The 133,145-nt window shown below is 59.3% G+C and overlaps 1 protein-coding gene across 6 annotated transcripts; it reads right to left on the reverse strand.

Annotated features, from left to right (window-relative positions):
- Positions 1 to 10,291: 10,291 nt before the first annotated feature.
- Positions 10,292 to 70,368, reverse strand: BAHCC1 (BAH domain and coiled-coil containing 1). Of its 6 annotated transcripts, XM_057715849.1 has the most exons (29): positions 70,294 to 70,368; positions 69,713 to 69,829; positions 66,681 to 67,075; positions 47,214 to 47,393; positions 36,327 to 36,449; positions 31,281 to 33,026; positions 30,875 to 30,983; positions 30,352 to 30,560; positions 30,041 to 30,199; positions 29,595 to 29,797; positions 29,091 to 29,421; positions 27,164 to 28,003; positions 23,119 to 23,318; positions 22,840 to 22,976; positions 22,106 to 22,216; positions 19,819 to 19,939; positions 18,709 to 19,004; positions 17,791 to 17,969; positions 17,403 to 17,704; positions 17,067 to 17,174; positions 16,840 to 16,981; positions 16,641 to 16,755; positions 16,465 to 16,540; positions 16,231 to 16,339; positions 15,358 to 15,477; positions 15,011 to 15,187; positions 13,728 to 14,914; positions 13,324 to 13,560; positions 10,292 to 12,717 (listed from the first exon to the last, which is right to left on the reverse strand). In XM_057715849.1, exons 3-29 carry the CDS (start codon positions 66,856 to 66,858, stop codon positions 12,511 to 12,513), a joined length of 7,902 nt encoding a protein of 2,633 aa, XP_057571832.1. In that variant the 5' UTR covers positions 66,859 to 67,075; positions 69,713 to 69,829; positions 70,294 to 70,368; the 3' UTR covers positions 10,292 to 12,510. The 6 variants fall into 6 exon arrangements, with proteins under 6 accessions (XP_057571832.1, XP_057571833.1, XP_057571834.1 ...); XM_057715850.1 differs by lacking the exon at positions 70,294 to 70,368 and having other exon boundaries at positions 29,091 to 29,418; positions 69,713 to 70,005; XM_057715851.1 differs by lacking the exon at positions 70,294 to 70,368 and having other exon boundaries at positions 17,094 to 17,174; positions 69,713 to 70,005.
- Between the last annotated feature and the right edge of the window lie 62,777 nt (positions 70,369 to 133,145).

The raw sequence follows: 133,145 nt of genomic DNA on the forward strand, positions 1-133,145 counted from the left end.
TGACTCAGCCAAGATCAGAAGTTGGGATTTGGTGGCCTGGAATCAGGAGTGCCAGACCTGGGTTGTCCCTCCATGTGGAAGGAAGGCGGGGCTGGTGGATGGGATGCCATTCAGGAGTGGAGAGGGTGTGTCCTTAAGGGCCCCTTCTGGCATAAAGGGTCAGGATGTGCAGGTACCCTTGGCACTGCCAAAACAGCCCCGACCCAAGGCCGGGGAGGCCAGTGTGGTGGTGCCAGTCAAGGTCAAAGAGAAAGAATGGGTCAGGAGGAGTACGAGAGCACAGCAGCACGTGGCTGTTGGGCGTGTGGGGTTCCGCTGGGGGACTGTGCAGAGCCTGCAGCCTCAGGGCAGGAGGCCAGCGAGTCCTGAACAGAAAAGGGGTTAGAGGAGGAGAAACAGGGGGTGGTCTGGGGGTTACAGTGACAAGACTGTCCTGTGGACCCATGTTCTGTCTCCCCGGACCACGCCTCCTCATTTTAAAAATTCATCTAAAACTCCTGAGGCGAGAGCACCAATCTGAGGTTTACAGGTGGATGGAGTTTCCATCTGTGTTCACCATGCAACCACCATCCCACCCAGGTGACTGCTCCCCAGAGGCTCCCTGGTGCCCCCTCTCATCCCAAACCCCAGAAGTGCTCCCTAGAGATTAGTTTTATCTGATCTTTATGTTCCTATTAATGGAGCCACACCACCTGTCCTGAGGCTGGCCTCTTTCCTTAACACGAGCTATGTGATTCCTCCCATGCTGTGCGTGTCTGTGCTGTGTTCTTTTATGCTGCCAGTTGTATTCTGTTGTATGGGTGTGCCGGCTTATTTGCCCAGTCTCCTGTGAATGGACATATGAGTTATCTCCAAAGTTTACAAAGAGTGCAGCTGTGAACATTCTAATGCATGTCTTCCGAGTTTGTGCCTGGTGGCGGGGTTCAGCTTTAGTAGATACCACCAGCTCTCCAAGCGCAGTCCTGACCACTTCTCTTACTGTCAGTGTGGGTGGGTTCTGGTGGTCCCACACCTGTGTCAGCACTTGAGATTGTCTGTCCTTTACTTTTAGCCATTGGGGGTTGGGGGAACTCCATCCACCTCCTGATCTTCCTAATGCCCCTGTGAATAGGATGCCTACCTGGGTGGGCGTGGTATTATCCCCATTTACAGGACAGGACAGGAAGAGGGGGAGGGTCTGAGAAGTGAAGCCAGCAAGCACTGGAGCTGCTTCAGGAGTTCCAGTGTCAATTCTTTCCCCACATCTGAAACCAGAACTCAGAAACTGAAATGTGGCTGGTGTGGATAGCTGGAAGGCCCTGAGGCTTGGAGCTCCAGTGTAAGATCAGGACTGGTACAGAGCAAGGAGAGCCGTGGAGGGGACTCCGGGCATTGGGGGAGGGCAAGGGAGGAGAGTAAGGAGCAGCAGGGGCTGTGGGAGCTGGGGGTGGAGGTGGGGAGAGCAGTGGTGTCAGCGGGGCCAGCACCCTCCTGGTGCACATTTGTGCCCAGGCCCTGAGCTGGGTGCGCGGACGTAATGGTGAACCCACAGAGACAGGGGCCCTGCCTTGATGCTCATGACAATCCTAGGAAGCAGGCAATCAAGGAAATCCACAATAAATACATCATTACAGGCTGCGATGAGGGCTCTGTGCTGTGAGAGGGCCTGACCTGGCATCAGGACTGAGGATGACCCCCATCAGCGATCACATTGCCCCAGGGACTCTTAACAGAGGTGTCCCAGCAGAATGCGGTGGGGAGGTCTGGGAGGGAATGGCAGGAGGTAGAAGTGGAAGTCCTCAGCACTGACAGACAAGCAGCAAGGAAAGGAGAGCCTGAGAGACTGGGGGTGGACTGACCAGATTCAACACTCAGTGAGGATTAGATTTCGTCTCCACAGAGACTCCAAAATAACAGTGACTTAAACAAGAGAGAGGTTTCTTTCTCTTTCACGTAAAGACTCCAGGGCAGCTTTGGAGGCTCCACGGTCAGGAGGAACCCAGGCTCCTTCTCCTTCTGTCTCGTTGGTCTACTGTTCTCAAATGTGTCTTCCTCTTCATGATCCAAGATGGCTGCTCAGGCTCCAGCCATCACATGTACATCCTAACCAGCAGGAAAGGAGAAGGGACAAAGAAGAGCACAGCCCCTATGTTAAGGACAATTCCCATTGCACATGATGTTGCCGCTCACCCTCATTGGCCAGAACTTGGAATAGCTGCAAGGGAAGCTGGGAAATGTGATCTTGACTCTGGACAACCAGGTGCCCAGTTACAAGTTGGGGTTCTATTACTGAGGGAAAAGGGGAAGACAGATATCGGGGCAACAGTCTCTGCCCCTCCTGGTCACTGGAAACAAGAAGATGATGCTGAAGGCAAGAAATGACCAGTAGACTGTATCTCTGTCCCTCCCTGCAGATAGTGTCATTGCTTAGGTCCAGCAGCTCAGAGGCCATGCGGTGCACACAGCATGCTGAAGTCTCCACTAATGAGCTGTCCTGTTGGTCTCACATTTCATCTCATTTTCACAGACAGGAAAACCAGGTCTCAGGGAGGCAAGTGGCTTGTCCAAGAGCCCATAGCTGGGAGACAGGTCAAGAGAAGCAGACTCTGCTAAGAACTTTGCAAACTTCCACCCATCTGGTGAAGGGGGCTCAAGACCATGAAGCCCCCATCATCCCCTTCCCTGAGATGCCCAAGGCTGTCCCCCTACTCTTTAAGCAGGACACAGGAGTGGCCATAACTGCCCCTCCCCCCTGCCCCCATCTTCCCAGAGCATAGGAGGCAAGGGAGGGACCGGAGGCAGGTGGCCAAGCTCTGGATGACCGATGTGCCCTTGGTGCTGGACAGGAGCACAGGCAGAGAGGAGAGGACCTGGGAGTCCCTGACCCTCTTAGTCCCAGAGTGCACCCCAACCCCGGCATCAGCCCGTCGTTTGGGCTGGAGGGCATTGTCCTCCCCCGCCAGCACTGGGCTGCTTCTTCCTTAGTCAGCAGATCATAGGACTCCACGGGGGCCACAGGTTTTCAGCAGGAGCAGACTTCAGCGGCCTCCTGTGCCTTCAGGACCTGCTTGGCCTCTTCTGCATGCACCCTTCCTGCCCCATGATGGACAGCTGCTGGGTCTGCTTGTGGCCAAGTGGGCTGGGGAGAACCGTTTATGTTGAACAGTTGGGTTTCGAGTTCAACCCACAGTAGCAAATAAATAATAGGATGTCAGTTTAAATGTATTATTTATTTATTTATTAAAAAAATTTTTCTTTTTGGCTGTGCTGTGCAGCATGCAGGATCTTAGTTCCCTGACCAGGGATCGAACCCGTGCCCCCTGCAGTGGAAGCACAGAGTCTTAACCACTGGACTGCCAGGGAAGTCCCGGGATGTTGAGATTGATTGATTGATTGATATTTTTGGCTGCATTCAGTGTTTGTGGTTGCGCGCGGGCTTCCTCCAGTTGCGGCAAGTGGGGGCTACTCATTGTGGTGCACAGGCTTCTCAGTGTGATGGCTTCTCTTGTTGCGGAGCACAAGCTCTAGGTGTGTGGGCTTCAGTAATTGTGGCATGGGCTCAATAGTTGTGGCTCACGGGCTGTAAAGCACAGGCTCAGTAGTTGTGGCCCACAGGCTTAGCTGCTCCATGGCATGTGGAATCTTCCCAGCCCCGGGATCAAACCTGTGTCCCCTGCACTGGCAGGTGGGTTCTTAACCACTGCGCCACCTGGGAAGTCCCGTTGGGTTAAATTTAAATCTCAGACAAACATCGAATAATTTTTAGTATATCTGTATTACTGCATGAATCATACTTATTCTAAAAGTTATTTGTTGTTTACCTGAAAGTCGAAGTAAACTGGGTGTCCTGTATTTTATCTGGTGACCAGACTGGGTCAGGGGTTGGTCCTGTGGGAGTCCGGTACCAAGTCGGGAGATACAGGCTTCACCTGCATTACCGTGGGCTCATGCACCCTGCCTGGCTTTAGAAGCAGGGCTGTGCTCACATCTCCAGCTCGCCTGAGAATCCCAGGAGTGGACCCTGATTGTCCCAGCTTGGGTCACGTGCACGCTTCAAACCCAATCATTGTGACGGAGACACCCTGATTGGCTAGGCTGAGGTTATGTGACTAGAGTGTGGCCTGGCTGCCCGCATGGCCGCACGTATACTCTGTGGTGTGGACCTCCCTGGTGGGGTTGTCCTGGGCACGGGCTGCAGAGGAGGCTCTTCCTGCTGGGCGAGGGGCTTCTGGGCCACCACGATGGTGGCCTTGGGCGGCCTTCAAGGGCTTTAGCTTTCTGCATGCATGGGTGGTCTCAGCAGCGAGTCCCATGGGGCCGGGGTGCTGTGGTTCCCCTGCTGATCCCACTGAATTTTTGGTGGCCTGTGCAGAGGCTGCGCTGGCGCTGTCTTGTCCTTGGCAGCGGGCTTTTGTCCTCTTCTTTCAGGGTCCCTCCATGCCCGCTTCCAGCCCGCATCCAGTGGGCACCCCAAGAAGGGAGCCATTGCAGGAACCTTGGGGAGCCCCAGGCCTGGGGTGCTTTGCCCAGGATCAGAGGGGTCGGCTAAGGGGCCTGGTGGAGAAAAATATAATTACCCTGTCAGGAGTCTCCTGACACTCCCCCACTCACCGCCGGCCCCCGAGCCTGTTTCTTGTAAGTGAAAACAGATTTCCTGACAAGGAGCAAGATCTTAAACTTGTCCAAAAGCTCCCAAATAAAAAGGGTGGTTTTCACTTCCTCGTCTCAGCAAACCAAATTGTGAGGAGGCCTCTGGACCCTTCCATCACTGCGGGAAGGGTCGGGGAGCCGGAGGCTCCTGACTGCCGGGAACCGTAGGGCAGAGGGGCTGTGAGAGGCCTCGGGGTTCGCTCACCCCACTGCTGCTTCTCAGTGCAGCCCCAGGCCCCACTCCCAGGCTCAGGAAGAGCAGAGTTCCTGCGGGCCTCAGGGCCCGCTGCCCCGGAGCTGAGAACTCAGGCCTGGAGTTGTTCTCCGTGTCACCGTGTTCTGAGGTGATGCCAGTGGAAGATGGTTCCCACCCAGCCGTCCTCTAAAAGCAGCTTCAGCGGTAACTTTTTTTTCTTCAGATTAAACCAGTTAAAGGAAGCAGCTGTGGACGCCCCTAGACATGCTTCTGTCAGGGGCTGAGTTTCCTGGGAGAGGAGCTCCCCTCCCCCCGCACCGGGTCCTTGACCTGGATTTCTCGGCCTGCAGCTGCTCTGTGCTAAGGAGGGCCCTGCCTGGAGTCCTGTGCACGGCTTCTGGGTTCGCTGGCTGCCATGGTTTCTGTGCCAGCCTTCTTCCCTGCTGAGCTCGAGCTCTTAGAGGGTGGGGACTGTGTATCATTCCCTTGATGCTGCATTCTGATGCCAGCACACAGTAGGTCTTCAGTACTTACTCGTTGAAATCATAGATGGATGGATGGATGAGTAGACAGATGGAAACAAGGTGTGTTCCTGCCAGGAGCAGATCACATCTGCGGGAGCTGAGAGAAGACATAGGCTGTGTCCTTCTCTGATGGGCAGGATGGCTGATTCTAGGATGTTTGGAAAGGGCGGGAGGCATTGGCTGCTTCTCCGCCAGCCCTGGGTATCCCCAGGGGCCCCTGTCCTTCTCCATCAAGGAAGACAGGACTGGTGAAGGTTTTCCCTGAACAGTAGGCATTGGCCCAGCAAACCTAGGGTGCTGGGTCAGTCTCTCGCCTTTTCTTTCTGAAGATGGGTGCAGTCTGCCTTGGGAGCCCCGCGGAGTCAGGCCGGAAACACTCATTTGAGTAGGCCGTGCTGACCCTGAGGCTGGGGTGGCTTGCAATGGAGAGCACCTGAAAGCTCAGCCTAAGCAGAGGAAGGCGGCAAACGATGCTGTCAGGGGAACTCAGAACCTAAGAAAATAAAAGCTTTTCCAAGCTCTGCAGTGGCCTCAGGTGCCCACAGCTGTGTGGCAAGCTTGTTCCAAGCCCTTCTCTGGGCTCTGAGCAGCTCGCTCTTGGTCAGCAAAGTAACAGGACAGTTCTTTGCCTGCTCTTCCGAGATGGCTGCTTCTAGACGCTGCTTCTTCCTCTTGGGGAGGGCCCTCTCCTCAGCCGTTGAGATTCGAGTAGGCTGAACAGTAGCTGAAACGTGTCTGAACTTCAGAACTGATGTAAGTGCCCGGAGAGCTCTGGCTGCAGACTCAATCCCTTCAATATGGCACCAAACACAGAGGGGTAGTTTGGAGGCCAGCCTGTCCTCTTTCTGCCTGAACTGGGCCCTTTCAGGTCTCACAAAGGTGTGGGGTGGGGATGAAAGCCTCTGAGAAGGGGGTGTCAAGACAGCAGAACATGGAGTCAGGGCGCTGAACAGCTCTGGGGCCTGGCCCTTCCAGACTGTTCGGTTTATGGCCTTGATTCCTGTGTCCTGCAGCGGCCTCTCGCTTGCTGGCCGGGCTATCTAGGTGTGACCGAACCTGCCATGACTTGAGTAACTGATCTGCTTTCTGTTCTCACTAGAGCTGGTCTGGGCTCCTGGTGAGGGGGGACGGGAGGGGCCCCAGGGCTGTCCGTCAGGGCCCACACCACCCCATCCAGCCCCACACCTCCCAGGGGATGGTCCCTGGCGGGTCCGGTGGAGACTCTCCCTGGGGCCTGGGCTGGCCTCAGAAGAACGCAGAGCATGACAAACGAGCGGCACACGAGACAGGCCAAGTTCTGGGAGGGGAACCTGGGGAAGGGGCAGCCAGTAGGGGGAAGACGGGCAGGAGGGACGGAGGAACATGGGTCCCCAGCCCAGGGCGCTGCTCAGAGCCCCTCATCTGCGGCCCCTCTGCTCACCCTGTTTCTCTTCTTCAGGTCCTCTTTGGCCCAGAGTGCTGGCCCCAGCAGCCCCCGTGCTTCTGCCATCTTCAGGGCTGGGCCAGGGGCTGCATGGGGGCCCTGGGGGCCCAGGATAGTGCGGAGGGAGGGAGGTGTGGCTTCGGGGACCCGCCAGGCATCCCCCCCACACGGGGCAGCAGGTGGAGGCACACCTGACACCTAGATGGCTCCGGGAGTATTTGCTGGGGGAGGGTGGGCAGTGCCCCCAGTGCACCGGAGGGAAGCCCCGTCAATCCCTGGCCGAGCCCCTGGGGAGGCCAGGCGGCTCCTGGGTGGAGTTGTTGGGGCAGCTTCCTGGGTCCCGAGGCATCCCTAAGTTGGGGAGAGCCAGGCCCCTGAGGCAGACGGGGCTCCGCCGTGTCCAGCGCAGGGCCTGTGCGTGTCCCCACACTCTGAGCCTTGTCACTTGCCAGCCAGAAGGGTGTAGAGGAGGTGACGTGCTGCGCAGGGTGAGGTGCCCAGCCCAGGGCTCTGATGTCCACTCCCTTCCTCCCTGGGTCGTGGCGTGTGGCACAGAGAAAGGGCTCCGCCCACAGGTGGGTCCAGAGATCCCTTGCTACCTCCCACGAACCTCACCCCATTCTCATCAGTGGGCAAGAGTCAGGGACCCCAGTTCACAAGAGGAGGACTCTGCGGTCCTGGACTGCGCTCCCACCATCCTTCTCTCCAGCGGCCCTGAGTCACTCGGGCCTGCTGTGGCCCCTGCCAGTGGCACTCTGGCCCTGGGGTGTGCACTGAGCGGGGGCTTGCCTTGATGACCCCCCTGATGGCCTGTCTGCCTGCCTGGAGCTTGGGCGCCAAATAGCCCTGCTCTTGTCACTGTCCTGCCTCTCAGCAAGTGGCCTGACTTTTAGAGCAGAAATGGCGTGAAAGGGGTGCTGGCTTGTCACTGGGAGCCCTGGGGAATGGGGTGGGTGGCAGCAGGGGGTGGGGGGCATGGAGGTCGGAGGTCGGGACCGCAGCTTCTTTCTGGGGGTCAGGGAGCCCTTAGGGTCACCCTATTTGGTGCCGCCTAGGTCCACTTCCTCACCCAGGGGCCCCAGAGGTGGGTTCCTCCTTGCCCGGCAGGGCCTCTGCACAGACTCAGGAGGCCGCTAAAGGCCCGGCTGGCCATCGGCCTTTGGCTGGCTGAGTGCCCAGGTGAGCCCTCGATGGCTAGGCTGCAGAGCCAAGCTCCCCGTGCCCGGCCTGGGTCTGAGCTCCCCACCCAGCCCCCAGCCACCTCGCCCCAGCTGGGCACGAACAATTAAAGCCCCTGTCCCCAATTGGTTTGTGGTATTAAAAACGAATTGCGCTCAGCCAGGTTGTCATTTCTACCTGATAAAACATCACTTTTATTGATCTCACTCACCCAATGCCATCACTTATCTTGCTTCAGCATTTCACGTAATGGCTCGTTTGTCTTGATCCAAGTGTAGTCCCGCATGTTTAACCCTTGGGGCCCTGCAGCCTCACATATCCACACCCCTGTCCCTTGCCCAGGCCCTGTTCTGGGAGGCAGGAGGCTCTGGAAGGCAAGGGCTACCCTGTCTGTGTTAAGGTGGGAAGAGGGAGGGTGTGAGGGAGGGGATGAGACGATGGGCTCTTGGGGATGGACCCCTGGGGGCTCACCTGGTCCTGCTGTGATCCTCACTTGCTGTGACCCAGTAGTCACCTGCCTGCAGGCTCCCCACCTGCCCACCATCCTGGGCCCGCTGGCACCCCTCCCTGGTTTCTGGCCCTTAGGGCCCCCTCACCCTCCAGCCCAAACCTGCGCTCCTGCCCCCACCCCAGGCCCTTAGAGTCTTTCTCTGGTGCCAGCTCCTCCCCCAGGTGCTGGATGAGGCCCCCAGCTCTGACTCTGGGGTCACAGAGGGAGTGGTCTCAATCTGGTTTTGGACTCTCTGCCTAGAGCCTTTGGTGTGTCCCATTGTCCAGCAGACAGTGCAGACCTTGTCTGGCACCGAGGGCCCCTCAGGGTCTGGCCTCTGCCACAGTCCAGCTCCAGCTTCTGGCCCTCCTGGCCATCAGCCCTGTTCCTCATCTACCCTCTTCCCCGCCCTGGCCCGGGTCCTGCCTGGACTCTGCCCCAGCACATAACTGAAGGTACCGAAGTCAGGTCTTCCAGGCTTACAGGGGTCTCTGCCCCCTTCCTCCAGTCCCCCCTTCAGTGCCACAGCGGGGCTGTGAGCCAGAAACCCTGGTCAGCAGGCATTCCCTTGCTCAGACCCCTTCTGCCACTCGTCCAGGTCCCCAAGGCCTCCTCTGGGCCCACCTGCTCCCTCTCGCTGCTGCAGCCCTTGAAACTGGGCTTCCCTCCTGAGCAGCTGGAAACCCAACTCACAGGCACAGAGTAGGGGCTGCTGACTCATGGACTTGGCAAATCCAAGGGCTAGGTTGTCCGCCTTCAGGCACAGCTGAACCCAGGCACTCAGACTGTTTGTCCTGACTCCTTATGGCCCCAGGCGGCCTGCTCAGGATCTCCATTCTAACCACTCTTTCTTGCTGGGCTCAGAAGGGGCCAAAGGAAGAGGTTGTCAGCCCTCGCCTGGCCTCAGTCTCTACGCTGGGGGCCCTAGCCGGTCACACGGCCTTGGGCCTTCTGCATCCTAGAGAAGAGTCCTGCTTGATTGAGTCACCCAGCAGAGGAAATGAGAAAGGGGAGTGGGGCGTGGTCAGGGCTGGCCTGGGGTAACCCCAGAGCGGATGGGCTGGCAGCGTGTCTGTGCATGTGTGCTAATGGCCTGCAGCTCTTGACACACCTGGGGGGTCACAGCCCTACGCCCCATGCTTATCTGCCCTGACCTGGGGTCCCCTCATCAGGGTCCCCAATCCTAGCTGAGGGGGGTCCCTCCCTGGAGGGTCATAGAGGTGGAGGGAAAACAGCCCTCCCCCAACTGGTAGGGTTCCTGGAAAGCCCTTGGGGCTGCACCCTCACTGGGCAGGGCCCTCTGATTGGGGGGTGCACTGAGATGTACCCCTGCCCAACACCCCGAGGCCCTAGGGGGCCAACACTTTGTTGAACAATTGGGAGTGCTTTGTTCCCCTTGCGCAGCTGAAAATGCTTGTCAAATGAGTGAATTCATGCCTTCCTTGAGGAAGGTGTCCGCCGTCTGGACTGCGCAGACCCCTCCCCTGCACTTTGGGGACCACCCTTCCTCCTGGGCCTGTGCGCTCCCCTCCTCCCCTTGAAGGGCACCCAGCCTGGCCACATGGACTGCTTTGGGTGGGACATCCGACCCACCTTGGGGAAGATCTACCAAGAAAGGGACCCTTGTCCTGGGGGTGTCTCAAAGGCCAAGGCCACCCCAAAGCCATCTGGTTGCATGTACCTCTCCCAAGGGGTCCTGCTCGGCTGCCGTGGGGTGGGCCTGGCCCAGATGCCCCAGTCCTTCGTCTGCTGAGACCTTAGTAGCCTCTGGGGCCTCCAGGGAGTCCCCATGGGACATGCACACGGACACTGGGGTGCAGTTAGGATTCCGGACCATTGAAAACCTGTACAATAGTTCATATATTTATTCTTAAGCAAGGTATCAATAAAAAATTTAATACTAAAATGCCTTTACATAGAGTTTGCTGTTCATAAAACCTTTGTATTTTTTTTTTGTTTGTCTGTTTTTAGTGTTTACATTGAAAAAAAAATTCAACCATCCTCTTAGTTTACACATTTACAAGAGTCGTGCTTTTGCCAGGTTTAACCACGGTGGGGGGGGGGGCGGGGGGCGGGAGGGCCGCGCTGTCTGCACATACAAGGACACAGGGGGACAGGAAGAGAAAAGCAAAGGACAGAAATCCACAGACGAGGGAGAAGAACCAACGGGAGGGTGGGAGGGCCAAGAAAAGGCTGCCTGTTCGTTTGTTCCTGCCTCGCTGCTTGGGGTTGGAAGTAGCCTTAAGTTCTAGTTTCTGCGGCTGGGCCTTCCCCACACAGGCCTTGGCACTGTCCTCTCCACGGCATCTTTCCACTTCCCCAGCTGCCAGCAGGACCTCGGCTGCCGTCTCCAGGACGGCCACCAGGAATGAAATATTGCACTCAAGCCAAGACAAAGGGGAGAGTTGGGGTGGGAGAAGAAAGCTGGGGTGCAAGGGAACCCCTCCCTGTCCCTATACTTTCCGTGGAGCCACCAGGAGCGGGGGTGGGGGGCCCTCCTCCCGGGGCCGGGGCGATTTCCTGGTTGGAAAGCAAAGGGGGTTCGGGCACCCGTGGACATCCCTTGTTTCCCAGGTACCTGGCCTGTGTCTGTGGGGCACACGAGAGCCCATCCTAAGGAGCAGTGGCTAGCTTAGGGGGCTCTCCTGGAGCTCCCAGTGCAGCCAGGGGAGCCTCAGCATGGTGGGACATGGGAGCACGTGGCCTTCAGTGCGTTTTTGGAGGGACAAGGGGTACTGGGCCACGGGTCTGCCTTGCACTGCTTGTCCCTCTTGGCCTCAGCAGAAGCAAAGGGGCAATGAGTTTTCCAGGGTTACTGGGGGGGTGAGGAGAACCTGGGACACCCACACGGCACAATGGTAGCCAGGGTGCTGGGCAGAGGGGTGCTCCCTGGACCCGAGGCTGGGGGCTAGGCAGGAGAAACCCTGCTCTGTGCCCCAAGCACTAGCCTGTCAGGCCATCGGCCCTGCCAAGTGGCTGCAGAAAAGGCCCAGAAACCTCCACATGAGCTGGCGGGGGCCAGTTCCTTCCCTGCTCTGAGTGGAGGCTGGACAAGCTGGCCATTGAAATGGAAATCAGAAATAACTTGGAATATTCAGGAAATAAAATCAAAGCCATCACTTTTTCGTATTGAGAGTTTAAAATATTTGTTCATTTTTGCTTGGTTTTAAACAGAGGTAAGATACACAAGGCTGCAGTCACGCTCTCGGGCTGGGGAAGCTGCTTCTCATATCCCTTCTCTCCCGGAGGGACCCTCGTCATCAAACCCGCCCCCCCAATTCTTTTTTCCCAGGAGATGAATTAAAAGGAAATCAACTTGAGTGTGACTTCTATCTTAGACAGTCCCCCCCAAGAGGTCAGCGGGTGTAACCTAGGGTCCCGGCCAACCCCGCCTGTGGCCTCTGGCCCCCTGGCCCCTGACCCCAGCTGCCTCTGTCGTCATAGACACCCCAGTTGGAACTCAGCTAGGCTGAGGAAAACAGTGCATTTTCAAAGAAACCCCCCCCACCCCAGGACAAAATCTCTACACACACACATACGTAGACACGCACACACTCACGCACACATACCCTTGTCACGCGTGTGGGGGAAAAAAAATCCTTTTCCACTTTTTTTCCATAAAACTTCCCCGCAGAGATACAATATTTACATAAAGAAATAAATAGACAACACACCTGATTTCTCCTTTCCCTGGTGGGAGACAGTCGGAGGTACTAGGGAAAATATGGCTTGGATTCTAATCTCTCGTGAACTGCCGATGCGGGAAAACAGAGAGGGCCGGCGGGTCCCAGCCGGGGCACAGCTGACCCTCTGCAGCAGACGGATGGGACTGGGTTCCGATGCCCAAAAGCTCTCTCTCTTTCCAGGGAAAACAATAAAAAAAAAGCCTGGATCTTGCCTTGGTGGGTTTGCATATTTGCTCAGACCCGCCCCTCCGAGGTGTGGGCCGGCCTCCCGCTGGGAGGCGGCATGGGGCTGGGTCCTCGTGTCCTCACATCCCTGTGGCTCAGGCGCGGGGCACAGCCGGGTGGGTGGGCAGGCAGGTCACTTGCGGCCGGTCTGCGCAGCCTCAGCACAGGATGGGCACGCCGTCGGCTGTCACCAGGCGCCCGGTGGTGGGGTCGTAGGTGCCCGCCAGGTAGTAGAGGTCCCGCCGGTCCTGGTACTTGCGGCTCCGGGTCATCTGCTCGTACTGCTCACGCCCCACGACCTGGCACTTGTGGGAGATGGTCTGCACGTCGTTCTCGTCCTCGTGGCAGGACTGGTACAGAGCGTTCTGCCGGCGGTGGGGGAGGGGATGAGGAGCGACTGGCGTCAGGTCCGGTCTCGGCTAGCACACCCCACCCGACCCGGGACCCTCAGTTCTGGATAAGCGTTTAACTTTGTGGCCAGGGGTCTGTGCCCGGACCCCCAGTGGGCTGGCAGAGTTGGAGAAATGTTTGTTTGCACCGCCTGCAAACATGGTTCTCAGGGGATACTGGAGAGGGAGCTGGGGGCATTTTCTGTCCTGGGTTGACCTCGGGAGGCAGGGGACCAGAGGGCCGGTGGTGAGGGCCATCGGCGGCCGAGGGCAGGACCTGTCTGGTGCTACATGCTGCTGTGGGTCCCCACAAGATGAAACTGTCACCCACTTCATGGGGGACCGGGGAGGTGCAGCCGGGGAGGGATCTAGGTGGCGTGGCTCTGGGGCCTGAGCCCACAGCCATGTTAGTCCTTGCGGGGCCATGGCAACCTTGGGCTGGGAGGCCTCGAGGTGGGGGATCTTCAGAGACAACCATTCCCCTTCTTCCGGGTCTGGTGCCAGCTGCCAAGACACCCCTTCCCAGGCCCCCCACTCTGAGCCTGCCCACACCCCCAGGCCCCGGCCCCCACCAGGCCCCACCTTCCCGTCGCTCTGCCGCTTCCCCAGCTTAGTCTCCTCCGGATGGTAGAACCACTTGACCTTCACCACCATGTTGCTGCCCCACGACTCCCACATGCTCTCGATGCGGCCGATGTAGGGCAGGTTGGGCCGCCCGGCCGAAAGGAAAACGGCACAGTCTCCAGTGCGAAGCGTCTCCTTGCCCCGGACGATGGCCTTGTAGAACAGCTTCCTGGCCTTCCCCTTCATGCCGCGTCTCTGCAGGAGACAGCCAGGGGCAGAGGGCAGTGAGGACCCAGGAGCCTCAGCGACAGGCAGCGGGCAGGGGACACGGGACAGAATGAGGGCGCGAGACAGAGAGTGTGTAGGGGAGACGGATGGTATGTGTCACGTGTAAGTGTGTGCGCGTGGCCAGGCCCAGCTACCTGTGTGGGGTTCCCCGACCACTTCCAGAGCTGCCGGGCGGGCAGGAAGCCTGAGATCTTTGGCCGGTGTTCCACGGAGGGCAGCCGCTGCCTCCGGGACAGCTCTTTGGCTTTGGAGAAGCTCAGAGCCTCCTTGCGCTTGAGCCTGGGTCTGCCACCGCTGGGGCCTGCGCCCGCGCCCCCGCCGGCCACCGCAGCCCTGGACAGGAAGCAGCGCTGGGCATGCGGGTGCGGGCCACCCCTCTTGGAGCGCAGGGCCTCAGGCTGGGCCAGGAGGGCGGGCACCGGGTGGGTGAGGCAGGTCTGCAGCAGCAGGGCCGGGTCCTCCTCGTCTGAGCTGTAGGAGGAGCCCTCCTCGTCAGAGGAGCAGAGGCTGGAGGTGGACAGGGAGCCCGAGGAGGAGGAGGTGGACGAGCCTGAAGAGGAGGACGACACGGACAGGCGGGCGAGGAAGCGGGAGGGCACGCCAGGGGCCAGGCCGGGCCCGTCCTCCTCCTCATCCGAGTAGGAGCTGTGGCAGTCACTGTCGCAGGGCAGCGGGTACTCGGCCTGGCCTGCGAACTTGCGCAGTGCCAGCCCCATGGGCAGCGGGTGGACAGGCGCCCGTCCCTTCCTGTCCTTGCCCACGAGGGCCGGGTGCCCGTAGCTGGGGCTGGGCAGCGGCCTCCCTGGCCTGGGCCCCGTGTCCTTGTCGCCTGCATGCAGCGCCTTGCAGTTCTTGCTCTTGGGAGAGGTCACGCCCTCGTGGTCCAGCTTGACCAGGAACTCACTGCCCGCCCGCCGCCGCCCACCCTTCTCGGCCTCCGCCCGCTCGGCCTTCTTGGCCCGCAGCAGCTTGTGGGCGCCCCCGGGCAGGCCGGGCCCGGCCCCACCGACGAAGGGCGCGTAGGAGCTGGCCAGGCTGCTGAAGGAGTCGGCGCGGAAGCCGTTGCCGAACACGGGCGCAGCCACGCTGTGCACCGGGAACAGCGCCTCGCGGGCCCGCAGCTTCTTGGCACTGCCGTTGAGCTGGAAGAGGTTCTGCAGCAGGCCCGGCCCCTTGGCACCCACCGCAGCCGCGGCCACCGCCTTCCGCTTGGTCTGCGCCACCGCTGACCAGCTCAGCAGTGGGCTGCCCCGGTGGCCCAGGAAGTGGTCTGAAGCCCCTGTGGGGGGCTTGGCACCGGAGGTCAGGAGCTCTGCTTTGCCTAGGGAGAGGCCGGGTAGAGTCAGAGGAACCACCTGCCCTCCCCTCCCAGCCACCCACCTCTGAGGGTGCTTCCCCACCCGAGTCCCCTGAATACCAGCTTTGTCTTTGCCGATGGATTTCTTCCCGGGGGTCTTTGAGACTTCGGGGCTGTCATGCACCTTGGGAGACAGGCTGGGGGCGGTGGCCTCACTGGGTTGGGGGGCCTCGCAGGAAGATTTCTTGGTTCTCCGGCAGCTGCTGGACACCAGCAGGGCTGGCGAGGGCTCTGTGCCTGCAGAGCGGACCAGTGGCCTCAGTGCTGTGCCGCCAGGGTGACCGCCTCCTCTCGCTCCCTCCTTGGGACACTGACTGTCTGGACCCAGGGAAGGCCCAGCCCGACTCCAGCCGGAGGGGCCGACGCAGGAAGGGAAGGCCCCCACCCTGGAGGGCCCTGAGGCTCACACTGGATCTTGAAGTCCGGAGGCAGCAGCCTAATGTTGGAGACGGCGATGTGGCCAGTGTCCCCATCGTCAAACTCCACCACCACGGAGTCCAGGTCCTCTTCCTCATCACTGGAGGTGCCTGGGAGACAGGGCCCACTTGAGCACGCGGCCCTCTGCTCGGGGGCCCACGGGGTTCTCCCTGGTGGCCGGGTGGCCAGGACGGGAGGATGACAGGATGCGCTATGGAGCTCCTGACAAATGATGCTGGGATATTCTGCTCCCTGATCACATTTGACCTTGGAGCTGCCATGGCAGCCAGGAGCAGCCTGCCTCCCCTCCGCCTCCTGGAGTGCGGCCGGAGTGGCAATATTACCGCCATCCATCACCTGCATTCCAGGCCACGCACACAGGGACGTGCGGCCCTGACCTCCCCCTACACACACTTGCACGTGTGCAAACACATGCCTGGCTGATGCCTGCCTGCCCACCTGCCCACCCAACCGTCAGGCTGCATGGTCCCCACGTCCCATGCCTGGGGTCGGGGGAGGGAGAAGGATTCACCCCAGGAGAGCTGGTGCCCAGGTGACCAGTGCATAACCCTCACGTCCGGGGCTCTGGGGCCCCCTCTCTGCTAGGCCTTCTGGAAAGCCGGAGGCTCCACTCTGTCCCCACCTCAGGTAGCCCCTTGCCTTTTCCTGGTGATCAGAGAGCTGATGTTATCATCTGCTCTGACCTGCTCCGACCTGGGAATCAGGGCTTGTGGGAGGCCCTCCTTGAGAGACACGGTCCCCTCCCTGGCACTCTGGGGGGTGTCGGAGGGGGCATCGCCTCTGAAGCTTTGCCTAAGGCGAGGGGCTGATGGGCCTCGCAGGGATCCTTGGGCGGGGCTTACCTCGCACCACATTGCCTGGGTACAGGCAGCGGGACTTCTGGCTCCAGTAGGCACAGACCCTTGTGCCGGGCGGGAGGTACCGGCTGGACTGGGGCCGCACATCAAGAACCTGTGGGAACAGTGAGGGTGGCGGCCGTGAGTGGGCAGGGCTGGCCAAGGGGTGCCCAGGAGGGGCTGGGTGCAGCCAGGCCCACCTCCCTGGGGCGGGGAGCCGAGCCAGGGCTGTGCCCTCACCGCCTCCTGCAGCAGTTGCTCCAGCGAGTAGATCCTTTGCCGGTTGCCTCTCTCGCCCTCGATGACGATGCTGTAGCTGAGGGGCACGGGTAGGGGAGCATGAGGTGGGACTGCGGCTCCACGGCCGCCCACTCGGGTCACAGCCCGCACCCTCCCTGGGCACGCCTGGGCCTCACATGTCGGGGGGCTGCAGGGTCCTGACGCTGCCCGCGTACAGCAGACTGTCCTCCTTGGGGATGAGCACAGGCAGCCCGTCCTGCAGGTCCTCCTTGTGGATGGTGCACGAGCGTGCTGGGGAGACGGGGGTGTCAGCGCCTGGCCCCCGCCTGCCCACCGCTGACCCCAGGCGCTCAGCGGCCCCTCCCAGCCGCTCACCCAGGGCGGCGCTCTGCTCGGCGCTCAGGGGGCCACTGGCCTCCTCCTCCTCCTCCTCTGAGAGACTGCTGCTGTCCTCAAATTCAAAGTCATCCTCCACTGCGAAGCTCTCCAGCAGCTGGCTCACCGCCCGGCCCTTGCCCTGGGGGGCCAGAGGGGTCAGCTCCCTTGGGAGGGGTAGGAGGGGTCAGGGCTGCTGGGCCCCGAGGTCGGGGTGGGGATGCTACCTGTTTTCCCACGGCCTTGGTTTTCACCTTGCCCGCCTTCCTGCCCCTCCCCAGGATGGCCTTGGCGTTGCGGGGCGACAAGGCAATGGACAGGGCCCCGTTCTTCCGCTGTTGGAGGGGAGGGGCTGAGGTGAGAATGGCACCAGCCTCCCTGTCCCCAGCCTGCCCACAGTGTGACTCCGGCCGACTGTGAGTGTGACCCTGAATATGAGTCCCAGGGTTTGACTCGGTGTAGCAAGTCGAGAAAAAAGGTGGGGTTAAGGGTCCCCGAAGCCCTTTCACATCTGGCGCCCGCCCCGCTGGGCCCAGGCCCCTGGGGTGCCCGCTGGCCCTCACCCGCAGCCCTGGCTGGAGCACGGTGCTCTTGCGCGTGGCTCTCTTGAGGCGCTCGCTGGCCAGCCTGCTGCCCTCCTCGTGGCAGGTGAAGGCCCGGGTGGGGCTGCAGAGGGCTTCCCTGCCAGCTGTGGCCCCTGGCTCTGCTCGCAGGCTGCCCTTGGCCTTGCCCTTGGCTTTCTTCTTGCCGGGCCCGCCTGGGGGCCTGCGCCCCGGGGCCCGCTCCAGCTTGCTGCCCACCTTGGACTTCACCGTCCTCCGCTTGACCTTGACCTCACTCTCGGGGCTGGACAGGCGGCAAGTCCCTGGGGGAGAGAGGGAGGGTGGGGGGCCGTCACAGGGGCCCCAGCAGGCAGGGGCCTGCCCCAGCCCTCCCTCGCCCCCTGGGTACCTAGCAAGCCCTGCCTCTCCTTCTTCTTCTTGGCCTTCTGGTTGGCCTCCATCTTGACCACGGAGGAGGGTGAGGGCCCCAGCACGGCCACCCGGGCCCCAGAGTGCAGCGCCAACCCGGGCTCCTTGGGGAGTGCTTCTGTCTCCAACAGACCCTCGCAGTTTTCGCTGTCTGAGCCACTGCCTGGGGGGAGGTGGGTGGTCCAGGGGACTTGGTGTCAGGGCAGCGCCATTTTGGGGTGGGGTGGAGCAGACCATTCACGCGTGTGGATGTGTTGGGGGCTGAGTGGAGCGCGTCACTGTTATCCAGGGGCCGCTTCGAGGGCCGGCACCTGGGCCAGGGGTCCAGGTGAGGGTGTCCGGACCAGGAAGGAGAAGGGGCGGCCTCTCTAACCTCCCTTTTTCTGCCTCAGGTTTCCTTTCTTATGCGCTGGGCAGTGGAGCGCCCACCTTGTAGGGCTGGGGATCCCCTTCCCCAGGGCAGCCCCTTCTCCTCCCTCGTCCTCCTGCCAGATGCCCTCCAGCTTCCTGCTTCCTCTTCCCTCCCTTTGTTCTTTCTCAGGCAGGACCTGGGGAAGGGGGCAGGGGCTGGCATGGAGGAAACATCTATTTTTCCAGGCTCTTGTTTCTGGACATGTGTGTTTGCTAGGGGCCAGATAACCCCTCCAGGTCACCCAGCCAGACACTGCAGGAAGGCAGGCAGAAGGGCTATTTTTAGCCCCTCTTTCCAGGATGCATCCAGCAGCCTCTTTCCTCCCCGTGGTCCCCGCCTGGGGGTGGGGCATGGAGAATTCACCCTGGGCCAGCGAGAGGTTCTCCCGGGGTCCAGTGTACTCCACGAGCCCCGACCAGGCTCTGGTCGGCTGTCCCAGCCCCCAGTGACCGTGGAGGTCCTGGCTGTGCTGCGTGGACCAAAAACTTGCCTGCCTCCTGTGCCGTGGCTGCTGCCGGCTGGGCTGGGAACTTAGGTGTCTCCCTGCTGCCAACGCTGCCATCGGGCTGTGGGTGCCGGGCTGGCCCAGACACCTTGGCGCTCTTGGCTCGTGACAGCTTCTTCCGGATGCGACCCCCTGGGGTGGCCTCCTTCCGCCGGAAGGGACTAAGGCCGGTGGGCATCCCCTTGCTCTTGACCTTCGGCTTTAGCTGGGCCACCTTGTGGGCCACCGTGGAAGCCAGGCTGCCTTGCCTGGTGCTCTTCTGGCACCGAACCTTGTCCTGTGAACAGGCAGACGGAGGCTGCGGTCACTGGGGCCTCCACCCTGAGCCACGGCCCTGAGGCCTTTGGCCTCCCCTCTGCCAGTGCGGGGCTTAGAAGGTGGCACTTCGCTGGCCTTGCCCTTCAAAGTGGCTGAGAGGGAGTCTGGCCCCAGGGCACAGGGCCTGCACACTGCAGCCTAAACGTGTGCCTGTCCTGGTCCCCATTTCACAGCCTTCCCAGACGGCCCAACCTACTCAGGCAGGGGGAGGGCGGCCAAGGGCCCAACTGTCTGTTGTGTCCTGGAGAGACCAGCCTCCTGCTCTGGGAGGGGCAGCCAAAGGGACAACAGACTCAGACCCACCTCTCACCTGTCCCTCCCAGGACCCTAGAATAGGGGAAGGGTCGGAAGCACCCACCGCACTGAGAAGGAACAGGGTGCTGGCACCCATGGGGGAGCCCGTCCCAAGGGAGGAGCAGCTGCCCTTGGCCCACCCACACCAGGTATGCACCAGACACGGTGGGCATCACGGGCCTTCCCTCCCCAACGTCTTCCTGTGACCTATGATACCTATGGGCTCCTTTCCTCCCGCTGGAGTGAGCGGGGTGGGGGGTGTCATGGAGCGTAACCAGCCCCTATGTATACCTGCAGCTTCCGGGGCCCACCTCTGTGCGAGGCACCGGCAGCTCGCTGGGCCCTGTCTGCTCACCTGAGCGGTGGGCCCTCAGCTGGGTGGCGGCATGGGGTGGGACGGGGTGGCAGTGGGTCTAACACCTGCCCCCGTCCTGTCCGTGTGCACTGGGGCCCGAGGGTGAGGCCGCCAAGGGACTCACCGCAGACGCGGGCTGCAGGCCCACGTAGGCTCCCTTCTCCAGCCGGCCTCGCTTCTTCGAGGGCTCATCATCGCCGCCCCGCAGCTCAGCGCACAGAAGGCTCAGGCTGGACCGCACTGCCCTGGGAGCACGGGGGGTGCAGGTCACACCTGGGCCCCCGGGCCTTGGCCCTGCGACAGTCCCTGTGCTGCAGCTGCATGTCTGGGAGACCCACTTACCCCCGTGAGGGCCCTGCTTCCTTCCTGGCCAAGGCTGTGCCCCTGGGCCAGGTTCCTCTGAGCACATGGAGCTGCTGGAGGGCCAGGGGGCCAAGGCAATGCTGAGCCCTCTGGGCACCCGCTACCTAGCCAGCCCCCTCTGCCTACTGACTGGGGAGGGGCAGCCCCGTGCTCAGGGGCCAGGGCTCTGTGGCCAGCTGGGCCACTATGTAGCCTGGGCTGTGGCCTCCGTCTATCTACCTGGAAAACGGGGATGCTTTTATAACTGTGCTTCTCTGCAAGGCTGGGGTGGGATCCTGCAGGTCCCAGGCCTGGCTCTTAGTGAATGCAAAAGCCAGCAGCTACTGTAGTCAGGAACAACAGAGGGCATCAGGAAAAGCTCCTGAGGACGGGGTCCACCCTGAGCATCTCTGCCACCGCCAGGAAGAGGATAAGGGGGGCGGCGCTCAGAGAAACTTGTGCCCAGGCTCTGCCTCCTAGCCCCCAGGAAACCCCACTGCTGGGCTCAGACCCCTTAGGGCGTTGTCCCCTGCCCTCAGTTCCTGGTCTCAAAGGGGGGACTTTGCACCCCACCACCCAGCTCCCGGATGGGGCCCGGGAAGCTGCTAACTCTGAGTCTGGGTCCCTGTGCCCACAAGTGTGAGGCTGGGCGCTGGATTGCCTGCCCTTTGCCAAACGGGCTGGGGGCTGGGCCTCTCACCTGCCCCCTCCCTTACCTATGTAGCATTAATGAAAATGAGTCACAGATGGAGGTGGAGGGCCCTGGCCTGGCCCTGGCCTTGGGCGGCCAGACGTCAACTTTTACCTTCCTCCCCAGAGAGAAACCAGGCAGGAAGCCGGCCCGCAGCCATGCTTGGCCCCTGGGCCTTGGTCCTCCCACTTCCTGCCTGGGCCCAACTGTTGGCAGCTATCGAAGGGTAGGGGCCCCAAGGTGGGATACAGAGTAGGTAGGAGCCCAAGGTGGGGAGAGGGTGGGAGGGAGTCCTGATCCTTAGGAAGGGAGGGCCCTGGCCTTGGTTTCCTTCCCTGTCCAGCCAGGGACGGGTTTCTCAGGTCAGTGGAGAGAGAGGCTGCAACGCAAGCACAAGGACAGGCTTCCAGGGTCGGGCAGGGGCTTGGTGCCAGGCGGGCTCAAGCGAAACATGGGGCAGCCTCCCTATAGGGGCTCCCCGACAGGGGCCCCCTGCCAGGCCCTGGCCTTAGCCAGCAGCCTCCATAGTTCTGGCTGGTCCTCAAAGGGAGCCCCCTGGAGCCTCCGTCGGGTGACACCTGGGCAGGGCGGAGGGACAGCCCGGGAGGCCCCCCAGCCATATGGTGCATCCCCTCCCCTGCCCGCAGCCGACGTGAACTCCCCTCCCTGTAACCTTCTCCGCATTTGCTAATGTTTTGTGACATAAAGCCCTGAGATTAATTTTTTGCCTCTGTCTTAATTGAAGGAACCATTTAGTGCCGATTTAACTATTATTACCAAATCATCAGGATTGATGCAGTGCGCACACGCCGCGCCAATCGTGTTTGGAGGAGCTCGAGGATTTATGCAAATGGGCCTGCCGGGAGAGGCAATTTGTAGCCGAGAAGGACAATTATACCAGGCCCGGGAGTGCGCCAACGACTGCGCCGGGCGGGTAATGGATAATAACCGCGTGCCGGCAGCCGTGCGCAGCACCACAGCGTGACCAACGACTCTATACGGTGCCGATAAAGAGGCTTTTACGCACCGCCGCCTCGCACGCGTGGGGCCTGGCGGGGGCTGGGGCCGGGCAGGGGGGGATGCCACGGCTCCCGCCACGGCCAGGTGCGTGGAGCTGGTGTGGCTACAGTCCAGGCTCGGGGGGAGGGGCCTGCCTCCACTGAGCTCACGGCCCCAGACGCTCACCACCACAGCTGGCCTGGGGTTCTGGGTGGGGGTGCTGGGTCTGCAGAAGCTGTGAGGGGGGCCCAGCCGCCCAGGGAGCCAGAGAGGAGCCTAGCCCCCCCCGCCTGGGCCTCGAGAGCACCGGGGCCAGCCCAGCCTTACCGAGTGACCTCCGGCCCTAGGTACCCCACAGGGCCATGCACCCGGGACTCACTTGACTTTCTTGCTGTCGCTGGGGCGCAGGGCAGGCAGCAAGCTGGAGTATTTGCGCTTCCGTGGCCGGCCGGGCCCTCGCCTGGCAGGGCTCCGTGAGCTCTCGTCTCTCCTGGGAGCCACAGGAGGGGTGGTCAGAGGCTGATGCCCGTCCCGGCTCCCTAACAGGGGTCCAGCAGAGGGCACTGCCCTTGGGGGCTGTGGGGGGGCGCCTCCCAAGACTTGGCCAGGGGAGCCTGGCCCCTAAATGGAGGCCAAGGCTGAGCCAGAGTGCCCACTGTCCCCACCATCCCTGCTTCCCAGTTCCAGCCATCCCGCACACATCCGTCAGGGGAGCTCCCACCACTGCTATGGCAACTTTAGGGGTTCCCTCTGCCCCCACAAACCCCTATCCTGCCCTGGCTGCGCAGCCCCCTCCCTGACACCACTACCTAACACCTTCTGCCCCACGACCCTGAGGACCGGCCTCTGCCCTGCACCAGCTTCTGCTGGGTGGTGCTCCCCGCTCCCCGCCATGGTTTCTCCGCTGGGTGAACGCCTCATTCTTCTACTGCCTCTGGGGACCCTCCCAGGCCCCCACTTCTGGCCCAGCTCAGCCCAGTACACACAGGTTGACCCCCGCCCACAAGGTGGTGGCCCTGGGCTGGGCGCACATCTGCCCCAGTGCCTGAACTGGGGGCGTCTCCCCAAGCCACATTCCAGCCCTCCCTCCCCCACTGCCAGCCTGGGCCATACTCATGGTCGCGCCTGCGCTGCAGCCGGGCCAGCTCCCGCTGCTTCTCCTTGTAGCGTCTCTGCAGCTCCGCCAGCTGCACGCGCATCTCCACCTCCTGTGTGTCCAGCCGATCGATGGCAGCCTTCAGTGGGCATACCTAGCGGGCAGGGGCACAGGGGCCTGTGAGCCCAGCTAGGGGACCATGACGGGGTGGGTGGGCAGCCAGCCTGGGCACTCAAGCACGGCCCCCCCCCAGTCATGGCACTGGGCAATGGGGGCAACCAGGGCACCCCACTCACAGGCTTGGTCTTGGGGGTCCAGGTGTCCTTGCGCAGCAGGATCTGCATGCGGGGGGTGAGCGTGGGAGCCCTGCAGGGGTCGGCAGTGGGGGGCTGGGCCGAGGAGGCAGGGCTGTCCAGGCCAGCAGCCTCTACCAGGGACCAGGCTGAGGCCAGTGTGGCCAGGCGCTGCAGGTTGAAGGCCAGCACATCCTCTGCCTCTGTGGGGGACATAAGGGTCAGTGTGGGTGTGCAGGCAGCAGGCCACACACTGCCCCTCACAGAGGCTCCTGATGTCAGACTGCATCTAGACACAGCCCAGACCACCCCCTCCTACCCCGCCGCGTGCCCCCCCACCCTTGCCCGGAGGCAGCCCTGCTCCGTGAGACGTACAGACCAAGGACGAGGGTGAGGCGGCCAGGAACAATGAGATGGGCCCTGGGGCAGGCACCTAGCACTCGCCTCAGCTCTGGGTGGGGAAGATGTCACCCTTGGCTACTGCGGGCCAGGCCAGCTGGGATGGCACAAGTCCTCAGGGTAGTGCCCAAATGACTTAGTTAAGGCGCATGGCTTGTTATGCTTCTAACAGAAACGGCCTTGCATTTTTGTCCTCTTCCAGATTCATGAAAACCTGGGGTGTCACAGCCCTAGTGGACAGGGAGGAATGACCCAGTGCGGGGTCAGAGTCCAGCCAGCGGAGGGCAGTGTCCATTCAGGGGACAGGTCTGGAGTGAAGACCTGGGACTGAGTATAACCCTGGGGACCGGCTGACGGCAGAGATGGGGACCCGGCACACACAGGTGGGCTGATCCTATGAGGAGCTATAGCTGGGGAAGGAACCAACCAGGATGAGCCCTGTGGGGTCAGACAGGGTGTCTAGAGCTGGAGGTATTAGTGGAGAGTCGTGACTTCTAGAACACACAGCCGGCTCTGCCCTCTGAAAAAGCCTGAGAGCAGCAACACCCCAGGAGCAGTGAGCACACCTAGCACCCTGAACTTGGCTTCTAATGTCCCGTGAGGAAAGGAATCGGGCTCCTTGGAGAAATGGCTGATTCCAGGGGCTGGGAGGTTCGGGGTAAGCTGGGAACACAGCAAGTGCTCAGAGAATGATCCAGCCGAAGGGGCCAAATCTGAGACAATTCAATCACCAAATTAAATAGTGACAGTGACAAATTCTAACAGAATGAAGCAAATAAAAATCCACACGTCACACTGATATAAATAAATGAATGAATGAGCCCAGTGTTTGAAGAGGAACGGGATATCACTCCATTTCAAAGTCCCTCCCCACGAAACACTTAGTAACTACAAAAGGGCAAGTGCACAGCCACAGCCTTGATGGAGTCACTGGGGTGACCCACCCTCAGTAATGGGACAAAGCACAGGTAGACACTGGGAATTCAACCCTCTGTGTGCAGGGCTGGGTCAAGGCCAGAGTCGGTTGCTGGGCCCCAGGCACCCTGGGAAGGCGGTATCTGCAAGCCCCCTTTCAGCAGAAAGTTCCACAGGTCCCCCTGCCTCTTGGGGTCACTGGGACTGCCAGGAAGCCCCTCTGTTCTTCCCTGCCCCTCACTCAGTCCTCCCTGACCCCCCCCCCAGACTCCTCAGACTAAGCCTGCTGAGACTGCAGTCTGGCAGGTGAGCTGTGGGAGGGGAGATGGTGGGCTCAGGGAGACGGCAGAGGAGGTGGGGGTGCCAGGCTCTTCTCTGGGCTCCAAAGGCACAGATGAGGGCCAAGGCTTGGGATTCCCCCAACCAGCCAGGCCGGTAGAGGCTGTCGAGGTCAGGAGAAGGTGGGAGGAGGGGGTCAGCAGGGCCGTTCCAAAGCGGGGTCTGAGATCTTGACTCAGCTCACCCCCTAAACCAGGTGGGTCACTCAGGAAAGAAGAGGCAACCATACTCTGGAAGGGCCAGGGCCAGGGCCTGGGCTTCCCAAGATTGCAGGGTGGATGGGAAGTCTAGTGGGTACCATGCTCCCTGGTGGCCCTTCCAAATGTAGGGGTATCCTGGGTGCCTTGGGGATGGGGCCCTGCAGGCAGGCCCCGCCATCCACGGCTAGACAAGTGAATGCCGGAGAAGCGTCTGACTTCTTCCCACCCCAGGGCTCCGTCTGGGGCCTGAGTCCCTGCCCCGCTGGGATGGAGGTCCGTGGGCTGCGCAGCCTGTCCACGGAGCTCCCTGGACTTGAGCCCAGGTAGGGGAGGAGCCAAGTCCTACTGGTGGGGGCTGTGAGAGCTCTGGACACCCACGTCAATGAGGGTGGGGCTGGCCCCAGCCTGGGAGCAAACAGCCTGGGCCTGAACCTGGGCCTCCACACGGCCCGGCTATGGGAGCTGGGGGCCCCATCGCCTTTCTGAACCCTGTTACCTCCTCACCCCTACTTCTCAGGGGCCCCCACCTGGCCATTCACCAGCTCTGCCCAGCCTGGGAGGTACTTCAGGGGCTCTCCTCTGGGAGAAGGGGGCAGGGGGCCCTACGGTCCCTCTGGGATCTTTACCCCTTCCTCTTCACCCCATAACCCGGGCTGTTCCCAGGATGGTCTTCTCCTGCCTTCTCCTCCTGGGAGTCCTGCCTTTTGCTCAGAAAATGAGCTGATTTCCCAATGAACTTCAGGCAAAGCAGTCACTCAGCTTGTAGGGAGCAGCTCTAGCACTGAGAGGCTGCGCAGACCAAACAATTAACTGGGACAGACAGAGGGTGGGGGCCTGGGATTGGCAGGAGGGGACGGTGACGGCCTGAGGGCTCCAAGAGGGGAGGCTAAGGGGCTCGGGAGAAACAGGAGGGGAGAGTGGGGGCCTGGAGGTTCCAGAAAGGAAGGGTGGGGTGGAAAGCCGGCAGTGGCAGCAGGGCCAGGCCTGGGCCGGCAGCTGCCACGCCCACCGTGGGACACACGTGGTCTACACGTGAGTATCGCTCAATGAATGGGCACGGCTCCAGCAGGCACTCACACGCACAGCCGGCTGGCCACACACACGGCGCCTGGCCTCCGCGCAGTGCACCCTCACGCCAGCCACACTCACACGGGCGGCGGGCAGCACAGGCCCTGCGGGGGCAGACCCGCCTCAGTCTGGAGCTCCAGGCGAGGCCCTCCCGGGGTCCTGACCGGCCAGGGCTTCCCGGCTTACTCTCCTCAGCACGGGGGCGGCCCCTCTGGTCAGACAGGAGAGGCGTGACCCAGAGGCCTTCGGGGAAATTAACTTTACGAGAACCTTCGCTCATCTCCACGCAGCACAAGAAGTGCTGGCAGCTGGCAGTGGAGAGCTTCGCGTGGTGAGAAAACGAGCGGGCCAGTCGAGGGCGCCACTGGGTTCTCTCTATAAATGTCAACGGGGCACAAAGCCTGGCTGGGGGTGCTCCCCCCACCGCAAGGGGTTCCAGCAGGGGGGGGCCCTGGGCAGGGTCCTTGAGGGCTAGAGAGGCCTAAGCAGAGGCCTGGCTCTCAGGCTCTGGTCCGAGTCAGGGCAGCACCAGCCCCCCGGGGCCCTTGGATGGGGTGTATGGAGCCTAGAAGCATCTTGTCCTAGAGGCCAGCCCTGGGGCCTGGTGTGGCTGACGGGGCTGTGGGGATGCCACCTCCCCGGGGCCTGGGAGGCGAGGGCCGCCTGGACCCCATGCAGGCCAGGTCTGGGAGCTACAGAACCCAAGGTGGTGAAAGCGTGCAGAGAGCGCACCACCTTTCCTCCCAGCTTCCTGGCTGGGAGGCTGCAGTTTCGCGACCGGCCACCCCCCCACCCCGTGGGCTCTGGCATCCTTGTGTGTAGAACGGGCACAATCTCGCGCCCCCTCAGGGCATCGCGAATATCCACAGCAACACGCGTGCTGCCTGGAGGCCCTCCTGACACCATCATCAGGGCAGGCTTAGTCCTGGCCCGGAGGCCCCGTCCCCATGGCCCAACCTGCAGCCAGGGCTGGGGGTGATCCTGTGTGGGCACACCTGCCTGGTTTCTTGGTGAGGGGCCACAGTGGGGGGACAACTGAGCAGGCCTGAAGGCCACTGTCTGGCCGGCAGACCCTGAGCTGGTGCCCGAGGGTCCAGCTCTGGGGGCTCCGGAGGGATGGGGCTCACCTTGCAGGGCTGGCTCAGTCCTCTGCTGCTGGATCTCCAGGTCGGCCAGCTCGCTGAGCAGGGCGATTCCGTGAATCCCTGAGCTACGGGGGAGGGGGGCTGTGCTGGGTGGCCCAGGGACAGCGGGGGGCTGAGGGTCCAGTGGGCTGACGCCAGGCAGATCCCCCAGGTTGATGGTGGCTGCCACTAGGGCGTCCAGACCCGGCAGCTCCCTGGGTGGCTGGCTGTGGTTGGGAGTCAAGCCCCAGTCCTCCTCCTCGTCCTCCTCCTCCTCCTCCAGCTCTGCCTCCTCGAACTCCACCGCTGCCTCTGCCTCTGCAGGGGCCTGCTGCTTGCCCGGCTCGGCCTGACCCAGGGCACCCAGGCTCCTAGCCTGCTGCTCCACGGCCTGGGGGCCGGCCCCCAACGCGGGCCCCTGTTCTCCCTCCTCCCGTTCCTCCTCCATGGTCCTCTCCTCTTGGGCCCCTCCCTGAGTAGAATCAGCCTGGCCAGTGGCCTCAGGGCCCCCTCCCTTGAGGAGAGCCCCGCACCGCAGTTCTTGCAGCCCTTCCAGTGGGCTGGGGTCTGCTGCCTTCCCTGGGGGTCCCCGCTCGGCAGGGTGGGGGGTGGCGGCAAGGTCCTGGGTGGCCTTCCTGGCCCCTGAGGGCAGCCCAGTCTCCTCCAGGTTCTGGGGGCGGTGTGAGCGCAGCTCCCCGGGCGGGAACGTTCTGGCCAGCTCAGGCTGGGCCCCCGGGGGGGCGGTTTGCATAGTTTCGGGGTCCAAGAGGTCAGATGAGTGCACACTGCGGGGCAGGGAGAAGCCCGAGCCGGCTGCGTGGCACGTGTATCCAGGAGGCAGGTCTGCAAAAGAGGGGCGCTGTCACGAGAGACCAGCTGGGGGTGAGGGTGGCCTCAGACCCACACCTGGGGGGCAGGGTCCCCAGCCAACCCTCCGCCTGTGAAACGTGTGGGCAGGAATGGGGACATGGTATGTTGAGGGGGGCAGCAGGGGAGCCCTGGGTGCAGGAGGGGAAGCCCCCAGGCCCCCCTCCTTGGCCAGGACAGCTGTGAACTCCTCCTCCTGTCCCAGTCTCAGGGGTCCATGGGGGTCCTCAGAGGCCATCTCCGGCATGTATGGGGTGGCTAACCAGAAAAGGGGGATTTTAAAACAAGATACTTGAATCAGGGCTTTCCCTGAACCAGAACGAGCTGGCAGGCTGTCGGAGGCATTACGCCCCATTAACTACAATAAAAAAAAAAAAAAAAAAAAAAAAAAAAAGAAGAAAAAAAAAAGAAAGAAAGCAAAAAAAGTCTTTAAAAAAAAACAAAAAACCTTGGCTGGCTCAGCCTCCTTATTGTGGAACTGGGACGGATTTTATGTTCGCCACATGGGCTTCCAGTGTAAACTCTCAGCCTAATTCAGAGAGATTCAAATAGCTGTGGGGGAGCTGGCGGGCGGCAGGCGGGAAGACGGCTGCAGAGGCCGAGGCCGGGCCTGGACCCTCCACCGCAGGCTGCCTCTTCTTGCCTCGGGCCCAAGCGGCGGCATCTTGAGCCCTGAGTGACGGTGAGCTCCCCTGCACAGCGTCGTGGCTGCTGCCCCGTGGTCCTGCTACTGTCCCCGGCAGGCCAGGCGCTTTCTCATCCACAAGGCCACACTGCCAGCTGGCTGGGCCTGACCGTCATCTTGCCCCATCTGCCAGGGGCGGGGACCCTGAGTGTCTCCCCTGAGGGTCCCCCAGAAAGACTGTGGAGAGGGAGGAAGAGAAAGAGCAGGGGGACAGGCGATCTTGCCCCAGGCCCTATCGGGGCACTGGGTAGGTAAGGACACCCCTGCAGGTACCAAGCCAGGCAGCCCTGCCCCCCATTCAGCTCTGCCCAACAGGCAGGTGACAGGCCTGAGTGGAGGGGGGCAGGCCAAGGCCAGCCCGGTGCCGCCCACTCTCACCTGGTTCCAACGTGTTGAGGTCGGCTCCGGGCCGCTGGCCCTCCCCACTCTTGTCCTTGGTGCTGGGCAGCTTGGAGCCTGGCCCGGGGCTGCCAGCGGGGCAGACGGATAAAGTGCACGGGGCGCCAGGATGCGGCGGTGGTGTAGGGCAGCTGGCGGGGGGCTTTGGGGCGGGAGAGTGGCAGCAGGGTGACAGCTTGGCAGGGCCTGCGGTGGCGGGTGAGGGGGTGCCCTTGGCCGTGGGGGTTAAGGCAACTGGCTTGTGGGTGGACTTCAAGGCCTTCTCCTGGGTGGGCTCCTCCAGCTCCAGGTGGTGGTCCTCAGGCTTCTGCTGTCGGGGTGGGGCAGAGGCTCAGACTGGCTGGTCCCCCCGCTCAGGGCATCACGGTGCGGGGCAGGGGTCGGGGGAGCGCGCAGCGGGGACCCGGGCGAGGCCAGGATGCAGCAGAGAGGGAGCCGGGGGTGCCCTGGGTCCCGGCTGGGTGCGGCCGAGGGGGCAGGTACCTGGAACTGGGTGGCCCGCTGCAGCTCCAGGGCCTGAGTGGCCCGCTGCTGCTGCTGCTGCTGCTGCAGCGCATAGAGCTCCTGCTGCCGCAGGAACTGGGACCGCGAGTAGACGGGGAGCTGGCCCGGGTGCTGCATGTGGGAGGCAGGGCCCCGGCCCCCGTACATGGGGGGCCACAGCGAAGCCTGGTCCATGACATCAGCTGTGGGCAGGGCCAGAGGAGTCGTCAGCCCCCGTGGGGACAGGGCCCTGGGCTACATCCCAGCCACCGAGCTGGCCTCCTCCAGCCCTCACCTCCCGCTCGTCTGCCTCACACCTGCCTCCCAGGCCCTGGGCAGGTGCCTGCCTTGCTGGCACTTCCCCAACCCCCATGGGGGCTGCTCCCTTCCTCAGACCCGCTTCTGACCCCCCCACATGCAAACAGCCTGGCCCGGGAGGCCCTTACCAAGCGCATGGGGGGCGGTGTGGGGCGTGGGCTCAGAGGGCAGGATGACTAGCTGTGTGGGGGCGTCCTGGGAGAGGGGGAAGACGGGGGGCATGGAGCCGGGCACAGACGCAGGGAAGCCAGGGGGCAGGTTCTGGTGCAGGGCAGGGTGCCCGAGGCCTGGGGAGACAGGGTGCTGAGGTCAGGCAGTGCGGGGCAGGAAGCAGGGCCCCAGGCCGAGGGCTGTCAGCCCCAGGCCAGCACTGACCACCACGCCCAGCCAGGGCTCTCGTCCTGCCCTGTGCCCCCCTACCTGCCCTCAGAGCACTGACCGTAGGAATGTCCCCCCATCCACAAGGAGGGGCTGCGGGTTCGGGGCAGCCAGGGGGGGTGGGCAGGGTGCGGATGGGGGGCCGGGTCCCCGCCCAGCTGGCTGGTCTGCAGGGAGGAGCCCCCAGCGATCACGAGGTGGGGGGCCAGGTCTCCGGGGCAGCCGCCTGACGGGTGGATCCGGGCGAACTCCACGAGGTCCTTGCTGTCCCTGCATAGCATGGGGGTGGGTGGGAGCTCAGCACAGCTGCCACCCCCGGCCCAGCTCCTCTATCCCACCCCTCGGGGTCACGCTCAGCACCCGGGGCGTCTGTCCCAGCAGCGGTCCCCCAGCGGAGGGGGACTTGGCAGAACTCCCTCCACCACGGGCAGAAACCCCAGCACAGCCTGGGGTGGGTGCACAGCCGTGCCTGAGACAGGCCACAAAACCTGACATCGTGGCCACTTAATCCCATGTGGCACCATCAGGTGAGCCCAGGGGGCGCAGCCCGGCCCCCACCCTGAAGGCCACAGCCCAGTTCTTACTGCAGTAGCAGTTCGCGGCCGGCGAGCCCCAGGCGGTCCTCAGACAGGCGCACCCTTTCTTCCTCAGCCTCCAGGTCCAGTGCGTGGGCGGAGCGGGGCCCACCGCCAGCTGCACGGGTTGGAGACGGGAGAAGGGGCGGGGGTTGGGGTGGCCGGGGAGCCAGCAGCTAAAGCAGGAACCCCACTTCGAGCCAGGGGCACGGGCAAGCTGAGAGAGGGTCTCCTGCCCTGTGGGCCTCACAGGGAAGGGGCAGGGCAGGGCAGCCGCGGGAGGGACGGCTGACGTGGGGAGGCGATGGGCATGAAAGCCCAGGGCCCACCCCTGGGGGCCTCAGGTGCGTGGAAGGCAGGTCAGCAACCACCCCCGCTCCCCGCCCCCACCTCCCCCTCGGTGGAGGAGCCATACCTTTGAAGGCGGGGACTGCCCGGCCCGGCCGCCCTGCGTTGGCACCGTAGGCCGACTCTGACCGGCTCACCGTGTCCTTCTGCCGGGCCAAGGCCACCGCGATGCCCACAGGCGGCTGCCGCACCTCCCCATCGCCATGCGGGACGTCGTGCTCCCGGCTTCGGGCACAGTCGGGCCTCTCCACCTCGCCGGGGGCCTGCGCTGTGCCCTTGGAGGCCAGGAACTTCCCGTCCTGCTGGGCGCAGCTGGCCTTCAGGCCCCCCAGGCCCACGAAGGGCACCTTCTGGCCGACCACCAGTGCTTGGTTGCTGTACTTGAGCAGGTTCTTCATGGCCGAGACCTCGTCGGGCGGGGTGGGCAGGTCCTGCGGCCGGAGGGCAGCCTGCTGCAAGGTGCCGCCGAAGGGATCCAGGTAGGCGCTAGCCTTGCGCTCCTCGCTAATGGCCATGGCGGCCCCCTGGCCCGACTGGACGCTCCACGGGGGCGGGGGCGGCCCGCCGTAGCCCAGAGACGCCAGCTCCAGGGACTTGCGCCTGGCCTCGGCCCCGCCGGCCCCTGGCTCTACCTCGGGGGCTGCCGAGTGCTGCTGATGCCGGACGCGAGCCACCTTCTGGGCCCCGGGGGCACCCACAGGGGGCTCCTTGCTGGCAGTCTTGTCTAAAGTGCAGCAGGCCTGGGTGACTTTCCCGCCCAGCGGGTCCTGGTGACTTGGCCGGGCACAGTCCTGGGAGGGGGCGGACAACTCGAAGTAGCCGCTTTTGTCCAGACCTGCTTTGGAGAGCCCCGGGAAGGCGGCCTCAGGGCCTGCGCTGTCCAGGTACTCCAGGCCCTTCAGCCGGGGGTTGAGGGACGCCTCGAAGCTCCCGGGCCGCCGCTCGCCCTTGCCCTCGGCCTTCAGGTGGGCATAGGAGACCCGATAAGGCGCAGCGTGGTCAGGCACTGCAGCCGCATCCAGGTGCCGGTCCTTGCCCTCACTCGCCATGGCACAGGTCTCAGCCGCCTGGAAGGGGCGGCTCTTGTCAGCCAGGTGTCCCACGGAAGGCACGAAGGTGGGCCCGCTGGCCTTCAGGTCCCGGGGGACTTTGTCCTGCAGGGGGCAGAGCCCTTCCGGGCCCCCGTGCAGCTGCAGGCAGGGGAAGGAGCCGGCGCCGGTGCTGAGGGACGGGGGCGGCCCAGCAGGCAGGCCCGACGGCACCGTGTAGGACACGGCGTGGTGCAGCATCTGCCTCCGCTCCAGGCACTCGCTGAAGGCCGGCCCAGGCTCCGCGGGGCCCGCTGCCTCCTTGGTGCAGCGTCCAGAGGCCGGCACACCCACACCCGGCCGCCCCAGCACCCCCCCCGCACAGCTGGCCAGCGCGGACCTGCCCAGCTCACCGTCGAGCACCTTGGTGTTGAGAAGGCAGGAGGCCAGGTGCTTGGGGCGGCCCTCGCAGGCACCCCGGGCCACGCCACCCTCCTTGCAGTGTGCGTCCCCCGGCACCGGCAGCACCAGCTTGTGCCGCCCCCGGCCAACATCCTCCTCCGCCACCGGCCGCTCCTTGCCCTCGGCCGCCTTGCCGGCTTTCTCTTTGCCCATGAGGAAGCGGTCGAACTCCTTGGCACCCTTCTGCAGGTGGCCAGCCTCGCCCCGGTCCCGGCTGCAGGAGCCGATGGGGTGGCCGGGGGCAGCCCGGGCCACGCTGGGGAAGTTGTGGTTGGCGGGCAGGAGCGCGGGCTGGGGGGGCAGGTTGCGCAGGTAGAAGTTATCTGCGTGCCAAGAGAGCGGAGGTCAACAGGAAGCCTGCAGCAGGGGCTGGAGGGCTCAGTGTCCCCAAGACACTGCTCCAGGTGCCTCCCCACCTCCAGCTGACACCGACCCACTGGTACTTTCTGAGGAAGATTTATAATTACAAAATACATGCAACGTAAACGTCACCACTTTAACGTGTGCCGTTCGGTGGCAGTTAGTATGTTTGTGTTACGCAGCCTTCATCACTGCCTATCTCCAGAATTTTTCATCATCCCAATCTAAAGCGCTGTCCCCGTTAAATACTGACTCCCTGTGCCCCAGAGGTTTTGACGTATGTTCAGCCCCTAGGAGATGGGAGCTGCAAAAGCCCAGCCCCCCACCCCCCCGCCCTGTGCCCAGCTGTACCCATGGGGATTAGCAGAGGGAGGGCAGGAGCGGGCGGCAGTGTGCCCTTACCAGAGCCAGGGAGTGAGGTCTGGGGCCACAGGCATCTCCCCAAACCCCACACGGTGCTGGGGGACTATAAACTGGCCAGATCTTTACAAACAGCCATCGGAAACAAAAGCTAAGAAGGCTGTGAGGTCATAGCTGGGGGATGGCTAAGTGGACACCACGTAGTGTCATGTGGCCACTTCATAGCTCAGGATGTCCAGCCATGTGGAGAGTTGTCTGAGAGGCCCCTGCAAGCAGGACCATGTACTGTGGACAGCAAAGTGGACAACATTTAGTAGCCCCTTGTAAGCGCTGAGACCCCCAGGAGGAAGTGAGGCCCAGGGCAGATATGTGTCTCAGGATGGGCCGGGTGTGAAGGACCCGGCCCATCTACCTTCTGAATACCCTGGGAAGCCCCCAGCCCTCCTATACGGTAACAGTGGATGTCTCAGCCTAGAGGTCTAGGGTGATGATTTAAAGAAGGAAGAAAGAAGAATGGTCCCAGATGGCCATCCCACCTAGTCCACTATGGGCTCCCAATGTCTCTGCAGGTCTGGGCCCATCCAGCTTGGGTGGGTGGTAGGTGTACCCCCAGCTCCCTGCGCCGGGCCATGACTTGCTGCCCAGCCTGGGCCCTCAACTCTACCTGGGTCCCCTGCCAGCCCTGGGGACACCCACTGCTCCCTAAGCTGGGGCTGGTTTACCGTCTCTGGGGACCTTGTGGGCCCGACCCTGTGTCTACACCCACCTGGGGTGGCAGCCAGGCAGCCTAGATGGCCTGGAGCCAGAACAAAAGAAACATTTGGAACTTGTAAAACTGTCCTCAGTCCTGTAAATTCCTTGTCAATTTCCTGCTAATTAAAGCAAGGGGGAAGAGGGTAGCCTGGGCTAAACCTAATTAGCTCAATTTCCAAAACCAAAGTGTTCTTGGGTGGGGCTCCACCACAACACGGAAAGCCTGAGGCCGCCAGCGCTCCTGGAAGCCCCTGGCCCACACCCTGGAGGGGGTCCCTAGCTCTGGGTCGGATTGCTGGGGCTGGGACCACCTGTCTGCTCCTGACAAGCACTGTCAAAACAGCAGCCCATGCCGGGGCTGATGTGGAAGTTCAGGGGACTCAGCCTGAGGCCTGTGGGGGAGCTGTCCTCTGGGCAGCAGAGCACCTGGCCTCCAACTCCGAGGAGCCTTAGTTCCCTGGGAGTGTCCAGTGTCTGTCCATACCCATGATGGGGCTGGGGAGCTTTCCCGGCCCTGCCTGCAGGCAGGGTCTCATGTGCATCCATCCCAGCTGGCGAGCCCTGGGCTGGGCCAAGGCCAAGGCCAACTACAGCCTCAGCTACCCTGCCTGGACAAAGATGCAAGATGGGCTCCAGGACACAGACACGCTGAGGTCACGGAGTGGGAGGCTGTGGGGGAAGGGGCTGGGGACGTGGTGGGAGGACAGGAGGGCTGGTCGTAGACCCACCCCAACCTGCCTCACGGGGTCCCCTCTCTGGGGTCCCCTTCCTTCCGTGAGACCCTTCAGGGTTCTCTTCTGCTTAGCTGATGCCACCTGAAGCCTGCCAGGTGCTTTGCGGGCCCCTCCTCTGCCCGCACTCAGAGCCCCGATCTCGGGGCTGCTTGGGCTGCATTTGTCCTTAGCCGCCCTCCTCACGTGGCTGGCCCTCTCCTTGGGCTGGATCAACCTCTCAGCCCACTCCTCTGGCAAGGACCCCCACCATGAATGTCCAGCCACCCCCTGGGAAGGCAGGCCCCCCAGTCCCTCTGCATGGAAGCTGAACTCACCCATTCCCTCTGAACTGCTCCTCTGCAGGTGTGCCCCCTCCTACAGCCTGGACCATAAATGGGGGTCATCTGGGACCCCCCTGACCCTCATGCCCCTTTCAGGCCTCCCATGGGATCCCGTGTCTCCATTCAAGTCCATATCATTTGTCATCTAAACACAGTAACTAACCCAAACATCTCCCTGCCCCAGCCTCTTGGGCATCCCTCTGGAAGATCTTTTTAAAGTGCAAATGAGATTCCACCCCACGGAAGAAAAAGCCTGGAGACAGGGCACCAAGGCCTCAGGCCACTCCCCACACCTGTCTCATCCCCACGTGGATACATCTCCCACAGGCTCCTTGAGGCTGGAGCTTTGCACGCACGTGTGTGTGCACACGTGCGTGCACGTGCACGTGTCTGCTGGGGGGGGGGGGCGCAGCACACCCTCCTCACAGGACGCCCTCCCCACGGCGCCACCAACTCCGCCTTCTTATCCGCAAAGCCCCAACCTCAGCATCCCCTCTCTAGCGACACCTCCTGCCAACAGGGTAGGAGACTCTTCTCTGTCTGCTGGGGCACCCTATTGCTCCCCCTTCCCGGCCACCCCCCCCCCCCCCCCCGTCTGACCTCAGGCCCTGGTGTGGGGTAGGGCCTGGGCCTCATGCTGCCTAGCTTGGTAAGGCAGGAAGTACAGGCTTCTGGGGGCCTCCCCTACCCCCACCTGATGCCCCTGGGACCCCTGAGCTGCGGGGGCGGGGGGGGGCGGGGATGCTATAGGGCAAGGCCAGGGAGCTGGGTGCTGAGGGAGCTGGGTGCCACCCCCTCAGGGCTGTGATTGTTTGAGGTGCTTCCACGTGAGCCACGAGAGCTCGGGGAGCAGGGCTGTGTTTTCAGTGTGCTCCCGGGGCCCCCGCAGTTTAAATTCTCCAGGGGCCTGAGAAGCAGGCCCACCCTCCTCCAGCCCCTATCCCTGCTGTGGCCTAAGACCTGGAGAGGAAGGTTCACCCAAGCTGGCCACCTTTACCTGGCACCCCAGAAGCCCCCAGCCCTGCCCTCCACCCCTCCCGGATGACCTGTGCCCCAGGCCCCATGCGATCCCTCACAGCCCCACACCGGCACTTGCCTTTTTGGGTTCCATAGAAACGATGTTGCCCATAGAGAACATTGCTGTTTCCATGGTGATCCAAGTGGCTCATGGGTAGGAAGGTGGATGCCAGACTCCCCGAAAATCTGGGGTACCCTGGAGCTACAGAAGCAAGGAGACCGCTGCAGAGGCACCTCCAGGCCCCAGGCTCGCACCCGCCCTGACCCCAGGGAGGCAAGAAGCCGGCGGGTGGCCCAGGAGCGACGCCCCGCGGAGCCCGGCACGCAGCCCGCCGGTGGGAAATCAACCCATCAATACATCATATTAACTCTGACTCGACTAATACCATCCCTCCGGTGTGGCACAAATTGAATTGCTGATGGGCTGGGGAGAGAGGGGAGGATGGAGGAGGGAGCCTTTGATTTCACTCCCAGCAGCACTTAGCAGTGTGGGAGCTTCGAGGCAGGGCAACAAAAGGGGCTCTGGAGAGGCGTCTTGGGAGGAGGGAGATGTGGTGGTCAGGCACAGTGGACGGAGGCCCTTGCAGCCCTGGCTGAGCTTCCGGCCAGGAGAGGCAGGGCTGGACACCACCTTGGCCTGCACCATCCACAGCCTCCAGGCGAACAAGCAGCTCTGGGGTCAGTGACCCACACCCTGGGGCTGACTTAGTCGGGTGTGGCAGGCTTCTGCCTTGCTGGAGGCCGCAGGCACGGGGCTCTCCACCAGCCGGGTCTCCTTCGTGCTCTGAAATCTGCAAAAGGAGCTGGTGCCCAGCCGTGGCGGCATCGCCCCCAGGAGAGGTCCCTGCGTCGGTCCGCAGGCTGAGACCCTCCCTGGAGCCTCTGAGTCATGTCAAGCAGGCTCCTCTCTGTCCCTCTGAGAGGCCTGGACTGTCCTGCTGGCCTGGGCCTGCCCAGCACAGGAACACCAGCCACACCCTGGACCTCGCTCTGGCCATGTGGGCCACGCCCCCTGCCCGCTAGAAGGGATGAAGGCAGACAGAACTCACACTTGGCCGGGGAGGCCCATCCAAGCGCTGGCGCCCTGGCCAGGCACAGGCAGGGGAGGCATGCCTGCTGGATGCCCGGAGCTACCAGCCCCCTGGAATGTGGCCCTTCACAGCTGGTCCTCGCCCACGGGCCCAGCAGTGAGGGGGCAGGGGCGGGTGCAGGGCCTGCAGCTGGGACGGCTGAGTCGGCTGGGCTGGGGTGGGCAGGGCACTGTCCTACTCATGCTTTGAGCTAACGCTCTGGACATCTTCCCCACGGAAAATGAGTCCCAGAGGAGTTTCTCTAGGGGACCCCATGATTGTTCCAAGTGTGACCGGCTGCTGGGAGTGACTTTTCACCTGACTTCCTGGCTGTGACGAGGGAGTAGGAACCCCGGGGTCTCCCCAGGGAGCGGCGGCCCCAGGGACAGGGAGAGGGAGGGCTGGCACGGGGCCCCGAGGCAGTAGTCCCCGAGGGGAGGCCGGCGGGTCCCAGGGTGAGTGTTTGAACAAGGTCATAGCTGTGCCTTGAAGCAAGGGAGCTGTGGGCCCCACGCCAGGGGAGCAGGGGTGCCAGGGCTTGGGTGACCCTCCCCAGGGCGTCATGACGAAGTTACAGAGGACGAGCCTGGAAGCAGGGAGCTCCGTGTGTTCCTGCTCACTGATGGTTTTCCAGACTCCTTTCAGGACAGAAGCCCTTTGCTGTCTCAGTGGAACTCCTTGTGGCAACTCAAGCCACACGCTCCACAGAACACACGAGCCAAAGAGCTTTCCAGAAGGGGAGGCTTGGAGCCACAGGACAGGCCTCCAGGCCCCCAGGTCCTCAGAGGCCCTGAGACCGGCCTGCCCGGATGCTGAAGCTGTTGAGATGGAGGGTGGCGGCGGCTCTTTCTCAGAGCTGGGGGCGTCTGTGGTGCCTGGGGGCAGCCCTGGAGCTCACTGTGAGTGCGGGGCCCCAGGAGGCCCCGTGGCAGGCCTGAGGCCGAGGGGGAGCTCCGCCAGTGTGGGCGGGGCTGTGGAACCCGGCTCAGAGCGGGGGACGGACGAGGAGCCGCAGGCGCAGAACTCAGACTGGGAACTGGACAGGCATCAAACAGGGATGCCCCGGGTCCCCCAGGATCAAGGCCCCCAGCCCTGACGGCGCACCCTGCCCTCTGACCCCGGCGGCCCCCTCGGCAGTAGCCACCATTCCGCCCCTAACGACGCAGTATGGTGTCCTCTGGCCCAGGGGGTCTGAGGTCAAGCTGTGGCACACTCTCCCCAAGAGGTGCTCCAGGCAGAACACTGCCCACACCAGCCCCGCTCGGAGGCCCTCCGTGAGCACGCGCGTCGTGAAGGCTCTGAGAAGTCCCCAGACGTCTCCCCACCGGGGGCTCACATCCCAGGCCCGTCTGAGGACACGGGGAAGGTGCCCACCGCCCCCCGGGCCTGTCCCCCCGCAGCCCCCTCCTGCTGAGGGCACGGCTGAGGTTCGGGGAGCCTGGCTAACTGGCCTGGTTTGTGTGCGGAGACACATCTGGAGCAGATGTTTCCTAGATTAAACGCAGCTCCTGGAAGACTTGACAAAAGCAGAGAGCTGGACGGAGGTGGGGGCGGGCCGGGGCAGGGGGGCAGAGGCCTGTGTGTGTAGTGTGGGGGAGCGGTTAAACCACCACAGCTGTCCCCCTTTAATTGGCTGCTGTTAAATGTTTTACGGGGCCTCGTTTTGGTAAACAGAAGTCTGTAAATTCTTCCTTCCCAGGCGCTGTTTCCCAGGCACAGACCCCCCTGTGACCCCTCGGGAGGTCTGGGCCTCCCGCCCACCCGCCCTCGGGGGAGCAGGCATTCGGCTGGCCGAGCCGTGGGCTCCTTCCGGCCGCACCCTCTGGGGAGAGCGGGAGGGCGATGGCCATGCACGTCCCTCCACTCCTGACCCCGAGCTGCTGGCCAGGGATCAGGGCACAGAAAGCTGCCAGGGGCCCCTCCACCATCTCCAGCCTGCCAGAAGCCCCACCCTATGGGACCCCAGAAGGGGAATTAGGGCTGGGGAGGAAGGCGGGAGCAGACGGGGGAGACGGAAGAAGAAACGGGGGGCGTGGGCCAGGGCTGAGTGGGGCAGCCGGGGTGAGGGTGAGGAAAGAGGCTGGTGGGTGGGCAGAGAGGGAGGAAGGGAAGAAGTCCTCCCAGCCCAGCCACAGAAAGGACCCTTTCTTTTCCCAACAAGACGGAACTCTCTGAACTGAAGAAGAAAATAAAAAATGATTTTTATGAATCAGAGCAGCTGTTCTGAGATCAGAAGCCAGAAGCCAGAAGCCAGGGCTGCTGAGGCTGGCCTGGGAGATGCCTGGTCCTCGAAGGGGCTTTGGCAGAGGAGCATGCGGCGGTGGTGGTGGGGCTCTGAAGAGGGCTCAGGGAGCAGGGGATGGGTGTCAGGACTCCTCAACCCTGCACTCCTCCAGGGATGGTGTGGTCCAGAACCCCCTCATTCCCAGGCCCTCACACCCCATGAGGTTGGGCTACTGTGATCACCCCAATCGACAGGTGAGCCCACACTATGTCCCTGGGCCCCTGCTGGCCTCGGGGCCCTGGAGGCCCCTGGTGAGCTCTGGGGAGAGGCCCTGGGCCTCAGGGAACACCTCACTGAAGATGCCCCCCATCCTGGCTCCATGCTCTGAGTTACCAGGAGACAACCCAATCCTGTGACATAAGTGGCGATGGAGGACAAAAGGTTGACGCCATCAGCACCTAGTGAGGTGCAATGAAGTGGAAGCAGTCTCGAGCTGGGCAGGGGCAGCACAAACCAGGTCCTTGGGCTGCCGGGACATCCAAGCCCCTCCTAGCATCCCCCAGCGCCTTTGCTGGCTACATCTGGGAAGGTCCGGGGTGCTGGTGGGAAGTGTGCTAAGTGTGCAGGAGGAGTTAGCGGGGAGCCTGCCCCTGGTGCAGGCTGCCCAGAGGGCAGGGTCTGAAGGACAGAAGGGTGAGAAGCAGGGTGGGGACACTTTACAGGGGAAATAGGTGAGGGGGGTCCTGGGGTGGGGGCTCCTCTTATCCCCCCTAGAGAAGGAGTGGGTGCCTGGGAAGACCCAAGGCTTGCTATAAGCGTCTCAGATGGAGGGGAAGGAGGGACAGCCTCAGCACCCCCACCTCCGCCCTCCTGTTCGGATGGGGACAGTCCCCACCCCACCTGCACCGCACTGCACCTCTCTGAGTTTTGCTGTAGAACTTTCCTAGCAGCCTGAGGTGCCCCCCAAGACCCCGTCTGCCCCAGGCCAGACCCCGAATCTCCTCCTCTTACCGAGGCTGGGGAGGTGGCAACCCTTCCCCACGGTCCTTGCAGGGTCCACCCTTCTGGGGGAAGATGCTGCTCTTGGGCCTCTCGGAAGGCTGGTTATGGTGGGAGTGCTCCTGGCCAGGTCCAGGGAGAGGGGTGTGTGGCCAGCCAACCAGAGGACCAGAATCCCCTGGGAGGGGGTCAGTGGACCTCCCATCGCAGGGTCCCTTGAGATCCCCACCCCCAGGCCCACAGAGCGCAGTGCAGACACTGCAGGCTTAGCAAACTCTTCCAGGGGCCTGATGCACAGGACTCCAATGACCCCTATGCCACCAGGCTCCCATCCTGGCTCCCCGCTGGATGCCCACACACCCGTGAGGGCAAAGCCTTCTGCCACCTTGACAAAGGCACTGCTACCTCCCTGGAGGCTTGAGCTGCTAGAAATTTCTCCCCACCACTGAGCCCTGAGCTGCAGCTGCGGGCTGCCAGCCGGGTTCTGGCATCAGGTGCCCAGGGCAGCTCCCCACAACATGACTGGCCGAGCCCCCAACCGCTGGGGCCAGGAAGCATCCTTTTACGCAACCAGCCATACTGGGCAGGCTCTGGGAAACCTGAGTTGGACCATCTCAACGACCCATCTCCTCCGGGTCAGGCCCACCCTCCAGGGCTCAGCAGACGGGAAAGCCCCTCTGGACAGAGCCCACCAGGCCACCCCATCCCCCACCCAGGTCCTGCCAGCCCTGACAGAGCCCACCCTTACTCTACCCACAACCATCCCCACAGACACCTCAGCAAACCGCCTTTGCTCCTGGGGCCCTGCACACTCCTATCATTTGGAATTCTGCCACATGTGCCAGGCTGGGGGCCCTGACCCAAAGCCCAACACTAACTGGGTGCTGGCTCCCTCCCATAGGACACCCCTCTCACTCAGGGTGTCAATGGGTTTCGACTGTGGTGCACAAGACTACAAAACAATAGTGACCACCCAGAATGCTGGGTTACGAAGGATTCTGAGGCTGCAACCACGCACAGCTTAGAAAGAGCAGCAGTTGACTAAGAAGGTCTGCCCTTGGTACAGGAGGGGCATTGGCAGCAAGTTGGGAGGACACGTGCCACCACCCCTACTCTAGCATCTGAAGGGGGTAACCTTGAAGCAGCCCCCTCCCCACGTCCTCCCTGTTCCTTGCCGAACAATGCAGCTCCTGTCCGTGAGCCCCTCAAGCTCATACTCAGCTCAGAACGCTTGGGTGTCCAGGCTGTGCTTCAAAGTGCAGTTCCCAGGACTGGCCACCCTGGGCTTTGTGGGGAGCAGCCGAGTGAGACCTCTTCTGGGGCCGAAGGCAGCTCTGGAAGCCGGGCCCCTCAGGGAGTGGCCAGACCTCGGTCTCCCACAGCTGGGGGCTGGGGCTGGGGCCTGAGGGGGGCACACGGTGATTCCTGTTCCACTACAACCCGTCAGAGTTCCACGCACACACACTGACCCCCCGTCGCCCCGGGTTTGGGCCTGGCAGCCTCGGTCCGTTCCCAGGCTGAGAGGCGTGGCTCAGAGCCGGGGGAAGGTGTCAGGCTCCTGCGGGCACCTCTGGAACAAAAGCAGTGGGCGGCCAGCCCAGGAGCCAGGCGGCTGTGGACAGTCCTGGGCTCCTGGCACGCGCTCCACAGGGAGGAGCCGGGCTCAGGCCGCACAGAGCAGAGAGGCAGGGCTCGGCAGTGGCCCCTCCAAGGGATCAGGGCCTACGGGCTGGGGAGGGCTGGGGCCCAGGGTTCGCGGCAGGACTAAAGCTGGGGAGGATAACAGAATCTCAGAGCTCGGAGCTGGGAACAAGCTGGCATGACATCTCAAACCCTCGCACACACCCCACCCAGCAGCTCTGACTGCCAGGGAGCTCGGCTGGAGGGAGCCCTAAGCCGCCCCTGCCCAGAACTCCTGCCCCGGGCTCCACACCCCGCTTTCTTGTGCACTCCAAGCAACCCCCACCCCGCCAACCCCAACCCCAAGGTGTCTAAGACATAGGGCCTGGGGCCACAGGAACAATACAAGCCAACCCCACACCCAGATGTGACACCAGGCCTCTCCCCAGCCCTGTGAGACCCAGGGCTGCCCACACACAGCCCTGCTGCACATGTCAACCCAGGAAGGCATCAAGGCCCCCGGGCCAGCAGTGGACAGTTGCTAGAGAGGACAGGCAAGGACAGACGGGTCCCCAGAGGCTGGGGCCCTGATGAGGAGGTGGGCTGAAGCAAGACAAAGTGAGGGCCAAGGTCACAGGGAGCGGGCAGGAGAGGCTGGCCATGCAAAGCCCTAAGAAGGCTCTGGAGGGGATCAGAGGTCCAGATGGGACAGGCCTCCTTCTGGCTACAATGAAGCTGGTGGGAGAGGGCCTGTCTGGCAGGGCAGCCCTGATCCCCACATCTGGATCTGGGGCGCTTGGGCCCTCCCCCCATGCTGTCCCCAGATCTCAGAGTAGCCAGCTGCCCCCACTGACCCCGCTCTCCCCTCCAGCACGGGAAGGCCAGGTGGGCAGGGTGAGGCTGCTGCTCAGATGTGGGGGCATCTTCACTGGGCTGGGGGGGTGATCGTCCGTGGTCCTGTGGGGTCAGATTCAGAGGCCATTTTGGCCACCAAGAAAACTGAAGCTAGGAGAAGGGGTTGGAGCCGCCCGGGGGAAAGGACCAGGTCCAGGGCAGGGACCTGCTTCAGAGAAGGGCAGGTGGAGGGCTCCTCTAGCCGGTGTCACCACACAGAGATGGTGACACTGGCTGGAAGCTTTGTCCCTCACACAGACATGCTCCCAGAAGCAGCCCTGGTGAGCCCTGAAGTCTCAGAGGGGACAGGGGGACAGAGGGACAGGTGGCAGGGCTCAGGGAAGCTGGGGGGCCGGGAACAGCAGGGAGTGCCCAGTGGCTCTTTGGTGCAGCCCCTGCCCCCACTGGGGGTCGGCGCAGCCCTGGATGGAGACGTGGCCGCCGGGGCGGGTGCAGCTCTGACAAAGAGGCCAGCCCGGCTAAGGGCCGGCGCTGGCACGTGTGCCCGCTGCCTCCAGAGGCTCCCCCTCCAGGTGGCACGAGAGACCATGAGTAGCCCAGGCAGTAGCAGCCCAGCAGCTCCAGCCCCCCTCCCTCCCCAGCTGAGCCCCCAGGAACAGAATCCCCTTTCATGGCCCTGTGGGTGGTCCCACCAGGCAGCCAGGGGTGGGGAAGAGAGGGAGGGGCCAGGGTTGCTGACAATAGGACCAGCTGTGCTGCACCCCACCCCCGCTAGGACCCACCCAGGGCAGGCTGGCTGGACACTGGCTCACCCCTGACTCGGGCCAGTTCCACCGCCCACCCCTACCCTAGGCCCCATTAGGAAAAGTCTAGTCTCCGGAGGGACCCCTCACTTGGGTGAACGTGGGGGGCCAAGAGGCCCAAGGGCTGGACGGACAAACTCTGCCCCAGGCCAGATGTTCTGGGACGGCTCCTCCAGCTCTGGGGTGCTTCTCCTGCACCCCAGCTGCTCCACCAGGGAAGCAGGAAGCCCTGGCCCCTGTTCTGGCGGTCGTCCCCCAGATGGTGGGTTGGGTCCACCCGCGGAGAGCTGGGGGGCCCTGCCTGGAGTGGAAAGGCACCTGGGCCCATCCCCCCTCCTGGCCGCCAGTGACATCCGCCCCATCCTGGCCTCCTTACCCTTAAGCTAAGAACCCCTTCAGGGGCCCACCCCTAACCAGCCCCAGACTGGAGAGGGGGTAGCAAGCTGGCTTTGCCGGGCACCTGTCTTTCCGCCCATCCTGGGGGCGGTGAAAGGACGAGGGTGAGGCCAGAGCTCTGAGCAGCCGGCCCAGGCAGCCCACCATGCCTGCCAGCCCCCGCTCTCCGGCCATGTCGCGTGCCCCCACCCACATCGCCCCCCTTTCCCCTGAACACACACGGCAGAGAAACAGGCCCCGGCACGCAGGGAGCCAGCTGGCACTCAGTCAAACTAGCAGCCAGGCACGCTGCCAGGGCAGCCAGCCAGCAAGCGCTGCCACTCGCCGGGCCCCGCCCGCCTGCCGGCCTTTACGCTGGGAGCTCACAGAGAGGCAGCCGCACCACGTGGCCTGTCGGAGCGAGGCTGCGGAGGGCGGAGGGCAGGGGAACCCCGTAGGAAGGGGATCCCAGGCGGGGCAGCGGAACCGAAGACAGAGAAGGGGAGACGGCGAGGGGGAGACCGAGGCACCGGCCTGGGAGGTGGTGTGGTCCCCAGGACAGACGCACTAGCTACCTGGCAGGTTGGGGTGCTCTCCTCCAGGGCGACTGCTCCCCTGCCCTCATCTCTAGCCCCAGATGGGCCCTGCTCCCCTCCCAGCCTGTGTTCCAGAGCCTGTGGGAGGGAGGAGAGGGCCGGATGCTGCGGGGTGGGCAGGGGATACGCACAGCGACCACGGGGGACCACCTCGACCGGACTAACGGTGGCTGCCCTGCCCCGGCCCAGCCACAGGTATGTGGGCGCGGCCAGGCTGGCTGCAGCAGTGGCCCCTGGTCGGGGTTGGGGTGGCAGAGCTCTGCATCGGGAGGCGTACATCCCCCTGCCCCTACTTGGGGACCTTACTGGGACCTTGTTCCAGGGGGTGGCTCAGAGGCCTCAACCACTTCCCCTTGTCCTGCATCTATCCATGTCTGCCCACTGAGCCCACCGCCCCAACACGCGTGCCCTCCCCCATGAGACTGTAGGCACATCCGGCCTGAGGAGGTGCTGGGGCTGTGGCACGGCTGCCCTGGCCGCCCTTGCCTTGAAGCATCTGCCTCCCCAGCGCACGGGACGGGTAGGGGTGGGAAAGGGGCTGGCACAGGCCAGGGTGCCACCCCCACACCGGTCCCACCCCACTGGGTGGTGGGAACTGTAACTGCCAGGTGGCTCTGGGGCTGCGGCTGTGGGTGGCGGGGTGCCCCGCAGGCTGTGAGCAACTCCGCCAAGGCAGCCGTTGGCCGGGGGAAGTGAGTGTCTGGAGGCCGTTGAGGGCGCTATCTGCAGGCTGCCTCCCAGAGGGGCAGGACAGGGGCACCTTCTCCCCGGGCCCCAGGGCAGGTGGCACTGCCCACAAACCGCCCTCCTTGCCAGCAAGGTCCCCAAGAGTGGGCCGGAGGGGCAGGGGGATGTACGCCTCCCGACGCAGAGCTCTGCCACCCCGACCCCGACCAGGGGCCACCGCTGCAGCCAGCCTGGCCGCACCCACACACCTGTGGCTGGGCCGAGGCAGGGCAGCCGCCGTTAGTCCGGTCGAGGTGGCCCCCCGTGGTCGCTGTGCGTGTCCCCTGCCCGCCCCACAGCATCCGGCCCTCTCCTCCCTCCCACAGACATCCTGGGAGCCAGATGCTCCCGCCAGGGCCAGGCGTTTGCCCAGCAGACACAGAAGGCGGAAGGGCTGGAAGGAGCAGGGGAGCGAGGGGTGCCAGGAGTTCGCAGGGTCCACCCACGGCCGGCTAGGGAAGCCCCGAACCAGGGCCCGGCACCACTGCACCAGGTCTCCTCTGAGGAGGCTGCTAAGAGGTAGGGGTGGGAAGCAGGCAGCAGAGGTGTCTGGGCCAGGGAGCCGGCTCTGTCCACCTGGGTCTCCCCTCCACTGAGAAAGAGGGCTGCTCCTTATCGCCTGCCCGACATGTGCACTCCGCACAGTGCTTAAAGCCCAGATTATTTTAACAACTGTCCCTCACTCGTCACCTGTCCTGTTTGGAAAACAGCCCCTTTCTTGTTGCACAAAGAGAGGTTTCTCTCGCTCTCCAGCAGCGCTGGGCGCTAATCTCCCCGCCTGGAACGCGGGCGGCGGCGGCGGGCGCGGTGTGTGGGTCCGCGTGCTCTGCAAACACAACGCCCGCCACTCAGCAGTCATTGAGTTACGGTGGTGCTGGTGCCAGGAGCGGAGAGCCCTCTGTGCCCGCTGCCAACTGCAATTACCTCTCCGCGTGCCAGCCGCCGTTGGGCTTAACCCCTCCCACGCTGTGGTGGCTGAGCCAATACCAGCAACCTTGGGCAGGGGACACTGGGGCCCAGGGCCTCTGCCCACGTCACAGTGCCCAGGGGCTGAGCAGACAGTGGGAAGCTGGGCGGGGGTGCCCCTCCCTGGGAAAGCCAAGGGGAGCCCCCACGTCCTAGAAGGGCCTGCAGGGGCCCTCCTGCCAGCCACGAGGCCTGAGAGAGACACGTGTGAGGCGCCTACTGTGTGCACAAGGCTGCAACCGAGGGGGAGGCAGGGGCCAGGGAGGGGCTCTGTTCTAGGCCAGGCCTCCAGGGTGGCAGCCTGAGTCTGTTGACAGTTCTCTCCTCCCCACCCCTCCCTCCTCCCAGCTGACACATCTGGAGCCCATGCCTCCCCGAGTCTAGGAGGTGGGCGCAGCCCTGCCCGGCCAGCGCAGCTGTGTTCCACATTTCCCCGGCTCCCCAGAGCCTTCCTGGCCCCACCCCCTTCTTCCCTCTCTGCCATCTCTGGTGCACATCTGGCCAGGACCACGGACTGGCAAGGCTGGCCCCCCATTTCCAACCAATTACCACCTCCCCCATGGGGGCTTCCTCGACAGGGAGGCAGCCCCTCACCAGAGTGCTTGGCACAGTCTGCCAGCTGGCTCTTGCTGGCCACAGCGGGGGAGCCCTTTGCCTTACCACTCGCCCTGGGCACCACAGTCGGTGGCTGCAGCCACAGGGCACGGTTGGGAGCCCGGGCCCCTGACTTACCTTCGTGCGAGTGGGAGAACCAGATCTGGGAGGTGGCGGGGTGGGAGCTGCGGTAGGCCTGATCCGAGGGGGAGGGGGTGGGGCCGCTGGGGTGCGCAGAGGCCGCTGAGCCCAGGCTGCTGGTGAGGAAACTGCCCATGAAAGAGGAGGCCGGAGAGGTCCCCATCAGGCGGCTGCTGGCTGTGGACACAGGGGGCGAGAGTGAGTCTGGGCAGGGACAGCACTAAGCAGCCCTTCTCCAGGGCTGAGTCTCAGGTCCCAAGCTCCCTGGGCTTTTGTCTTCAAAGAGCCAAGAAGCCAAGGTGGGGGAAGCTGCCTGCTTGGGCCCGAGAACCTGACACCCTCTTGTTACTGCAAAACCCCTAAGAATGGCACTTTTGCCAAGGGACCCACCTTCACCCCCACCTCCATCAGCCAGGTACCACGTACTGTGGGCCCCAGGGCCTCTGGGAAACAGGCAGCCCTATGAACGGGCCGGCAGACCTGCCAGAGTGCACCTCCTGGAAAGATCCCGGATCAGCAGGTCCAAGCAGTCTCTGCCCACCCCCTGGGTGGCACTGGGTGGCTGGCCTTTCCCCCCAGTGGGGTCTTCAACCTTCTCCCCAGGTCCAATTGACCACCTCATCAGACTGTGCCCTCTCCCAGGTGAGCAAGAGAAGAAACCAAGGCAGAGGAAGAGAGAAACACAGGAGGAGCCTGAGGATGGAAGTGTCAGGATCTGCTTTAACAGCCCCAGGGTTCCTCAGGGTCAGGCCCTGACCGGCGGCGGCACTGAGGTGCAGGCAGCCACTTATGGTCCAGGACCCTCTCGGTGTTTCTCCTGGCAGCCAGCCTCCACAGCCTGCCCACCTGCACCCTCTGGCACTGTGTCCCCTCTCTGCCCAAGTCCAGTGGCCAAGGCCAGGCTGATCAAGCCTCCCCAGGTTACCATGGTGACCAGTGGATTGCACAGGAAGGATGTACACAGAGCACTCTGCGCAGAGCAGCCCCCAATGCCCAGTGGGTGGTCTGGGCCGCACTGCTCAGCCCCCACCCCAGCAGGGCCCCCTGGCACCTTGTCACCTCCATTCCAGAGGCAGCGAGCCTGGCTTGGGACCATCCCAGGGGATGGAGAACAGGGACCTGGGGGCTCACCATTAGGCTGAAGGTGGGGGCCTAGCAGGGTTTGCAACGGTTCTGGGGGCCCCAGGAGTCTGCAGGCCCGGCCCAAGGTGAGTCAGGGCAGCTGTTTCCCTGCCCGGGAGGCAGGGGGAATTTGTGAATTTGTGGTGCCTCATCCAGCCTGGCTTGGCCCTGGGAGCTTCCCAGACACAGGGTGACTCAGCAGAGAGGCGGCACAGCCCTGGAGCGGGGAGAGGGAGGGGCTGCCCCGCTGGGACCCTGGCAGCTCCCCTCCCCTTCCCTCCACTCCCATGTGGGAACGAGACATGTGGATGAGAGGGGCCTCTCCTGGGCACGGGCCGAAGAGGAGGGTCTGTGAGTGCTGGCCAGGCACTGGGGTATGAGCTGACCTCTGTGGTGGGTATCAGGCCAAAGGGAGACCCTGAGAGGACCCAGGGGCAGGGGGTGAAGGTGCTCAGAAGCCAGGGACTTCCCGGACCGCAGGGCTGGGACTGCCATGGGCCCCAGCCAGACCACAGGCACGTCCAGCCAGAGGAGGGGACTCTGGGCTGGGAAGGGAAGTACTAGCCTCCCAGGCGGGCGGGTAGAACAGGCAGGAGATGGGAAGGCGGCCCCTGCTGGGCTCTAGGGACCCTGGAGGGGGGGGCATGCCTGCGGGATGAGTGAGGCCTCTTCCTGCCTCGCCCAGGCCCACCCCATGTCCCCCAGGCCTTCCCACCCCCGCACCCTCCCAGGGAAGTCCCTCCACCCTGCTCTTCCCGGGGACAGTGGGAAGCAACCGAGTCCAGGAGTCGGTCTGGATAAAGGATTCCTCCAGGAGCTCGGCCTGAGAACCTCGAGTTCTCCCACACCACGGCGGGCGGGGGCGGTGGGCAGGCCCCAGGCTGGGCAGAAGAAGCGGCCTGGCGTCCCACAGGGCCCCTCCGGTTTGAGGATCCAGGGAAACCGAGGCTCAGAGGCTGCCCCCTCACAGGGTCTCCCGCACCCGGGGGCCCTGCAGGGGCAGCAGGCCACCTCTGCAGACCCACCGCCCACACCCCCAAGGGCCACCCACCTGGGGCAGGGCAAGTAGGGGAGCAGGCCTGAGGCCCAGAAGGGTATCTGACCTGACTGGTCCTGTAAGCTGGAATTGGGGTGGGGGTGGGGGAGGTATAGGACGTCATGCCCTCCGTCCCCAGGAGACTGATGCTGGCCCTGGGTGGGGACTCTCAAGGGCGCCTGTTTTGACACCATCCCAGAAGGGGGTCCCACCACACGGGAGCTTTGGCAGGGGGGCTGCAGCTTAGCCAGTCCCAGGCTCGGCTCTACAGGGCAGGGGACAAACAAATGACAGGCTGAGTTTCCTGCTGTGTGCCTACCTCACCCCATGCCAGCCAGTCTCCCAACATGGGGGACCCTCCTGGGGCCCTTCCTGAGTCCATAATGAAGGGACCCCTGCCCCAGAGTGTGGAAAGTGAGCAAATGGGACAGCGCTCCAGTCCCGCCCTCTGGCCTCGGTCCTGGGCTCCCTGGGGCCCCCCTTTGCTCCGCACCTTCGGGGCCACCCCTGACGCTCCACCTCTCCCAGCCTCGTAGGCGGCCTGCAGCCCCCAGCGTCCCTCCTCAGGCTGCACCATTTATCTGAGAGGTCTTTTCCCTCCTCTTTCCTTTTACGTGGAAAACAGAAGAGCCTTGTCCCGTGAGTATCATGTCTTTATATCTTCACTATAAGACACTCAATGGACAGACACAACAGGGAAGGAAACAGAGGTCCTGGGAGACACAAAGAGTCCCAGGGACCACCTTCTGGGCACTCACCCACTCGCCCTGGTGGGACACCTGTGCAGGTACCCAGGTGGCCTCCCCTCCTAAAACCCCAGCCCATGGCAGCAGGTCCAGCCAGGGGCTCTCATACTCCCTGACCAGCAGGCTAGCCCTGGGGGACGGGTGCTGGGCAGGTGCAAAGCCAACTCCCTGACGGGCCCCCCCAGCCCAGGCCCTGCACAGTGGGGCTCCAGAAGCCCTGCTCCGAAGGGGTCAGTCTCTCCCCTGCCATCCTGGGCTAGAAGTTTGGAAGCAGACCCAAGTCCTACGGGCTTTGCTGGGTGGGCACTGCCATGGTGGGTGTAGGGGAGGGGACTGCTTGAATCCAGAGCCCCACCCCCACCCCAGCCGGCTCCTGACCCTCTGACAGAGCGTCCGTGCTTCCGTGTCACTTCCACCTTCAAGGAGTTTGGCTTATGGCACCGTGCCCAGCCAGCAGAGGCGTGGGCAGACCTGGCTGCCACCTCCCCAGCCCCTGCCCGCCGACCAGTAGCCAGCCCCAGACGGAGCCTGAGCAGAGGCGGCCTGGGCCCTGGCCAGGGCTGGAGCTGCACGGCCAAGTCTGGCCGGGAACTGGGCTGGAGGCTTCTTTCCTCTTGGCAAGGTCTTTGCCCACGGAGTGCTCTGGTTAGCGACCCGGGAGGGGACAGTGGGAGCCCCGAGCAGCGGGGAGGACCTGAGGGGCTTTCGGCTCAGAGCCCGGGGGCTGGGAGCCCTGATCCTGGCACCAGCTGCGCTCGCCCTTCTCGCGGCAAGGGCTTTACGAACCTTGCATTGATTCAGGTCATGGCGATCCCAGGCGGTGGTCCCACCACCGGGCTGACAAAGGAATCATCGGTGTTGGCCCCGCAGCCCCACGTGCCCAGGCTGGGGTTTGGATGCGGCTTGTCCACTCCAAGGCTGCACCGGCCCCTCCAGTCAGCATGGTCGCAGTGGCCAGTGCCCTGCGTCCTCTACAGGCTCTCATCACAGCGATCTGGCCAAGTTTAGCATCAGCTTGGGACAGGGACCCGAATGCTGTATGAGGTGTCAGCAGGGCCACTGAGGCAGGCCATTCTGTCCCGCGCGCCCGCCCCCAGCTGGCTGTCCCCACTGTCCGGCTGGCCCAAGCCAGCGTTTGCAGCCCCAGACACAGGGCTCCAGCCCCAACTCCAGCACCGCCTCAGCTCTGCCGAGGACACCACGGAGGCCTGGCCCGGGTGCCGCGCTGGCTGAGAAAACCACTCCGGAAGCCAGAATGCCCGGGAGGGCTGGTTGACACCCCCCACCTCCAGCCATGGCCCAGTTCCTCAGGCCCGGCCCCCACCCACAGAGGCCTATCCGTTCCCATGCCCCAAGGCCCAGACGACCTGGGCCGAGAGACAGGCCGTACCTGGACCCTGGCTGTGTGGCTACTTCCCTTCCAGCTGCCCCAGCTGGACAGGGCCAGGCGGGAATGCCCTGATCACTGAGCCCAGCCTTTGCTCACAGGGCCGCTATGTGCTGGCCGTGGCAGAGGTGCCCCACGGGGCCAGGCAAAACCAGGGGGAGGGGGCCTTCCTCTGCCAACCTGTCTGCCAGGCCCACCTGCTGCAGCCAAGATGGTCAACCGATGTTGGACAGGCCCGAGGGGTGCGGAAGGTGCTCCTACCTTGGAGCCCAGGTGCCGCTGGGGGAGACCCCAGTCCAAGGAGGGTCTGACTGGCAGCAAAGCCCCCAGAGCACGAGGGGCTGGCACACCAGAGGCTGGGCCTGGAGCCCTGGATGGCCAGGTGTGCGCTGTGCCTACCCAACCCCCTCCCTCCAGCCTCCACCTCCCCACCAGGCTGACAGAGGGACAGACAGAGAAGAGACTCGGAGAGCTGGGGAGAGCGAGGGAGAGCGCAGAGCTACAGGAGAACGAGCATTTGTTTTGACTTAAGTGAGCTACCTTTTCTGGAAACGGTGAAACGGGTTGTTAAAAAAAAAAAAAAGCCTCATTGCGATAGCTGGCAGCAGCTCCTGAGAAGCAAGCCCCTTCCCAGGCTCTCCTGCCACTTCTGGAGGCCCAGCTGACGGACTGCTGGCACGGGGCTCCCCGGCTCTGCATCTGGCGGCTACACCCGCCGCCCAGAACAGCTCCCACCCTCCCGCTCACACCTGCTTAGGCTCCCCGCCACCTCCAGTCCCCTGCAGAGCCTGCCTGGGCGCTGGGGACACCCAGCTCCCCTGGGGCCATCCCTGGGTCTCCCCCAGGACACCAGGGGCGGCTGAGACACTGGAGTGATGGGTGGCCTGCCTGGGAGGCCAAAGTGCCCCTCCGGTGCTGGGCCAGGCCCCGGAGGGAGCAGACTGGAGAGGAGGAGGCAGGAAGGATAACAGCCCACTGCGTGGACCCGGCCCACATTCCTCTCATTCCAGGAGAGGGAAGGGGAGGGAGGATGTCCACCCCGGGTGTCCACGTGGACAGAGGTGGAAAAGCCTCGGTCCAGCCTGCTCGCAGGCAGGTGGGCATCCATCTGTCTGACCACCCAGGAGAAGAATGGGGGGAGGGGGACATGGATGGGGATACCAAGCCCTGGTGGGAGGGGCTGCTCTGGACTGCCCCACGGGAAACCCAAAGCGGCACAGCAGGGGCCATAGAGGCTGCACCACACCCCGGCTACCAGACCCACTCTAGGTGTACATGAGTTTGCACACTCAATTCCTGATGCCACCAGGGACACCCCCTGCTGGGCTGGAACCCCCCCCCCCCCCATCAGTGGCCCAGGTATAAGATAATGTGTGTGCCTGTGTGTCTCCGTGCACGTGGGCACAGAGGCAGCCAAGGGACTGTGTGTGGGCACTCAAGGGGTATGTCTGGGCGTGGGTGCGTGGTTGAGTGTGCATGTGGACAATGGCTGTGCACACAGGCTACAGATGTGAATGCAGGTGTGGGGCGGGGGCTCTGAGTGTGCTCTCTGGACATGGGTGTGCACGCCTGGCTCTGAGCCTGCACGAGGTGGTGACTTGTTCTTGTGTGAGGGAGTCACACACAGGCTGGGCCAGCCCTCAGGGATGCTGCTTCTCAGAGTCACGCCTCCACCAAACAGGTCTCCTTCTTGGCCCAGACTCTGAAAAAGGCTCCTGGCCTTTGATTCTGTCTGATGTCCGTAGTGAGAGGGACGCTCCCCTTCTTCTCCACCCTGGGGGGCACATCCAGCTTACTCATGGTGGAAGCGGAAGCCTAGCCTCAAGCCTGCACCAAACTGCGGCACCAAGACCCTGACCCCCTGCTGCCTGGGAGTCGGCTCCCTCCCTGGCCCAGCTGCTCAGCCCCCAGCTACCTGGACCTGAAAGTGGGTCCAACAGTCGTGTGGATTCTGGGGGCAGCTGGCAGGTCATGCGGCCAGGGCCATCTCCCCACAGACAGCCTGTTTCCTCCGTGGTGGAGAAGCAGCTGAGACGCCCGCTCCAATCTGAGACCCCGTCCTGGCAGGGCTGGCCGTACCAGGCAGGCTCTCCAGGACCCAGAAATTGTCAGGATCTGGGGCCGTCCTTTCCGGCCGCGAACTGGTGGTCTCCAGGTGCCGGCCTGTCTGGCCCCCCGCACTCACTTGGTTTCACTGGACACGGAGCCTGCCCTGCTTCAGGCCACACCCCCAGAGTCCCCGAGGATGCCACCTGATGACCCCAGCTGCCATCCACAGCCCCAAGAAGATGGAGGCACGAGAAGAGGAGGCCGAGACAGGCACAGGGAGGGAGAAAGGGCAGAAGAGAAGGAAGAGGCTGGAGGCAGGAAGAGACAGCGGCAGCAGCGGGAGAGGGGGTGCTGGTGGGGGGAGGGGAGGGGGCAGCGGTGGGGGCAAAACGCGAACCTCCGCCAGCCCAGCCCTGGGACACGGGGGCAGCCCCGGTGAGGGTGCCCACCCAGAAACACGCGTGCGTCACATGGGAGGCCCCTCTCTGCTGGTCCAGGAGAACCTTCCAGAAGACCTGGTTGGCCCAAAGGCAGCGTCTCTCAGGCCATACTAGGAAAACTCTGTGGTAGCTGAGCCACTAGGGCCACAAATGTAGAGGCAATGATGACAGGGGACGGGCCCAACCACCAACAGCCCAGAACTAATAAAAGAAAAGGAAAACCGGATATAAGTCTGGTTCTTATTAAAAGGGTAAATTTAGCCTTTTGGCTGGTGGGGGGAGGGGGGCAACAGTCCCCACTGGGGCCGGCTCTGGCTGAGTGACTCAGAGGGCTGCTCCCCCCACTCGGGCTCTTCACACCTTCTGGGGTCTCCACCTCCCTTCCCTCTTACACCCTCCCCGGCAGGCGGCCAGCACTCCCCCTCCAGGACACCCCTGAAGGTCGGCAAACAGGCGGGGGCGGGGGCGGGGTGGGCTGGGGAGGTGACCGGGGCTGGTCGACGCCACCCCGTCCCGACCCCGTCAGCTGGAGGAGCATCCTTAGCCAAAACAAGCCTTCCCTTCACACCATCTTGAAATAAGCCAGCTGCAAGGAGACGCATGCCCTAGCGGTCAGAGTCCAGTGTAGACAGCACACGCCCTAGCCCCGCTGGTCCCCTCAGAGGGAGAGCCCATGTGGACAGGGTCAGAGGTGCCCACCCTGCTCTCCTGCACCCCATCCCCGGGACCCAGGCACCCAGCGCCTGGAGCTGGCCTGGGACACGCCTCTGTCTCAGCCGTGGGCAGGCAGGGCAAGAGGGCTCCCAATTCCCTCCCAGCAGATGGGGGTGGAGGGCCTGTGCCTCTCCAGGCAGAGACCTCCGGGGAGCCCACATTCTCGAATTTCTGAAAGGCCACCCTCTGCACCCCATCCCTGCCTTCTGAGGCTCTCAGCGGACCTGGCCTCCCCACCCAACTCTAACGTCTGTGACCAGAAGCAGGAAAAGGCCTGGCACCGGGGCAGCCCACGGCTCCTGGAGGGAGGAGCACTCAGGGGGCCGCCTGCGGAGGAGCGGGGATCCCCCACATTATGCTGCCCCCCATGAGAAGGGAGAGGGGGTGGGGGCAGGAGGCACCCGGAGCTCCGTATCCTTGTAGCTTCTTCTCACAGCGTGGCTTTGACAAACCACCCCACCCCTTCAAAGTACAGAGATGAAATATTTTAATGTCTAAAGACGGTGAGTATAAGTAGAGAGAAAAACCTCAGTTCTCTGACGTAAAATTACGGTGTTTCAGGGCAAGGAGAGCTGTTTCTGGGGTGGGGAAGCGCATTCCACTGATCTGCGGGTCCCAAATGGGGACGGAGTGCCCACCAGCCCAGGGGGGCCAGCGGGGGACTAGACTCAGGGTGCCCAGCAGGAGCTCCCAACAGACAGAAGACCCCCGGCCCGTGCAGCCTGCCCATAGCCTGGGCACCCAGCCCTACGCGCCCCTAGCCCCACCACAGGGCATGCCGGGGGCGGGGGCAGAGGGGCTCAGGCAGAAAACTAGCCTTGGATCTCCAGCCCAGAGGCCTGTGCTGCTGAGTGGCTCCCGATGGGACCACAGGGCAAGCAAATGCCCTTGCTGAGCCTCCGCCACCTGAACCCCACTGGCCTCAGGGCCAGGGGGCAGCAGGGGACGCGTCCCTGAGCCTGAGGACTGACCCCCTCGACCGGTTCACATGCTGGGCTCCAAGCAAATGTCGTGTGTGGGAAAGGCCCTGCTGCCAGCGCAGGGGAGGGAACTCTGTGCTGGGCTGCCCCAGGGCAGCATGAAGTCTCTAAAGGGCGCCCCACACACAGTCCAGAGAGCTCAAGACGCACTGTGACCCTCCAGCCGCCGGGTCCAGTGGCCAGGCTCCGGGCCAGCGGCCGGCTCTCAAGGGGGACCTGGGGCCTGGCGGGGCTGCCCTGAAGCTCCGTCGGCTCCTGGGACTCCAGGGGGAGTGCCCAGGTAAGCCCAGGGCACCTGCTGACCTCACTAGGGCAGGCAGCCGGTGTGGGAACATCGGAAGAAAATGCTGCCCAGACCAGACAGCACAAACGTCCCTGTCACCCAAGCCACAGACTGGGTCCTGAGCGCCTTCTAGAGAATGAAACTCTAACCCAGCTCATTCGTTAGACAAACAGTTACTGAGTGGCCACAGTGTACAGGGTCACCCACCCTCACCCTGGAATCCAAGGAAGCCACAGGCTGCCCGGGCACTCCGACCTCCAACAATGGCCCTCGGACCTCCTGGTGACCCACACTGGCCTCGAGGCTGCTTGGGGCCATCTCACTGGCCTGTATCTTGGAGCAGATGTTTGACAGGTGGAAAGATGACACTGCTCATGTGCACCTTCCCAACTTTTCCTGATTTTATCTGTATTCACACTCTTTACGGGCTTTTAAAGAGTTCACCTAAAGATGCACTACAATTTAATTTAGGTTTAATTTTAATATTAATTTAAAACAAATTAAAAGCTTATTTTTAGGAGACCCAAAGGGATGCAAAATGTCTCAAAAAGGGGACTGGCTTCTGGCAAACTGCCCTCAAGTGACCTGCTGGCCAGACATGTGGCAGGCCAGCTGGACAGGGCAGCTGCCCCACCGGGCAGACCGGCAAGTCCTGGGAGACCACAGGTCCGGCTCCTTCCCCTGCATCTTGTGGAGGGCAAGGAGGGCTGTGCACGACACCAGGGACAGAGGGATCTACTGGCACCCTTCTGCACGGTGCTGCCGAGACCAGGAGGCGGGAGGGAGCCCCTCACCATGTCCACACCCAAGCCTGGGTCCTGAATCCCCGCCTGCCGGCCGCCAGGACCCTATGGGGAGTGACAGGAGGAGGCATCAGGGCCCGTGCCCCACTGAGTGCAAAGTGCAGCGATGTTCGCGCTGCCTGGGGGAGAGATGCGACCAGGATCTGGAGAGGCAGGGCTTGTGGGAAAGGGCCTCCACGAAATGTGCAGGCAGGGGTGTGCCACGAACTGCCACCAGCCCCGGGCAGCCACGTGCTCCTCCCAGGCTGGGCGCGGAGGCGATGAACCGGGAGCAGCTCCTAGGCCTCCTGGTGTATAAATGCTAGAAAGCAGAGTGGTGCGGTGAGCGGGCCCCCCCTCGCAACACAGTGCTCCGGTGCCCGTGGCCCCTCGCTGCCATGCCTGCCGGCCCAGGATGGAGAAGGAGCAGAGGGCCAGGGGCCACAGCCCTACTCCCTCGTCTCTCCTGTGCCCTCACTTCCCTTTTGTGGGCTGCCCCCCAGCCCCGCCTATGCGGCCACCCACACAGCCACCACAGCGGGGAGGGGAGGGGAGTGGCCAGCTCTTCCCCAGCGTATGTCCCTTCCTGCCCGCCCGGCCCTTAGGGCCGAAGTGAAGCCGCTGGCTTCTACCTTTCGATCAATCGTAGGTGCCCCGTCACACATGTGGACGGTAAGGGAGCCACCTGCAGGGGGCCAGTCAAGGGACAGACAGAAAGTGGCCCCACCCAGTGCCTGCCTCCTGTTCTGCCAGGTCCTTACTTTATTGCAGGGGGTGGGGCAGTGGTGTCTCCACAGGGACAGTCCCCTCCTGAGCCTGGTTCTATCCCCACGGGCCCCCTCTCCACTGCACAACCTCACACGTGCACCCAGAGGCCAGCCCCACGCCACGTGGATGACGCTGGGCTGCGCGGCCCCGTGGACCTCTCCGACACCCCCTCACCCGCCGTGGCACAGAGGAGGAGGAGCCTGCCCTCTCTGCCAATCTGTTTAGCTCTGAAACCTTTTTTAAACGGAGTGCACACAGTCTGGGAGCCTCTGCAGATGACAGAAGATGCTTCTGGAAGGTGAGGAGATGCTGACCTAGCCCTGGGAGGCGGCCACACAGGCTGGAGACACTGCCAGCGTGAATGTCCCCAGGTGTGGTCGGGTACTGGGGTGGGCACCTTGGTTTTTAGTGAAGAGACCAGGGCCAATTCAGCCCCTGGTGTCTCCTGCCCTTTTCTTCCTAATGAGCTTCTCCCAGGGCGTTATCTTCTTGATTTTCCAGTGTGGGGGCAAAATTGCAGGAAGAAAAACTGAACAGGGCTCTCTTCACATCCACAGGCACGTGTGTGCTTTACCCAAGTGTGGACGGGCCCGCGTGCCCCAACCATCCTGCACGGGAGGGAGACCAGTGAGGGCCAGGCCCAGCTCTGGGGGAACAAAGGGACGGAGGGCACAGACACCCAGACTCAGGACCCTGCGGTCCCACGGGGAAAGTGGCCCCGAGTAGAGAAGGACGGGGGCTGTTGTGAGGCCTGCTGGGACAGACTGCCAAGGGCAGTCAGGGTCAGAGGTCACAGCCAGAGGTCATGGATCACATGCGTAGGGTCTGGGCACTGGTGGCTGCAGAGGCTGCCCAGGTAGGGAGACTCCAGGAGGGACGGGGAAGGGGAGCAGAGAAGGTACTTGGGGCAGCAAAGAGGGGAGCACAGGTGGCCAGAGCCTGTGGGTGGCTGTGCACAGGTGCTGAGTATTGGGAACCTTCAGGGACACCAGGTGGGGCCACTTTCTGTCTGTCCCTTGCCTGACCCCCTGCAGGTGGCTCCCTCCCTGTCAACATGTGCAGTGGGGGCAGTAGAGTGACAAGGGTGGTAGGTGGGAGCTGACCTAAGGGGCAGGGGGCTTGGGTAAGGGAGGCCCCGAGGGAAGGAGAAGCAGGGCTGAAGGCTCAGATAGGCTTGGGGCTGACCTGCAGGTAGGGGCAGGGTGGGGAAGCTGACCAGCATCTCCTGGAAGAATTGGATATGGGGACAGCTTCATTCAAAGCAGAAGCCTGGGGTGGGTGCTGGGAAAGGACCAGCTCCAGTTCAGCAGAAGCCAGGGGACAGCTTCCACAGGGACAAGAGGGAAGGAGAGGGCTGAAGCAGGGACGGGCAGCTCACCAGCACCAAGCCCTGTACATCAAGCCCCTAGACTGCCACCCAGGGTCACTGAGGACCTTCGGGCTCCATCCCCGGCAGGTGGCCAGGAGCTGAAGGATGGAGCAGGTGGTGGGAAGTGGAGACAGACCAGAAGGCACATTCCGATCGCTGGGCAGGCTGGCTCTCCCAGGGCCCAACTGGGATGTGATTCCTTGAAGGCCAGCTGTGAGTGTCTATGAGCGAGTGTGTGTGTGAGTGTGAGCAGGTGTGAGTCTAAGGATATGCTTGGGGGTGTGAGCACGCAGAAGCAGGTGTGCTGTGTGTCCATTCACTGTGGGCTCATGTGAGCTCTGTGTGTTAATGCACTGGCTGGCCTGTGGGGATGTTGTGGTCTGCAGGGTAGAGCTGCGCCTCTGCCCCTAAAGGGGACACGGGCTGGGCAAGGCAGCAATGCCTGTGCTGAGATGGAGCCTGCCACATGGTGCTGCCATGAGATGCTAGTGGACAACAGCCTGGCAATGCAGCCCCTTCCCCACCCCCTCACCGCGTCCCCACCTGGGTTCCGCCCCTTGGGTCTCTTATCCATTTGTCCTCAATCTGCCTTCTTTTCACCATATCCAGCTATGCTCCCAGCATGGCTGCCTTGATGGTGTGGGGCCCTGCCTGATCCAGTTCTGTGATGTTGGGGCCACGGTGCCCTCGCCAGAGCCGCCTTCAGAAGGAAGTCCCAGGGAAGAAAAGCCCTGGCTTCCCCGAAGGAGGAGCAAAGGGATCCAGCCAAGACTGCCCTTCCCCAAGAAGATGCCAGAGGGTGGTTTAGTTCTTAAACCACCACTAAAACGTGGCTGACGATTCTCTCTTACTTGGCAGGGTGCCCCAAGAAGACACAGCCCCAGACCACCCTTGGGGACCCCAGCCTACTGCTCGGAGGCCTCTCTCAGCAGCACACCTATCTTCTGCCCCTCCCCTGCGTTTCTGGTAATTTCTAGAGGAAACCAAGTTCCTATGCTTGGATGGAGCAGGGCCACTTTAACTTTCCTTCCGGTTCCAGGCACACAGTGGTCCCCCCCTTCCCTAGCCTCAAAAGTCTTTGGATCAAAAGACACTGGACCTCTTTGTTGGGGGCCCTGGGGGAGGGGAGAGGGGACAGGGAACCCAACCCACCTGTTCATTCCCCCCCCAGGCCAGAATGAAAAAAAAAAAGCTTCCTGGCTGATCCAATCTGGAACCTAATCGTCTGGACAGCTGCAGCAGCCCTCGGATGCCAGCCCGGCTGGCTCCCGGCTTGGGCACTGGATGGCTCCCCACCGGGCCCGCAGCCTGCTGCAAACCCACACCAACCCCAAAAGCGGGGCCAGGACAACCCCCACGTGGCGCCCCCCTACCTCCTCTAAGCCCACACCCAGTTCCCACCGACCGGTCCCCGTCCTCTGGTGGCAGCTGCTGCCAGGGCCACGGGAGGCAGTGATATTATATATTACAACAAACAGGGGCGGCCCACTGACAAATAGGCCTGCGTGATCTAAATGGTATATTATCCCATAAAAACGTCAGCGGGCAGGGCGTCAAAGCCGACAGGGAGCAGCGGCCCGGGAGTGCAGGCTGCAGAACCCAAACCTTCCTTGGCGCAGCCCAGGGCTTTGGGGATATGTTCTAGACAGTGCATGCTGGTTGTGATTTTGTTGTTTGCTTTTAATCTGGAATCTTTGGTGGGAGAAAGGAGGCCCCAGAGGTTCATGGGGACAGAGGAACCCCGGGGAGCTGTCCCCTGATGGGCGAGCCAGGCAGGAGCCCTGCAGGGCAAGTCACCTACTGCCTAACAGACAGGGCACACGCCGCACCCTGAAGCCCTGAGGTCGGCCATGGCTCGAGAGCTGTGGCGCAGGTCCAGCAAAGACCTCCAAAGAGGGCCTTTCAAAGGTATGCCCACCTCTCCAGGAGGCTATTGGCAGTGGCCGGAGTGAGAACTCTTTCTGGATGGGTGACGACGGGCCAGGCCTTCCTTCAGAGGGGCTAAGGCAGCAGCCCCTTCCTGGGGGGATGGTTTCTATTCACCAGAAGTCATGCAGGGTGGATGCTGGTCAATATGGCATGGATAGGGCTACTGCCGCCTGGTGACGTGAGGCTGGGGAGTGCGGTGCCGCCCCAAAGGCTGTGCAGGATTTTCTCATGGGACTCTCTAGGTAGAGATCAGCCCTGATGCCACCCAGGTGGAGTCCCCACATCCCTTCCATGCTTACCCTTCGCCAGTGCAACCAGGGCCCCTCTTAGAAGGCTACACACTATGGGCTGAGATCAGGGCATCTGGTGGGAGTCCCCCTAGGACTCTGGCCACGCCAATCAAGACAGCTGCCTGCTGCACAGGGTCCCTGGGCAGAGGGGCAGATCCCATATTTTGGGGCCTATATTCAGATATTTATGGTAGGGAGGAAGCCAGGCGGGGCCCAGAGGCCTCTTTCAGGAGAAAGGGCAAGGGGGCACTGGGGGTGGCGACCAAGGCCCCCTTCCGCCCCAAGCACTCATTCCCAGTGGCACTGGCTGAACTCTGTCTGAGCTTGGGAATTCCCAGCTCTAGGCCGGTCCCAGGCTCAGACCCTGGACCGAGACCAGGAGCATTCTGGGAAGTGTAGTCCTCTGGGAGTTGGGAGAGCCTGCTGGGGTTTCCGGGGGCATCTCATCAAGAGCAAGCAAGTAAGAGGAGAGAGCAAAGGTGAGCCTGACCCTAATCCCAAGGTGGAAGTTTGACATTCCTGGGAAATGGCTGAACTTAAGACATCTACTCCCTGAAAAGACACCAGCCAATGCTGGATTCCAGCCTCAGATCACACCTGCAGTGGTTTCTCTGAGCAAGCTGTCTGGAGCTCTTATTTTGGTGGGGAGACCTGGGAACTCCCCAGAGGGGAAAGACCCTGCCTGAAGTGTCCCGACTACTGTCCTCCTCTGGCAGCTGCCCCCAGATGGTAGGAGAGATAGGGGTGTTACCTGCTGGGCTCCCAGAGAGGCTGCAGCGCAGCCCGCACACTCTCACACATTATTTATGCTCACAGCCCTCACTGATGACATATGTAAGTTGACAGCGAACATCCTATCAACTTGCTGGAGTGTATCTTGATTGTTAAAACACACTCTTAAAGGTGTACGATCATTTATCAAATTAAAATAGCGGCGCCTTGCCTGTCCCTTTCCTGCCTTCCCTGACCACTCCCCTGCAGCCTTTCTCCTTCTCTGGCCTCCTGGGCATCCTGCCTTTGCACCCAGGCCCTGCTCCTCGGGTTGGCGGGGGAGACACTGCCCCTGCTTCCAGAGACCCAGACTCAGCGCCCCCTCCCCACCCCACCCCAGGACAGGGCAAGCCCACTAATCGCCAAGAAGTGACGAACGCCAGAAGCCCCGCCAATTAAATCTAAACTCAAGCAAAGCTCAGTGGCCAGTAAATTATTATTTTTATTAGCTTGAACCAAGTTCCCGTAAGAGAGAAAGTCAACTTGCTCCCATGAATGGCTCTTGTATAATTTATTTAACTCTGTGCTCTTTGCCAAAGCCTGGAATATTTTTAGCTCGTTCTGTTGTTGGATTTGGCTTTTTTATGTGTGTTTCTGAGGGGTATTTTTAGCTCCCTCCATGTTATTCTAACAGCCTCCTGTGCGTTTTGTCCTGTCTGTGCGGGCTGTTGAACCCAGTCTCACAGCAGACGAGGGAGATTTCTAAGAATAAACGGGAGCGTTTGGGGGTGAAGAGGGATCTGTACGGGGCCGCTCCCTGCCTCGCTGGCTAATTTGCCTTAGTGCTCACGTGACCTGGATATTCCTATAGGAATATCCTTGCAGGAATAATCAGACATGGGAGTAGCACAAGTCCCACTGAGAAAAAACCCACATTCCAAAAATGGCTTCACTGGGGTGGGCGAGGCGGCCCGCAGCCTGGTCAGTCCCCGCGGCCACTGGATTCCGGGCTCTGCAGGGCAGCCGTGGCTTTGATGTCTGCTTCTGTCACTTACAGAGCAGGATGGGTAGAGTCTTCGTAAAGTAACTCTTTTCACACCTACTTAATGTTGGTAACTGTTGCAGAAACACTTCATCGTGTCATTGAGTTAATGAGGTATTTACGAAAATGTATTTTTTTCTTTTACAAAAAAATATCACATGAAGAGGGAGGGGGACCCTTTGATGGGGTCTTTTCACACCAGGAAATTATCTTTTTTTTTCCTCTACTGTGTTTTCCTTTTTTTTCTTTTTCTTTTCTTTTCTTTTTTCTTTTTGAGATTGGCAATCGGAAGCACTTTTAGCAGGAGAGAGGTCTGTGGTTCTCCCACCAGAAGGAACCTGCTGCCCTGTTTACTCCCAACAACCACAGGCCCAGCACCTGGCTTCCAGGCCAGGCCATTTACACCCGAAAGAAGCCGGGAGAAGGGGTGGAGAGGAGAACCCACCCGCAGTCACGCTGCTGAAACCAAGCCTTGATGGGCTCCTTCGCCTTCCTTGGGTGGAGACCGTGTGATTCTCGAAGGTTCAGCCCCGAGGGGAACGTACAGAGAATGATGGAGGGCAGGAGCTGACCGGCTGGAGGAGGGGGCGGGGACCGGGCTTCTCCCAGGCCGGCTGCCTCCTACTAAATGCGCTCTCGGAGGAGAGGCGCGATCCCCAATCGCTCCAGGCAGTAGAGCTGATGAAAAATCTTGGGTTGGTGCGTTGCTGATTTTCTTTTTTTTTTCCCCTAGATTTCACAGCTTTGCCTCCGGACCATCTGTATTAGAGACAAAATCTAACACTGCACTAAAAATAATGATTCCAAACATTCTAATTGCACCTTTTGGTGACAAGGTTACTGGAACAGCACTTTACCATAAAACCCTACAGCCCGATGATAAAGCTATCCGGCACTTTCATTTTTAGAAAAACAATGGAAGAAGCCCTGGAGCCCAACATCCCATCAGGGTCCCTCAAGCTGACATTTTGAAAGCACTGGGTGGGGGCGAGGAAGAATAGCATTGGCGGAGGGCAGGGAGGGAGACCCCTGGCCCAGGCTGGATGCCTGTGCCAAGGCCGAGCAATCCTCAAAAGCCAGGTACTTGATCTCCGGTGGCTGGATCCTACCCCCATTTTAGTGCCGGACAAATAGGAAGAAGCTCGGAACAATTTTCTTTTCAGCAGGGGAGTCAGTGGCGGGAGGGGCAGGCGGGGCTGCTGCAGCCATGGCCTGTGGACCTGAGGCCATCCGCAGAAATAGGAAGAAAGTCCACGAAACTGGCCATTTTGAAATCCGCACACAAGATGCAAAAATTTTTTTAACTTAATTATACTTTTTTCCTTTTAAATGAGATCACATATAGATACAGACCAAAGCAAACTAGTCTGAGGTATATAATTCCTTTAAAAAAAAAATTGATGTAGCTAAATTTTAAAACCAATACAAGATTCTGGCTTTCAGCAATTTCAAAAGGCTTTCAGCGGCAGATGTTTCTAGCTGGACGCCCTCTAGGCCAGCCTTCCTGTCACAAATGGGTTGAACATCTCCAAGCACAATAGGTCTCTCTGGTCCCCGGGGAGGTGGAAACAGCCTCCAGGAGCAGGGGACACGTGGCCCTCCAGTTCCCCCCTCTGAGGGTGCCCTGGGGACCTCCAGCGCCCTCTGGAGCACCATGCATATGGGGGAGGTGGGTAGGGTCTGGGTCAAGGACACGGACCAGGCCGGCGCCCACCCAATTTCTCCAAACTCTCCATAGCCTACGATCCAAGAACCACGTGGTCAAACTTGGAATGAGCAAGACAATGGTTTGGGCCACCCAGACCACGTTCCCACCTGACTTGGTGGTGTCTACATCTGGATACAAGAACGGAAAGGGGAAATGGCGGCTGACCAGGACCCTAGCAAGGGCCGTGGGCTGTTGAACGCGGATGAGGGAGGCAGCAGTGACCTGAACTGATGGGGAATCCCGCCTGGCCATGCACGCCCCCAGCAGGGCACAGCTCTAGCCTGTCTGTGACCTACTGGGAGAGACTTGGCGTCAGGGGCCCTTCTGGACCCTTGTTTCTGTTACCCTCTAGGCTAGAGGGCATGGCATGTGGCGGGAGGGGAGGGTGCAGCCAGAAGGGGCTAGGGAAGCTGTTGCACTGTCTCTGTTGCCACCACAAGCCCCCCACCGCAACCCCGCAGTGTGGGTGAGTTGGGCAGGCAGCATCTCCAATGCAGGGGCAGGAGAGACAACCACAGGGACAGCGAGGACAGATATTTAAAATCACCAATTGCCTACACAAGTACTTTTACTCTTTTGAGTTACAAATCTGTAAGAAGAGAAAAAAGCAAAGGAGAGAAAGGAAGAAGGGCAAGGAAAAGAAAAAAAGCAGCCTTGCAGAAGGCTCGCACTGGAACAGGAAACGCGAGCGAAAGGCTGATTCCAGGAGAGCGCTGAGTCCAGCCCCTCCACTCCTAGCGTGCCCGAACTTTTTGAATCTCCTCATGTTGTAAATGTTAAAGCCCATTAGTAATTAACCAATTTCTCATTTTTTTTTCTTTTTAGGAAACTTATGTTTTCCTTTCTCACTGCCCTCCCTTCTGACATTTTCCTTCTTGCCTGACTCTGCCATCCCTTTTAATCCACACACTAATTGTAATCCCATTAAAGCAGATATAATTTTATTAGTATTCACAGTTCATCAAGCTAGCAATAATAACTGTTACTGCCAAATTAACAACAACAACAAAAAAGCGGCAAACAACGTTTCCGATGTTTAGAACAAACTGTAAACAAAAGCAAGCCAACCTTTCAGGGTGACCAGCGGGTCCCCACACATGCAGCCCCTCCAGCTTCCTGCAAACACAGCCGGCGCTGGCCAGTGACCTCCGGGGTCTCGGCGAGGTAGCAGCCCCTTCGCCAACCCTCTGCCTGGCCCTGCTTCTCCTCTGACCTGGCTCCAACAGTAATATCAAAGCCACCCGAGAAGGGGACTGCTCTGGACGCCTGGGTCAGCTCTGCCAAGGAACTGCTCTTTCCGGGAGAGGACTGGAGAAGACCTGAGTGCAGGGCGGCCCCAGCTCTCTCCTCTTGGAGCAAATTTGCGAACTCGCCTGCACCGAAATCTGGCGGCGGCCCCCTGCGCCGCCCCCAGCCGAGCCGGCGCCGGCGCTGCCCTCCCCCAGGGCTCAGTCCGCGAGGCTGGGCCGGGATCTGGCCACGCTTTGTCCGGCTTTAGCAGGATACCAGAGGCACTTGTTAAAGCAAATGCATCCCCTGCAAACCCATTCTCGCCCTGACACTTCAAGGCTTTATATAGAAACAGGATTTGCTCGTCTTACACCAGCAGTCCCTATTAACGCTCACCCCGTGCACACACCGCCCTAATCCGAGAGGCCGCGGCACCCCCCGCCCGCCCCCCCCCCCCCCCCCCCCCGGTCACAACAGCCGTTTTGTTCCCGCAGAAAGTGCCTCGTTGTCCCAGCCCCGGAATGTCTTAAGGATGTGAATGCAGAATGCAGAAATGAGGTTTCCGCGGAATTTAGTTCTTCTGCAAGAAGGGGTGGGGGAGGGCGGCAGGAAGGGAAGGGCTTTATTTTTAGCCGGCTCCAGGGCTGCCGCTTCGAGACCCTGGGGGACCCCGGGAGAGACCGCCATAAGCGGCGATGATCCGGCTCGAGGGGCCCGCAGGACGCACGGGCCGCCACCGGTGCCGGAGCAGGGAAACGAAACCGAAGGCTTCTCCGCAAATGCTTCAAGGAGAGGAGGGGCAGGCTCCCATTCGACCCTCGACCTGGCCCACCTCGCGGCAGGGCCTCCTCTCCCGCGCCCGCCCGGCCGGCACTGACCTGTGTGCGAAGCCATGGGCAGCGGCGACGGGAAGTACTTTCCGGGCTGGAAGTGCGCCGGGGGCTGCGCGGCGGGTCCGGCCGGGGCGAGGCGCGCGGCAGCGGCGGCGCTGCGGTGGCCCAGGCTCCCGCGCTCCGACAGCAGATGCGGCGGCGGCGCGAAGTCGCGGCCATCCATGCCGGGCCCCGGCCCCGGCCCGCCTCTGCCTCCCGGGAGCAGCGCGGCCGGGGCCCGGGGGCGGCTCGGCGCGCGGGCGGCGCGCGGGCGGCTCGGAGGAGGCGGCGTCCGGGGTCACCGGCGGCGGCGGCGGCGGGGCCGGTCAGCACGCCGGCGGACTGGGCTCCTCGGCGGGCCGCCGCGTGCCGAGCCGGCGGCCGCCGTGCAGGTCCATAGTCTGCGGAGGCAAACAGAGGAGACTCGGTGACTCGGGGGTCGGCTCGCCCGGGGGTCTCCGCCCCGCCCGGCCCCCACCCCCAGCCCGCCGGCCCGAGCCGCGGCCAGGCCGGACGGCCGGGCCCGGAGCGCCCCGCGCGTCTCCCCACTGCACGCGCGCGCGCCGGCCACCCGGGCCGCTCTGATCCCCGCGCGCACACGCACCGTCCCGGCCACGCTTCGCCTGGAGCAGCCTGAGGGAAGCTGGCCACACAGCTCGCCGCTTCCCCTTCGCGGGTCCCTGCGGCGAGGGCGCCGCGGCGAAAGGCTGCTGGCTCCGCTGGGTGATAAAAGCCCAAATCTGCGAAGCCATCACGCACACACACACACACAAACACACTCACACGCACACCCTCTCCCCTCCCCCGCTGCCCAAAGGTGTCTCTGAGGGAAGGCCTGGGGTCCACGCTAGCTTTTTTCCTCTCCCCCCATTCCGAAGTCCAGCTTTTACTGCATTCTGCTTAACCGAATAACCATGCTAATTAAGCGAGTAATTTTATTGATTGTAACTCAAGAGTTTTTTTTTTTATAACCTTCCTTTTCTTCTCTCTCCCATCCCCCCATGCGTCTTTCGGTCCATTCCTTTGAACCCGCCGCGCCCCCCCCCCGCCCATATCCCTTACGGGACCAGGCCCCCACCCCGCATTGGCGAGCCAGGACCCCGGGCCAGCTCCCCGGAGCCCCAGGGGTCTACGTCCGCCGGCGGCGTCACCTGGGCCGCCACGCCGCAGTGCCCGGCCGGCCGTCCCGGAGCCTGGAGCTTCCTAGCTAGGCTCCAACAATCACCCGCCCCCCAGTCAAATTCGCCCAGGATCTTCCTCTGAGGATTGGGGGTTTGGAGGGGGGCGCTTTGAGAGTCAGAAATTGTTCTCTCTCAACGCCCCAAATCGGCCCCGGAATTTCTCCCATCAGCGCCTGCCCCGGGTCGCCGAGCCGAGGCCTGTCTCCGCGCGGCCGGGGGACGTGGGGTTTGCGACGCCAGGCTGGGCCCTGGGGACGCGGACAACTGGCCGGGCCGAGCGCAATCTTCACCGCTGTGCGGGTCCCAGCAGACCCCCAGCCTCGTCGTCCACCTCCGCCTCCCGGCTGAGCACTTAATGCCCCCCACCTCCCTTCTCTTCCACCCCCACCCAACACGGAGAGCCCACTCCGAAGCGAAATTGGGGACAATTTTAGACGCTGAGTGCGGAACGACGGAGCAAGAGACATAAACTGGACGGCTGTGCGCCCGCGTGGACCTCTTTCATTTTACACATTTCTTCTCATTTCCTAAATCTGCATTGTTTTAATGTTTGATCTCTCCTCCAACAAAAGGTAGATGAGTAGGCTCAATATTCTTAACTGTGAACTTTGCAGAAAGTCTCCTGATTTTTTTTTTTAGCCTACCTACCGTGACAACAAAGCGATTAAGATGTTTTCCATTTTGTGAATACAATTTTAAATTGCTATATTTAATGTTAAGGGTTCTACACGTCTTGTTTGCAGACTATTTTGTGTTTGATTTAATCTATAACCGAAAACACAATGTATTAAGTGAATACATATTTGCTCAGCTGATAAGCTTTTTAATATTTATTCGGAGAGCTTTTGCATTGTAAATAAACGGGACCTACACAAAGAGTTCTCTTTGTCTCTCAACTTCATACAAAGGGGTTTGGGGCTTCCTCCCTCTGGGGATCGTCAGCTCTCTACCCCGGTCTAACAAATAACTCGGCTCGCCGCCGCTCCGGCCTGCGGAGCGAGCGCCTGACCTCCAAGGGCCAGGGGAGCGCCGGGCGAGGGGGCTGCCCGCGCCGGGGTCAGGGGAGGGAGGGGCTGCCCGCGCCAGGCTAAGAGCCTGCGGGCAGCAGCGAGCCGGGAGCCGCGGGGCGCGGGGCGGGACAAAGGGAAAGAAGGAGGGGAGGGAGGTCGGGAACCTGCGGCTTCAAAGGCGCGGAGGGCCTGGGGCGGCGCGAGCGGGGGGTGCGGGGCTTCCCGGTGGCCTCCAGGGAGCCGTGCGTGCTCTGCTTTTGTTTTGTGGGGTTTCTTTTCTCCTATAAGAAATTCCAAAATTGTCGAGAAAGAGGGAGTTACTCCAGATTCTCGGGACGCGGGGCTTGGCCACCAGCAGCAATTTTAATCTCCACCTTCTGCGGGCGGATCACGGGCTGAACTGATCCTTCCCCAGCAACCCGCTAGACTTTTTACGCGGACGGGGGTGGGTTATTGTCGCTCGTCTGTGCCGCAGAGATCCTTACTGGGTCGGAAGGGGGTTTTCTTTGTGTTCTTTGCTCCGGGGGAGAGGCCGCACCGTGCCTCCCTGCCCGCCAGAGAGCAGCTCCCGGGGGCCTGCGGAACACAAGCCGGGCAGGGAGCGGGACGGCGACGCGCGGCCGCCGCGGCCTGGGCCCGGAGTTCCGGAGCCCAGGCGCCGCCACCCGTTAGTCCCAGGGCTCCGAGCCCCCTCCCCCCAGCTCCAGGAAAGGCCGCAGCAAAGGAAAGCTCCACAGCCTCGGATCGAGCCGGACTCAAAGAGGAAATGGAGCGAAAGTAGTGGCGGTCAGGGGGCCCCGCGGCGGCTGGGAAATCGCTGACAGGGGTATTTTGGAGGGAGCCGAACCTCGAAACGCTGAGCTCCTCCCCAGGACCCCGCGGCGCAGTCCCGGGAGTCGCGCGTCCCTCTGTGCGTGGCTCGAGCGCTCGATGTGGGGCTCCTCCGGGTTTGCTTCGGTTTTACCTTACACACGGAAAACCCTGCCTTTGCTTCGGCTGCCCGCATCATTCGGCGCCGTCTCCAGGTGCGCTAGCTCTGTGGGGCCTGTAGGCTGGGCTGGGGCCCGGCGCACGCGGGGCGCGGGCTGCTCGGGCGCCGCGGCAGAACCCGCTCCCTGCGAAACCGTCGCGCCCGGCATCCCCCCCCCCCCCACGCCGGAAGAGCACCGAGGCCCGGGGCCGCGCCGGACCCCCGCACCCCAGGGCGCACCCGCCCGCAGACCCCGCCTCTCGGGCTGTGGCCTGAGCCCCGCATGCCGCCCGGAATGCGCGTGGGGAGAAAGCCCCGCTGCGCTGGCCTCGCTTGGCCCCCTCCTCCACTCTCACCCCCCCCGGAACATTTTTTCGGAAATGTCCTGAAATGAATTAGGGTCTGGAAAGCGAACCCCCCAAAACCTCGCCGTTATCCCTCTCCTCCCGGTCCCTCACCCCGCACGCGGCCGGCGGCCCGCAAGCCCCTCTGGTAGGCAGCTCGGGCCGCCTCGGCCAGCGCGAGCCAGCCGGTTCCCGGCGCCGCGGAGCGACCGGGCGGGGCTGACCCGAGGCTGCTCGGGGGAGGGGAGCAGGGTGTGTGAGGGGCAAACAATTGGGGTTCGTTAGTGGTGCCGCCACAGCCGGGAGCGCTTCCGCTGCGTCGCGGACCTAGCCGACTGTCCACCCGGAGCCGCCCGCGCGGCTTGCGCCGGACGCAACCTGACGGTCCCTGTCCTGTCGCGATTATTTATTTTTAATGCTGGGTGTCGATCGAGACAACAAGCGCTCAGAGCAAAGCAAGGACGCATTACGGGGAGAATCTTAAACCGATCGATAAGATTTTTCAGAGGGAAAAAAAATCGCTTATATATAGTCCATCTTAAAAAAAAAAAGCCTGCTCGACATTATAACGGATTTTTTAAAAGGGAAGATATCTACTTCTTAACATCGCAACCCTGAATTTCTCTTACTAAAAAAAATTGTAAATCCCCAAAGCCAAAATAAAAAATAAAATAATAAAAATACAAAAACAAAAAAATGAAAGCAATTTCAGTTACTTACTGGAGGCTGTTTCCTGGATACAATTGAATGCAATACAATTAAACCAGTAAATGTGACTTTGTTTTGTATTCCTATTGGTATTTTCAATGTGCTGACTGTTGCACTGTAAATGCACCGCTTCCACAACAACGACTCTAGCGAGCCCATCCAGAGCGGCTCTCAAACCTGCAGCCCGGCGCGGCGAGCCACGGGCCCTGCATACTAATAAGCTCGTGCCACTCAGCCCCGAGCAGCCCGCGCGCTGATTGGCCGCGCGGCCCTCCGCGGCCGGGAGCTCGTGCCACTCATTCGGCGTAAACAGGCCTCCCAATAGGCTGGCGCCGGGCCAGGGAGCTGCCAATCAGGGAGCAGCAGGGCTACTACTGAGCCTGATGGCGCCTAATTCAAGCCCAGCGACTGCGCAGCTCCTTTGCGCAGATCGTTGCTGCTGAATGGGAATGTGTTGGCGCAGGGCGGGAGAGGGAGCAGGGGCGAGTGGGAGCGCGTGTCCACAACGAAGGGGAAGGTTTTTGCTTTTTTTTTTTTTTTTTTTTTTTTAATTTAACCCAGCAGGTCTAACGTTTGGCGCCTGGTGCACAGAGGCCAGAAGAAGAAAAAGCAACACGCGTTGAAGCAGATGCTTTTTAAAATACCCGGGATTTGTCTGGCAGGTGGCTGAACCCGGCACAGGTAGGCCTGAGCTCCAAGCATGAAGGCCTCTTCGGGTTGCCTGGCCCTTCCACCACACCGAGGCCTCCGCCTGCTCTGACCGAGCTCAGGAAGGCCCCTTGCCCGCAGCCTGGACACCACGGGCTCGAGTGTCGCCTGCCCCATCCTCTCCTCCCGCTGCCCCGGCGATCAGACCCTGGGGGAGAAGGTCCTGTGTCTCTGGCCACGTATCTGCGGACCCTCAGTTTTTATCTCTTTTGGCTACATTTTGCAACGGAGCACGGATCAAAATGAAAATCGGGGATTTATGGCCATGACAAAGATTGCCCTTTCTTCATCTGCAACTAAGTTTTAAAAATATGTTCACCTTGATACCCGCAGTGTGAAAACCATGCATATTATTTTTTAATGTCGCCCTCCTGCATATCTGCTAAATTCTCGCCTCGATTAAAAGAGCCACTGAACAAATATCTTCATCGTAATCAGATGCAAACTATTTTTTAAGATATACTCCAAATATTTCTGTTAGAATTTGATTTCCCAACAAAATGCTATTTATTCTCAGGAGTCAAGGCGGTGTCTTAGGGGCGATGGATGCATTATTTTTACTCCTCTTTCTCCAGGTGAAGCTCTGCCTCCCCCTCCGGGGGACAAAAAAAACGGTATTTAAACTAGATGCCAACCAACACAGGCACACGCGTTAAAAATTCGCTGGTTCATTCCGGTAGGGACACGAAGGAGTTAAGCCGGAGGCCTTCTGTTGTCACCTTCCTTTCCCCGCCCCCCCGCCCACTCCCGCGGGACCGCTGGGATTGGCTGGCACTCCGCCAGCAGGTTGTCAATCACCGAGTGTAAACAAGGCGCTGATTGGCCGTTGTCCAGTCCGCACAGGGCCTCCTGAAAAAAGCAATTACTGGTTCCGCGGTTTCAAGGCGGCCCGAGGCCGCTTGATGAAAGGAGATAAGCTGGGGACCGTTTCCAGGACCCCCGCGGGCCGACCCCGGCAGCCCCGGAGCCGAGGTGCGGCGGAGAGCCTGCGGATCAAAGGAATCCAGAGAGAAAGGGGAAGCGGGCGCACGGCCCCGGCCGGCCTTCCCCCGCGGGCATCCCTGACCTGGGTGGGGGCTTGGGCCGCGGGCGGGGCTCCGGAATTGGGAGCCCGCTTCGGGCGGCGCGGCCGGCGGGGCAGCTCCGGAGAGCCCGGGGCTGGCAGGTAAGCGCCGGGCTCCGCGGGCCCGGGCCGGGGACTCAGGACAGGGCGCGCGTCCCCGAGTCCCGGCTCCGGCGACCCCCCCCTACCGGGCGAGGACCCCCGCCGCCTATGGCCCGAGCCCCTGGCCAGTCCTGAGACTGGTGCATTCGGAAGCGACCCCGGGTGGCGCGCGTCGGCCGCGGGAGGAGAGGCGGCACGCATAAATCCATAAGCGCTAGGAGATCCGATTAGCGCGCCTCTATTCATTAGGCCGGGGGCGATTGAATTAGGTCCCGGGTGCAGGCCCGGGGGCGGGGGCTAGCGCGGGCTGGGCGCAGCCTTCGGGGGCGGGGGCGGTTCTGGCGCGGACCACCGGGCTTGGGCCGTGGCTTCCGGGGGAAGAAGTTAAAGCATCGGCCCCGGAGTGAGTGTTGAGGGGACGGGTTCCTGCGGGTCCTGCCCCAGCGGGTGCGTGCGGAGGCGGCCCGCTTCCCACGCACGCCAAGAAAGAGCCAGCTTGAGCCTGGCCCGGCTCCGGAGAAATCGCGCCCTCGCAGGGGCGGGTGGGCGGGGACGCCCTCGGCTCCCAGACCCAGCGCAGGACCAGGCGGGGCCGGAGCTCGTCCTGGGAGCAGCTGGCTGTGCCGTCCTGGAGCACGCCGGGCTCCCACCGTCTCTCCGGATCCGGTGCCCTGGCGCGCTGAGGCTGCCAGGTCCGCGCGCCCAGGGGCCCCGCCAGCTTCCCCCAGCCCTCGGAGTCCTGGCTTCCAGCAGGGCGCCCCTCGCCACTGCACGTTTGGAAGTGGAGTTCCTCATTATTATCTCCGATGAGCTTGTTTTCTGGCCCAGAAACTTTTTTTTTTCTTTTAACTTACGATTAAGTTTTAAAGCTCCATTTGAAAATTTAAAAACAGAAAAATATGAGGAAAAAACTCCATCCAAGAGAAAACACCTTGGCACCCCGCGGTGTCCTTGGAGTTTCTCCGAGTTCCCTGAGCTGCGACCCCGCTGGCCCCCTAGAGTCAGGAAGGGGCTCTAGCCTCTGACCGCCTGGTGGGGGAGGGGCCTCCAGACCCCCACTGTCCTTCCGATTGTGTGAGGAGGGGCATCCGCAGGGAGGATGCCCCAACCCTGCCCCCATCCCCTGCGGGCAGAATGTTGTCCGAGGGTCCTGGAGCCTGGCTGGTGGGCCCCACTCCAGCCACAGTCCACGACATGCAGGCTGCTAGAGAGATGGGAGGACAGAGGATGGCACGGGGTGGGGACCTCCCTCCCCTGCAAAGGCTGGGGATCCTTCCAGCTCGCCATTGCCACATTCCTAATTCAGGGGGTGAGAACTGACTTTCAGAATCCTCAGTGCTGTCCTCTGCTCCTCCTGTCGAATCCTGAGAGAGAGGCTGCCCATGTGGGGAGGGCTAAGCACAGCCCCCTGTCCGCCTGGCTTCCCCCCTCCTCTCTCCAGTGTCACTTGAAAACAAATCTAGTGGGCCTTTTTTTTTTTTTTCCTTTTAATACTGTTTCAAAACAGTTGTTACAGCAAATAGCTGCAGACGGGCCTGCTGGATGCGGCAGGGACTGGCAGCTGCCCAGCGCGGGCGCCTGGCCGCTCGGCAGCTCCTGCAGTACCAAAATAAGCTCCCCGTGTTCCCCCTCGGAAGACGCGGCCTACCAAGGCTCCGGCCGGCCGGGGCATGTTTGGCTGGGCGCACTATCAGCTCAGAGGAAACCTCACCGGTTTCCTTTTTTACTCTCCCTGCTGTCCAGAGCTAACAAATGTTTTTAATTTTAGAGGAACATGGTGTAGGGATCTGCAGACCAGCCTTCCATTGGGGAGGGAGAGAGAACCAGGGAGAGGGCGGGGAAGGAGAAAAGAGAAGGGATAGAAATATGAGGTCTGGGTTGAGCCGGGGTATCCAGGTCTCTGCAATCGCCCACAGTTTCACAAATGAATGGACTACCAGTCAGGCGAGGCCTACACACCCTGGGCAGCCCATGTGCTCTATCCCAGCCTGGAACACTACCCAGGGCTGTTCTTGAACCCCCAGCTCTCTTCCTCCCGGGCAGGGCCACAGGCCTGGCAGGTACCCAAGTTTGGCCTATGGCCCCACGCAGCCAGCTATACCTTGACACCTGGGCATGCACCCCTGCACATCACCCATCCACACTCCACTCACACACACACATGCACACGTCCACAAACAGATCACATGGGCACACACTTGAGCATCGTACAGCACATCTCACAGCCACACATTCACAGCACACACTGGCACCAGTGCCATGGAGAACCTGCCTTCCCTCACACAGCCTGGGGGCCCCTGTCACCCCAGAAACTATTCCCAGCCCTAGGGCCCCTCCCCGCACTTGCCCCCACATGCTTCTCCCCAGAGAGCAGCGGCAAATCCAGGGCTCCTTGCTCCCAAAAGACCACCATCCCGCTCTGTCTGAAATTACGAAATAAATAATCTTTTTTTTTTTTTAATGCGAGGGGGGTAGAGGTGTTGGGCGAATTACATAAAATTGTGAATTAGTCACTGCTCCAAATAAACGCCTGCTTGGGCCAGAGAGCAGCAGAGCTGCGCGCTGGGTAATTGTGTGTCGGGTGTCTCTCCATTGTTCCCTGGGCCATTAGTCAAAGGGCAAATTAGAAACAATTTCTTGACAAAAATTGACTCTTAATTTTTCCCACCAGAGGCACAGGGGTCCAAGGCTCAGGCAGGCCCAACCGGAGGGGCGCAGGGGGATCACGGGTTTGCACTTGCCCAGCCTGCACCTGCAGTAGGGGGAACTGCCGCCCCCACCCTGGTTCAAAGCACCCCCCACCCTCTCTCAACTGGAGGGCAGCATTACCCCACTCCCACATGGAATCTGGTGCAGGGATTAGGGGTTTGCATCCTTCCTCTCAAGTAAGTTGGGTAGGAAAAGAAAAAATCAAACACACTCCCAGAGGTGCCTGGGCTGGAAGAGCCCAGCCTCAGCACCGCTGCAGCCCCAAGAAGCAGGGCTGGGCCCTACCCTGTCCCCTGAAGGAGGTCTTCTGCCACCAAGTGTGGGAGGTGGCAGAAAACCTTTTCGTCAGGACCTTTGGCTGGTGGACTGAAGGGGGCAAGGGTGTGGGGGATAGGTCTGAGGGTACCAGCGCAGCCAAGGCTGCAGAAGCCCCTGTGCCGCACGCTGGCTCCCACTCACTAGGCACTCAGCAGAGCAGCCTGCACCCCTGCCTGTCCAGGTGCCCTCAGCTTTGGCTGTGAGTGGGGTTGAGAAGCCCCCACCCCATCCCCAAAGGTCTTCCCCAAGGTGCTGCACAGGGAATTTGTGCCTAGACCGGGGGTGGCCTTCTTTTCAGCCTTCTGTCTTTGGGGGCTTAAGCTTTGTTGGGGCAGGCCTGTTTTGGAAGGGAGAGGAGGGCAAAGATCTCCCAGACACCCCCCTAACCAAGGGAAGGGGGCTGCCCCCACGGAAAACAAAGCCTCCAGTCAGCCTCTTCATTATCTAGCAGAGCCTGCGGGGGCCCAGAGGGCCAGGTGGCAGGGGAGGGGGCCATTCTCAGGTCCAGGGTCAAGGGGAAGCCGCCTACAGAGGATGAGGGTTGTCAGGAGCCAGGCCAGGCGGGAGGGTCCTCCAGTCACACCTCCCAGGGGCCTTCCTCCAGCATCTCCCAGGCCCTGTGCGCTGAGTTGAATCCCTTCCTAGAGGTCCCAGCTCAGGCTTGAGCAAAGGGCCTGCATGCTGAGGCCTGAGCCCTGCTCAGTTGGAGCCCGGGAATGTCAGGGAGGCACAGCTGGTCTCTGCGGGCCACAGACAGGCTCCAAGACAGACTTGGGGATGTGGCTGGAAGTTCTAAAAGGCAACAAGAGCAGCGGGGAAGCCAGACTTTGAAGTCAGATGAACAGCTTTCCGGGGGCCCCTCCCTCCTGGGGTGGGGGGGGGGTGTAATTCTGTTGCTGGTTTGTCCAACTAGGTCAGGAGGCTGCCCAGCCCCCTCTGCTCAGGAAAGGTGCTTGTTAAACACAGAGCGGTAATTTGTGGCTAAATATAAGCCAGTGTGTTCACACGGAGAGTATAATTCAGGGTGCTGGTTGTGTGAGGTTCTCAGCCAGAAGGCCCATCTGGGTTAAACTGAAGTGATTTTCACAAACAGGTAGGAGCATCCCATTGCCAGGCTCCTCCCTGACTTCTTATTAGGGACGGTGTGATTGTTGTTAGTGTTAAAGCGGGGGATGGGAGCAGGGGACCCTTGGGACCCCAGGGCAGGGGGGGGAGGAGCCTCTCCATCACCCTCCCCACTCCGCTCTGTCCTGCCCCTCCAGCCTCCCGGTCACTTTCTCCTCTAGGCTGGAGGAAGGCAGGCGACTCCCCAGGGAGTCTTGAAAAGACTCAATAGTGCCAGGCTGCCCTCCTCAAAGGCCAGCCCTGCTCCCTCCCCGCAGGAAGTCTGGGGGTGGCAGTGGGAGTGAGAGGGAAGCAGGTTCTTCTTGGGACCTATACTCACCCTCTAAAGCTGAAATGGGGGGAGATGCACTGAGGTGTCTTCTTGCAGGAGGCTGACCCAAACTGGGCCCTCTGTCTTCCGGCTTGTAAGGAAGGGCCCTACTGACTGGAGCCTAGACTCAGACTCGACCTGCGGGAATGGGAACGGGGGCCGATGGCTTAGTGGCTGGAACTGCCCCTCTTGGGGACAAAAGCTCTGCAGGACCTAATGTGGGGTGGGTTACAGGTTACTTGGTGCTTCCAGGCACACCCCCCAACCAGAGCCTGGCTGCCACCCTCTCTGGAAGGACACCTGCCTCCCTCTAGACCCGGCTTCGCAGGAAGTGCCGAGTAAGCAGTTGCTGCCCAGGCTCTGCTCAGTCACGGCTGTATTTGGGTGTGTTTACACGTGTCGCTGTCAGGGTACGTCTGGACAGGGCCTCCAGGGCCGGACTTACCGGGCCTGGTCTCACACTGGCAGGAGGGCCCTGGGAGAGGGGTGCAGGCTGGGTGTCAGGGTCTCCTCTGATAAACTCCAGCTGGCCCAGGCAGAACCAGAGCGGGCGAGCCAGGCCAGGAGGAGAACCTAAAGGACAGGGACTGGCAGCCCCCACCCCCACCACACGTGTCCAGCAAATCCCTTGGAGCACCAGTTTCAGAGCCCAGGCAGCAGGAGCGGCACCTGCCCCTTCCACCCAGCCCACGATGGGCAGGAGCCTCGAAGCCAGCTTCCCCACTGGATTTCTTTGAATTCCCAGACTTGGAAAAGCCCCAGCCCCCGCCAAACTCCCCCTCCCAATTCTGCCCCAGCAGCGGGCTCCAGAGGGTAAGGGGTTGCCCATTCAGCCTTGCTTCTGACACACAGAACGGAGGCCTAGATGGTTCCTGTCTCAGGGGCCACACACCCCACCCTCCTGTTCTCCACCTACTCTAAAGTTGTGCCTGCCAAGCTTCCCACTCACACCCCGGCCCAGCACTCTGCCCCCCCCCCCCCCACAAACCTCCTTCTGCCCTTGGGCTGAGCCACACCCCCATCCTGTCCTGTAGCCCTAGGACTTTTTCCTGTGTCTGATGGCCAAGGCTTGGTGCTCCCTCCCCAGGCTGCCTTTGGGAAGAACCCAGGGCTGGGCATGAGGGCTGGGAAGGTGACAAACACACCTTTTCCTCCTCTTATTTCTGGGGAAGGTGGGTGTTGAGTCCTGGGCCTGCTTACCTACAGCATATATAGATCAAAAATAAATTATTCCATCAAATTTCCCACAGAGCAGCCAGGGCCTGCAGCAAAAAGCCCTTTCCCCCCAGTCCTCAGAGGCAGGTAGCTGGTCTGGCGGGCTCAGCTACACCACCACTGATCCAGCCCGGCCTAAGCACTGGCCACCGCCTCTTTTGTTAACAGGAGAGTCAAACCATTTAATTAAAAATCATTCAATAGGTCTGTTTTCTTCTGACGTGCACAAATACATATTCCACCCCAATTCATGAGGCATCAATACCTGCTACAGGCGGTAATGGGGGGGTGGGGGCAGGAAAGTGTCCCAAAGGATGACTCCCCAGAAAACTCCCTCTTCCAACGTTTCAAGCCAGGATGGCCAGAGGACCCTGCCCTGGGACCAGCAGCAACCCTCGCCGGCCACTTCCGCCAGAGCCTTTTCGAGCACATTCCACCAGGACTGGGTCTCTGACAGGCTCTAGGCCCAGGTCCATTTCAATAAGCAATCCCCAAGCCTGGCCCGGCCGATTTCTGCTCTGGCGGGTGGAAGCACAGACGCAAAGACGGGTTTTTCTTTCCACCAGAATTGATTGTGTTTGGTTTGCATTTGTATTTTTTAATAGTAGGAATTTTCAATGCAAAAACCCTTCCGAGGCGGGTGGGGAAAAAAATCAAAGTCCCTACATCCCAGCCAGAAACAAAAGCTCTTTGAAACTGTGCCGCAGGGCTGGCGGAGCCGGGCGCCCAGGACCCGCGTCGGGAGAAGCGGCGCGCAGCACCTACCGCTCGGCCTCTCCAAAGCGGCTGCGGCTCCGGCTCCGGTCCAGGCGGCCGGTGTTCGACCTGCTCGCCTGAGTCCGCCCGGTCCCTAGAACGGGAAGGCGGCCGGAGGCATCATAATCGCAAATTTATGGCCTGGGCGACGTGCTTCCCTCTCCCACAATGGGGCCCGGTGACATTAAACAGAAAATTGATGAGAGCGGAGCGAAATCTAATCTCTCTCCCCCCACGCCGGCTCTGCGCGCCTTCAGGGAGGGGCTGGGGAACAAGAGGCAGAGTGGTCGCGTTAGTTGGTGCGCTCGGAAGCCCCGCTCCGAGGCTTCCCCCGAATTCAGGCCCCCTGGCCGGCGTACTGGGGGTGGGGGGGCCCGCGACCCCCGCCCCGGCCCCCATCCCCCGCGGCCCGCCAACTCTCCACCGGGTTTGGGGCGAAATCTCCGCTCCTTTCCATGCGCCCCCGGCGGAGAGGGGAGCCAAGCACCTCACTCCCTCCTGCTCCGAGGGCCCCGGGCCTGGATAGGGGCTCCGACACCCCCCCCCGCCCCCGCCCTCCCTTAGCTACCCACCTCCAGGGCCATCTCCCCCCAACAACCCCCGCATCTCCGCCCCCACCAAGCCGAGCCCGCGCTGGGAGAAGATGGGAGGACCCCGGCCACCCAGCCCCCACCCCGAGTAAGTGGGAAAAAGAGGGCAAGTGACCATGCTGGGCGCGCCAGGAGCCTCTGGCCGAGAGAGCCCGCTCTCCTCAGCCCGCGGCACGGCTCCCCCGGGGCGCGCCGGGCGCCTCCTGGCACCGACGCCGCAGCGCCGCGTCCTTAAAGGCGCCGCCGGCCCTGCCGGCCTTTGTCCCCTCGGCTGGGAAGGTCACGCCAGGGACTCTGGGCAGCCTAATGGCCCCTGGAAGCGCTTGCCTCCCACCCTTCCTCCACCCCCTCCTCCAAAATTTATACTACGGCCCTCCCTGCCCTGCCCGCTGGCCTGGAGGAGGTCCGCTCTTAGCAACCACCTGGCCACGTGCTGTCTGAGACCTCCAGGCTTGGACGAGATACATTGTCCTGCTGGGGTACACAACTGGGGCCAAGGACCAGCCTTTTAACAAGTGGGGGTTGAGGGGGGCTGCTTCTCAGAGAGAGGATTAATGAGGGAGCCCCAGTGGGGCCCCTGGGAGAAAGAACTGCAGGTGCTTGCAAGAGAGAACACACCCCCACCAACCAACCAGGCAGCCTGGCTGCCCTGGACCCTGTCTGGTAAGGGGCAGCCCCAGGGGATGGGCAGAGTCCTGGTTGGGGGCACAGGTTGGGATCCCAAGGGCAAGGCTTTGGGCAACTCTACTGGTCTACCCCTCTGGCTTAGATGACAACATGTGCACCTGGGTGCCAGATGGTGTTCTTAACACCCACTTAATCCTCTGGACAGATGGACACAGATGTCATGATGATTATGCCCATTTTAGAGATGGGCAAACAGACTGAGACAATGAGTAACTCTCCTACGTTCTCACCCAAGGGCTAGGTACTTGGGCCCCAGTTTCTTCTGCAAAATCAGGACATGCATGGGCTGCTCTTGGGTCCCTGACAGCCCCAAGACTCATGGGGGCAGACTTGTGTCCTGACTTCTACATGCCTCCTACCCTTGTAGTTGGAGAACAGAAAAACCGTGGGCCTCATGACCACAGTTGGGTGCTTTTCAGCTGCAGCACACAGAGAAAGATGCCACCAGGGCCCCGTTCTCCCTGGAAAACCCCCTCTACAAGCTCTGCTAGGCCAGCCTGTTTGAGTCACTGGGATGAAGGCACAACAAGGCAGGACACCACTGCTGCAGCTGGGAAGAACTGCTGATATATGGCAAGTATCTGGAAGCCAGATTTCAGAAGGTCACATTGGACTGAAACCAACAAGATTACGTGTAACAGGCTGGATGTGAACCTCCACTTTTAGGTTCAAAAATCAGTTGTAAAAATGCAGGCAGCTTCCCACTGAAGACGTGATGAGCCGACCTGCAGCTGTCTCTACCATTCAGGCAGAACGGGCTCCCCAACGCAGGCCCCTTGTGAATTTCCCGGAGCCCCAGCAGCTGAGCCTGCACCCTCGGGGGCCCTCCCGGGATGTCAGGCTCGCTGGGGAGGGAATGCAGCTGGGACAGCAGAGAATGGGGTCCTTGTGCTGCTATCATCAAACCCAGGGCTGGATGAACACAGCTTTGTCTGCACCCACACTCCCGTGGTGACCACGGGACCAAGGATCAGCGCCTGGGGCTGGGGGCGCTTCAGAACTAGAGTGCCTGCTTTTTGGCTTCTGTTAACCCTTGAGTGGGTGTTGGATGCACTGTCTTTCCCCAACTCTGTGCCTGGGATCCAGGGGGCATGCAGGACACGGGTTAAAAATCCATGTCAAGTCCCAAGGTTCAAAACAGCATTGTTAAAATCCAGTATTTTCCTGATTTAAATAGCAGCAGCCTTCGGGGGAGATGAGAGGGTGGCCCTGAATGAGGGGACCCAGGTGAGGGTAAGGCTGAGAAATACTCAGCCTTCCCCAGAGAATCCCCTTCCCATACCAGGTCCAGGTGGGAACCTGAGCCAGAACTGGCAGCACCCCAGTCCTGGCCTGGCTCTGGCGTGCGCTTTGCTTCTGAGTAGTTTTTGGTCATCCAGAGGCGGATGCTGCCTCCTAGGCGTCCATCAGCCAGGCCTGGATCTCAGCCCCGATGGGGAGAGAAGGGAGACCCAACTACAGAGGGGAGACTTGCTGGGGAGCCTCCCCGGGAAGCCGGAGGACCTTGCAGTGACTCCAGAGCAAGTGAGGGTGTGGGTCGGGGGGGCTTCCAGGAGGCAGGAAGGGCAGGTGGAGGTGGGGAGGGCCGAGGGTTATTTGTGGGCCTGATGGCTTGAATTTGCTGCAGTGGGTCTGGGCTAGGCAGTGACTAAGCATTGTTCCCTCTCAGTGAGAAGTAGGGGTGAGAGTGGGGCCCAGAGAATGCTGTCCTGTAGCCACTTTGTTGGGCAGACCTGGGGGGCCTGCTCCTCCTCTGGCTGCCCTGTGAATCTGCCCTGGCTCAGTGGTCATGGTTCTCCCGAGGCCCCAGCCTCGCCCCACAGACCTCTTGAGGAGTCATAGGCCGTGAGGTGCCTCTGTTCGCCCCACACCCTCCGCCAGGCCCTGTGGAGGCCACCAGCTGGACTCAGGGAGGTGCCGTCTGCTCTGGCTCTTGTCCCTCAGTCCACAGCATCCAAGGGAACACAGACCAGCCACCAGAAGTCCTTCCTGCTCCCCCGAAGCTGGGGTGTGGCTGGTGACTGAGCACTTGTCTCCAGAACACCCACAGTATGGGGACCCCTGGGTGGCCAGGCCCCTGCCCACCAGAGGCCCACACCCTGAACGTGCCGTGCCATGGCCGAGGGTGCCAGGTGCCCAGTGATGGCGGGCTATGTGGGCCCCAATCCCCCGGACTAAGGCCAGGATTCCCCACAGGGTCAGGGGCCTCTGGAAAGGACCACCCAGGGGTCAGGGTCCACTGGTGAGAGGCACCCAGGGTACAGAGCACCCCCCCAGCTGTCTGGTTGGGTTGGTTGCTTCTCCCCCATCCCCATCTCCATCTCCATCATTGCTCCTGGTCACATAGGCAGGAAGGAGGGGAACCAGGACTTGGACCCAGGCCATCTGCCCCAGCCTGAGCTAAGGTGCTGCCCACCTGCCCACCCCCCCAGCCCCACAAACCTTGAAAAATGCAGGATTGGGGTTCTGGTGGACGAGCCTCAGAGGGGGCTGCTACTGGCCTCTGGCTCAGGACAAACAGAGTGGACCAGACATCCACATGGCCAAGGGGAGCTCTGTGAGGTGTTGGGGGACCATCCCCCTCCTGGCTGAGCCCAGCCCTCAGAGGCAGGTAGGGTGGGGTGGGGGAGGGGGAGTGTCTTACCTTCCATCTACCTTGGCTCCAGGTGCCCATGGCCTTCCTCATCTGGGAAGGCCTCTAATGGGGAGGCCAAGGTTGAGCGATGGGCTCCTGGGGAATGGGCTGAGCCAGAGGCAAGGGTGCCTAGGAGAGAACAGGGCTGGGGTCCCACCCTAGGGTGGGAGACAGGCAGACGGCACTCCTGGCAGGCCAGCCCAGCCTAGTTCCTCCTTCTTTCTCTTGTTGGGTGATTTACATTATTATTATTTTTTTCAGCTCTTTATTGGATTTACATTATTAATGAACCCGAGGTCCAAAGTTCAAAGGTTTGAGTGGCATTTCAGCAGCAAAAAGGCCAAAGGCTCCCAGGCCTTGTCTGCTCCATCCATCCCTCGCTGCTCAAGGAGAGAGGCTGCCCCAGGTCCCAGCCAACCCTGCCCTCCTCTGTGTGGCCAAGAGGTTGGCCCCATCCACCCCTTGTGTCTCAAGCTGCCCAGACCACACGTGGCCCCAGTGAGCACCCACACCTGTGCCTCTGTCCCCCATTGAACACTGTGCAAGGCCACGCCCAGGGCCCACACCACACCAGACACCCACAGGCCTGCCATGTGCCCTGGATCCCATTCCTGCTGGGACACTCCTGGGGCCCCTCCTGCTCTAGTTTCTAAGGGGCCACCCAGCATGCACAGGGCCCAGGCCCCCCAATGTCACGCGAGGGGACCCTTCACTCCCTGCGTGCCCAGCGGGAGCTGCAGGCCTCCACCTCCCAGCCAAGCAAATGCCTCTTTGGTGTCAAGAGGCAACAGGGTACCGGGCATAGACAGACCCAGGCCCAAACCCAGGTCTGCCAAGTACTGGTTGGCTGAGCCTGGCAGGTCACCTCACCTCCCTGAGTCCACCTTTCCCCCCACAGTCACAGGGAAGACTCTCTGTAGGTGGGGATTGGAGGAGCCAGATGGATGTTGGGGCAGCCCAGGGGACACAGGGAAGCCCGGAGGGGAGTGTCTGTGGATGAGGGCTGCCCATGTGCTCATTCTTGTCACTCTCCTTCTCGGTCAGAACCATAGTCATGGTCACTGAAGGGCCCTCCGGGCCAAGCGCAGCCCCCACTGCAGGCTTGTTTATGCCTGGCATTTTGGTTAAGGAGTTTGGTAGCTTTCCCACAGCTCTCAGACCCCACAGCACACACTCTTAACCATATGGCCAGGAGCAGCTCTTTTCCTGAGCCTGTGATGTCTTGGTAATCCCACTGCAGTGCGTTGGATGGGGACACCCCAAAGATGTCCACCTGGATCCTGTGAATAGGACCTTGTTTGGAAAAAGGGTCTTTGCAGATGTAACTGAGGTGAGGCTCTCGGGACGAGATCACCCTGCATTAGGAGGGGCCCTAAATCCAACGACAAGTGTCCTTTCAAGAGAGAAGCAGAGGGAGATTTGGGCAGAAGGAGGAAAAGGCCATGTGAAGACAGGGGCAAAGGTTGGGGTGTTGTGGCCATAAGTCAAGGGACTCGTGGGGCCCCCAGCAGCAGGAAGAGATGAGGAAGGACGTGCCCTCGAGCCTTCAGAGGGAGGTGGCCCTGCCGACATCTGGATTTTGGACTCCCAGCCTCCAGCACTGAGAGAATCCATTTCTGCTAGTTTAGGCCACCCTGTGTGTGGTCATCTGTTATGGCAGTGCCTGGATCCAGCCCCTCCTTGGCCCTGGCCCGTGGGCAGCTCTCCCTATCCTAGGTGGAAGGTGCGGATGTGGTCCAACACAGCCATGAAGACAGGACCGGCAAGAGGCACCTCTCTTCCTGTCCACGCTGGGCAAAGCCTGGGCAGAGGGGAGCACACAGCTGAGGCCTGGCTGGGTTCGGGGCAGTTCAAACTGGGTTCCGGCAGCAGTTGATTTTCTCCCTGGAGAAGGGCTGTTCTTTCCTCTGGTCACATCCTCGTCCTGTCCTCCCGCTGCTGGTCTCCTCCCTGACTCATCTTCTAGACCTGTGCCATCCCACAGAAATATTACGTGACCCACACCTAGGGAATTTAAGCATTTCTAGTGGCCACAGGGCTCCATCTCCCCCTCCTCAACGTTAACTTCCAGTTAATATATCCACACGTGCTCACACACGCACACTCATGCATGCGTACCTGCAAATGCTGGTTTCGGCCTCCTGTCTTAACCTGGTCCTGGTCCCTCCCCTGGAGCAGATGGAGTAAAAAGTGAAAACTCTATACGCACCTGTGGGAGTTGCTGTCTCTGAGGCAGGGCTCACACGCCCATTTGACGGATGGGGAGACATGTTCGAGAGGTAGAGGGAGGTGTCTGAGGCCAAGCTTTGAGCAGCAGAGTCACTGACTCTGTCCCCCCCTCCCCCAGGCGCTCAGCTCCTGTCCAGTCTGAGGGGCTGTGAGTACCCTTGCTCTATATCTAGCCTCCTGGTGGGCTCAGCTACTGAGAAAATCCCTGGAAGCAGAGTGGCTAGTTAAGAGCACTCACATTTGGGGGACGGCTATTGCTAAATGACTCCTTAGGAAGGCTGTGCCAATTCTCAGTCTCTCCAGCAAACACTGGGGGTGCCCCCCATCTGGGCCACTTCCCCGGAAGGTTTGGAGAAAGGGAGCTCTGGGGCACGGTGGGCCACGAGGGGTGGCTCTCTGGGGTGTGGACGTGGCTGGGGAGCTCACACAGCTGAGACGCCGAGGCTGGCTTGGCATCCCCGCACCAAGGCTGGGCCCACGCGTGAGCTTGGGCCACGTGGTAGGGAGGGGGCTCCCGCTCGCCACCTCTCCAGGCGGGTTGATGGACATGCAATTAACCTGCCTGTGGTTATGTTGGCAACTGAGCTGGAACAGGAAGTTGGTGTTATAAAGCAGGACCTTTCAAGTTATGACAAATTCATCAAACAAATGAACCCATGAGCACAGAGGGCAGACGCCTCCATGTGCCCAAGATGAGGAGTGCTCCAGCCCTTTCCAGCCCCTTCCCCAAAATCCAGGCCCCAGAAAGAACCATGCAGGCGGAAGAATCTGGGGCTGGTCATAGTGCCTGGGCTGGCGGTGATCTCGCTCTGGGCCCCATCTCTCTCGTGAGAGCCCACCCCCAAAGTGGCTCAGTGTCGTCTGGTTTCCTTCTTGAAGTCCAGATGCTGCTAACACCTGAACACAATCCCCACCCACCCCCACCCATGAGAGCACGTTCCAGAACCCCCATTCTCTCCAGGGGCTGGCAGGGCTTAGCAGTGTCTCTGGGGAGCACCCCTGCTTGACCTCCAGATGTACAGCCCTCTCATCCCCAACAGGCCTGAACAGCTGACATCTTTCTCTTCAGAGCACATGCTCATTGGTCTGTCTTTTAAGTTTTAGGCCCAGGATGGGTTTCAAAATGGCCCTGATGCCACTGCAGAGCCTGAATGTCGTGGGTAGGGGGACACAGCAGCTATGCAGGTTGGGGGCCTCAGGTCCAGCTCCTCATCTTACAGGTAGGAATCTGAGCCAGGGAGGGTTCGGCTCTTTCCCAAGGCCACTTAGGTGTCACACCTGGGGGCAGAGCTATGACTGAGAGAACCTACAGAGACTGTCTCAGCGGGCATGCCGCCCACCACGCCTCCAGCCCAGAAAGAACCTCTCTGGCCTATCCTGGCCCATCCAGACCCCAGATCTTAGGCCTCTACAGCACCAAGGCTGAAAAAACCAAGACAAAATTCCTTCCTGGGGCTTGGGGCTCAAGGCGGGCTGCAGAGTGGAGGGTCCCCTAGCCAGCACTTCCCAGGCTACAGGTAGAGTGATCCGACATTGTCCCGGACGGAGCTCCCACGCCCTGCCCGCAGCCCATCCCGTGAGTCTCAGGCGCTCCAGGTGGGCACTGCCTGTGGTTCCTCTGGCTCCTCCCACAGCCCTGCCCCAAGGCTGCCCCTCTGCCCTCTAGTTCCAGGGCATCCTCCTACTGAATTCAGACACCAAGCCCAGGGGTCCGGCAGGACTGTGCAGCAGTGAGCCCCTGGGCTTCTCACAAATGCAGGTTCCACCGTGCAGTAGGCTGAATTGTCCAAGTCCTAACCCCTCATACCTGTGAATGTAACCTCACTTGGAAATAGGACCTCTGCAGATGTGATGGAGTTAAGATTAATTAACCTGTCTGTGGTTATATTGGCAACTGGACTAGAACAGGAAGTCAGCGTTATAACCCAGGGCCCTAATCCAATGACTGGTGTCCTTATAAGAAGAGGGAGTTTTGCACACAGACACACAGAGGGGAGAAGCTACATGACGATGAGGGCAGAGACTGGAGTGATGTAGCCACAAGCCAAGGAACACCAAGGGTTGTCAGCAGCCACCAGAGCCGGAAAAGCTATGGAACCGATAGACTCTCCCTCAGAGCCTCCAGAAGGAACCAACCCTGCTGATACCTTGATTTTGGACTTCTGGCCTCCAAACTGTGAGAATATAGATTCCTGTTGTCCTAAGCCACCCAGTTGGTGGTAATTTGTTATAGCAGCAGCAGAAAAGTAATATACTTTCCTCTGCTTTTCTCTTCACTTTAAAAAAAATTAATTAATTAATTAATTTAATTTGTTTATTGGCTGCGTTGGGTCTTCGTTGCTGCACATGGGCTTTCTCTAGTTGCAGCAAGCGGGGCGGGGGGGGCTACTCTTCATTGTGATGCGCGGGCTCCTCATTCCAGTGGCTTCTCTTGTTGCGGAACGTAGGCTTCAGGCACGCAGGCTTCAGTAGTTGTGGCACTCGGGCTCAATAGTTGTGGCGCATGGGCTTAGTTGCTCCACGGCATGTGGGATCTTCCCAGAGCAGGGCTCGAACCCGAGTCCCCTGCATTGGTAGGTGGATTCTTTTTTTTTTTTAATGTGCTATGATGCTTCTATTTTTTTTTTTTTTTTTTTTGGCACACGGGCTATTTTTTTTTAAATTTATTTATTTATTTATTTATTGGCTGCATTGGGTCTTTGTTGCTGCACACAGTCCCCCTCTAATTGCGCTGAGCGGGGGCCACTCTACATTGTGAGGCTCCTCATTGTGGTGGCTTCTCCTGTTGCGGAGCACCGGCTCCAGGCGCGTGGGCCTCAGTAGTTGTGGCTCATGGGCTCCAGAGCGCAGGCTCAACAGCTGTGGCACACGGGCGCAGCCGCTCCGCGGCATGTGGGATCCTCCTGGGGCAGGGATCGAACCCGTGTCCCCTGCACTGACAGGCAGATTCTTAACCACTGCGCCACCTAGGAAGTCCAGCAGGCAGATTCTTAATCCACTGCACCACCTAGGAAGTCCCTCTTCACTTTTTTTTTCTTTAAGAACTTTTATTGAGATACAATTGACAACCTCTTCACTTTTAAAAAACTGTATATATATTTGTTTAGGTTGTACTAGGTCTTAGTTGTGGCTTTTGTTGTTGTTGTTGTTGCAGCATGTGGGCTTCTTAGTTGTGGCATGTGGGATCTAGTTCTCCAACCAGCGACTGAACCTGGGCGCCCCGCATTGGGAGGGCGGAGACTTACCCACTGGACCACCAGGAAAGTCCTTTCACTTCTTTTTTATTTTCCATTCCTTTTAGTTGGGGCCAAGGAACTGGCCCATGCAGGCATGTGGTTGGAGAGCTAGACAGGGCAGGGCAGTTGTTGGTAAGTGTCTTGAAGATGAGAAACCAGGTTTCTCACCTTTGGAGAAGGGAGTTTCAAATGTGGGAAGGAGGAAGCCTAGAATCAGGTCTGTGGAGCTGTACTACAATCGTGGTAATGGTATGAACTCATGTTTTCTTTTGTTTTCAATTTTTAAACTTTTTTTTCTATCTTTATTGGAGTATGATAGCTTTACACTGTCGTGCCAGTTTCCACTGTACAACAAAGGGAATCAGCTGTATTTACACATATATCCCCATATCCCCTCCCTCTGGAGCCTCCCTCCCACGTGTTTTTTAATATAGAAAGAGATGTAGGTGTATGTGGGGGGGGGGAGGTCTTTCTTTCTTTCTTTCTTTCTTTCTTTCTTTCTTTTTTATTGGCTGTGTTGGATCTTTGTTGTTGCACACGGGCTTTCTCTAGTTGCAGTGGGCAGGGGCTACTACTCTTCGTTGTGGTGCATGGGCTTCTCATTGTAGTGGCTTCTCTTGTTGTGGAGCACGGGCTCATTAGGTGTGGCTCGTGGGTTCTAGAGCGCAGGCTCAGTAGTTGTGGCTCATGGGCTTAGTTGCTCTGTGGCATGTGGGATCTTCCTGGACCAGGGATCAACCCGTGTCTCCTGCATTGGCAGGCAGATTCTTAACCCCTGCACCACCAGGAAAGCCCTGTGTGTTTCTTAGCTCTGTTTGCCAGAAGGGCCCAGAAACAATGAAATCACAGTAGCAATGAGCACACCTAATGCCCAGATCTTGGTTTCTAAATGCCATTATCCACTAGAAGGAACCAGGGCTTTTTGGAGAAATGGCTGATTCTAGGGCTGGGGCAGGGAATGCTCCAAATGGAATATCTTGGGGTGGCAGAAAGTAAGGAAGAATCTAAAAAGCGATGGGGTTGTCAAAAGGTGGGAAGTAGCTTGAAGGGGCTCCTAAATCCAGAACAAGCTGAGCAACGAAGGAAAGATAGTAATGGATTGTTTTCTTTATTTATGATATAAATAATTCATGACATAAATAAATGAATACTTAAATGGGAGAGAAAGCTGGCTCTTAAATGTAGAAGGAATAGTGGAATTAGAAAACTTCCATTTGCCAAGGAGCACATTAACAATTGATTCAGGGAAGAATCAACGACAGAGGCTCAAACCGCTGGCAAAAAGCTGATGGGAAACAGGATATTTACATAGACTCCATGTATCTCCTCACCAGGTATTTACTAATTATCCCTATTCACTAGCGAGTTCAAATTCTTATTAATTAGCTTTGCAGTGGAGAAACTTGGCAGACACGACCTTACCTGAGTGACGAACGTTACTGCCACCAGCACTGGGACATTAGACGCCACATGCCTCCAGATACGATGCACCAAGGAGAACACAGCATCACTTCTGAGATAGTCCTGCCAAAAGTGCAGAAGCAGAATCTAGGCACCAACGCAAACTAAGGGCTATTTTACAAAGTCACTTCAAAAATATCAACAGTCATGAAATATAAAGAAAGACCAATTCTAAAGGTAAAGATTTTTAAAATCGGATTTTAAATTAGATTTTTCAAAAGTGATCCTTCTGGGTTGCCTTATCAGCTGACAGCGATATTCAGAGTCCTCGCACGGGGTCTATGTGATCTTGGGAAGGGGCTAGTGAGCCTGGAAACCCCATTGGCAGCCAGTTGCACCGTTTTGACCGAGCGCCTCCACCCGCCCGCCTCAGTTTGCCTGTCTGCTACACGTTTTGCTTGCTCTGCCTTCCTCCCTGAATTCCAAGGGGCTGACCCTGACTGTCAGACCAAAGTGTGAAACAAAAGCTTTCCTGAGCCTAAGAAACAAAACCACAAAGAAAGACTTTGATTCCAAAATAGTAGACTAAGGGAACTTAACAACAATCTGATGTGCGTTCCTGGTATGGCTTCTGGATGAGACGTTATTGGGGCAATCTGTGAAACTCTGCTGGGGTCTGTGAATAAAGGGCAGTATCATATCAATATTAATGTCCTGATGTTGATCGTCATGTGGGCGTTTGTTTCAGGAAATACGGAGGCGAGGGTTAAGGGATAACGGGCACAGTGTCTGTAAGTTGCTCTCAAATGGTTCCAAAAATTAAAAACAAAAAATAGAATAGGAAAACGTGGTAAAATATTAATACTTGGGGAATCTGGGTGAGCAGCATCTAGGGACTCTTTGTACTATTCTAGCAACTTCTGTAAGTTGGAAATTATTCAGAAGTAAAAAGTTTAAAAAAAGAAAACAAACTCAAAACCCACCCTGTTCAGAGGATGAAAAGACGAGCTGCAGACTGGGGGAAGAACTCTGCAAACCACAAATCCGACTGAAGACTAGTATCTAAAATATGTAAAGAATTCTTAAAACTCAGCAGTAAAAAAGCAAACAATTGAAGTAGAAAATGGGCAAAAGACATGAGCAGACATTTCCTGAAGAGGCCACACAGATGGCAACTGAGCACAGGAGGGAATGGTCCACATCCTTGTCAGAGATGCAAATTAAAACCACGGTAAGACATTGGTACACACCTATCAGAATGGCTAAAATAAAAAATAGTCACAAAAGCGAATGCTGATGAGGATGTGGAGAAACTGCATCACACATGCATTACTGGGGGGAACATGACGTGTATAGCCTCCCTGGAAAACGGTCTGGCAGTTTCCTTAAAAACTAAATATACAGCTACCTTAAATCCTGCAGTTGCATTCCTGGGCCTTTATCCCAGAGAAATAAAGACTTACGTTCACACAAGATCCTGAACTGGAGCAGCTTTATTTGAAAGGGCCAAACATGGGAAACAACCCAGATGACTTTCCAGAAGTGAATAGCTAAACAAACTGATTTGTCCACACTGGGGACCGAATCCTTCTTGGCAGTAAAGAGGAAGAACCGTCCACACACGCGGCAGCCTGGATGAATCTCTAGGGTATCATGCTGAGTGAAAAAAGCCAGTCCCAAAGGTCACAATCTGTAGGACCCATATACATAACATTCATGAAACGACGAAATTATAGAAATGGAGGAAATGGTGTGTAGTGGGGGAGAGGGGAGTGGGAGTGGCTATAAAAAGGCAACTCAGGGGATCCTTGTGGTGACGGAATGTTCTGTATCTTGACTGTATGGATGCCAAAATCCTGGTTGTGATATTGTAGTATAATTTTGCAAGATGTTACCATGGGAGGAAACTGGGTGAAGGGTATGTTGGATCTCTCTGTGTGTTATTTCTGACAACTGCATATGAATCTATAATTATTTCAAAATAAAAAGCTTAACCAAAAAAATCCTGATTTTTTTGTTTATATATATAATGTTTATATATATTATATATAATAATAGAATGTGATTTTATATAATTGCTAAATATATATTGCTGTCTTTATTACATACATTTGCATACACTTAAATAAAATTATAACTACTTAGGAAAAAAGGCTGATTCCCTGTCTTCCAGAGCTTTTAGACTGGAACCTCTAAAGATCTGGGCTCTGTGTGCCAGCAAGTTCCCAAGTCAATTCTGATTCGCACACAGACAGAACCACGAGAGCTCCAGGGTCTGCAGAGAGGAAAGATGTCTTCTCATGCCCTCAACCTCCCCTAGGCCACAGGCCACCATTTCAGTCCACTCATATTATTTGAAAATGTGTTGTGAGCAGGCACTGGGATAGAGCTGGGGTCCAGAAACCTGCCCGGGGTTCACAGGCTAGGAGGGGAGGTAGGTGAGGTTAATGCACAAAGACAATCAGCAAGCAAGGCCAGTAGCCAGGGACCAACGGCCCTCTGCCCCGGCTCCCACGTATCCCATCTCACACCTCTGCTCTGTACTCCCATGGACCCCTTGTTCACACTCTGCCCACCCTACCCAGCCAGGTCCTGGGGGCCACCCCTCAATCATTCATTCATCTGCCCAGCACTGCATGAGGGTTAGTGTGGTGATCTTGATCACTCACATATTAGGGAAAAAAAAAACCAGGAGAAAACGCTGATGTTTCTCAAAGCATGGTTCCTATGGGAACCTGCCTCAAAGTCACTAAGGGAGCATATCATGTAAGCTTCCCAGATCCCACCCCAAATTCACAGACCAAGTTTTAAATGAACTTTATTATTTATTTATTTATTTATTTAGGCTGCGTTGCGTCTTCATTGCTGCGTGCGGGCTTTCTCTAATTGCGGCAAGCGGGGGCTCCTCTTCATTGCAGTGCTTGGGCTTCTCATTGCGGTGGCTTCTCTTATTGTGGAGCACGGGCCCTAGAATGCTTGGGCTTTAGTAGTTGTGGCTCACGGACTTAGTTGCTCCGCTGCATGTAGGTATCTTCCTGGACCAGGGATCGAACCTGTGTCCCCTGCACTAGCAGGCGGATTCTCAACCACTGCGCCACCAGGGAAGTCCTTAAATGAATTTTAAGTGAATTCTCCTGGGGATCCTTCTGCACATGGACTGAATCTCAGCAGTTAGACTCTTACTCCTTGGAATTTTGACTCTTGTGCAATGACTGAAATCTGGACATTTTCCTCATGTGTTGGTTTGAAAAAAAAAAAAACATACAAATTATCTGATACTTCTTCCATGAGTCTCTGTCCCCTCACCCCCTCAAATCAGGGCTGACTCTGGGGACGGCCTTGGATCATTCAGAAAAGCCTTGCTGCTTCTACCTGTTCTCTTGGGATACCAGCCTTTGGAGCCCTGAGCTAGGATGTAAGGAAATCGGACACCCCTGAGGCTGCCATGTTGTGAGGAAGCCCAGGCCATAAGGAGGGGCCACAGCCAACAGCGAGCATCAGCCACATGACACGTGAGTGAAGTGTTCCCAGATAATTCCAGTCCCCAGCCCCTTCAAGTCACACCCAGCTGTTTTCTCAGCTGAGGCCTCAGACATCACAGAACAGAGACAGGCCATCCCCACTGTGTCCAGGCCAAATTCCTAACTCACAGAATGTGTGGGCATCATGAAATGGTGGTTTCAGCCGCTGAGTTGAGGACTATTTGTTACGTAGCACTAGTAGCTGGAACACAGACACTACATCCTGTGGTGAAGCCCAAGCAGAAGACCCACAGGTTCCTGCCACTTGGATTTCAGGAGCACCCCTGCTTCCTGTTCTGTTAGAAGCCTGGGTGTACAACTCTTCCCTTCTGTCTGTCAACCAACTTACATCCTTCCATGTAAGCCCCAAGAATTCTAACGATGCAGCCACGCTGACCATGAGGTGCTATGAACACCCAAATGGAGGTGACCAACAGACCAGGTGGTAGTGAAAGTGGCTGGAGTACAAATTTGGGAGTTCTCAGCTCATAGGTGTGGTCCAAAATGCAACCTGCAATGTGAAGATTCAGAGAAAGTGTGCAGAGAGAGAGAAGAAATGGGTCCAGGGCACCCCATTTCAAAGCATGGGCAGAGGAAGAAAGACCCATGAAGGACAGCAAGATGTGAGACAGAAGGGAACGGTTCGTGAAGAAAGGGAGCCCAGGACTTCCCTGGTGGCGCAGTGGTTAAGAATCAGCCTGCCGATGCAGAGGACACAGCTTTAATTCCTGGTCTGGGAAGATCCCACATGCTTTGGAGTAGCTAAGCCTGTGAGCTACAACTACTGAACCTGTGTGCTGCAGCTACTGAAGCCTGTGCACCTGGAGCCCCTGCTCTGCAACAAGAGAAGCCACCGCAATAAGAAGCCCACACACTGCATCGAAGTGTAGCCCCCACTTGCCGCAACTAGAGAAAGCCTGCATGCAGCAACGAAGACCCAACACAGCCAATAAATAGATAGATAGATAGATAGATAGAAAGATAGATAGATAGATAGATAGATGATAGATAGGGAGTCCAAATGGTCAGGGAGTTGCCGGGAGAGATAAGAGCTGAGAAGCCTCAGGAAGTGTTTGGAGACTTTCACCGGAGCAAGGAAGGCAGAAGCATAAGCTAGATGGTAGTGGCTTCCAGAGCGTGTGGGTGGCCCCTGAGTGCACAGCACCCTTCACATGTGGCCGCAGACCAGGGCCCCATGTGAGATAAGTACAGAAATCGAGAGGGAGCGTTTAGCAACTTTTATAGCAGTTGGACAGTAATTTATGTCTGTTGAATCCAATAATAAAAAATTAGTGCCTGCATTTTGGATGGCTTTGGGGTTTTAATTTCATTTTTTCTAGTAATTCATTTTATTATATTTTACAGAAGTATTAGTCTGCACAGGATTGGGAAAAGAAAACAAAACAGAAGCACTGGCGTAGACAACTCTTGCCAGATGTTTTGCCGGGAAGAGAGGGAAAGAGCATCAGCTGAAGGGCGTTCAGTGTTAAAGGAGGGGCTTTTGGTTCACTAGTTTGTTGTTGATGATGGAGTTTACTTTTAGGATGAGAGAAATTTGAGCAGGTTTACACGCCAAAGATAAAAAGCCAGTTGAGAAAGAAAGAGATGACAGGATATAGCAGAGAAGATATAATTGATGGAGTGAGGTCACCTCTTCAGCTAGTGGGAAGAAGAAAAAAATCAAGAGCGCACACACACACACACACACACACACACGCGCACACACACACACACACAGCAGGAAAAGGGGCCAAAAATATAGATGCAGAGTTTATTTTATTTATTTTTATTTGTTATTATTATAATTTTTTTTTTTTAAATTTTTTGCCATACTACGCAGCTTGTAGGATTTTAGTTTCCTGACCAGGGATTGAACCCGGGCCCTCGGCAGTGAAAGCACAGAGTTCTAACCACTGGACCGCCAGGGACTTGCCTAGAATTTTTTTTTTACTTATGATAATGCTAAGTACCTCTCTGCACCAGCAAAATAAAAAGAAATCTAGATTAGATTATTTTCTAGGGGAAAAAAAAAGCTAAAATTCACTCAAGAAGAAGTAGAAACAACCATCGGAAGTCGGAAAGGTGGTCATGAATCAATCCATTAAAATGTGACCAGGCCCAGATGATTGTAAGGCAAGATCTACCAAATTCTCAAGGAATAGACAATCACCATATATGTAAACTCCTCCAAAGCACAGAAGACAGGATACTTCCTGACTCTTCTACAGACCAAAGTGGAAACATGAAAAGAAATCTGTGTCTCAACTTCCTTTGTGAACACAGACACAAAAATTCTAACTAAAATGTTGGGATTTGTCTTTTTTTTTTTTACAAACTTCACCAGTTGAGAGCTTGGTTTGTTCCCCTACAATCTTTCTTGTTTTTCAATAAATGTACTTAAGGGTATACATTTTCAATTCTCCTCTTCGGAGATATCCCACAGGTTTTCAGATACAGTGTTCTCATTGTTTCTTCATTTATAAATAGCTCGCAATTTCTGTTCTGATTTCTGTCTTTAGCTAAGAGTTACTTAGAAGGGTGTCCTTAAATATGCAGATGACATTCTTTTTGTTATTCTTCTTCCTCTTAATTTCCAAATGATTTCTTGCAGTCAAGGAATGGGAACTGTATGATTTTTGCTCTGTTAATCTATTAGATTTCTGTGGCCCAATAAATGGTCAACTTTTTCTGACTCGTCCACATGCATGAAAATAATAAGAGTCTCTGTTTGTTGATTACAAGGTTCTATTATATGAATCTGTTTGGATCAAGTGTGTTAATCGTGCTTTTGGAATCTGCTATCTCCTTATTTGTTTTTTGTCCACTTGGTCTCTCAACTGCTGAGACTGATGTGTTAAGGTCTTCTACTAAATGTGGATTTGTTCATTCAGGCAGGTTGTAATTTTTTGCTCTGTATGTTCTGATGATATACGTTGGTTGGTCCATAGCAGTTCACAACTGGTGTGACAGACTATAGAAAGAGGTTCGTCACCTACTCCAACCCCTTCTCTTTTGCCTTCCTCTCCTCTATCAAAAGGAAATGCCCAGATTCCTGGTCTCCCTGGAAGGCAAAGGGTGATCATGTGACCTAGTCCTGGCCAAGGAGATGTAGACGGAAATCTCTGAGGACTTCTCTTCCTCAAAATGAAGGAGCAGATTTGTGAAGATAAGGCTTAGACTTTATCCCTTGGCCCTTCCCCCTCCTTCATTTTTTTGAAACAGGACATAACCAGAGGTGCAGCAGCCATCTTGGAACCATGAGGACAAAAGCCAGTTGCCACCAAAAGCCAGACTCTGTATCTCTGATGAGCTCCTCCAACAGCTGTATTCATCTTGAACTCTACCTCCTACACTTGTTCCTGCTTGAGACAAACTCTGCTTGTGCTGCTCATTATCTGTTGTCTGGTCTCTGCAACTGAAACTACAGTAACAGCTGCTACAGATGGCCGCATGTCTCTGTGATGGCTACAAATGAAGTACAGTGGGGTGTTTTTTGGCGGAGGGTCTCTTTAAATGTTTTTTGCCTTCAGTTCTTTTCGTCTGCTCTTTTTTGTTAGCATTTGTCTGATATAGCACGTTTTTTTGTAAGCCTACAAGTTTTGTTTGCTTTTTGTTGTGGTAAAATATACATACAAAATTTATCATTGTAACCATTTTAAAGTATACAATGGGGACTTCCCTGGTGGCGCAGTGGTTGAGAGTCTGCCTGCCAATGCAGGGGACACGGGTTCGAGCCCTGGTCCGGAAGGATCCCAAATGCCGCAGAACAGCCGGGCCCGTGTGCCACAACTACTGAAGCTGCCACACCTAGAGCCCGTGCTGCGCAACGGAGAGGCCACCACACTGAGAGGCCTGCACACTGCAACGAAGAGTAGCCCCCACTCGCCATGGCTGGAGAGGGCCCACGCACAGCAATGAGGACGCAACACAGCCAATAAATAAACAAAATTAATTAATTAAAAAAATAAAGTGTATACTGCAATGACATTCAAAACATTCACACTGTTGTGCAACCATAACACAGCATTTAAAAACTTTGTATTGAAGCACAACATACACGTATGTAAAAATGCACCTACCTTAAATGTGCAGCCCTACAGATTCTCGAATAATGAACACATTTGTGCAAACAACACTCAGACCAAGAAACAGAAATTTCCCCTAGTGTCACCTTTTCCCCTTTTTCTCTGGTGTTTTCTTTTGGGTGGGTGTGCCGGTAGCAGAAACTCTGTGTCAAACTGGAATCAACAATAATGGAGTTGAATGTTTTGCAGGACAGAGGTGGGCAAGTGCTGGACTTGGCAACTCAGAATCCAACAGTATCTCCTAGAACCAGGGCTCTGCTCCGACACAGGGAGGTGGGGACGTGTCGGTTCTGGTCTCAGGCTGGGCGAGGTGCCTGGAGTTGCAGCCTTCCTGTCCAGATTGGAGAGGATCCGGGGAAGACCAGGGCATCTCCTCCTGCATTGCAGGCAAAAACCAGGAGTTTGTCCTAGAGTCCCAGCACACATCCACTTACCCAGCTCTGGCTTCAGCAGTAGAATCACCATGATGGGCCTACGCCCTTCCTGACACCTGGTGAAGTCTGTGGACCCCTTCTTAGAATAAGAGGTTTTGTCTGCTTGTTTAAAAAAAATTATTTATTTATTTGGTTGTGCCAGGTCTTAGCTGTGGCACATGGGCTCCTTAGTTGCAGCATGCATGCGAGACCTAGTTCCCTGACCAGGGATCGAACCCAGACCCCCTGCATTGGGAGCGCAGAGTCTTAACCACTGAGCCACCAGGAAAGTCCCAGAATAAGGTTTTTAAATACATATAATGCATAGGATTATAAAGGAAACCAACTACATGATAAGACAACAATCAAAGTCTTTATATGACTTGTGTACATTTTATATACGTGTATTACTATATCACAAAAATTGTGATATTTATGCTTCCTTGTTAACACATTAACTACCAAAATTTTGAGGTACTGATGACAGAAACAGTATTTCAAGATACCTGCAATCATTGCAGTGTGATTTGAAAATAACTGTCATTTCAGTTGAGCCATGAACTCATAACTGAAGGAAATGCCACACTGTAGTTAGAGATCAGAGAAAAGAAAGGTGTGATAATGTGGTTCCATTCAAGGTAATGGACGCCCCCAGACCTTGTCCATGAGCCAGATTAGGGACCCTGGCCCAGATCAGTCATTGTTGGGGGACAGCCTCATTGACAACACCCTCTAGATGTCAAATTTTAATCTATCCCAAATGTCGCTGTCTTTTAATGCAAGACTTTAACTTATTAGCATTTATCGTGATTACAGATATACTCAAACCTATTCCTGTGACCTGGTTTCAGGTTTCCGGGACATGTTTCCTGCTGTTCCTACCCCCTCAGCCCCCATTTCCTGCTCTTGTTAGATAAGTCGAGATGTCTTCCTTCCAATTTTTTCTTCTTATGGTTTGGAAGTTTTATATTTCTGTTTTTCTAGTCGTTGCTTAAAATTTTTAACATGCATATGTGAACTGAGCTTTCCCCACCCATGTCTGTCCCCATGAACAAGACACACCACTTTTCAGTTTTATTTCCCTCCCTCCTCTTCCCTCCACTGCCCAGGATGAGATCATTTGGATTTTCCTCCCAGACTGTTGAGCGTATTTTCCAGCCCGTGTCCCCTGATAAAAATAGTTTCACTGGCTCCCGGAGCCCATGTCTTCCTCTCCGATTTTTCGTTTTGCTAGAGTATAGAAGCTAGTAATTATTTTGGATGGTATTTGTTGGAAATAAACTCTCCTAACACTTGGCACGACCCAAAAAAGTGTTTGTTTTCCCTCCCAACTGAATGGCTGTTAGGCCTGGCGGAGAATTACAGGCTCAAATCATTTTCCCTCCAAACTGTAAAGGTGCCTCTCCATTGTCTGGAACCCGAAGTTGTCTGACGTCAGGCTTATCCTTTTCTTTTCTTCCCTCCTTCTTTCCTTCCTTTCTTTTTTGGAGGTAAAGTGTTTTTTCCCCCCCACTGGGACCTTTTCTTTTATCCCTCTCTTCCCAGTGTTCTAAAGTGTCCTCCTGTGTCCTCTTCAACCCAGGGCTGTTCCTGAGTATTCTTTCCCAAAGCATTACTTTCATTCTTGTCTCTGTACTTCAGAATATTCCTTTTCAATAATTGAATGCAGAAAATTGTGGGCTTATGTCCCATGTTTCTTAACGTTTCCTTCCTACATTATAACTTTTTGTCTCTGACTCTGTGTTCTGGAGAATTCCACAGCTTGACCTTCCAGCTCACTAGTTTACCACTCAGCTGTGTCCATTCTACCTCTCAGTCCACCTGCTGAGTAGTTTTTATTTGTGTACAATTTTTTTTTTATGTCCTAAGATACCTAGTTGACTTTTGGAATGTACTTTATTTACTTATTTATTTATTTTCACTTACATTCTGGCTCTTTCCTATCACCTCCCTAGTTCTCCCAAATGTTTAGCCATGGCATAACAAGGGAAGCACGTTATTATTTCCAGCTCACCATATCCATTTCCCTGCCATTTACCAGCCAACTACTAAGCTAAAGCCACATATTTTAGGGTTTTGTCACACTAGCTCCCTGGGTACCTATTTCTGCATTAGTTAGGCTGGGAGTATTAGTCAGCTGTTGCCACAACAATGCTGCATAACAAACCACTCCAAAGTTCCATGGCTTAAACAACAGTCACTGACGCTCACACTCATGGCTCTGAGAGTGGATGTGGGTGGGTTCAGGTCTGCTCTGGGGCTCCCTCATCCTCCTTGGACCAGTGGCTTCCCATTAGCACATGGGAAAGAATTTGGGGAGGAAGGGGGGTGGACAGTTGCAATCTCGGCTCTGCCTCACGCCAAGTCCTTCATGCCTGTTGTTCACTGCTTCCTCTTCGTATGCAAGGTTTCCTGTTTATGCATCAAGTGATCAGTGGCCTCAAGACTGTGGAGGGTCCAGCCGGCTGCTGTGGGCATCAGTGACCACTCCAGGGGCATGGGGCTCCCTGCTCTTTTAGGTGTTGCTCATCAATGGGATTTCCCCTCTGTCCACTGCCTGCTGTTCAGCACAGCCAGGGTGGGGCTGACCCCTGATACCTTGGTGCATTACCCTGACAGTCACCCTGCTGCTGCCTCTGAGCCACAATCACCCCCAGGATTCCTTGGGATTTCTGGTCCCCAAGGGCACCCTTCTTGTTCTCCTGGTTATAGCAGGTCTTTAAATTTTCCTGTCATTTCTAGGCATTGAGGGTGGGAGTACAGGCTGTTAGAAAGCATCTGGATCATCATCTTGATTTAATCTCTTCGAGGCACCTAAACCTGTCCAGTTCTCAGGTCTTGGATGCTTAGTCCCTGGGAACAGAATTTCCAAGGACCTGTTGATGGGGTCTGGGATCTGCAACCTGGTCTGGACCAGGGCAGGCTGCAGGGAGGGGATGCCAGCTGCTGCTGGCCTCCTGGGGCCTAGCTCAGGATCCTCATGACCCCCACCCAGAGGGAGTAACCCCGAAGTGGCGCCTCGGAGGCCACTGTCTAGTGGCTTTAGCAACAGGGAATTGGATCATGACTTTGGTGGCAGCAGCTCCAGTAATGTGGACACTGAAATCCTCAGGCCAAACCCAGCAGGTCCCAGGACATTTGTAACATGGTAGGTGCCTCTGCCATTAGCACCTTACTCATGTATAAGGTTCAGCTCACTCCTGGATGGACAGGATCCTGCAGGGAGGTCCCTTCCCCATCTTTATGACTGTCTTGCTCGGGTTTCCAATTTGTGATCAAAATTTGAGCGGAGGTTTGGAAACCAAAGAAAGTTTGGAAACCACCCTCCTTAAGCCTGGGACCACATGCTGTGGTTCCTCCTCTTCATGGAATAAGATGCTTTGCCGTCCTCCTCCAGGTAAGCTGGGAAGAGCCCCACCTCTGGGCAGGGTGCAAAGAGCAGCAGAAATGCAGTCCCATCCATGAAGGCTCCATGTCTCAGAGCCCCTGGCCGCTGACTTTTCCTCCTCAGTATGACCTAGCCCTGGGGGACAGGGGGCCACTCATTCAGGGTGACCCTGAGACAGTCGCCAGGCAATGAGGGCGGCCAGGACTGGCTCCTGGGTCCCAATCCCACCTGAAAGGACAGTTCGGGGCATGAAGCGCCTCCCTCCAGGGCTCCGGGACGCTCTTAGGGCATCCTGCTTCCCTTCCAGAGTGCTGCATTTCTCTGCAAGTCCCCGGAGAGATGCACGGGGCGGCCCCGGGCGCTGGATGCGACGGGCAGTTCTTAACCAAATCCCCTGGGTTCCCGGGGTCCCGCTCCGCCGCCGCCACGCAGTGTCATCCCCACTCCCTCCACACTCCGGGGCGTTTTTCCGGACAGCGGAGGGCGGATTCGGAAAGGAGAGAAAGCGCTGGGGGCTGGGGCGGTGAGTCACCCGCTTCCGAAGCTCAGTGTGGGCCGCGCGAGCTGGCCCGCCTGAAGGCGCCCGGCATCGTCTCTCTCGGCCCGCCCGACCCGCCCATTGGCCCAGACGCGCACCGCCCGCATCTCCGCGAGATCCCATTGGCCTGCGGCCGCGGCCTAGACAAAGGGAGCGGCGGCCGCGGGCGGCGATTGGGCAGGGCGGAGGATGGGAAAGGCGAGGAAGGCGCGGGGTGGGAGGGGGGAAAGAGAGCCGAGGCGGAGGCGGGCGGGGCGGGGCGGGGGTGGGGGGGAAGACCCGCACAGGAGGGGGCGGGGTCGCGGAGTGGGGGCCGGACTGAGGGGGGGCGGGAGGAGATCGAGTGGGGGAGGGGTGAAAGAGAGCGGGGAGTCCGGGAGCAGCGAAGGAGGGGCGGCGGTGCGGAGCGGCGCGGGCGGGGTAGGACTAAGGGGCTCTAGGTCGGGGCGGGGAGAAAGGCGAGGGGTTTAACGCGGGGAGGGGGAGAGCGGGGGTGCTCGAGAGGGAGGACGCCAGTGCGGGGCGGGGGCGGGGGCGGGGGGGCGGGGCCGGGCGCCCCTGGAGGGCGGCGGCCGGGGGGCGCCGGGCGACAGGAGCCCGCCCGCCCGCCCCTCCGCCCGCCCCTCGGCCCAGCACCCCTCCCGCCCCGGGGCTCCTGCCCGGACCACGGCCGCCGCCGCCGCCTCGTCTTCCCCGAGGGTTCCGTGTCTGCCTCCGCAGCTCGGCCGGGAAGGCGGGATGGCGGGAGCCCGGGCCGAGAAGGACGCGCCTGGGCCAAGGTCTGGACCTGCAGCGCAGCGGCGGGACGCGCCGCCCCTCGGCCTCCGAGCCCCTCTCCGGGACGGCCGGGCCGCGCGGATCCTCTACGCGTCCGCGCACAGGCAGGAGGCGTGGGCCTTGGCGCTGGAAGACGTACCCGGCGCCGGGACAGGAAGCTCCTCGCGCTTCCCGGAGAGTTGTCTCGGCGGGGTGCGTCGCCGGGGAGGGAGGGACGGGCCGTGGGGCGACCGGCCGGGCGGGGAGTGGCTTCTGGGGGCCCCCTCGCCAGCGGCGGGCCCGCGAGGCCGCCCTCGGAGCGCCGCCAGGTATGTGCGTTTTCCTTTTTTCCAGCTCCCCCAAAGAGCACTCCGGGTAGGGAACGAATAAAAACCCGGCTGGTGTGTAAGAGCCTTTCGCTGCAAACGTGTCTTTCTGCAGGGCTCGGGGAGGGCCGGTAATCGCTGGGTGGACACTGGCTCAGGACGTGCCTGCGGCCTCGGCCAGAGGACCGTCCTTCACTCCATCTTGCGGCTCGGAGCAAATACCCCTTTGGAAAAGCTTATCGCTTTTCTCAAAAGTTCCGTTTAATTTGTCGAGGAGACCATGCGCCCTTCCTCGGCCCCAGAGCTGGGGCGATGGAGCTTTGTTCGTGCAGTTTTCCCACCCCTACCCCCTGGAACCCCCGGGGATTTTCCAGCGGGGACGCTCTGTTGTGAGGGAGGATCGCTGGGAACTCGGTATGGGGAGATCCGACCTTGCTCCCGCGGTGGGCGGGTAGCTCCCCTTGTCCTGTAGTTAGCCCCACGAGCCCCGGACCTTCCGGCTAGGGGAGGCCCTTGGGCTTTGTTTTTCGGAGGTGGTTTGGGGAGGCCCGGTAGCTGGCCTGGGGCGGGCTCCTTCCCCTCCCCCATGCCCATTTCAAACAAAAGAAGTTCCCGGAGAATCGTTTCCTGGGGAGAACTCTTACGAATGTGAACCTGTAGTTACCCCCGCCCCAGTTCTTAGGATGGGACAGTCTTTACAACAAAGGGGAAGGTTGGAAGAGAAGGTTGAAGGAAAGGGCGCACTCTTATTTAGGGAGACTTTGAGAGAGTGCGCATTCATTTTCTCCCCATTTTCTTACTTGATTAATGGGGCTTTAGGTGATGTTTGGATTTGGGGTGTTTTTGTTTGGAGACTTCTTCCGGAAAGGAAGAGTGCCAGATAGGTGGGAAAATGGTAATTTGGTCTCCACTCGGTAGGGAAAAATCCCCTATGGAGTGAAATGTATTCCTTGCCATTTTGGGGAAGACTGAAAATTAGGGATTTGATGGTTAAAGGTGAGGGGGTGATTTTATTTTCTACCCCCCCCCCCGCCCCACGCCATAAGTCAGAACAAAGGGGCGAGGTGAAAGGGGCAGAATGGGTTGGGGGTTCAAATGGGGCACGCTGTAAATACCTCCCAGTCCTCACGCACCCCCGAATATTCTCATTGGAGTTGGGTTGGAAAGAAAAGGAGTGAACCCCCCCAGAGTCGGGATCTGTACTAATACCCAGCTCCCGAGAGCCTCCCCATCTTTTCCGGAGTCCTGGTTACCGGGCTGGGGAACCAGGGGCTCCGAGGGCGGGAAAGGTCCCTCCCTGGGGTAAAGCGCACAGTTTCGGTTTCCACCTTCTCGGGACGAGCCGAGAGCTTCGCGGTATTCTGGCTGCGCGTGTCCCCGCCCGCCCCGGCTTGGCGCTCCCGACGCAGACCCGCATCCACCAAAGCCCCGGACCTCACGTCTCCTGAAATAAAACTCAACAAGCCATAAAAGGCTCCCGACTCCAGTGGAAAAAGCGCCGAAGATTTATGGTCCCCGGAATTCCCCACACTCTAATTATCCCTGTTTTTAGTTGACTTATGGGTGGTGACCACTGAAGTCATTTTCCATTTTGGATTTTTTTTTTCTAAAGTGAAAAATGCAAGCTTCACTCTTACCCGCCTGGGCGTGCCTTTTTCCTTGCAGGAAGAAAAATCCGGCCTCCCTCTACCTTCTTTGCCGCCGCCGGCTAGGCATACCGGACCTGTGGAACCCCTCCACGGCCCCCTTAATTGCAATTTAAGGGAAAGTATTTTTTTCTTTCTCCTTCCACCGAAGGGCGTTACCAAGGTTTCTTCGCTAGAAACGCTGCCCGGTGGCGCGCTAGGTTCGATGCGGACAGCGCGGGCCTCAGAACCCCACTCCCGGGTATCGGCTCCCACCCTGGCCCAGCGGGTGGCGTGAGCCAAACCGGAGAGCAAGTTCCCCCGTGGTCCAGTCTGGCCACTCTCATCCCTCGCCCTTCTGGGAGCCCGCACAGGACACGAGCCTGGGGCACTGAGGGACCCCCTCACTGTCCTGGGGGGCACCCCCGGGGCCGGCCCCACACCACTGCCTGGCGGCCCCCATCCCCCATCTTCTTCCCTTTGTTCGCCTCTCTGGACTCTGAGTTGAAAGTGGCAGGAAAAAAATAATTAGATGGAAATCAAAGATTAGACGGGGTGCGCTGGCGGCCTTGGTGAGGCCTGGCCGGCACTCAGACAGCGCCTCATAAATCTTAGCGGGTCTGACAAAAGCTGCATCCTCCCGTTACCTGGGCATTTGGGAACTTATTGATCGCCTCTTCCCCGTCCCCCAACATTCCTCTTCAGGAGTGAGAGTACAGAGTCCTCGGGGCCTCGATTTCTGGCCAGCGCCAGAGGCTTAGTCCTCAGAAATGGATGAAGGTGTTGTAGGGGGAAGGGGTGGTCTGGCCAGCAGTGACCAGGGCCCAAGACCCCCGTCGGAGGAAGGGCAGCAAATACCCTCACCCAGTTTGCTAACCAAGTAAATACCTCCAGGGTGCTGCATTTCCCTACCCAAACTGCCTTAGGAGGGTGTGGTGGGGAGGATGAAGGGGGGGGGGAGGTTAACCCCTCGCTGGCGACTCCTTTGTCTGGCCCGGCCACTGCTGAGACTGAGACAAGAGGCGTCCAGGCCTGAGGGCTGGGTACCAAAGCCGGAGAGCCAGCCTGGCTTCCAAGGACCCCTTCCTTGGCTCAGGTGTGCAGGCTGTGGGTGCGGACCTCTGATGCAGGTTCAGCTGAGCCGGAAGGTCTCTGCGCCCTTCTCCAGAGGTCCCAGCGTTGGAGGTCTTGGGGCCCACGTGCGATCCACCCGGGAGCTGTGCCCCAGATTAGCCCAGGCAGGAGAGAATGTGAAAGACGTCTTGGCCCCGTTTAGATTATTTTAAAAACTCGAATTAATTGGGAAAATAGTAACTGCATTTCCCAACGCAGAGGAGGTTGAGGGGGGTGTCTTTTAAATTATACCCCCTTGTTGTGGCGGCTGTTTCTGACCTTTTCATACTGTTAAAGAAATGTTGCCACATTTAATTTCTGTTGCCATGAGATATGGAGAGGGTAGTCCAACATTTTGAAGTAATTTGATAAGGTTTCGAGTAGCAAATCCAAAAGGGAGGCTGGTGGCCCAGGTATAGTTTCTTTATAACCTGAATTTACAATGAAAGCATTCTCCTTTATGGATATAATAGATTAGATTTCACAACTTAATTCACCGGAATGGCTCTGTTTAAGGGAGCTCCGGCTGATTTTATTACGCGAAGCCAAATTGGATGTTTGTGGTCTTAACGAAAAGCGATTGTGACATAAAATATATAATTTTTAAAGTGAAAAAACAATGGGTTCGACCCTGTCCCCTCTTCTCCGTCCTTACTCACCCCCGGTTCCCCAGTTTGGGAAATGCCGAGAATTACTTGTTTGTTGATTTCTGCGGGAGAGACAGGAACTCACACCCGGGAGGGGGTGGTCAGGGAAGAGCCAGTCGGGGCCGGGCGGGGGAAGGGGGGCTCCGCGGAGATGCGGGCCTCGTTTCCCCTGCTCCGGCGCGTTGGCAGCCCTCACCACACCGCGCAGGCCTCGCCAGAAGCGCGCACGCGGTGCCGTTTCCTCGCGAAGGCTTGGGGTCCCGCTCCTCGGGGTCCTCGGAAAAGTCGAAATACCCGGCCAGGCTCCGGAGCCTCAGAGCACCCACGGGGGCCAAAGCCTCTGCCCGCCCGCGGCGCCGGACAGCCTCCTCCGACAGCGCGGGTGGGATGGAGAAGGCGCGCCTCTGAAAGCCAGGCGCGCGTTCCCCTGGCAGGGCCCTCGGCAGGACACCGGGAATGAAGCAGGCTCGAGCTACTTTGTGCAAAACAGCTGCGCTCCCGCTGGGCCTGCTCGGCGCCCGCCTCGACCACGAGGACTCGCCCAGGGCGACCGCAGGAGCTGACCCCAGGACCCGCCTTGTCCCCCACCCCGTGGCCCGTGGAGAGTGGGCACCACGCGCAGAACTGTCCAAGGCCGGCCACCCACCCCCCGCCCCCCGCCCCTGAGCGGATTGCGGAGGCCGCCCTCTCCGTGCCCAGCGGTTGACAGTCCCTCCGGGGGGCGGCGGCGGAGAAAGGCGCGGCCCTCCCGGCCAGCGGAGCACTGAGGGGGATGGGGGACTCAGTGGCCCTGCCCGGGCCTGGCCAGCCAGCGCCGGCGGCCCATTCTACTGTCACTTCTGATTAAGGTCGGTCTCTATTCTCCCGACTGCGACGTCCTTCCCCTTCTCTCTCCCCCCTCCCTCATTTAGTGGGTGGTTTGTAGAAGCCAGATGTAGCCCCCACCCGCTCCGGGGGCGGAAGGCAGCCCCGAATGCGGTCCACCCTTTCCCAGGTAGGCCTCCGACCCGAGGCCCAGCCTGCGACGGGGGAGCCAGGTGCGAGCCCGAGTCCCCCGGGGCTGAAGGGCCAGCCGGGCATTCCACGTGGCGCCCGGGAACCCCGCATCCTGCGCTGGGAGGACCGAACGCGTTCCGGTGCTTGGCTGGCGGGCGGCTGCGGGTGCGCGCCTTAAATTAAATCTTCGCAGCGCCTGACCTTGTTTTTTCCTCGGCTCGATAGCGGCAGCAGCTGTTTTTTCCAGAATTCCTGCTGCTGGGGGAGGGGCGTTATTATTATTATTTTTGGTTGTTATAACCTCCTGGAAAAATTCCCTGATATCGGAAAGTGTAACAATAGCCCAGCGGATTTCTGGAGGAAGCTCCCTCTCCCCTGCTTTCTCCAGGGACGCCTCTACCCTCAGGATGCTGCTGGGACCTCTGTGGGGAGTGGAGACCACCTCCCCTGCTCTGGCCCCAGCCCCCTCCTTGGCCTTCAGAACCTCGCAAATCTACCTCGGATCTGGATCCCAAATCTACCTCAACTTGGGGTCCTGCCCCTGCCCGCATCACCCCTGCCCCCATCACCCCTGGGAGAGGTCGCAGCTCTCTGAACTGGGGAGAAGTAGTCTCCTCCAGCATCAGTGGGGGTGGGGGCTAGAGGTAGAGCTTTCCAGCACCCCTCCACCCCCAGCCCCTCCAGGAGACCCCTCACTGAGGAGTCCCTTCCCCTGGAATCCTATCCCTGTTTGCTTTGGGGGCTCAGCTCTAGACTAGAGGCAGTTAAAGATTAATGGGCCTGGGCCCTGAGGAATGGGATGAGGGGGCTGGGGAGGGAGTCTGGCCCCTCCCTGGGCGGTCACGCCCTGCTGGCCTCTGCACCCTCTCTGTTGGACACATAGTCCTATTCTTTAATGCTGCTCCCCCACCCATAGGGCTGAACAGTGGCTTTAAGCGGGCAGCAGTGGTGGGCCCACCTGTCTGGCCGGGGAGGAGGAGGTCAGGGGACTTTGGTTGCCAACTACACACATGACCTGCTTCCAGCTTCACCCCTGGGGACTCCCGCTGCATGGTGTGGAAAGAGGAGGGGACTCTGGCTTTCCTGGCCCCCTCCCCCAATGGTGCAAGAAGCCCAGAAAAGTGGCCATGGCCGTACCCAGGAGGGGCCGGGGAAAGCCAGGCTGGCCAGCTGGTCTTGCAGTGTGTGGCTGGTCTGGGCCTCCCTGTATTGGCCTCAGCAGGCGTCTCTGTCACTGAAGGTGTGGAGGTGAATGTAGAGGGGCTGCTGGGGGCCCTTACACAGTCCAGCCTGGGCCTGCATCTCCCTGCCCTCCCCTCTGTGCGCCCTCCTTGGTTAGGAAGGGAAAGGGGGCAGGCGAAGATGCCTCTTTGTGTCTAGTAGTCCCCAGGAACCGCTGGCCCCTCACTTAGGAGGCAGGGGCTCCACCACTAGCCCTCAGGACCTTCCCCGAAGCCCCTCATCCTGTCTGTAAATGTATTTACACTTGTATTACGCCAGGTGCGTGACTGTGACGCACAGCTCCCTGGCCTGCATGAGACAGGAATTGAACTTTAGTCACCAGGCAATTAAGGTGGCAGGGACTATACTTCATTAATGGTTGTTATGCAATAAAAACGATAAAATGGCCCCTATTTTGTGATTTACAAATGCAATTTATTTCAATTTACGTTTCTAAGTACTTCTGGGGTTTGATGGGGGCGGGGGGCAGCTAGGGCGTCACTGAGGGTTGAGGGCTGCAGCCCTTCCATTTGGAGGGACAGGGAGTGGCCGATATGAAATGGGACATGGAGCAGCAGGAAGTGCAGAGGAGACCGAAGGAGTGGACCGTGGCCTTAGGCTGGCAAGAGATGGACATTCTGGGCTGCCTTTTAAAAAGCAGTAAGAAGTCACTCCCGAGGCCTTGCCCTTCTGTGCCTGGCTGCAGCAGAGTGGGCCGGGGAAGCATCCCTGAGCCAGATATCCGGAAGCCTGCTGGGCAGGACCGTCTCCCGGGACCCTGGGACCTTGGGCACAGTGGCCTCCCCCACCCCACGGCAGCTGGGCAGGTTGCTCAGGTCCTGAAGCAGCCTGCCTGTTGCCTTTGGAGACTCCCTGTGTCAGGAGCCGTACTGTGGCCCTGTCCCCCCTTTTCCCGGCCTTGTGTGTGGATCAGCTGTCCGTTTCTACAGCCTCTGGAGGGTCCAGCCATCCTGTCCCAGCGCTGTGTGCTTAACCGGGACACCATATACACTGCCAAGGCCTGCAGGCCCAGACAGCCTCTGCGGATGTGTCTCCCTGGTTTCCTTCTGCACCCCCTCCCTCCCCCTCCCCAACCCACAGACAGACCTCGGGCACCTAGAGAACCCAGGATCATGACAGCAACATTCCAAGCCCAGCCACAGCCCACAGTGGACACTGCGGGATAGTTTGGAATCCAGCCTTGAAGGTGGAGGGGCCTGGCTTTGGACGAAGAAGGGAAAGAAAGCGTGGGAAGGACCAGGGCTGGGGACTGTTGGGCAGAACATCGGAAAGTCTGAAACACACTCCAGCCCTGGTTGTCACAGGATCCTTGGCCACCAGCTCCTGCCTTTCAGACCCAGTGTTAGACTGTCAGCTTTGTCGGCCACTCGTGGACACTGTCAAAGCCAAGGCTCCCGGTCCAGCCTGTCACCCTCCCTGTGACAACACACAGCTCACGCACGCGCGCGCACACTCACACACACCAATTTTAGCATCATGCAATTCCAGCTGGAGAGACCAGGACTGGGGCAGCCTTGACCCCTCCTGTCACCCGCTGCCACGGGTGGGTGGGGGCTGGGGAGCAGCCGCCTGATTCCTCTTTATCCTCCAAACTCCTGAGGATCGTGGAATCTACACCCGATGACCCCCTCACCCCCTGCAAGGACGGTCCCAGACCTCTGCCTTCCTCTCTCATTTATTCTAAGCACCTTGGCTTGCTGAGTTAATTGGCAAACTTTCCCAGAAGTAAACTTGACGGATGGAAATTAATAATTTTCCCAATGATGCACTCATTGCTACTCATGCCAGCTGGGAGGTGGGGGCCAGGGGTCCATCACTCAGTTTAGGAGTTCTGCAGCCCCAGTGCTAGGTGCAGTGATGGCAGGGGTGAGCGTGCTTTGAGGGGGTGAGCCACCCCTGCACTCCCACCCAGTCTCTTGCCATGTGACCTGGGCCGCACGGAGTCCACTGGGGTGCTTCCAGCTGGGGTCTCTTACACAATCGAGGTGAGGGAAGGGAGCCGTGACTGCATACTTGGAGACCTGTGGGGGGAAGGAGCCCTTGGGAGCCTTAAAGGAGAAGCAGGAGAGGAGGCCCATGGGGGCCACGTGCATCCTCAGGGCCCCCTCCCCCACTTTGGAGCTCTTCTTCTGGAAACAAGTGACCAGGGTCTCGCTGGTCCACCCAAGGCAGAGGGTGCCTCGTGCTTGCGGACCTTGCTTCCAGGACTCCAGTCCTATAAAGAGGCACAGCCCCCATCCCCATCATTCTAGGGCTCTGGGCCTGGTCCTGTTGGGGCTGGGTGGAGAATCAGTGCTTTGGCAAAACAGGCCTTTGTTCAGGCCTTTGCATCCCCAGGGGCAGCGCCTGATGGCTGGGTCCGCAACAGCACTTAACCACAGTGCAGGGCTCCTCAGGGGCCCCTGGTGAAAACCCATGCTGGAGAGCGGCCTGGGAGGTATGGGTATGACCAGCACATACCCCAGATGGTTCTGACTCAGGCAGCCCAGCTCCTGCCCAGGAGACCTGGACAGGTTGCAGGTCCAGTAATGGGAGGCAGGCGGGGTAGGGGGCTCTTCATACAGGAAATGTTTTATTGAATGAATGAATGATGGATGGATGGAGGATGAATTTTCACTAGGTGCAAAGATGATTTCCTTGGCCCTTTTAGTGTCCACAGCCTGTTGGTGGCAGAGCTGACCTCACTGGCTCCACCCAGAAATTTTCTTTGGAGAATCAGAGATTAGAGCCACCCTCCGGGGAGACAGGTAGGGGTGGGGGGTGGGGGGGGGGAGAGGGCTTCCGGCCTCCCTGCAGAGACAAAGCTCAAAAGGGACACAAGAAAGACCCCCTCCTTGACAAGGGTAGGGGCATGTAGGGGGGCCTGGGATGTGGTCCACCCCAATCTACCACCCCTCCTCATCCCACCACCCCAGCATCTCCATGCTGGTGAAATGCGACCAAAATGAAGCTGGAGGAGCTGGGGTATGATCAAGTGGGGAGGGGTGGTGAAGATTAGGGGTGATGAAAGGAGGAGGGGGGTAGGCCCCACTAGGCCTGGTAGAATTAGCTCCTGGCTGACTGCCACAGCTGAACAGGGCCTTTCTGCCCACCTGGCAGGTGCAGACCCCTCCTTGGGGTTGGTGGACTTGTGCTGGCCCACACGGCCAGCCCTGGGCACCCTATGGGGACTGCCAAACAACTTTGCTCTGAGGCCACAGGGACTTGGCGGGGTGGTAGAGGAGAAGGAAGAGAAGGAAGCTGCCCTGCTGACACCCATACTCAGGACACTTACAGCCTTAGCATGTTAAAGATGAAGACAGGAGGCACAGAGAGGTTCACTCACTTGCCCAAGGCCACACAGCAGGATTCGAACGAAGCCTGTCTGGCTGGGAAGCCTGCCTTTGTCCAAAACACAACATGTTGCAGATTAATCGAAGTTGTCATCCCCGCAGGGCACCTGACGTTGCCCCCCTACCTCACCGCCCTGCCTGAGACAGTGCCCATGGCCCCGAGCCAGCAGCTGACCCAGCTTCCCGGGCTAGGCAGCTCCTGAGGGTGAGGGGCTCACACCTCATCACGTCCTCAAGGTGGAGCCTCTCCCCTCCCCCACCCTATGGCCCTGACCGGCTCTGGGGTGGGGGAGGGGGGAGGCTCCACCTTGAGGACATCCCTAGGAAAGAGGGTGCCTCCCCCCAGGACCATAGCTCCCTCTTCACACTGACTGCCCCCCCATCCTGCAGAGCCTTGTTGGGTGTCTGGGTTAGATCAGCACGGGACTCACTGGTCTGTTGCTTCCTTCACACCCTTAAATTGGGAACGTGGCCCTTTGGAACACAGACGTGCTCCAGCTCTGGCGTTCCAGCTCTGGCGGAGGTCACGTCGGACCTGTGGTTTGCTTTCTAAGTTTTGCCATGACGATTTGGCCGTCAGGCTCTGATCTGGGTCCCCTCCCCTCCCCTTCGCTCTGCTGCTGGCCTGATTTGGAAGCCTCGGTGCACTTGGGCTGGGTCCCTGTCCCCGTCCCTGCAGGTAATGGTGTCCTGTCCTTGGGAAAGCTGAGAAGTTTCCATGGACTTAGGGATATGTTGAAGATGCAGCTATCCTGGCGTGGTCCCTGGTCCTGAGGACACTCCTGGGCACCGTGGGGGTGCGGAGCAAAAGCATGGAAGCAGAGGGGTGCTGGCTGTCTCCGGAACTGCAGTGGCAATTCCGGAGACAGCCGGCACTGACCTCGGGTTTCACCAAGTCCTGCCCATCCTATCATCTGATGTCTTGTCTCTGGCTCAAGGTCTCCCTCTCAGTCTGGTTCCTTATGTGTCACTAGCTCACTGCCCTCCCCTGACCCTGGCTTCCCTCACCCAGCCTTTCTCTTCAGCAGTCCTCGTCCAGCCAGAGCAACTCGACAACCCACAAACCACTCCCAAGCTCCTAATCCAGAGGTCCTCTGTCCTCCCTGGATGCCGTTCCTATGTTGCAGCACCGTGGGACACTCAGAAGGGTGCTACTGGCCTGGAGGGGAGGCCTGGGGCCAGGGTGGACGGCAGAAGACACAGGCTCCTCCCCTGCTCATCAGCGCGGATCCTCAGAGGGAAGTGAGCTGCCCCAGCTGGGTCCCTGGACTCTTGGACCCCCCACCCTGGGGCTTAGGAATCCGCTGTTTGGTGATGCTTTCATCAAAATGGAATTTGTTCTATGCCGGTTTATCGATTTGAGTCAGTCGATGGGAGTGGCTTGCTGGTGCTGGACCTGCTGGGTGCAGAGCCCCACCTCGTGCCCTGCTCTGACTTGGGGGCTGATTCTGTGGCCTGCACGTCGCATGTGGCCTCCTTGCCCTCTGGCTTCTGGATGGGTGTGGCTGGCGGAGGCGCAGGCTGGAGAGATGAGGGCAGGAGGGCTGGGAGAGCTGCATGCACCCCACCCACATGCACAGTTCTCTCGACAGGCCCTCCCACCAGCTCCAACAGCACCTTCTCTCCTGCCCTTCCTCCCAGGAGGGTGAGGGCACCTGACCATGTCCTCCCCTCTGCACTAGGTCCTTTGGCAGCGCTCCCCTTTCTCGCTTTGGGTGGCTCTGAGGGGCCCTGACAGATACAAACTGCACACCAGCCTGACGGCCAGAGGCCTGCTTGGGAGCAGCAAGCCTCACATGCTTGGACCGCCTTTGAGACATTGCCGTGAAGGTGCCCCAGAGGCCTCAGACCCTGCACGCTGGGCTGACGACTCCCTCCTCTTCCAGCCATGCATGCTACCTTTGGGATTCTGCCCTCCTAGGAAAAGATCTTGGGAAACTGGTGATGCCTTCCTCCCCGCCCCCACCTCCTTTCTGGGCACTGGGGGCTGAAAAGGGAGGAATGCAGGCTAGTCCCAGCCAGACTGTGGGCCCACCCTGAGCCCTTTGCATCCTTCTTGAGACTCTTCTTAGGAAAAGGATGTGCGGATTCCAGTCTGGACTTTACCTGGCTCTGCTCTGCCCCTAGTCCTCTAAGGAGCTCTGGCCTGAGCACCACCTGCCTTGGTCTGAGGATCAGGAGCCCTGGGGGCACCCTTGACAAGCTTCTTGGGCAGCCCACCCCTTACTGCCAGCCAGCCAGGATCCTTTCTGCTCCCTGCTAGCTCCAGGCCAGCTCAGAGGTGAAGCAAAAGACAGGAGCTTCAAGGAGCCCCAAGTCCACAAAAAGGACAGATCCGTGAGCACACAGCTACTGTTCCAAAGGGGAGCCCTGCCGTCTAGGCCTGCGGGTGGCAGACAGCACCCATTGGAGCCCCTGAAGCAGCAGGTGGGGGACCAGGCCCGGCAGTGGTGACCGTGTCACTCCATCTCTCTGAGCCTCAGTCTCCTCCAGGTGGTTCATGCTGTCACCTGTGTGATGCTCTTGTCCAGGACACTTAACCTGAGTCGAGCCACAAGGGAAGAATAAAGGAAACCCAAATTGAAGGACATTTGGCAGAATGACTGCTCTGGATGTTTTGAAATGTTCAATGTCAAAAAAAGATGAAAAGGTGGGGTATCTGTTGTAGAGGAAAGGAGGTTAGTATGAGAGCCTGGAGAGGCTCTGGACCCTACTAGGCGTGGAGAGGGGGTCGACTCTGAAGGATTTGGGAGAGAACTGGGTAATTTTGCACAGGGGCCACATGGGATCTGAGAGATCGTGCCAGCTACATTTCCGGGGCATGATGAAGTTAGAAAGCCCTTCTTGCACTTGAGATGCTGAAATATTTAGGGGTGAAGTGTCACAGTGTCTGCAACTCACTCCCAAATGGTTCAGTAATTTTGTATAAAGGCAGAGGAAGAGAGCAAATGCAACAGTATTGCTTTAAAAAGAGCTGTTGGGTACAAAGTGAATATACACAAATGCTTTATTTATTTACTTACTTATTTATTTAGGCTGCATTGGGTCTCCGTTGCTGCATGAGGGGTTTCTCTAGTTGCGGGAAGTGGGGGCTACTCTTCATTGCAGTGTGTGGGCTTCTCATTGCGGTAGCTTCTCTTATTAAGGAGCATGGGCTCTAGGTGCGAGAGCTTCCGTAGTTGCAGCACACGGGCTCAGTAGTTGTGGCACATGGGCTTAGTTGCTCCATGGCATGTGGGACCTTCCTGGCCCAGGGTTCGAATCCATGTCCCCTGCAATGGCAGGTGGATTCTTAACCACTGCACCACCAGGGAAGTCCCCATTTTATTTATATATACTTAAAAAAGGATATCTTCAGAGGCCTGGAGGGGCCAGACCCCAGGTGCTTCCCCAAAACCCCATCCCACTGTTGTCTTGCCTGTGAGACCTCAGGAGGCACCCAGAGAGAACAAGCGACAGCCACACATGGCCCAGAGCTGTGATGGTGTTTGCACTGTTCCTGGCAGGGCAGGGTGGGGGCGGGCTCTGTTTGCTCAGATGCTCCTGGAAGGAGCGCTTACATCTCCCTGGGTGCCTGTCCTCACACCCTGAGACACAGAAAGGCTCCTGGGGCTCACGAGAAGGTGCTAGAAGAGGAAACCAGTCACGAAGTCCAGTCTCAAACACTGACATGCAGGGAGTTTGTTGGCCACTGGGAGTTTGCTGTTATTAACCCATTTTTAAATAAGGAAACTGAGGCTAAGAAAGAGTAAAGCTTGGGGGAAGGGACACAGCAGCTGGCATTGATTCAAACTTCACTGTGTACAGGGCCTTAGAACCTGGCTGCAGGCACTTGGCCTCGTCTGACCCTCACAACAACACTGTGAGAAAAGTGTTGAATAATGATCCCATTACCCAGGTGAGAAAGTTGAGGTGTAAGGAATTTAAACACCAAGCCCAAGGCCCCAGCCAGGGAAAGGGGAGCCGGGCCTGGCCACTGCAGGCCTCGGCTGCACAGACACAGACTTGGGGCCATTCCCACAGGTCGAGGGCCACAGACCTGACTCCATGCAGGGGCACCCACACCTCCAGGAGGAGCTGGAGGGAGCCCTGCCCAGGGCGGGGCGAGTGCATTACTGCCATGTGCACACAGCATCTCACGCTGGCAAAGTGCAAACCACAGAGGAAGAAGCAGAATTGTTGGGCTGATGCGGGTCCCCCGGAACCACGAACACGCCCTGCGCTCCGCAGCTCCGGGCGGGCTCCTCTGATGCCGCCGGCCACGTGCCGCTAAGGACTAGGGTCCATCCCATGAGGTGGGTGCGGTGAGCCCTTAGTGGCTTGGGCGGCCCAGGCTTCTGCATTTTCCTAAGGCCCAAGGCGTGGCAGAGTCTCCTCACCACCTTCGCTCATTAGAGCCTGGGGCCTTCCTTCTCCTGCTCCTCAGATCTGAATCAGCCTGCAGAGCCCAGCTCAGCCTCCCCAGGGCGGCACAGGGGCCAGGGGCCCTCCTTTGATTTGCTTTCATATGTGTGACTGTGATCTCTGCCCCAGCAGGTAGCTGTGGGGCCTTGTGGGGAGGCCAGGGCAGGGCAGGGCAGGGCAGGGGAGGGGAGGGGACAGGACAGAGGCTCTGAGTCCAGCCTCCAGGCCTGGCTCATTCACGCTCTGCAGCCCCGCTCTGCCTGAGGTTGAGGAGCCCCGGGTGGGGGTGTGGGGACAGCTCAGAAAGGATTCCCAGTGCCCTTCTCTGTGCAGGTGAGGGGGTGGGCCCTGGCCCCCCAGAGCTCACATCACAGCCCCTGTCCAGCTTCAGGCTGGCGGCTGCCCCAGGCCCTGACTCTGCCAGGCACCCCTGAGGACGTGGCTGTGGCTGACCACACTGAATCCCCCCCTCCTTGGCCTTCTTCCTGGTCGGGACCACCCTCCTCTCCTCCCTCCCTTGACGTCCATTCCTGGGCACCCCTCAAGCTAACAGGCACCCCTGCATCCGTGGCAGTGGTCAGTGGGCTCAAGACGAGAACACGTATTCCCTGAAGATGCTGAGAGGGCCTGGATCCCGGGATACTTGCTATAAATTGAGATGCCCACCTGCACCTGCTGGTTGGGACCTCTCAGCCAGGGCTTTTGGTAGCACCTGGGCTGGGGGTGTGGGGAGACTCTAAGCCCATCCCCCACCTCCTGGGTCTCACCTCTCTCCCCATCAGGACTGCTACTACTGTGTCACCATCAGCTCAAAGAAGAGGAGTGGGGGCCCCAGCCCAAGAGGGAGGTAGGCAGGGCGGCTTGGCATCAGTGGGTGCTGGCCGTCCTGCATCGTGTTCCCTACAACAGCCCGCACATCCTAGTTCTGAGATGCCCCCCACCCCCATCTGCATGGTCCTGCCCGGGAGCCTTTGCTCTGCCAGGAGCTTGTTCCGTGCCCTCCAGTAACACCTCCTTTGTGAGGCTTCAGCCACTTGGGAGAGGCTGGGTGTCCTTGTGCTCCTGGGCCTCAATTGCTGCTGCCGGGACCCTGCCCCACCCTCTCCGAGTATCCCCAGGGCCAGCAAGGTGCCTGCGACCAATGGAGGAAGAAAGGAGTGAAGGGGGGATCTCAGCAGCACCAGGCCTGGCACGGCCCTGGCCTCCCAAGGCAGCTCCCGTGGGCGCGGTCCCCTGGGTGGGAGGCCACCCCACTCTTGCTTGGTCCTGGCCCCTCCACCAGCCCACCAGCAAGGGTGTGGGAGAGCTGTGACTGTGAAGACCCTGATCCTGGTCTCCCCCTCCCCTCCTTCCCCCCCACCCCTCGCCCCACTGGGGCTGGAAGACCTTGTCCCTGAGATGATGCAGGTGAGAACAAGACACAGGGGACGGAGGGGATCTGGGGGGCAGCCTCCAGGTCTCAGGAGCCTTAGGAGGTCACCTGTAAATGCCTGTTGAGCAGGTGACACATCCAGAGACAGACACAGAGGCCCAGAGAGCCCCAGCACCTTGCTTGAGGTCTCACAGCTAACTGTGGAGTGGGGTGGGAAACCCCGTTCCTCAGCTCTGCCATCAGAGCAGGCGCTCCCCGTGCAGGGCAGAGCCCCTGAGCTGCGAGTTTGCCCGGGAAGATGGCCTGGATCCTGGGCTCTGGGCTGGGGAGCAGCAGCTGCCGCGTCAGTGCGGGGACACCGCCAAGCTGGGCTCAGACGCCCTGGCCCAAGGCCTGTGTGGGCGTGGGAGGGAGCCCACAGCCCAGCCGCACCTGTCCCGCCGCAGGCCCTGGGGTGGGGTTTCCCATCTGTGCTGGAGCCTGGTCAGGTTTCTCACTTCACCCCGAGGCAGGGTGCAGGGCAAATTGGCCCAGGCCAGCCTCGAGTCACCGCCCAGCCTGCTGCCCTGCCTGCCAGGGCTCCTGACAGATGGGAAAAACCTGAGGGCAGGGGCCAGGCTGGGAGCATGCTCGCTGGGCCTGGGGGGGTGGGGGTGGGGGTGGAGCCATGCCCCCCAGCCCGGCATCTCCCTGCCTCTTCTAGCCGGGTCTGGGGCCCAGGGCCAGGAAGGCCCCTGCGTGGTGGGGAACGGGGACCTCCCAAACCTGAGTCAGTCCGGGCCTGACCACCCCCAGACTGTACCAGACCCTGTACCATTGCTTACTCAACACCGTTCTGAAATTTCACGGCTCCTTTTTCACCTGATCTTGTCCCAAGCGTTAAGATCTGTGAAATCAGGGGCTTGATCTGTTAATTTTGTTCTTTCTGATAAACGCTAAAAGAAATCACGCATTTTAAAAAGTTTGTCGGGACCATCTGTGGATCAAGTCAGACACAACTGGTCTAGGGGAAGGCCAACTCCTCCTTTGGAAACGCAGAACCCAGAGGGGGTTTGGCTGCAGCTAGAGGATCTGGGAAGGGGTTCTCCCCAGGGCAGCCCCAGAGCATGGATGCTGTGTCCTTGAGTCCAGAGCCCACCCCACACCAGCCCCCCCTTCAACAGGCCTGGATCTCCAGAAGCAGCCTCTCCAGGCAGCCTGGGGTCCCCTCCGCCCCGGGAACAGTGTGCAAGGTCAGAGACCCTCCCAGCAGGCTCCCACTTGGCCGCACGCCCACCCACACCTCCCTTGGGCTCAACCCTCTGGGCTGCACCCTCCCCTCAAGCCCCCGCATTCCAGGCACCTCTTCCCGTGCAGGGTGAGGCCTCGGCCCCTGAGAACCCTGCAGCTGGGAGGGGCCCATGTGGCCAGGTGACCAGTGTTGTACCGGCCGTACCCTTGGCCTGCCCTAGGCCACTGCCGACTGTCCATCACTGGACCAAGAAGGGGTCCCTGCAGCCCCTCAGGAAAAGCAAGGGTGAGGCTGAAATGCAGAGGGTGCCCCCTACTGGAGAGAACCAGCGTGGCGTGCATCCCCTCCCCAGCCCCCTTGACCACTGGGAAGGCAGAGGAGGACAGAGGAGGCCCCTGTGCCCTCTGCTCACAACCTTGCCCCCAGGGTCCCTCCTCCAGGTGGCTGTGGGTCTTCTTTCTGGGGGGTAGCGAGCTCAGCCCCTGCCCTGGGGCCCTGGATGCAGTTTAGGGGGAGGAAATGAGCTGATGGGATCCTGGAGATATAGGCCAGGGCAGGGTGGGCTAGGACCGGCCCACCTTGGCCCGTCTCCCCCAGAGTGAGGCTGTGGACAGTAAGGGCTGATATTACTGAGAGCTCATGACACACCAACGCTGGCCTCCACTCTGTACCTGCCTCCTTGCTCAGAGCCTCCTAAGAGGTGGGTGCTGTTCTAGCCACCTTTGACAGATGAGGAAACTGAGGCACCGAGTGTTGGAGCCACCCACTCAGGCCCTGCAGCAGCCTCAGAGGGTCAGAGCTGAGACTCAGAGACAAAGCCTGCGGGGCCCAGGCTGCTGGGGTACCCCTGCCGGCCTGGGTCCTGGGCATGTGCCGTGCCAGGCCCCCTTGCCCACCTGCAGCAGCTCCCCGGGCATTTCTCAGCCTCACAGATTCCCCTCTGGCCCAGTGGAGGGCATGGAGACAAAATCTTTTCCTGTAAAAGATTAAAATATGGGTTGAGAAAGGGAGGGGTGTCTGGCGGTTCCTCAAACATAGAATCACCATGTGACCCAGCAGTGCCACTTTGGGGTATATTCCCAAAAGAACTGAGAGCAGGGACTCAACCAGATATTTGCACACTGGTGTTCACAACAGCCGAAAGGTGGGAACAACCCAGGGGTCCACTGACAGCTGAAGGATAAACAAAATGTGCTCTGTCCATACAATGGAATAGTATTCAGTCTTATAAAGAAGGGATTCTGGGACTTCCCCGGTGGTGCAGTGGTTAAGACTCCACGCTCTCAATGCAGGGGGCCTGCGTTCCATCCCTGGTCAGGGAGCTCAGATCCCACATAGCGCAACTAAGCCCACACCCTTCAACTACTGAGCCCGTGCTGCAGCGAGAAGCCTGTGAGCCTCAACGAAGACCCAGCACAGCCTAAGTAAATAAACAAATAAGTTTTTTAAAAAGGAAGGGAATTCTGATGCATGCTACAGCATGGATGAACTCAAAGACATTACACTAAATGAAAGTATTCAGACAGAAAAAAAAAGACAAATATTGTAAGATCCCACTTACATGAGGTTCTCAGAATAGGCCGGTTTATAGAGACAGAAAGTAGATTAGAGGTTACCAGGGGCTGGGGGAGGGGGGAAGGGGGAGTTATTGCTTAACGAGTAGAGTTTCTGTTTGGGATGATGAAAATGTTGGAAGTTGATAGTGGTGATGGTTGCACAACATTGTAAATGTAGTTAAAGGCACTGAGTTGCACACTTTAAAAAATACTTAAAATGGCTAATTTTATGTTATCTGTGTTTTTCCACAATTAAAAGAAAGATTTTTTTTTTTTAAGGAAGAGGCCCAGTGAGAGGCATGTAGGGGGCCCCTGGGACCTCCCAGTCGCTGCCTCATTCCTTTCAGGGTCAGGGTCTACCTCTTTGGTTGCTCCCCTGCCAGGCAGGCCCAGCTTAATAGAAGATAAAAAGCAATTCCATCCACTTTGCTTCTTATTCAAAGATGGGTGGAGGAGAAAGTTGACACAGTCAGCACATATGAGGTGTGGGGGTCTCGTGGGGATTCTCACGTGTTGTACCCATTGCAGCCTTTGCTGCCACCACCCTCTCTGCCTGGTTTTGGGGGCCGTATCCTCCCTACTGTCCCCCCCACCACTGCCGGAAAACCTCCCTGCTGCTGCTCTCAGTGTGAGCCTGAGTTAAGACCTCTTCTGCGACTGCCAGCTGTGTGGCATTGGGAACACCCACAACCTCTCTGGGCCGCCGATACTACATGGAGCCACCCACGGAAAGTGCGGGGCATGGTCACCTCCGCATGGGGACAGGAGTCACTGGCTCATGGTGGTGCGTGATGGCGCTCTGGGATGCTGCTCCTCCTCAAGGGGCATTTCGGTACGTGTTTGGCATCTGCTGTAGCAAGACCTTATTACCTTTTTTCAGGCTTTATTCTATAACAGAGCACAATGTCTTGTAGGAAGAGTACAGGCCTTGTTAAAATTGGCCCCACTCTTTCCAAGCTGTGCTGCTTCCAGGAGGCTGCTTAACATTTCAGAGCCTTATTTTTCTTTAATAACATCCGCATCCCAGAAATGTTGTCAAAAAGAGTGTGGGAGGGCTTCCCTGGTGGTGCAGTGGTTAAGAATCTGCCTGCCAATGCAGGGGACCGGGGTTCGAGCCCTGGTCTGGGAAGATCCCACATGCTGAGGAGCAACTAAACCCGTGCACCACAACTGCTGAGCCTGCGCGCTAGACCCTGCGCTCCACAACGACTGAGCACACGTGCCGCAATTACTAAAGCCCACGCATCTGGAGCCCAGTGCCCTAGAAGAGAAGCCACCACAATGAGAAGCCTGAGCACTGTGACAAAGAGTAGCCCCTGCTCACCACAACTAGAGAAAGCCCGTGCACAGAAACGAAGACCCAACGCCGTTAAAAAATTTAGAAAAAAAATAAAATAAAAATAAATCTATTTAAAGAAAAAGTGAATATGGGAAAGCGCTTATTTGCATGGTACCTCATACAGACTGTGCCCTCAAGGGTGGTTATAGGTGAGACTGTCACTGTCAGGGGTTGAACAGTAACAACCCCGTTCCCCATCCCCACCCCCGCCAAGGAAAAAAGATATGTCCACCCGGAACCAGTGACGGACATTATTTGGAAAGAAGGTCTTTGTCAGCCTCCCTCCAACACCCCACTGAGGGTGGGTTTGTGGAGCTTGCTCTTACGCTGTCTTTCCTGCCCTTGCACACACCGTTCGCCCTCAAGGCTGAGCTCAAGGGCCGCTATGGGGGCCTTCCAGGCTCCCGGGAAAGGGTCAGAGCCGCCCGCTACTCCATCACTGGGATTCTGCTTTGTCCCTTCCCCTGGAGCTCAGGGCCCAGGCCCCTCCCAGAGGACCTGTGTCCGGTCTAACTGGCTGGCAGTGTGCAAGCTGCCAACAAGGCGGTGAGGACCTCGGGAAGAACCGGGGGTGGATGCCCCAGCCCGACAGCAACAGGCCCTGGCACGTCAGGGGTCCTCTGTGAGCTTCAGTCTCCTGGTGGGCTAAACGGAGGATGTCCTTAGCTCACATAAGTGTTAAAGGAATCTCTCAATCTTATTTACCAAAAGGCATCGGTGCCTTTGAAGGCAGTTGTGCCATTATTGCAGTGAGCATGCCAATATTTCCAGAAGGGGTGAAGTCCCCAAGGCCCCAGTCTCGAGATGGGATGGTCAGGGCAGAGAGAGGATGCCGGGGACACCCTGGGCCCTTGGACTCCGGGAAGACCTTGACTGACCTGGCTTTGGCCCCACTGTAGCCCCAGCTCCCTGACCGACCCTCTGGACCTGTACGGGCGTGACAGGAAGGGCTGGTCCTTCCAGCTTTGCTCTCCAGGGTCGGGTGGGGGTCACAGAGAGAGGAGGAGCCCCCTGACAGTCCTCACCCCCCCCAGGAAACAGGCCCCGGCGGCGGTGGCCTTGGCCTGGGCGCCCAGGTTCTCGCGCCAGGCTGCCCGGCCCCACGGGTGTGGAACCGATTTATTCGGTAGCTTTGCTGCTGATTAGTTGCAGGTGAGTAGATGGCACGTGGTTTGTGTTGTAACAATATTTTGGGACAATTAGATTGAAACCACATTGTCTCGGCCCTGCTGGCAGCTCGCCCCAGCACTTCACTCTCCGTGCCCTTTGCGGCTCCCGGGCTGGCCGGGCCACCCCAGCCTTCCTGGGGCCCAGGGGAGCAAGGAAAGGCGGAGGGGGCCATCCTGCTGGAGGGCAGGGCCTCCCATTCTCACCCCCACCAGGGCACTCCCCACTGGCCTCCCGCTGACCGCAGCCTCTAGTTGTTCTCGCAAATGGCTGCTGGAAGACTTCCCAGGGCAGGTCCCCCAGAGTGGGACTTCTGGAAGTCCACCCCCTTTCCCCCAACATTATCTCAGTGCATCTCTTTCCTTACCCCGCAGAGGGATGCACTAAGCATCCCCTGACCCCCCACGGCAACCGACAGCACCCCCAGACTGCATACTCCAGGAGCAGAACCCAAGCCCAGTGACCCCGAGGTGGGAGGGGACAGCCAATGCCAGGTCGGCCCAACCGCTGGGTGGGCATCTCTTGTCCTGCCCACCCTCCCAGCATCATGCCAGGGGCAGAGAGGCCTGGTGATCCCTCTCACTTTGGGGGGACCACGTTCCCGACCTGCCCCCTTGGGAAATGCTGAGGGCTCAGGGTCCATCGTGCAAGGGGTGAGGGGTCACAAGGGGGCCCCTGGGACCAGGCCCAGGCTCAGAAAGGGGGTAGCTGAAAAGGCCCAAGCACAGGGGTCAGAGTGGGACCCAAGATCTGCTCCCCTGCCGCACATAGCCAGCAACACCCCGGGCAGGGCCACGTAGCAGGCATGGTGTCTGCAGAGGAGGATTTTAAACTCAGGTGTTACCCAAAACCAGTTTGAATCTGGGACTTGTGCAGAATGGGGGAGGTGGGGGGTGATGGGGGTGGAGGTGTGGTACCTCCCTCCCTTCTGGAGAAGCTCAGGGCAACAGCCCTGGTCCAGAGCATTCTGGGACGGCCTCTGGAGTGAGGTTGGAACCAGGCTAGGACCCTGGGTTTGGGGCGGAGCCAGGCTGGTGGCAGGGCTGCCCCAGGTGTGTGGGCAAGGGGCACTGGGGCTCCACTTATCAGCCCCCCAAATCCCCGCAGCCCTCAGAGAGTGGTGCTCCCGCAGATAGGATCTCCCAGCCTGCTGGAGACCCTACCCCGGGGGTACCGGGGCCACGCCCCCCTCCCGCCTGCATCTTTGGCGGGGACCTGTGTTGAGACGAGCACGCAGGTGCCGCCACACCAGAGAACCGAACTAAGGGGAGGATTTGCCTTCTGCGATGGGATCATAGTATCTATCGGGTTTCCAATTTAATTCTAATAATGCTCGTTAGCAGTTGCAATGTTTCTAATGCTTCCTGAGCACTTGAGGGAAAGTTTTCCTAATGGAATTTTCCTGGAGTTCTGTTCACGTGCCCATTTCAGCCAGCGCTCTTGTTTCCCCGGACCTGCGGCTCTCTGTGCGGCCTCTGCTCCAGCCCAGGGCAGCTTCATGCTTCCCAGTGACTCTCTCTTATGACCCGAAAGAGACAGAAATACAGGTCCAGGGGTGGAAACCTCAGGTGTGCCTGGCACTGGGGAGGCTACCTGGCCGGCCTGGGATTGGTGTGTGGCCTGTGCGTCCCAGCCCAGGGCACACAGTGTGGAAAGTGGAAAGTGGAAAGCCAGCTCTCCCCCACTCCCCAGTACTTCTGCACCATCAACCCCGTGCCCCCACCCCCGCTGACCCCTGCCAATCCATCCTGGGAGGCCCAGCCATTCTCTCCGGACACTGGCACTCTGCTCTCCCAGCCTCGGGTCACATGCCCATCTCTCAGAGGGACACTGCCAGGTCTCTGTGTCTTTACCTATCAGAGCCCTCCTGGCCCAGGATTGCAGAGGGGAGAGTGGGTGTGAGGGTCAGGGAATGGCCTCTGACCCTGTCCTGCTCAGCCCCTGTTCCCACCAGGCAGGGGCCTCTCAGCCTTCCTCCCTGAGGCTCTCTGCTCAGTACAGTAAGGACGGTGGCCAGGGGTCATATGCCTGTGCCCCACGACCCCCTTCAAACCCTTTTCCAGGTGAGGATCCTAAGACAGAGGAAGACCAAGTAGCTTGCTTAATCTTGGGGAGATGGGGGGTTTGTGAGCCCAGGTGTGGGTTCCATCTCTTTGGAAACCCCTAAAAAAAGTGGGGTCAGCCTGAGGGGACAATTTCTAGGGACCGAAGCCACCACACTTGGGGTATAAAAGGAAACTGTGATGAAACCCCGAAACCACCAACAGAAAGAGGAGTTCCTTACACAAAATGTTTGAAATTTCTCCATGATAAAAACATCGTTATTAACAAATGTTGAAGACAGCAGACTGACCCGGGAAATAAAAGTTACAGCTGCAAAGAGATGTCACCGCACACCTCCCTGTGTGACCGAATGCAAGAAGCGGTAGGTATCAGATGCTGATGAGAATGTGGCGGTGCTGGGCCTCTCTCTCTGCCTGAGGGAATGGAAAACGGTGCAGCCTGGGGATGGGGGGAAGCAGGGGACAGCATTGGAAAAGGTGGTGTCCACCTGCCCTGTGACCCAGCCGTTCCCCCTCAGGTGTTTGCCCGGGAGATGACACAGTCACATACAGCCTTGGACTCGAATGTTCATAGCAGCCTGGCTCATTCATAGCCCCAGACTGGACCAGCCCAGGTGTCTAAGCACAGGTGAATGGTGCAGACGTGGCCACCAGGCCATGGACACTACCCGGCCGTGAAGAGGACACACACAGCAACAGCCTGGTTGAGTCTCAAAGTTCTTCACTGAGCAAAGCAGCCAATACATTCTGCATGGTTCCATTTATGTGAAATTCTAGAAAGGGTGAAAGTATTCTGCAAGGGCAGAAAGAGCGGGTCGTGGTGGCCTGGGATTGAGACTGAGTGGGAGATAGGGATTGATCAGGGACCTGAAGGAACTTTCCCCAGGATGCTGGGGAAGTTCTGCATCTGGACTGTGGGGGTGATTACACGACTATACCCATTTGTCAAAACTCATCCAACTGGACACTTAAAATGGGCGCTTCTATTGTACGTAAGTCATATCTTAAAGCTGATTTAAAAAAAAAATCCTACTGGACACTATTTGTCACCTATCAGATGTCAGAGGCCAAAATGATTAATCATCTCCAGCTTTGCCAAGGACACAGGGAAATGGAAGCTCTTGCACTTGCTGGGGGTGTATATTGGCACACTTTTGCCCAGCAGTTTGGCAATAGTGATCAAAATGTGAAATATGTAAGCTTTTCACTTGGCAGTTTCTCTCCTAGGAATTTTATCTTCCAGACACGTGTGCATAAGGGCACAAAGATATGTGAAAAGAGATGTCCTTTGTTAGGCTGAGAAAGTAGCGACAATTGAAACGTCCAACAGTAGCCGCTGGCTGAATACATGGAAGCCGATTCATCCTGACCAATCGTCTTCGTTTCCCTGGGACCGCCCTGGCACTAGTATTGACAATCCCATGTCCTGGGATCCCAAGCTCCCTCATACGGGGACACACCATGGTATAGACAGGCAGGGGAGTACTACAAAGTCAGGAGAAATGACAGGTGGGTTTATATGTGCCAACGGGCAAGGTGTCTGAGGACCTGAGTGAGATCACAAAACAACCAAGTTGCAGGTGGCGGTTGGCTGTCTACAGCCGTTGCCTCTGGAGACTGAGGTTCCGGAAGATACTACTTTCTTTTTGTATTCCTTTGTGCCATTGGCCTCATTTATTCTGTGTGTATGGGTTTTATAATTTTTTAATATATTCTAAAGGACATGTGACCTTGGTCTGCATGTGTGACCTTGGTCTGCAGTCAAAGGCAGTTGGCTGGGGCCTCTGAATTACAGCCACAAGGAAGCAGGTGCAGGGTGAGGGAGGGGCCCGAGGCCCCTTTAGCAGGCGAGGAAGACTGGGAGGGGAGGGGAAAGGGACATCTCTAGATCAGGGCTTAGCAGACCCCTTCAGTCCTCGGGGCCCCTCACCCAGGACCCGCCTTCTGGAAACTGACGCAGCCTCTCTTGCTGCCTTTGAACCCCTTGCCATTAGCAGGCAGCCCCTGGGCCCCAACCAAAACACGGCAGCCCAGGATTTTTACGCAAATTGACTGGTGGGGCCCTAAGCCTGGCTAATTCCTGTGTCTTAATGAGTGGGAAGATAAGGTTTAATTCATCACTGGGGCTTTAAAAATTGCAGTAAAGTGGCCCACTTTATAAAGAAAAAAATCAATAGCTAAAAGAAAACAGGAGTATGTAAATGGACAGAGTGACAAAAAGCAGGCCAATTACCCCCCAAAATGAGACACAGTTATGGCTCCATTAACTCAATTATATTTTCAAAAGGATTTCTTACGAGGAGGCCCCCATCGCACCCCACCCTCACACGCCTGTAATTTTTACATCACCTTCAAGCCATTCAGTTGCATTAAATTATTTTGTGGGAGAGAGAGGTGTGTATGGGAAAGGGGAGCTGTGGTCCTGCCTGGCTCCCGGGGGTCTGGGGTCAGGTGTGAGCAGGCAGAGGGGACCTGGGTGGTCCCCTCAAGTCTGGGGGCAGGGGCTCCTGCTCCTAGCCCTGAGAGATAGTGAGGAGGAACCACAGGCTCCACCCAGGTAGCAGGACCCGCCAGAGGGTCTCCCGCCCCAAGGTCCCCTGCGATGGGTGCCCCCTCACCGAACTGTTATTCCCAGATGACTCACTGCTCTGTAACTACCCCCCACAGTGGGTGGCCCTGCAGGTGCCAATCCAGACGTGGGCACCTAACCCCCCTTGGCTTCGTGAGTTTCCTCTTTGTCTCATTAGAGTTAGGAAACCATTTTTTGAAGATGTGGAAAAATAAAGTGTATTAAAAGCAACCACGCCACCAACAGTGGGGCCTAAATGGGGATGTATTCGACGCCTGCTCTTTGTGCAGCCCTCTGCAGGCCCAGAGCCCCTGCATGCGAGGATCCTAAGTGACATTGGCATTGTGTACTCAGCCACCGCCTTCCAGCTGCCCCGAGATGCCAGGGGGGCCCTGGAGGCCCGACAGGGCCCACGCGCGCGTTTCCTGACGCTTCTTAAGAACGTGCCGGCCCTGAGGCTCGCTGGCTGTAACCTGCTTTTCCAAGTCTGCAGACCCCGGGGAGCTGAGGCCTGTCCTACATAAGCCTGTGCCTGGGCCGCCCGGGACCCAGCACTTAATATCGAGGATTTCAGGCGGAGACGAGGAAGAGGAGGAGGAAGGGCTGGGGCCCAAGGGGCGTCAGACAGGCTGTTGCTGGGCAGAATGTCCAGGGTCAGTGGGCCAGGTCACTGGCCAGAGAATATGAAACCAGCCGGTGATAGACAAATGGATGGGTGGAGACTCAGGCTGAGCAGCAGGGGTGGGGGCCACCCTAAGGCACAAACCAGGGCCCCCCACTTCCAGGGCTGGCACAGTAAAGGGTTAAACCACAGTACAGGCAAAAAACTAAAGAGACTCAGCCCCCTTCTGCCCTTTGGGGCATCAGACCCAGGACGGGCTGAAGAGAGCGCCAATCTGGGCAGGCTGTGGAGAGGGGTCCTCAAAGGTTCTCAAGGGCCGTGGGGGGGAGCAGAAATAAGGGAGGGGGTCTCCTCCAACCTGGAGAGGGGCCGTCGGAGGGTGACCTATGGGGAAGATGGTACCATGGGCCATGTGCGTGAAATTAAGGCTCTCGTCATCTCCATCACCCCACAAGCACCCCCAAATTTCTGTGCCCATGGAGCTGGGAGACAAGCCCTCACTCCTTTTGGGCCCTCAGCCCCATTTGAGAGCCTGGGGCAAGAGACTGACAGGGAGGGTGGGAAGGGGCCACGTGCATGGAGGCAAGTGTGTGCACACACATGTACAGGTGTGTGCAGGTGGGACACCGGATCCACACCAACTCCCACTGCCTGCGCCCATGTCCTTGGGAGCCCGGGGCCAGAGCATCATGTGCTCCTAGACCTAGAAGAGTGTGTGCAAGTGAGTGGTGAGGCTGCTTGGAAATGGATCATCACCTCCACTTAGGGTGTGATCTTGGGGCTTCAGCAACAGCAGGAAGAAACCCCAGGACGGGAGAGTAGGTGCAATGGCTGCGGCCACAGCAAGCCTGGGAGATCCCAGGAGAGGGAGACACGGGGCTGGGAGCGTAGCTGGGGCCGCGGAGGCCAGCAAGCAGAGAGCTGGGCAGCGGGGGGTCAGAGCCTCAGCCTAGGGGAACAGGGAGTAACGGGCCACCTGGGTGCTGGGAGAGGTTGTGCAAAGAGGGCGTTGTGGGGACACCCCTGGTGGTCCAGTGGCTAAGACTCCACGCTCCCAATGCAGGGGGCCCAGGTTCAATCTCTGATCAGGGAACTAGATCCCACATGACACAACTAAGGGTTCGTGTGCCGCCACTAAGACTCGGCACAGCCAAATAAATAAATAGATAATTTTTTTTTAAAAAAAGAGAGTGTTGTGATGTTAAGAGAGCCCCACGCCCACCCATGGCTCTGCCCTGCACCAACAGTCTCCAACGTGTGCCTTTTCACCACCACACCAGGCCCCTCGCACTCACCCATCCTCCTGACCCTCAGGAACCCCCTCTTCACTCCCCAAACCCTGAGGATGGAGTGCGGCTCGGAGGGAGCGGCTGAGCCCAGCCCTCCTTAGCTGCCATCCAGCCTCCAGGTGCTCACCATCCCCGGGGTTTGGGAAAGCGGGAACCCCACCTTCCCTGGGACTGGCCGGTATCTCCTCACTCTCTCTCCTGCCTTATCCGTCATCTGCCTGCTCCTGTCAGGCCACAGGGTCAGCCCCCGGGCCCCCAGCCAGGCCTGCCTCTGCCAGCGAGTGGCCTCTTGCCCACGCACTGAAAGAGCCATTGTTCCAGAGGGGATGAAGGGGAAAGGCCCAGGGACACATCGGCTGTCGGCCAGCCTGTCAGGGTCAGACCCAAGGGCCTGGGCTGGACGACACTCAGGAGACTCCCTAGGACCAGCCGTGCCTGGGTAGCCAGTGGGGCTCTGGGGGCAGTGCTTAGAGTGAGGCCTGAATTCAGGGGCCACCTCCTGTGTTCTCTGCCTCTTCATCCCTGTTTCAGCCTGAGGGAGAGTTGGCTGCTACGGTAAATTGAGGGCCCAAGCCCCCTGGAGCCTCTGGTCCAGCCAAGATCCTGGGGGAAGCACATCAGATTATTGACTTCTCGGGCAGCCCAGGACCAGGCTGGGGCTCTGGTGGTTTCCACCTGGCTCTGCTCAGTGCACAGCCAACTGGCCTCTGCCCTCTGCCCTGCCCGGCCCTCGTCCTCTTGGTCTCTCCCTGCTGTCTCTCTGTCTCTGGGTAACTCTCCATCTCTGCACCCCCTTCCCACCCTGACCCCCCAGCACATCCTCCAGGGCAGTCAGTCTGCTGGAGGGACAGAGGGAAAGCACTGCCCAGAGGTCTGCGCCCTAAGCGACAGTCTCCCAGGGAGGCCCGGCCCCTGATTCTCGGCCTGTGTGGCCACAAGGCTTGGGTGCGCCCATCCCCCTCTCCTCGCAGGTCTCCGTGCCCACCCCCCACCCCCAACGCCCAGGCACCTTCCGGAGAACCTCAAAGGCTGATGCTCACTTGGACCCTTCACTTCCAGGGAATGAGGACGTTTGCACCTTTTTCAGTCCCTTATTGCAGCAAGACATATGTGGTTCTCCTACTGTTTTCTCCCCGATCCTGCAGGAGGCTGCAAGGTGCCTCGTCGAGCCCCCTTCCTTAATTTCTCCTGGCTTTTCCCCTCAGAGTACAACTGCACCACCCCCCCCACACACACACGCACGCACCCCACCAGCTCAAGCAGGTGATCCTCAGGCCAGATGGGTGGCCCAGGGCTGGTGAGAACTGGTGTCCCCAGGAGCCACAAAACGGCTGCCCAAGACCAGTGGCTAGAGGGTGGGGTTGTGGAAGGAGGCCAGAGTGCCCCCCGCATGGTCCCCAGGAGCAGACAGCAGACGGCCTCCTGCCCTTGCCTGGAGCTGACAGCCACAGGGGCCCAGGTCCCCCATCAGCCCAGGGCTGCCGGAGTTGCAGGTGGTGGGGTCACCTTGGAGCCGGGCTCTGCTCCCCTCCCCAACCTTCCATGTGCTGGCTCGCCGGCCATGCTCTTCCCAGCACAGAGCTCCTCCAGGTGAGGAGGGCGTCCTTGAGGGCTCGGGCGGCCTCACGCCAAGGTCCAGGCACCAAGGTCACTGCCAACCCGCGCCATAGGAAGGGAGAGGTGAGCGGGAGGTTACGGCGTGGAGGGAGGAGGGGGCCGGGGGAGGGGAAATAAAAAGAGATTACATTTTTAAAAGGTACTCTAGCTGTCTGCTGACACCATCTCTGGTCTCCATCCGTTTTATAGCCTGACAGCTTAGGCAGCTGGGCTTTGCCGTCAGGGTGTATGTGGGGGGCGGGGGAGTGAGGAGCCAGACCCACCCCCGCCCCAGGCGGCCTGGTAGACGCACGTCCTCTCCACCCCCCCAACCCCGGCTTCTGCTCTGGGGCTGCTCAGGCCACGGACACCTAACCCTTGGCAGGGCAGGGGGCACCCGGCGCAGGTGGGATCCTGAGGGTGGAGGGGAACCTGGCTCCCGGCTGGTGGCCACTATCGCTGCCCATCTATCCCCCTGACAGGTCAATTTTCTCCCGTGTTTTACAGGACCTTTCAGAGCAGGAAGTGTGATCCGGCAGCTGATTTATGTCTTTACCTGGTCTTTGTTCAGAAGCCTGCTCGGCCCGCGCTCTGCAGGGCTGCGCCTGTCCGAGCGTCCAGGCCCCGCGTGTTCCTCCCCGGGGGTCCCCACCCCAGGCTCCTCCCAGGACGGGCGCTGACGGTGCCCAGCCTGAGCTCGCCTCTGACGTGGGCAAAAGGGTCCCGAGAGGTGTGTTTCCCGGGAAGCAGGGGGTCTAGGGGCACTTAGAATTTCCTGGTAGAGGGGCTGCCCTCTCCCCTCCGACCCCGCCACATCCTCCTACCACCTGAAGCGTGGGGAGTGGTGTCCTGGGGAGAAGGACCAGGAGCCGCATCTGGGTGGGAGGGCTGCGTCCCTTAGCAATGCTTCCCGGGTTTGGAAGGGAAGGATGGTTGGGTAATTGCGTTCTTTACACGTTAAGTTGACTTCTGTTTCTCAGACTGAGTTCTTTCCTGGTGTCATAGCACACATGGGGACAAGGGGGGATGGGGCCTCTCCCCTGGTCTCCTCTGGGGGAGGCAGCAGTTGGAGGATTTTAGCAGTCGCCTTCTGAAATAATGAAAATCTTTTGTGTACAATCGACGCGCTCTCAGTCTTTTATAAAGTGGCACAGAACATGTTTAGAAAACTGTTAGTGGACATTCCAAGTGAAAACAGCTCTTGGCTCCTGCCCTGCCCCCACCCCCCAGGTGCCATCTGCCCATCTTCTTCCCCCTCCTCCATCTTCCTTTGCACCATCCACAGGTTCTGTGTGGTTTTGTCACATACTGCGGGTGCTAACCGAGGTGACCACTGCTAACAGGCTGGACGTCACCCTCCTCTTGTTTCCACCAATGCCCAGGGCTCGCCCCCAAGACACTGCCACCTGGCACCCAGAGGCCCACAACGTGATGGTCACATGATTGGTGGTCAAACAAGTAAGTGGATCAAGATCCTCAACCCAGGGTCTGTGAGGGTGTCTCCAAAAAGAGGGTGAGTCCTTCCCTGACCACCAGGGCTCCCCGAAGTGGGAAAATGCAAACACGGCACACTGGGAGGGCCAGCATGGGCAGACAGCCTTCCAGTAGACCCCACTCCTGAGCAGTGGGTTCTGCCTTGAGACTAGCAGGGGCCATGCGTGATTCTTGTGGAGGGAGAACCCCCATGGCTGTGTGGCCTCTGCCCCCACAGGAAGCCCAAACACTGGGCACCCCCTTCCTGGCAGCCAGGACATGTGTGTGCCCCAAACCTTGGCCAGCAGACTCTCCCTGGTTCTGGGTGTTGAACCCTGACCAAGTCACCGGGTGAAGGACAGGTAGTGTCTGCTGGTGTGGCTAACCAGGTGTCCCGGCCCAACTGTGCCTGCCCAAAGCTGGGTAACATTCTTCCTGCTTTTCACCTACCCAGGAGGCCCTATTTCCCCTCTCCACTTTCTGGGCACCTGTTTCTTTTTTCTTTTCTTTT

The sequence above is a fragment of the Hippopotamus amphibius genome, chromosome 17, assembly GCF_030028045.1.
Source record: "Hippopotamus amphibius kiboko isolate mHipAmp2 chromosome 17, mHipAmp2.hap2, whole genome shotgun sequence".
Classification (NCBI taxonomy): domain Eukaryota; kingdom Metazoa; phylum Chordata; class Mammalia; order Artiodactyla; family Hippopotamidae; genus Hippopotamus; species Hippopotamus amphibius.

What these genes read in the sequence shown, in the direction of transcription:
- BAHCC1 (XM_057715849.1), bottom strand. Translation starts at nt 66,858, where the DNA reads ATGGATGGCCGCGACTTCGCGCCGCCGCCGCATCTGCTGTCGGAGCGC. An exon ending in CGAGCAGAGCGCCGCCCTGG is followed by an intron (nt 16,756 to 16,839) that starts GTGAGCGGCTGG and finishes CCGTCTCCCCAG; the next exon opens with CACGCTCGTGCACCATCCAC. An exon ending in TCCGGACTTCAAGATCCAGT is followed by an intron (nt 15,188 to 15,357) that starts GTGAGCCTCAGG and finishes TCCGCTCTGCAG; the next exon opens with GCACAGAGCCCTCGCCAGCC.